The 139,695-nt window shown below is 46.7% G+C and overlaps 10 protein-coding genes, 8 non-coding genes and 2 pseudogenes across 24 annotated transcripts in view; 6 read left to right on the top strand and 14 right to left on the bottom strand.

Moving 5' to 3' along the window:
* LOC136471036 (cullin-3B-like) overlaps positions 1-3,791 on the top strand; it is an 8,345-nt gene extending 4,554 nt beyond the window's left edge. Inside the window, exons 4-6 of one of the 2 annotated variants that reach the window (XM_066468767.1) lie at positions 2,659-2,779; positions 2,865-3,003; positions 3,089-3,791. In XM_066468767.1, the coding sequence (XP_066324864.1) occupies positions 2,659-2,779; positions 2,865-3,003; positions 3,089-3,329 (501 nt within the window). In that variant the 3' untranslated portion in view covers positions 3,330-3,791. Of the gene's footprint in view, positions 1-2,658; positions 3,004-3,088 lie in introns of both variants that reach the window. The other variant, XR_010761909.1, reaches the window with a different exon arrangement.
* Positions 3,792-36,527: 32,736 nt separating this feature from the next.
* Positions 36,528-41,419, top strand: LOC136475620 (phosphatidylinositol/phosphatidylcholine transfer protein SFH6-like; annotated as a pseudogene).
* A 1,809-nt stretch (positions 41,420-43,228) lies between these two features.
* Positions 43,229-47,207, bottom strand: LOC136475619 (phosphatidylinositol/phosphatidylcholine transfer protein SFH12-like). Of its 3 annotated transcripts, none has more exons than XM_066473145.1 (9): positions 46,825-47,207; positions 45,669-46,468; positions 45,496-45,573; positions 45,274-45,375; positions 45,110-45,159; positions 44,826-44,919; positions 44,571-44,672; positions 43,691-44,398; positions 43,229-43,551 (listed from the first exon to the last, which is right to left on the bottom strand). In XM_066473145.1, the coding sequence occupies exons 2-9, from the start codon at positions 46,353-46,355 to the stop codon at positions 43,516-43,518; spliced, it is 1,857 nt and encodes a 618-aa protein (XP_066329242.1). In that variant the 5' UTR covers positions 46,356-46,468; positions 46,825-47,207; the 3' UTR covers positions 43,229-43,515. The 3 variants fall into 3 exon arrangements, with proteins under 3 accessions (XP_066329242.1, XP_066329244.1, XP_066329243.1); XM_066473147.1 differs by having other exon boundaries at positions 43,229-43,533; XM_066473146.1 differs by having other exon boundaries at positions 43,229-43,536; positions 46,825-47,206.
* Positions 47,208-48,952: 1,745 nt separating this feature from the next.
* Positions 48,953-55,898, bottom strand: LOC136468509 (glutamate--tRNA ligase, cytoplasmic-like; annotated as a pseudogene).
* Positions 55,899-56,640: 742 nt separating this feature from the next.
* LOC136475617 (proteasome subunit alpha type-1-like) lies at positions 56,641-60,719 on the top strand. Its single transcript, XM_066473143.1, has 2 exons — positions 56,641-57,164; positions 60,038-60,719. The coding sequence occupies exons 1-2, from the start codon at positions 56,814-56,816 to the stop codon at positions 60,494-60,496; spliced, it is 810 nt and encodes a 269-aa protein (XP_066329240.1). The 5' UTR covers positions 56,641-56,813; the 3' UTR covers positions 60,497-60,719.
* A 2,577-nt stretch (positions 60,720-63,296) lies between these two features.
* Positions 63,297-67,126, top strand: LOC136475616 (uncharacterized). 3 transcript variants are annotated; one of them, XM_066473142.1, is made up of 5 exons: positions 63,297-63,987; positions 64,828-64,930; positions 65,149-65,357; positions 66,273-66,393; positions 66,516-66,653. In XM_066473142.1, the coding sequence occupies exons 1-4, from the start codon at positions 63,410-63,412 to the stop codon at positions 66,379-66,381; spliced, it is 999 nt and encodes a 332-aa protein (XP_066329239.1). In that variant the 5' UTR covers positions 63,297-63,409; the 3' UTR covers positions 66,382-66,393; positions 66,516-66,653. The 3 variants fall into 3 exon arrangements, with proteins under 3 accessions (XP_066329239.1, XP_066329237.1, XP_066329236.1); XM_066473140.1 differs by lacking the exon at positions 66,273-66,393 and having other exon boundaries at positions 63,337-63,987; positions 66,528-67,126; XM_066473139.1 differs by lacking the exon at positions 66,273-66,393 and having other exon boundaries at positions 63,350-63,987; positions 66,516-67,126.
* A 1,225-nt stretch (positions 67,127-68,351) lies between these two features.
* Positions 68,352-71,682, top strand: LOC136475618 (phosphopantetheine adenylyltransferase-like). The gene is made up of 6 exons (XM_066473144.1): positions 68,352-68,632; positions 69,050-69,121; positions 70,011-70,070; positions 71,035-71,129; positions 71,246-71,315; positions 71,398-71,682. The coding sequence occupies exons 1-6, from the start codon at positions 68,420-68,422 to the stop codon at positions 71,572-71,574; spliced, it is 687 nt and encodes a 228-aa protein (XP_066329241.1). The 5' UTR covers positions 68,352-68,419; the 3' UTR covers positions 71,575-71,682.
* A 565-nt stretch (positions 71,683-72,247) lies between these two features.
* LOC136478940 (small nucleolar RNA SNORD14) lies at positions 72,248-72,366 on the bottom strand. Its single transcript, XR_010764586.1, has one exon. It is a non-coding gene; the product is annotated as a small nucleolar RNA SNORD14 (small nucleolar RNA).
* Positions 72,367-72,449: 83 nt separating this feature from the next.
* LOC136478938 (small nucleolar RNA SNORD14) lies at positions 72,450-72,568 on the bottom strand. Its single transcript, XR_010764584.1, has one exon. It is a non-coding gene; the product is annotated as a small nucleolar RNA SNORD14 (small nucleolar RNA).
* A 72-nt stretch (positions 72,569-72,640) lies between these two features.
* Positions 72,641-72,759, bottom strand: LOC136478939 (small nucleolar RNA SNORD14). Its single transcript, XR_010764585.1, has one exon. It is a non-coding gene; the product is annotated as a small nucleolar RNA SNORD14 (small nucleolar RNA).
* A 68-nt stretch (positions 72,760-72,827) lies between these two features.
* LOC136478907 (small nucleolar RNA snoR2/U65) lies at positions 72,828-72,978 on the bottom strand. The gene has a single exon (XR_010764565.1). It is a non-coding gene; the product is annotated as a small nucleolar RNA snoR2/U65 (small nucleolar RNA).
* An 82-nt stretch (positions 72,979-73,060) lies between these two features.
* LOC136478869 (small nucleolar RNA Z112) lies at positions 73,061-73,242 on the bottom strand. Its single transcript, XR_010764537.1, has one exon. It is a non-coding gene; the product is annotated as a small nucleolar RNA Z112 (small nucleolar RNA).
* A 100-nt stretch (positions 73,243-73,342) lies between these two features.
* On the bottom strand, positions 73,343-73,433 carry LOC136478886 (small nucleolar RNA snoR31/Z110/Z27). Its single transcript, XR_010764551.1, has one exon. It is a non-coding gene; the product is annotated as a small nucleolar RNA snoR31/Z110/Z27 (small nucleolar RNA).
* A 123-nt stretch (positions 73,434-73,556) lies between these two features.
* LOC136478881 (small nucleolar RNA snoR1) lies at positions 73,557-73,645 on the bottom strand. The gene has a single exon (XR_010764546.1). It is a non-coding gene; the product is annotated as a small nucleolar RNA snoR1 (small nucleolar RNA).
* A 119-nt stretch (positions 73,646-73,764) lies between these two features.
* LOC136478880 (small nucleolar RNA snoR1) lies at positions 73,765-73,855 on the bottom strand. Its single transcript, XR_010764545.1, has one exon. It is a non-coding gene; the product is annotated as a small nucleolar RNA snoR1 (small nucleolar RNA).
* Positions 73,856-75,199: 1,344 nt separating this feature from the next.
* Positions 75,200-76,312, bottom strand: LOC136471035 (uncharacterized). The gene has a single exon (XM_066468766.1). The coding sequence runs from the start codon at positions 76,210-76,212 to the stop codon at positions 75,388-75,390; it is 825 nt and encodes a 274-aa protein (XP_066324863.1). The 5' UTR covers positions 76,213-76,312; the 3' UTR covers positions 75,200-75,387.
* Positions 76,313-81,621: 5,309 nt separating this feature from the next.
* Positions 81,622-86,681, top strand: LOC136475611 (L-aspartate oxidase, chloroplastic). The gene is made up of 8 exons (XM_066473134.1): positions 81,622-82,151; positions 82,438-82,584; positions 82,983-83,337; positions 83,504-83,746; positions 84,576-84,632; positions 84,752-84,832; positions 84,984-85,045; positions 85,355-86,681. Exons 2-8 carry the CDS (start codon positions 82,454-82,456, stop codon positions 86,370-86,372), a joined length of 1,947 nt encoding a protein of 648 aa, XP_066329231.1. The 5' UTR covers positions 81,622-82,151; positions 82,438-82,453; the 3' UTR covers positions 86,373-86,681.
* A 34-nt stretch (positions 86,682-86,715) lies between these two features.
* LOC136475615 (CASP-like protein 4A1) lies at positions 86,716-95,231 on the bottom strand. The gene is made up of 3 exons (XM_066473138.1): positions 94,401-95,231; positions 94,116-94,251; positions 86,716-87,062 (listed from the first exon to the last, which is right to left on the bottom strand). Exons 1-3 carry the CDS (start codon positions 95,075-95,077, stop codon positions 86,871-86,873), a joined length of 1,005 nt encoding a protein of 334 aa, XP_066329235.1. The 5' UTR covers positions 95,078-95,231; the 3' UTR covers positions 86,716-86,870.
* A 3,186-nt stretch (positions 95,232-98,417) lies between these two features.
* Positions 98,418-108,336, bottom strand: LOC136475613 (mitogen-activated protein kinase 13-like). 2 transcript variants are annotated; one of them, XM_066473136.1, is made up of 11 exons: positions 107,214-108,331; positions 103,504-103,910; positions 103,291-103,418; positions 103,151-103,210; positions 102,719-102,868; positions 100,737-100,892; positions 100,521-100,658; positions 100,368-100,441; positions 99,262-99,363; positions 98,900-99,143; positions 98,418-98,796 (listed from the first exon to the last, which is right to left on the bottom strand). In XM_066473136.1, exons 2-11 carry the CDS (start codon positions 103,898-103,900, stop codon positions 98,773-98,775), a joined length of 1,473 nt encoding a protein of 490 aa, XP_066329233.1. In that variant the 5' UTR covers positions 103,901-103,910; positions 107,214-108,331; the 3' UTR covers positions 98,418-98,772. The 2 variants fall into 2 exon arrangements, with proteins under 2 accessions (XP_066329233.1, XP_066329234.1); XM_066473137.1 differs by lacking the exon at positions 99,262-99,363 and having other exon boundaries at positions 107,214-108,336.
* Positions 108,337-108,558: 222 nt separating this feature from the next.
* On the bottom strand, positions 108,559-113,861 carry LOC136475612 (wee1-like protein kinase). The gene is made up of 10 exons (XM_066473135.1): positions 112,855-113,861; positions 112,705-112,765; positions 112,514-112,580; positions 112,053-112,319; positions 111,790-111,854; positions 111,591-111,700; positions 111,469-111,509; positions 111,243-111,388; positions 110,001-110,354; positions 108,559-108,912 (listed from the first exon to the last, which is right to left on the bottom strand). The coding sequence occupies exons 1-10, from the start codon at positions 113,259-113,261 to the stop codon at positions 108,814-108,816; spliced, it is 1,617 nt and encodes a 538-aa protein (XP_066329232.1). The 5' UTR covers positions 113,262-113,861; the 3' UTR covers positions 108,559-108,813.
* Between the last annotated feature and the right edge of the window lie 25,834 nt (positions 113,862-139,695).

Below are 139,695 nucleotides of genomic sequence, written 5' to 3'. Positions count from 1 at the left end.
CGCCTCGCTATCGACGGGAAAGTCTAATGATACATGGATACGATCTATTTGAACTTTGTGCTTATCCAATCATGCATATCAGATCAACCAGACAGATCACGGGCAGAGAAAAAAAAAACTTGTTAGGACTAAGCGGATCCGATCTTAACTAAATGTGGACTAAAACAAAACTGGTCATTCTGAACAGATCCAAAAGAGGCATAAAACTAATTTAAACTCTAGCATAGGATCATGTTAGGATCTAACCTGGCTCTTGATACCGATACTCACACTCCTAAGCTCTTAGACAAACACACGCGCCTTTTACTAATATAGGAAACGACTTCACCTCCACAAAAGGATCCTACTGGCTATCTACAGTCTCAAGAGAAGGGAAGGAGCTTCCCTGAGCCTTTGCAAGCTTCCAGAAACGCTGTTCCTCACTTGCGAGCAGCAATGCTCCAGCCAGGCTAGGAGGAGTCCCATCGAAAACACACCGGTTGCGATGGTTCCAAATTGTCCATGCACCAAGGATGATAAGCGAGTTGAGTCCTTTTTTGTGTGAACCATCCATTCTAGACTCTGCTTTGGCCCACCAATCATCGAAGGAGGGTTCATCTTGTGGCGAAAGGGCCTGTAGACCCACTCTTCGCAGCAAAACAAACCAAAATTCGTGTGCAAACACACATGAGACTAGTAGATGATTGATAGTTTCTTCTTGTTCACAGTGGGGGCAGCGAGCAGGATGTGGGAGACCTCGGCGTGCCAGCCTGTCTGCTGTCCAACATTTGTTGTGTGCTACCAACCACATAAAGAAGCGGGCATTTTCCTGGGGCCCAAGTTTTCCAAATACGCTCCCGAGGCCTGAATACAGTGGAGCCAATGAAGAAACCCTCATATGCAGATTTTGCCGAATATTGTCCTGATGTCGATAGACGCCAAATATGAGCATCCTCCACTCCAGGCTGCAGAACCACCTCCGAGAGAATATCCCATAGCGCTAAGAATTCAATGATGATTCCCACAGTATGAGCTCCTTGGATATCCGCAATCCAACCATGGTTAGTAAGGGCTTCCAGGACAGTCCTCTTATTAGCTCTTCTTTTGCTAACAATGGCAAAAATTTGTGGAGCAAGGTCAGCCACTCGTTGTCCATTGATCCATCTATCTTTCCAGAATAATGTGCGAGCACCATCACCCACCTCTGAAATGATTGCCGTAGAGAAGAGAGCTCTTACTGAATGATGAACCTGTATAGGAAAGACCGACCATGGTTTATTGGGCTCAGTTTTCTGTAGCCACAGCCATCTCATTCTAAGTGCCCATCCCAGCCTTTGCAAATCAGAGATTCCAAGCCCTCCAAGATCTGGTGGTCGGCAAACCTTGGGTCATGCCACAAGACAATGCCCACCTTTCACATCTTTGCGTCCCTTCCAGAGAAATCCCCTTCTTATTTTATCTATTGCCTTTAGAGCCCATGCTGGAAGGTCCAGGGCCATTGCCAAATAGACCAAGGTTGATGTGAGTACAAATTGGACCAGTATTCTTCTCCCAGCTCGAGAGATCAAGTCTGCTTTCCAGCCAGGTAGCGAGTCTGCAATTCTGTCAATTATCGGCTGGATTTGTGCTCTAGTTAATTTATGCATAGACAAGGGTATACCAAGATACTTGCATGGGAAATCCAGAATTGCACACGACAAGCTATCTTGCAGCACCATAATATCTGTTTCTGAGCATTGGATGGGATAAGCACTGCTTTTCTGTAAATTGGTTTTAAGACCAGATGCTTCACCAAAAAGTTGCAGAATGTCTAGGATCAAATTGATGTCACTGGAAGTGGGTCGAAGGAATAAAACAACATCATCCGCGTACAAGGAAATCTGATGAGACAAAGCCCGAGTTGCAAGGGTCTGCAGAAGTCCCTCGGTTGAGGCCTTTGCCACCATACAAGCAAGTACATCCATCACCAATATAAAGAGCATGGGAGACAATGGATCACCTTGTCGTAGTCCTCGCCTGTGAGAAATTATCTCACTGGGGACACCATTTAGTATGACCTGTGTTGATGAAGATGCTAGGAGTCCACAAACTATGTCGCACCAAATTACACCAAAACCCATCTTCTTCATGACTTCTACGAGGAATGGCCAGGACACTGAAATAAAACTTAAAATAAACAGTATATTAGACCTAGCGTAAAAATGGTCACTAACTTAATCTTATGCGGAATTCGTCTCAGTGACTAACCAGTCTGTAGATGACATCTGAACGCCTATGTAGATGCAGCGGGGTTGATATAAATGAAGTAGATGTACTAATCTTCACCAATTAGAGATGGGGCTCTTTCTTGATGAAAAACTTGATGTAGATCTGATCTGCAGCCTCCTGGACTTCTGGGATGCAGCGCCTAATTGATTGGTTAGATGGGTTTAGATGTCGAGGGATTAGTCATCTTGAAATCATCTTCTGTGAGGCCGGGCTGACTCCAGATAACTCTTAGGTTTGTCGCTGATTGCAGCAAATGATCTCATAGATTGACACTGCCAGGTGGACCTTAACTTACGTACGTGTCAAGTTGGACTTGGTTAGCCGAGACCACATCTAACAATTTTAGTTTATTTTGTCAAGCTTTGGTTCAACCCAAACAAGTGGAACTGATGAGTGCAATTTAAATTGTAGGTACAAGAACATTGGAGCCATAAGTTGGAGATATCGCAGAAAGAGATGCAGTTGGAACAAATACGAGCATGTACTGAGCTGGGCCAAAGGTGCTTGAAATTTAATCCGGAGGAGAGACCATGTATGCAAACTATAATCGATATTTTTCGAAGAAACTGAAAGAGAGGAGTGGTGCATTGATCTAATTGATCCTGGTGCAAGTTCAGACGCTCTTAGATGGCCAACATTCAGGAGTCGCACACTAGGCCCCAAAACCATGGCCAGAATACTCAAGACGTTGACGCAGGCCATCACCAAATTCTACGCTCGAGACACGGAGGATATGTCACTGGAGGAGTTGTACAGGTTATTCACCTTCCTCCCCCAACTGTCTTTCCTTCTTTTTTTCCTGCCCAGTTGATGATCGTTAGATTTTTTGTTGAGTCGACAGGGGTGTTTCCAATATAGTCCTCCACGGTAAGAAGGGTGAAGAGCTGTACTCGACTGTAGAGACCGCCATGGCCTCTGAAGTGCGAAGCCTCTGCAGTCCTCTGGACGACGCTGCTCCGGTGGACAGCGCGTTCTTCCTGCAGGAGTTGCTGACCAAGTGGGATCGGCACATCACTGCCCTCCGAATGACCTGCGACGTGTTCAGTTACATGGACCGCATGTATATTCCCGACAGTCAGTAAGACGCCCATCTACGAGCTGGGACTCCACCTGTGGCGCGACGAAATGGCCCGCTCGGACAAGATCCGACCGAGGCTTATTGAGGCGGTGAAGCGGCAGAAAGGAGGCGAGGACGAGCTGGTACCTGGTGTCAACAAGATGCTCACGGAGCTTGGCGCTGATGTTAACGATATGCCGTGTCTTTGCTTTGAAGACGATACAGGACTGCATGTAGCAGGCCCATAGTAGGACATATGAAATGCCATCTGCCCTGCCGAATAATTTGTGTTAGTGTATCAAACATATATGCTATGTATACTCGTTGTGATGACCATGATTGATTGTTGCCGTATATGATAGATAAGTTATGCACTGAACGAACCAACAGTGTTTTCCTCCCACACATCTCGGCATAAGCCAAAATTTCAGCGAAACGAACAGGGCCAAAGTCTGGAGCATAATAGGTTTCCTTGTTTGCTGTTGTAAATCCGGCACATATATACTGATCATGGTCAATCACACATTCATGCTTTGTACTTGCCGTGCTGACGGCTATTGCCAGCGCTATTAACAGAGAGATATGCGGCCCTGCACAAGGGTTTAACGCTTCCCATTTCATCACACATTGAGCACTATTGTTTCATTGAGTATGTTCATCGACCTCAGCCACTGTGCCATGCAACATCGCTGGGATGTAGGTGGTGTTTGGCACTGTGCCATGGTCTTACTTATTTAGTGTTCCGGTCTCGCTGGTGGCTAGCTAGCAAGATTGGAAACACTGTTGTAACCTTTTAAAACTTTGTGTATGCTTAATGAAAAACAGGCTCACACCCGATCGAGAGAGAAAAAAAAACATCGCTGGGAGGTGTTTGGTTTGGCGTTTTTGGACCCGGAACCATTCTGTCACCGGCTCTGCTACACCGGCGACACGGAAGCAGCCACCTTCTGAACTTGAACACGACGTCACGGGACACATGTGCACATGGCCCCCAACCGGATCGAACAGGCCATACGTACGCACGCACGCCTTCCTCCCCGATTCATACCCCGAGCAGCACCATGGGCGTCGATCAGGGCAAAGTTTTCCGAGCTGGATTGGACCTGCCAGCAGGTGGACCAAATTAAACTTGTGTCCCAACCCGAATTTTTTACTATTCGACTCTTTTTCGAAAGTTTCTCTCGAATAGACTCCTGGCGGAAAGAAGTCCGAAAATAGACCCTTGGCTCGGCGCCAGTCACTCTGGCGCCGAGCTCGGCACCACGGTCACTGGTGCCGAGGTCCTAGGCACGGAGAAATGGCCTGCCAGGGGCTCGGCGCCAGAGTGACTGGCGCTGAGACACCTGCATTTAACTCAGCCTGCACTTCTTCCCCGAGCGTTCTTCCTCTTATTTCTCCTCCGTCTCGGGTTTTTTTCTCGCCACTTCACCCTGCCTCACGAATCGACATATTGGACCTTGAAAACCTTGATTTGATCCGTAGATCTTCGAGAGCAAGGTATACTCGCTCACCTCCTTGTTTTTCTCGCATCGATTCGGTACATATTAGTCGGATTTTTGAACCTAAGAATCGTCATCACTTACGGTTTCATTGTATCCCTCAATATATGTATTATACAACCGTTGGTTGATTCTAAGGCGTGCAAAAAGCTAGCAAACTAAGCCGCATGTAGTTATGTTATGGGTTCATTGTTGTGGATGAAATGAAAAACCCTAGGTTTAGGATATAATGTTAACTGCTTTTGGTTCTTAGAACGAAATTGATTGTATTGTAGTTATGGTTCTCATTGATATTTTGTTGTGATGTTTTTATTTATGTTTATTAAATTACATCCTTTTTGTTAGATGCAAGAAATGTTTCGGGAGGAGTTTTGGCAAAAACGGGGTCGTCCTCGAGAATTATACCCCGACGCGTCTAGCAAAGATGCCCCCGTTCCTCCTGACCTTCCTGTCCCTAACTATGACTGTGGTTTCCCGGCCCATGTTTTTCAATCGAAACATCCGGACACAGCCGCGCGTTGCTTCTACACATGTAGTCGGTTTAATGTAAGAAATTGTTTGTACTATCCTTTTTCTTTATTTGTTTAAGTATGGTACTAATATTTTATTGGAATCTCGTTGTGTAGGACCATGAAAGGTGCTTTTTCTTTCAGTGGATCGATGGTGCAGACAAGTTTGATCCTAGGTACCTCTTTTCGACGATTGGTTTAGAGGGAGACATCCACGTGAGCACTTCAAGCGGTGGGTTCCACCCCCCTAACCCTCCGACAATGACGGCTAAGGAGAAGCACCTAGCCGCAGTTAGACAACTCGAGGACCTCCTCTGTGCGATTGCGGAGATCGAGCTGTGATAAACCCTGAGAATACGTTAGAGTTTGTGTGTTCAAACAAGCATGAAGTAAGTGCAAAGTGTATGTGTTAAAATCTTGAGCTATATGTGTTTGTAACACCCCGGTGTTATGCCAGCATTTAGGCACTGCAAATCATGCATATTATGCATCATCAAGCATCCTAATCATACATACCTAATCATGTAAATAATAACTGAAACCAGCTTCGAAACATCTGAAACGTGCTCGTGAAACATAAATGTTGCATACACCTGTTTAGAGTTGTTTTTGCCCAAATTATGCTTGCTAAGTTAGTAAAACATATTTGGCTATGATTGTAAATCATCTAGAATTATTTAGCACAATTTTTGGAGCAAAGTTTGTATTTAAATTATTGCTAAATTTTACTTTAAAAATAACTCTCCAAAATTAGGGTTTTGAGTTAAAATTTACTTTAATTTTATAATTCAAAATCTAGCAAGAATTGGATTTTGGTCATAAAAGCAAAGTTGTAGAGAATTAAATTCTAAGCAATTTTTATTTTTGGGCCATTTTCAAAAGAAGTCATTTTCTTGCTCAAAAGGGTATTTGAAAACTGCTATTTGAAATTTCCTTGAAAATAGAAAATTGAAAAATGCTTCTCTTCTTTCACGGGCCGCCGCCTCGCTTCTCGGCCCACGACCGAAGCCGGCTCGGCCTGCCACCGCGCCCGCCGCTCGCTCGCCCCACGCCATGTCTGGCCTGCTCCGCGCCGCGCCGCGCCGCGCCCGACCGCGTCAGGTGACGCTCGCCGCGTGGCCACCATGCGCCGGCGACGCATGCTGTGCGGCAGCCACGGCCTGCCTCGCCCTCCACGCGCGCGCCTTCCTCTACCCGACCACGTTGCCTCCTCATTCCTCCTCCTTTTCTCTCTAGTTCAGAGCTCCACGGGAGCTCTTGCCACCGAACATCGCCGCTGCCTCGCCGGCGACATACCCCTCCTCCCACGCCTCCATTCTTCGATTCCCGCCGCCAGCAGCTCCGCCTAGCCTCCCTGCCTCGCTTGCGCTCACTTGCGGCCGCCGTCGTCAAGGTAAGGGCCGAGCTTGGCGCCTCCTTCCTCTTCGGCGAGCGAGCTGCCGTGGCCGCGTGGTCCGTCACGCCGCCGGGCCAGCGCCACCCTCCCAGCCGGTGCGGCTCGGCGTGGTGTGCATGCTAGCACCACCCGCACCACCGGAAGGGCTCGCCGCCGGTGAGCACCGGCCGGCGAAGCTCCTCCCCTGCTCTCGAGTCGCTGACCAGTGGGGCCGCAGGGCCCAGCCGTAGTGGCTGGTGAAGGCACCGGGTGACTGGCCAGTGGGGCCGGTTGACCCATTGGGTCCCGCCTAGCAGCCCCTCTGGGTGCACTGCACCGGGTGCACCCAGCCTTTTTCGTCGGCTGGTTTTAAAATGAATTTAAGAAATGTTTTTCAAATTTCTGTTAAATGGTTTGGAAAATGTTTGTGTACTCATTTTGGCTCTAAATTTGTTGAAACAAATTTTGTTGTGTTCCTTGTCACCAGATCTACATGATAAAAATATTGAATGTCATTTTTGAGATACTTTTCTGTAGAGCTTTAATTAATTCTTAATATTGCTGATATCTTATAAAATGGTTAGTAAATCCTATATGTATCAGAAAAATATGATTCTAAGTTTGTTACTCTTCTTGTGTAATGTACTTCCTAGGAAAAATATGTGTCATGCATGTACTGTAGAAAAATTATGAGGTGTAGTTCAAGTGCCTTTAATGGCTGATTTTTGTTATTTTTGCTAGAGAGCAAAATTTGTATAAAGTATGCATGTGATAATTTTTGTATAGTGATTATTTGTTGTGTAGAACATAGGAAAAATATTTCATCTAGTGTTTGACACTTTTCACAGTACAAAGTATTTTCATATTCATAATCATGCCATAGCTTGTTATTTTTGCGTAGGCTAATCCACTCATTCAAATACCATAAAAATCCGATGGTAGACTACTTAGGGTAGTACTGTGCTATGGTAATTTTCTAAGATTTTTCTAAGCAATAAAAATAGATGTTGCTATTCAAACCTATTATTAATTAGGGTTTAATCAAGTGTTGCTTTATGTGTGATTAAGAAATTAGTGAAGCTTTGGTGTATCTTTGAAGCATTTAATGAGATGTGTTGACTTCGCATATTAGTAGTAGAAGAGAATACAGTAGATGACATGTGCTTGTAGTATATGTTTTTAGATGATGTTGACTACCTTGCATTCAAGCATATCCATTGTATTCATTTCATCTGATGCACTTTTTGCATAAGCACTTACGCACATGCATCATACAGGATCGCAAACCGAGAACCCAGTCATCATACCCGAGGAGCCCAAGGAGCAGCTTGAGGTGCAGCCGCAGGAAGTGACCAAAGCCGATAAGGAGGACGTTGAGGAACTTCTAGAGTGCCCCGATCACCGTCCGAGCTCCTTCGAGAGAGACAAGCCCCGGAGCATTTTTTCTCCGGTTTGCAATTATTAATTAAATACTTTACTTTAATTGATGCATTACGTTTAGGAGTTGTTTGCAACCATTGCTACATTATACCTTGTCTACCTTTGTTATACTATATCCTTGTTACCCTGGTATCCGTAGTCGAGTCAATGCTTAGCTGGCTTAGACCGGTAGAAGTCGAGTGATTTCCTATCACCTGCGAGCTATAGGTGGTTACCTGGATCTGCTTGGATAACTATGTAGTCATGGTATAACTAAGTGTTAAATGAAGTTGAGACCGGACGGAGACTTATAGAGTTTTGGACTGTAGTGCTTTTCGTCTGTGTCGATTAAGGACCGACCATTGTTGGGCCTCGAGTCATGTTGAACGCATGCCTTACATTTAGCTGGCCGAATAAAGTACCTTTCGACCGTGAAGCTGGGAGATTATTCGGGCCGAGTAGATTACCCGCAGCGTACTGTGCCGGAGCAGGTGTGGTAGGGCACAGGGGGCGAGATGATAAGACTAAAGTGCAATCGGTCGGCCCCCGGGTACATGTGGTTCCTAGCAAACTCGAGATTCCTGGATAGTTGACTCGATGACCGATACCTCGCTTTAGCGGGTGAGTGAGGTTTGTGTAAGGAATAAATCACCAGCTATTAGGAAACGATTCGAATCGCCATCGCTCCTAGATAGTGAGCACTTGACTTGAGTTACTTCATCGTAGTAATGTTTATGGAACACTTAGACAGTTATAATGAATATGACAATATGGAAGTTGTTAATGATCATGGGTTATCATTATTTGCTTAATCACATGTTGTCTCTAGTATAGGTGCAAATCTAGTCGACAGGTTAATAATAATTAACTTGACAATAATGCTTTTGTAAATATTCTTGAAATGCTAAAAATGTTTCTTTTTGCAAATGAGTCAGCTACCCTACTATAAAGCCCTTCATAATCCTTGGTGTCACTTATTTTCGGTTATGTCGGGTAAGTCTAGCTGAGTACCTTCTCGTACTCAGGGTTTTATTCCCACTTGTTGCAGATGGGCAGATGTATTACGGCTACTGTATCAACTGCCTTTATCCTGCGATGGGTGATGTTTAGAACCATGGGCATGGTATTTGAACTCGTTTTGTAATAACTATGTTTAAACTCTGATGTATCTAAGATGCAAACTTTTATGTAATATGTGATGGTGACCGCTAAACTTATTACGATCTTGGCTGGGATGTGAGTTGGTTTGAAATCCTTCGTGATTTCATGGACTACCGGGTTATACGGGCTTAAGTTTGCTAAATCGTCTGCTCTGGCAGATGATTTTCTTACTTAATTTCATATAATTGGTCGATTCTGTTACAGTGTTCATGTACTAATGTCTCATTATTTAGGTGTATTCAATGGCGAAGTGTCGTTTCAAGGAGTGGTTGTATGGTCTTAAGAACCAATGGCCGGAAGAACCGCGGAGGGTCAAGGAAAAGAAGAAAGAACGGGTAATCTACAAAGCACCTCCTGTCATGTGCGAATGTGGTGTAAAATTCAACTATGGCCTAGTCCCTTCAGAGCTTGGAATAGGTCATTATTGCGGCCATATGATTGAGTATGATGAGGTTCGTTATTTTTCTAGTAAACATGAAATCGTATTTTGTTTGTTTTGCTAAGACATATATGATATAATATTTGTTTTGAACAGAGCACTAGGAAATGCAGTTGAGAATGTTATGATGGTCAAGCTAAGTTCTTGGATGAACTGAAGAAGATGCAAGTAATTGCACGGAAGAGGGGATATGGACCTGACTACGTCAATCTATTCGTTAAACATCACAAAGAAAAGATGCGTGAGTTTGCTAGATAACGCGGTATTTGTAACCCGATCGATGTTGGGCTTAACAAATGGAGATTAGAGAGGCAGACGATGTTAGAGGAGGAGAGAGCAAGGAATGAGGCAAGGGAGGAGACAAGAGTACAGATGCAGGTCTTGAACGAGCATGTTGCTACATTATGTGCCGCTGAGTGCTTGAAAATCTTTTTTTCATTGCCTGGTTTTAAATATAATATTATCGCGTTGCTAACTGATTGCATTTTATACATGAAGGGATTGGTTGCAGTGGGAAACATGCTGCAGAGGTGGCTTGTGCAAGGTATGAGAAGAAGAAGTTAGATGGCCATAGATCACGAGCTGGTCGCACCGTTCAATCACCGATTGTGTTGTGTGATGACGGAGATGAGGATGAGGATGACACTGACAGACTGAGTGAGCTCATTGCTCTAGCAGAGGCGGGCATACAGGCGCAGGAGGCTGAGGACAACACTGACAGACTGAGCGAGTTTATCTCTCTAGCAGAGGCGGGCATTTAGGCGTAGGAGGCTGACGACGACACTGGCAGACTGAGCGAGTTCATCGCTCTAGTAGAGGCAGGCTTACAGGCAGAGGAGGATGACGACGCGTTCTTCACTCAGGCCGCAGCGGCCGCAGATGAAGCGGAGGCCGCTTACTACAAGCGACAGGCAGGTCAGAGCAACGCAGTTGAGCCTAGCCACAACAACAGGGTTGTAGTAGAGGACTGGTATTTGGATAATGAGTTGCTTACTCAGTACGTTTCAGACTGAGGATTTGGAAGTGCATTTGCCCCTATGTCTATTGTCGGCACTTAGTTGTAGTATTAACATGTTGTGTAATGTGGCATAGTATCGAACTTTTTTATTATGTGGTTGTTTTCATTATCAATGCTCTTAATATTCCGCTTAATGATACGGACGTATTTCCATTTGAACACGTGTTGCAAAAAACAGTTAACGACATACGACATTATACAAATCAATACACGAAACGCATTAAATGGCATGTGACTACATGTACCGAACCTGGGTATAGAGTTTTCTTTGACTAAACCTAACATGCCTTAGGTAATTAAACTATGCCTTCGATAATTAAACCTAACATGCCTTAGATAATTCAACTTGGGGTTCTCCATAAGAAAAAGATAAAGTCATCCTAGTAGTGTGGCCACATTGCAAATTGTGTTGCACCTTCTCTATAGTAGCCTCTCGTTGTTGATGGTGGTGGTGGCGGGGGTGATGGGGGAGGCCCCTTTTTCTTGTGGTTAGGGCAGGTGCAATATGGATCATTGCAGAGTGCCTCCTGTGAATCGACACCATTGTTATTGTCATCCTGTTCGTCGTCCTTGTAACCGCTGCTAACTTCCCTTTCTAGATCGAAGATACGGTCTTGTAGGTAGTAAATGTACTCCGCATGCGGATAAATAGGTCGAGGATCGACCCACCTACTGAACCCACAATTTTCTTTGGCCAAGGAAGACTACAAAAAGTATGTCGTGTAAGTGATATACAAGACAAACATATTGAAGAAATAAATAGTAATAGCAATTACCCATGCTCGTGGGCATTTGAAGAAACGACGACCTCCATCTATTCCCTCGGTGAACATCTGCACTAGGTAGTCCTCACCATGCATGCATTTTGGCCACTCTTCTTTCCTTTCATCGTATCCTCTCAGTGGTGCCTCTTTGGTGAAATCACTTTTGCTCTCAACTGAGAACCTCTCATAAAGAGCTTCCTCAAAGAAATCGGAACCAAGAGGACCCTCCCACCCCCAGGTAGTTTTCTTCCCCTTTTCTCTCCCTCTGGACGACCCTCTAGACATTGGTACTACAACGAAAGCAAATGCTGAGGAGTGTTCTTCTTCCTTGTTGTTTGTGTGAATGAGAGGGAGTGAGTGGTTATTTATAGGTTGAGAGGAGGAATGGAGGCCTGTCAATGTGCCATGTCAGTGATCCGTGTGTCTCTTCACCTCAGCCCTTGGATCAAACAGTCATAAGATGGATGGTGGAGATAGAGTTTAGTTGTGCTTCCTTGCATGTTGTCCGTGCATCTGAAAGATCTATATCAGTGATGTGATAATTCGATGCTGTCCGTGTATCTGAAAAGTCTATGTTTATTGTCTGAAAAGTATAGATTCGTTCACTGTTGCTTGATAATCCTAGATTCTTCTACACAACGTATGTACAAATATTCCTGAATTATACACGTAATAAATTTATAGTTAATCTGTGTACTACATTTGTGCCTTTGTACAAGTGTAGTATGATTAAAGGTTCACGCAAAAAATTCGCAAGATACGGTCTTGTATTAGGAGCATCCACAGTTACAAACAGAGACATCAATATATATCTAAACATTTAATCATCCAACAAGCATAATGCAACCACAACGAATATCACAACCAACATAATATGTCATGCAAAGTCCAAATAGTCCATAATGTACATACAGTTCCGAATAGTTAAAGAAAAGTAAATACAAAATTCACAATAGTTCATAGTAACACCTACCACGTCCCTCATTGTCTCCTACTCTTGCCCCTATCCTTGTGACCTAGAGCGCTGGTGCCTGGAGTGTAAGGGTCACGCGGACGGCGTCGCCTAGTGCCTAGAGACGGTGTAGGATGAGTCGATGGAGCGTCATGAGCTGAGAGGGCCCAAGCTCATCGTGCCTCTTGTCCATGTCATCGTCGTCGTCGGCCTCCTCGTCCTCGTCCCCGTCCCCTATAGCTGCTTGACTAGAGGAACCCAAGGCTCCTCTTCCCGCGGAAGGATCGTACACGTCATGCGTCGTGTTTGTCCTGCAACCACAACGACCAGCCGCACGGCGTAGACGACGTGACAGCCTCTGTTGTACAAAACTATGTTAACTGAAAGAATATAACGTATTAATGATTTGTTTGAAAGAATATTTTTAATCTTACATCTAGAAAGTCAAGTATGTAGTCATCATTGACTCTCGGCCGAACGCGCTCGATCTCTTCAACTGAGCTTCTCAGTGTATTGCCCTGCAACAAAGTTTTCAATAATAAGACTTCTGAACAGATAGCATTTAGTTTTGTTTTCTTTTGTACAAGAATGTAACTTATTATTAGGGTTATACGGCTCGAAGGTTGCAATAACTACAATAGATAACTCTTAATGTCGGTCCAAGAACGCCTAATGTATTGTTATGTAACTCAACGTAACAAAATAAAGCGATTGGCTTACCACTCTGTCCAAGATCGGTCCTGCCTCCACCTGCCTTCCTGCACGAGGCCGACGGTGGATGTCGGCAAGGCGGGGCGAGGCTGGCGGTGGAGGGGGCAAGGCGGGGCGAGGCCGAGGCCGCCGGTGGAGACAAAGGCGAGGACGACGGTGGAGGGCGTGGCGGCTTGGCGCTGCAGCCAACCAACGGACAACAGCGCGAGGGCACGGCGGTGCGGTGCGGGCTCGGGCGAGGGCGCGGGCTCGGCCGCCGGAGCAGCAGCGGCGCGGGCAGGCAGAGCAGCGGCGGCGCGGGCGGGCTCGGCCGTGGCGCGGGTCGGCGCGGCGCGGGCTCGGCGCGGGCGGGCGCGGGCGCGGCGGTGGAGCGGCGACGGTGCAGGGGCGGCTAGGGCGAGATGGAGAAGAAGAACGGCAACCGGTAGATATTTAGGGGCTCGGCGCCAGTCACTCTGGCGCCGAGCCAAGGGTCAATTTCCGGAATTCTTTCCGCCAGGGGTCTATTTGAGAGAAACTTTCGAAAAAAGGGTCAAATAGTAAAAATTGCAGCCTGTTCGTTTTGGCTGAAACGATCGTGGATTATTACTGCTGGCTGGTTTGATGTGAGAGAAAAATATTATTCTGGCTTATAATACACGATCGTTTACGATCAAACGAACAGGCTTTTCGAGATCGATATGCCCGAGATCACCTCCCAACACCCGTGAATATTACACATGCATTTGCCACACGAGGAAACAAGTTTATGAGTGCATTTTGACACGAACAAGTGGTTCAGGCGGCAATCAGGTGAAACTGGAGAAAGTGTACTCGCATCTGATCTGTGATAGCTAGCTCAAGCTGAAGATCCGTTTGGTGCCAAACCGATCGATGCTTCATTCGCACCTTGACACCAAACACAACATACGTACGTTGAGGCCGTAGCACACGCGCCGAACGAACACTGACAAGTTGGGCAGCCTGCATTGGCGCGTGTGAGTCGATCGATCGGAAGACCACGTACGCATAGCCTCCTCATCTTCATCAACAGAGAGACGCTCTGACATCTGTGAAGAATCACAGGCGTCCACTTCATCATCTACACCACTAAACTGCTATTACTACGGCATCAGAGGTGCTGATTGGCTTCGTCAAACTCTGGTCTGGTCTGCCTATATATATTCTGCACCTATGTATGAGTTAAGACTGAGATCCTGTTCTTATTTGTTGAACAATTTCAAAGGATGGGCCCAAGCCACGAGATGAGCATATACGTATATATTTCCTGGATCTTTGGCAACCACAAAAATGATTCATTATTTGTTGCGGGAAAGCCCTCACTGAAATGAAGAGGTATGTAGCGCCGACCAACCATGATGATCAGATCAGGGTAGGATAGGCCCCCTCAATCTGTCAATAAAATGATTATATATATATATATATATATATATATATATATATATATATATATATATATATATATATATATATATATATATATATATATATATATATATAGCGATGGTAGTATCGAAGCAAATGTTTTTAATTAGGTTCGTTCCTTGTTATGATGGAACTTGCCCACTCTAAACCCAATGTCATCATTATATATTAATTGTCAAGAAAATATGCTTGATTATTCTTAGGTTAGGCAGCTACTAGTTCCGCAAATGTTTTTAATTAGGTTCGTTCCTTGTTATGATGGAACTTGCCCACTCTAAACCCAATGTCATCATTATATATTAATTGTCAAGAAAATATGCTTGATTATTCTTAGGTTAGGCAGCTACTAGTTCCGTGGCTAATACAAAATCGGGCAACAATGCATGCAGCACATGATACGCCCGGTGATGCGTACGTTCGTTCGTTTCCTTGTCCGTGGACACAAATGTTTTGGCCGAGCATCCACTCATCCAGAGCATCGGTATTACATAATCCGTGTACCTGTTATCCTACAGCTACACGCCAACACCTAGCTACTAATCATTGGCAATCATGTTCGTTAATTAGCCGTTGTTACCAAATGGACCGTGTGAACGTATTACGACGACGACGAGAGAATCAAGCAACCAACGCGAACGACACGCAGATATAGGACCGTTTAATTTGGCAGCGTTTCTTGGAAGAGTCGGCGCGATATATACGTATACGTATGCATGATGTGATGGGACATGCGTGGCCCATTCGGCTTACCCATATTTAGCTTATTCAGCTTCTTTTTTTAGTTGTAATCGTGTTTTTTTCTCACAATAATTCAGTCAAAACAATATTTTGCAGCCAGTTTCAACTAAAATTCTACCGGCCGAACGGGGCTGTATTGTTTGCCAATACCGTGTTGTTGACCTCAGAGCTGAAAGGATAGAACGTGTCAGTGTTAGATACTCCTATACTTACGTACTATACCAAGTACTTTTCCTGACGCGATTCTATCTACGATCGATTCTACTCTACTACCTGAATGCGTTGCGAGCAGACTGAGGGCCTGTTTGGCAGGGTTCTAGCTCATCTGAAAATGGCTTCGCCTCTAGCTTCTCTGAAGAAGCAGCCCCTCTGAAGAAGCTGAAGCTGTTCTGGAAAACGTTTGGTAAAACGGCTCCTTCGCACTAGACGACGTGAACCCACAGCAAGGAGCCGCGCGAAGCTCGTTTTTTAGGCTTCTCTTGCGCAGGCAAAAAATGGCTCTGGCTCTTGACCGGCTTCGCATGTAGAGCCCTTTCCAAAACAGGCGTTTGGCACAGCTCCTGCAGGAGCCGGAGCTGAAGCCCCTGCAGGACCCTGTCAAAGAGGCTCTGAATCTGTCTGTCCGTCACCGTCAGTCTGTTCCCACAAAAAAAAGGAAAAGGGGGACAAGTGAAAGATAAATGTCCAATTTATTTAGGCTTGTTTGGCTTATAACCAATGAACAATATTTTTTTCTCACAATAAATCAGTCAATAGTACTTTTAGTCATGGCTTATCAGTCAAACAAGTCCAAACGAATAGGACATTAATTGATGGACAGCACCGGTCTGTGGATAAAAGAGAACAGTACTTTCAGCCACGTCTACGGAGAAAAGAGAAAGAAAAAAAATTCAGAAAGAGGAATGGAACTGGAGTTTACTACTACTACTATGCAGCACCAGATGAACGGGAGCACAGCACAGGTGGCGGCGTTAGGCCAATACGGCGATACAGTACCCCCATTCCGTTTTCATCGCTCGTCAATTCGCTCATGCATGCAAATCGTGAGGGCTGCGAGCCCGTCACGTCACACGGTCAGCCACAGTCACACGCACACCACCCCCAAGAGTGCACCTGTGTCTCGGCAGCCTGGCACTGTCCCGGCGCAGAGAATCCCAAGCTCGCTTGTCGCCAGGGCTCGTGCCTCGGCCTGCCGCAACGTACTGTAGCCTCCTGCATGCTGCCGGCCGCCACTTCTCTGCCCGCCCGTTTCCGTCGCTTCCATTTGTGTAACGGCTCGGCTATGTGGAACTGTGGACTGTGGAGGACGCGGACACCACGCCGCGCTGACACTGACACTGACAGCCGGACCGCCGCGCGAGCCGGGCCCGCGTGGCATCGGCATCGACACGGCAGGCGGAGGCGGAGGCGGAGGCGCGGAGTTGGGCAGGTGGCACTATACTAGCTCCTGCCCCGCCCCGACAGAACGGTGCTGGTGCCTGCGTCCTAGCCGAGGCCGTTGCTTTGCTGCTCTGCCCGACTGCCCGTCGTCGTCTCCTGTCCTCTCCGGTGCCAGAGCCGCCGAGGCGCCGACGCACCAGCGCGCGCGCATGTTCCCGCCATCGTGGCGCTGCGTTTCGTTACGCGCGCTGCCTGCCTGCCCCTCCATGCCAGGGGCCTAGGCGCAAAACCGGCACCGCTACAGGCCGGGGCCGGCAGCCTGCGGGTGGGGCCCAAAGGGCCCTCCCTCCCCCGCGGGCGTGCCACGTGCAACGGCAGTACCGGGTGGCCCCACCCCCGCGCACCGGGTCAAAGCTCGCCGATATTTTTACCCGAGGGACAGACAGAATGTGGAGGCAGACTGTTGTGGCGCGTGCCCGGTTTTTTCTTTACGTGTTTGTTTACGAGTAGCCCCCTGCGAAATGTTCGATTCTCATGACGCAACAACTCGTGTAAGTGTACGTAGGAGTATACGTACCCCGTACTCCGTATGCTTCTTCGCACGCTCACACAGATGAGTGGACACGAGGTACGTACGTACGTGCCAGTACGACAATGAAGCTAATCTAGCCTAGTACTCGATCTCTTCGTTTCAAAATACGTAATTAATTTTGTATCTACACAAAGTATTCATATGGATACATAACCAAAAATTAACTTATCTTATGGCATAGGGAGTAAGTATATCTAACTCATTTTCAACAAAAAAAGATCTCTAATCTAGCTTGGACAAATTTGCGGCGTACTCTAAGAGTCTATGGTCGTTTGGTCCTAAACTAAAACTTAGACCATCGTGTAAGAATAGACTAATCTCATACGCTATATAGTTAAAACCTAAGGCTAAATTATACTCATCCGTCCCATATTAGATGGCACTTTAGAATCCCTCACGGAAACCAACGTTGAAGTCACAAGACCAAAATCCACCTCAAAAGGCCTGTTTGAATCCTTGGGGAAGTGGATTATGAGATTTTTTTTATCTGAATTCTTAGAACCCCTAGGGATTCAAATGTGATTTAGATTCTAGTGGATTTAAACACGAAATCAAATAGAAACGCATTAGATTTTTTTTATCTAGATTCTTAAAAAAAAGATAAACCTGTGTTATTAGGAATAAAGCAACAACATTGTCGGGGACCTAATACCGAGTGTCGACAGAATATCGTCAGCAGTCCTCCGAGAGGTATCCCACGAAGATAGATTGATCGGCAGGGGAGCGTGATATCAAGAACAAGAAGACAACAGAGACACACGAGTTAGACAGGTTCAGGCTATCAGTATGACGTAATACGCTACTCCTGTGGTCTGTTGGTTTGTATTAGCTATCGTATGATATTGCGTGTGCTTGGAGGGGGTCCCTGCCCGCCTTATATATAGTCCGGGGAGCAGGATTACAAGTCGGTTAGATCTGAGAGATAACCGAAAAGTAATAACTGATTATAGGAATCTTGGGATCATACATATCCTAACAGATCTCGTAGTATTTTCATGATATCTTCCAGATATCTTGCGGAAGGCGTCGACCAGGATCGTGCCCCGCAAGGCTTCGTCTTGTGGGCTGGGTCGCCCCTAAGGGCGCAACCCATGTGGTCTGTCGTGGGTATCCGGGATCGTACCCCCCACAGCTAGTCCCCGAGCGCCTTTTACCCGTTGTACAATGTCGTCTTGTGCTTGTCCGAGCAGGTGCGAACAAAGCCAAGCAGTCAAACTCACGGTCCAACAACCATGATGAGTTGCCGAGCAGTAGCGAGCAGTTGCGAGCAGCGAGGACCACAGCCGAGCAGTAAGATCCAAGCACAGCTTGCCATAAGGGTGTAAGGAGCTCAAGTTCAGAATAGAAAATTTCCTCACAGTGGACCAAGTGTGCCCACTTAGAGTCCGACCACGGGAGAAGGAGTCAATCTTCTTCAAGAGGCATGTAGTCTTCGAGAAAAAATACCGCACATTCACCGTGAGATGAAGTGTGCCCACTTAGTCCCCGAGCCTGATAGTAGATGGCGTAGTCATGTGGTGCTAGGGTCAAAAAGTAGAAGAATAGTAGAAGACCAGCCGAGCAGGTAGCTAGTCCCTAGGCGGAGGCCCAAAAAGAGACAAAGCACATTCACCACAAGGTGAAGTGTGCCCACTTAGTCCCGAGCCTGACAGTAGATGACACAGTCATGTGGTGCCAGGGTCAGAAACAGAGAAATAGTTAAAGACCAGACAAGCAGGCAGCCAGTCCCCGAGCTGCAAGCGGAGATATATGAAAAATCAAACCGTGGAGAAAAATTGGAGTAATGGTTGTACAGTGACGGTTACTGAGCCTCAATAAATGGTGAAGAAGTCGGTGATTATTTGGCGAGTAGCAACTAACGGCGACGATAAATGGGCGACGTGGGCTGCGGCTACGCAAAAAGCCCAGGTTACGGCCCACCTTGCTGTTGTGGAGGATTCGGAGAAGCGCAGATCATGGGGACGGTTTCCAAAAACCCTTAACTGCAAATAGGTGGGGAAAGTGCTTTAAAACTATGCCGCCGCATCCTAAGTTTCCACCTTCGCCACTTTGCCATTTCGTCTTCCTCTGTAGTCCTCACACTTCTAGATTCGCACCCATGCACGCTGTCGGCGCCAGTCCCCATCAAGATCTGAAAGATGGCGCCAAAGAGGAGAGTTGTGAACCCAAAGAGAGCGAGCCCAAAGAAAGCAAGTGCCGGAGCCAATCGTGACGAAGAGTGGGCACCGTCGCGCATGGGAGAAACAGAGCTCGAGAGATTGGTGGCAGCGGGTGTGCTTCCTGACCGTGTCACCGCCGGATGGTGGCCAGCCAGTGGTGAGCCCTTCCCAATGCCTAACACCAATGAAGTTGTAGTATTTGAAGATTATTTCTGGCATGGGTTGAGGTTCCCTGTTCATCCTTTCCTTCGAGATCTAATGGAATTCTGGTCGATTAGTCTGTGCAATCTTCACCCCAACACCATATTGCACATTTCGATCTTTATTCATTTCTGTGAGATGTTTCTAGGGGTTCTGCCGCACTTCAACCTCTTCAGACATCTCTTCTGGTTGAAGAAGAAAGGCGGCGGTGGCTCCAAGGTGGTCGGTGGCGTCTATTTGTAGCTCCAGGATGGAATGGCCAGCGAGTATATTAACATATCGCTGAACACTTCTCTAAAAGGGTGGAATTCCAAGTGGTTCTACATGAAACAGAACCATCCTGCAATCCATTGCGACGTCCACCATATTCCAGAGAACCAGAGGAGCTGGTCGGAGAAACCGAATAGTGTTGACATGGAACAAGTGATGGAGCTCCTCTACCTTATTAGAGGCATGGAAATTAGAGGTGAACTGGTAGCAGCAAGCTTCATAGTACGCCGCATCCAGCCCTACAAGGAGAGGGCCCACCCGGGCTTTGACTATAGAGGTGATGACAACGGGACCCGGGAGAGGATGGAACGACTAACGAAGAAGAATGTCCTGGAGCGGGCCGCAGAGCTGTTCGCTCCCAACATTTCCTTCGTCTGGCCAAAGCAAACGAGGGCCTTCAATTGCTCATATCCGTCCCTAGAGGTAATCATCTCGATTTTTATTCTCGATACTTTTAATCCTGAAGCATTGATGAGCAGTGAACTGATTCACTTATACAAAGATCCATTCATAGGAAAAGAGCGGTGTATTTCTCCGGCGTCCCAAAGGGTGATTGGCCGAGGGGAGTAGATGCCCGGCCACCAGCTTGGTCTGAAGAAGATGTGGCCATCGCCTCATTAGAATCCAGAGGCACCGACACTGGTCGGACGGAGAGTTCGCCCCTAGTGACGGAGAAAGTCCAGGGAAAGTGGGCAGTGGTAGACGAGCCGGCCTAGAGGAAGAGAAAAACGGTGGCTGTTGCTCCCCACAAATGGGGCAGCATCTCGCTTGGTGGCGGCCATACCACTCGATCGCGAAGGACCACAGTGCTCGAGTGGTCTGATGACGATGAAGATCCAGTTGCTCCTCCTCCGAGCACCCAAGCACCTCCAAGCAGCACGCGCATGGAGGAGCAACTGAGGAGAAGCGAAGAAATCCCTGAGCACCAGACGATAGAGGTTCTTGCTGGGCAGGCGACGGTAGTCCCCGAGCAACAAGCAGAGTTAAACTCGGTGGGACAGGCGGAGGAAACCCTAGAGCAGCAGGCGGAGCAGAGGCCGACTGTGGAGGAGGTGAGACCTTCTCCCTAGAGCATGAGAGTCAACACCACAGCCACGCCTAGGGGCTCAGGCAGGCATCGTCGATTCAAAAAATTGCACCGACAGACCAAACGGTAAGTATTCTCGTGTTGGAGTTACTTTGCTGTCTTATCTTAGCTTTTTTGCCACTTGACCAAATGATCTGATGCAGTGCCTCTGGTTGATCCTGGGGCGGAGGTAATGACGGTGGATCCCGTGTTAGGGTCCCTAGGTGCTCGACAGCCGACGGAAGAGTCAAACACTATTGCGGGTGGGTTTGCAGATGGTGAGAGGTCGACATCAGTGGAGGATGGGTCGGCAATGATACCCAAAACAACAGTAGGTACTATCGAGCCCTCGAGATCTGATGCTGGAGTTGTCGGCGATGCATCGGAATCTAGGTCGACGGAGCTGGTGGCGCCCGAGGAGCTTATGGCGCCCACTGAGGCGTTGCATGGCATGGTTGGACCCACTGTCCGGCCACATGGCCCCCCAGTGGTACCTTCGGCTGCTGCGAAAGAGGAAGACGTGGTGGAGGAGATTGTTTGTGCTGAGCCTCGAACCTAATCCATCCGAATCTTCCGCAAGCGCGGTGACGAGGTGATAGTTGTCGAGGAGGAGGACACCCCCAAAGAAATAAGGTGGCTGAAATCCACCCTCGCCGGAGTAATAAAACAAATTGAGGTTTGTACTGAATCCTGAGTACTCATTTTTGACATTGGAGATCGAATACCATCATTGTCCTTGTGAATTTGCAGGGAATAACTCGGACTACCGAGCACCGGCACTAGTTGATAAAGAGGATGGAGCCCCTCGCCGAGAACCAAAAACTCAAGGAGGCGATGAACCTCTCGGAGAGGAACACCTAGAGGGCCCGCGCACGAGCGAGACCTCGCTGAATCCAATGCACGGGACCTGGAACACTAGAAGGGAGTCATGTCTAAATAGTTGGCGACTACGAAAGAACAGCTGCAAAGCAAGTCCGAGCAGTTGGCCACTGCCTCCACACAACTGAAGGATGCTTCCGAGCATTTGGAACAGCTGTAGAAAGTCTCTAAGCATAAGAAAGGTACGTGTAATCGACGAAAGTGCTTTGCATAGTTGGATACACTTACTTTTGGTGCTGACTGTTGTACTTGTAGAACAAGATGTAGAGCTCAGCCAACTGCGCTAGGCCCTCGAGCAACTCTGAGAGGAGAAAGCGAAGGAGACGGGGCGAGCGAGCAAGCTAGCCGAGGAGCTAAATGGTGAGTATTCCCTAGTCAGGGTTACTGTTGAAGTAACTTTCTTGCTTGATTGAACTTTGTAATGCTTGTAGGCTACCATCGGAGGGTCAAGGCGCAATTCGATGTGATGGAGCTGGACGCCCGGACCCAAAGGGACAAGTTTGACGCTATAGTTGCTGGAATCAAACCAATGCTCGACTGCATCGAACCAGAAGTGGCTCCTTAGCCCGATGGCAGGCCGCCGCGCCGGACATCGTCATCGAAAGATGCAAGATGGCATGGGAGAGTTTCAGGGGCTTCAACCGCGATGCCGTTGTTTCCGCCGCTATCCACACTCTTGCTATGGTTCGGTCCCACTATCTAGCCACTGACCTTCAGGCGTTAGGGGACAGGTTTGTCGAAGGACTGAGTGAGGCGGAAACCCAGCAGCTGGAGGATGAGGTGGAGGACGCGGTGAAGAAGTTGGCAAGCGATATAGACCTATTCAGCGAGATGGATGGCAATGCCGGAGCACAATGATCTGTTTGGCGGATATCATCTATAATTTCTAGACAGTGTAGTTAGAACGCGCGAAGGCGTAAAAAACACTTATGTATAGATAAATATTATAAGGTGCATGTGTATGCGCTTAGATTGTATTTCGGTGAAAAAATCTTCATAGTTTTAACCATGTAGTGTAAGTAGAGTCTGAGCAGTTGGTTCGCTATTGACCCATATGGCCTCAGCTAGCCCATAGTCCATGGCATCGAGCGCGGAGCCCGTGCACGTGTAGGAGGAACAGGCATGACCAAGGAACCATAGCCGACCACCCATAAGGCACAGCACGGAGCCCATAGCACGTCTAGGGAGAGATCAGAGACTGGGTCTTCTCCATAGAGAAAAAATAGAACATGTGCTGTACGGCGGTTATCAAAATAACTTGGAGATATAGGTAATATAAGCAGTGTTCGAGCAATTAATTCTATGCTGAGCCCTCGGCCTTAGCTAGCCCATAGTCCATAACGTCGAGCGTGGAGCCCGTAGACATGTAGGATGAACAGGCAGGACCAAGGAACCACAGCCGATCACCCATAACGTAGAGCGTGGAGCCCGTAGCACGTGTAGGGAGAGATCGGAGACTGGGTCTTCTCCAAAGAGAATAGAAAAGAAAGTATATTGCTCGCTGATCGATGAAATATCTCGGAGATTTAGAGAAAGTGTTCAGCGATTTGGAGAAGAAGCGTGGCGAAATACATTGGTGATTTAGAGGAGACGTGTTCGGCGATTTGGAGAAAACTTATTTGACGATTTTTGGTGAAAATGTGTCGATGATTTGGAGAAATCATTCGGCAATATTGGAGAAAATGGTTCGGCGATAACGTTGGAGATTTGGAGGAATGTGGTCGACGCAGTTATGGCAATTCCGTATTGGAGTTCATTATGAAGTAGCATAGAGCTCGGTGACCGTGAGTGGATGTTAAACCACAATAGAGATAAAATGGAGACAAGTTATGGAGACCAAAACTTTATTCAACATAAATGTGGAGAGTACATATCTGGAGTATTTCAAGGATAGAAATGTATAAGGTGTTCAATATGCCATGAGTTGGGAACATCGATTCCTTCTAAGTCACTTAGGTGATAAGACCTTGGTCGGGTAACTTCTTTGATGACGTAAGGCCCTTCCTAAGGAGAAGAGAGCTTGTGCATCCCTTCAGTTTTTTGTTTTCTACGGAGAACGAGATTGCCGACACAAATGAACGACCTTTGACGTTTCGGTTGTAGTACCTCCGCAAGCCTTCTAGATATTTAGCTATACAGACGTAGGTGATTAGGTGTTCTTCCTCAGCCCTATCGACGTCCTCTGTCCGAACAGCTACGGCCTGCTCTTCATCATAGTTTTCCACCCTAGGTGCTCGGAAGACAATGTCCACTGATAGTATGGCTTCTGAGCCATAGACCAAGAAGTATGGAGTCATGCCAGTGCTACGACTAACTTGAGTACATAGTCCTTAGACTATAGCTGGTAGCTACTTGAGCCATCTGCCTAGGTGCTTTTCTTCTTTCTAATATAGTCGCTTTTTGAGGGCATCAAGGATCATGCCGTTCGCCCGTTCGACCTGACCGTTGGCTCTAGGATGGGCAATAGAAACATATTTGATGAAGATGCAACGGTCTTCATAGAAGTCCCAGAAGTGATGGCCGATAAATGTAGTTCCAAGGTCGGTGATGATGCTATTTGGAAGACCAAATCTGTGGATGATATCTTCGAGGAGCTCGATTGCTTTCTTTGCAGTAGCCGAGACGAGCGGTTTATATTCAATTCACTTGGAGAACTTGTCGATGGCGACATACACTACCGAAACCACCTAGCGCTAGCTTGAAAGGCTCGATCATATCCAGTCCTTAGCATGCGAAGGGCTAGGAAGCCGAGATGGTTTGCAGCTCTTGCACCGGCACGTGTATTTGCTTAACGAAAAATTGGCATCCTTCACAATGTCGGATGAGGTCTTCTGCATCAGAGATGGCTGTGGGCCAATAGAAACCAGCTTGGAAAGCCTTGCCGACCAGTGCTCTCGAGGCCGCATGGTTGCCACAGGAACTAGAGTGAATTTCGAGAAGTAGCTTTACACCCTCCTCTTGGGTGATGTATTTATGCAGTATCCCTTTCTTGGCACTTTTCCTCATCAAATTGCCATCCACCAACACATAATACTTGCTTCGACGAATTAGGCGTTTAGTTTTAGTCTTGTCAGTGGGTACCTCGGTGCTGATGAGGTACTTGATGAATTGCTCCCTCCAATCGATAGCCAACGAAGGTACTATAAGTACCAGCTGCTCGGCGGGGGGAACTTCCTTATCTTCTTTGATGGATAGCACCAGGAGATCCTGAACGAAGAGCCCCGGCGGGATCACAGCGTGAAAAGAGCCCAACTTGGATAAGTGGTCGATGAGCTGATTTTGGTCGCGTACCACGTGGTGGTATTCAATGCTGTAAAATTTTCCTTCAAGCTTCCTGATTTTGGTGTAATATGCATCTATCTTCTCGCTGGAGCAAGACCAGTCTTTATTGAGCTGGTTGATGACCAGTGCAGAATCCTCGTACAACATGAGGCATTTGACACTAAGCTCAATGGTTATACGGAGTCTATGGAGACATGCTTCATATTCGGCGGTATTGTTGGAGGCCAAAAAGTGTATCCGGAGAACGTATCGGAGCTTATCCTTAGTCGGCATAATGAATAGAATGCTCGCACCAGCACCGTTGATGTTAAGGGCGTCGTTGAAGTACATCACCAGTGCTCGGGGCAAGTGGCAGCGATAGGCTCTTGGATCTCGATCCACTCAGTGATGAAATCAGCGAGCGCCTATGACTTGATGGTAGGCCTGCTTTTGAATTCAATGGAGTAAGTGCCGAGCTCAATGGCCCACTTGATGATGCAGCTGTTGGCCTCCTTATTATGGAGAATGTCCCCTAGAGGGAACTCAGTGACCACGGCGATCTTGTAGTAGTCAAAGTAGTGTCGAAGCTTGCGCGACGTAATTAGAATTGCGTATAACAACTTTTGTACCCGAGGATAACGAGTTTTGAGCTCATTAAGTACCTCGCTTATGAAGTATACCGGACGTTGCACCTTGTAGGCATGCCCAGCTTCCTCGTGTTTGATGATAATAGCTGTGCTGATGACGCGAGAAGTGGCGACGATGTAGATCAGAAGAGTTTCATCTAGTCGTGGCGTCGTCATGATCAGAGGCTTTGTTAGGAACATCTTGAGCTACTCAAAAGCTATGTCTGCCTCCTCTGACCAGGAGAAGTGTTCGAAGGCCTTAAGGAGCTTGAAGAAAGCTAGCCCTTTTTTGCTGAGGCGTGATATAAAGCGGCTTAAGGTAGCCATGCAGCCTGTAAGCTTCTGTATATCCTTGACATATGTCAGTCGTTTCATGTTGGTGATGGCGGAGACCTTGTTAGGGTTAGGTTCGATGCCTCGAGCACTGATAATGTAGCCTAGTAGTATACTAGATGAACTCCAAAGATGCATTTTGAAGGGTTCAACTTCCATCGGTACTTGTTCAAGTTGGCGAAAGTTTCTTCAAGGTCGGCGATAAGATTGTCGGTGGCCTTGGTCTTGATGACCACATCGTCGATGTAGGCTTCAATGTTGTGGCCGATCTATTGATCGAGGCACATTTAGATGGCCCTTTGATAGGTTGCTCCAACGTTCTTGAGTCCGAAGGTCATGGCTATGTAGCAGTAAGCACCGAAGGGCATGATGAATGATGTCTTGATCTGATCTTCTTCCTTTAGGGAAATCTGGTGATAGCTGGAGTAACAGTCAAGGAAGAAGAGCAGTTCATAGCCAACGGTGGAGTCTACAACCTCATCTATCCGAGGCTGGCCAAAGGGGTCTATAGGGCAGTGTTTGTTAAGATCAGTATAATCAATACACATTCTCATTTCTTTATTCTTTATTTTGAACGAGAATAGGGTTTGCTAACCAATCTAGATGATACACTTCTTTTATGAATCCGGTAGCTAAGAGCCATTTTATTTCTACCCTAATAGCCTCCTTCTTGTCTGGCATGAATCGGCGAAGTTTCTGCTTGATCGGTTTGGCGGTCGGCGAGACATTTAAGGAGTGCTCGATCTTCTCTCGTGGTACCCCTAGCATGTCTGTAGGTTTCCAAGTAAACACATCAGCGTTGGCACGTAGGAAGGAGATGAACGCGCTTTCCTATTTGGGCTCAAGGTGAGCCCCAATCTTCATGGTCTTGGAGGGGTCATCGAGGCCGAGGCCGACCACCTTGACTTCCTTTGACTTGGTAGAGGCGCGAGGAGGCTCTGGCTCTGGGATCTCCATGTCTTTGGCAGGCATCGTCTTGGCTTCAGTAACCACGCTAGCCATCTGGATGGAGAGGTCGGTAGCTTCGACGAGGACGAGACTCTCTGTCTCGCAGGCATAGGCGATGGAGAGGTTGGCTTGTAGGGCCAAGACTCCAGTAGGCGAAGGCATCTTTAGCACTAGATAGGCATAGTGCGGCATGACCATGAACTTGGCCAGAGTTGGCCGACCAAGTATGGCGTGGTAGGCGGTGTCGAATTCTGCGACATAGAAGTTGATGTGTTCGACGCGGTGGTTGCTTGCCATGCCAAACTGTACTGGTAGGGTAATCTCTCCAAGCGGTTTGGAGGCCCTACCAGATACCACACCCCAAAAGGAGGAGTCAGAAGGTGTGAGATCTAACAAATTGAGGCCTAGCTCTTTTAGGGCTCCGACGAAGAAGAGATTTAGAGCGCTCCCACCGTCGACGAGCAATTTTCTGAAGAGCACCTTTTGTACGGTTGCGTCGAGGACAAGGGGAAAATGCCCTGTAGGGAATATCCGCCCATTGGTCGGCCCTACTGAAGGTGATGGGGACCTTGAACCATGGGCGATAGTTGGGGTTAGTGGTGGCGTCTTCCGTAGTGACGGAGAGCACTTGCCGTGCGGCGAGCTTCTATTCTCTTCTACTCTCAGTGGAGGTGAGGCCCCTGAAGATGATGACGACCACCTTGTTGTGGTCCTAAAAGGCATTGTTGTTGCCCCCAGGTGGTCGACGACCTCCAGCTCTATCATTGGCGTCATCATCCAGCTTCTTGTCGTGGAACTCCTTAGCCAAACTAAGGCAGTTCTTCATCTTGTGTTTGGCGTTCTTATGAAGAGGGCACGGGCCGTCGAGGATCTTTTGGTACTGTTTGTCGTAGTTGCGCTTGGCACGATGTTGACTAACGGCGGCGACGATGTGGTCTGGCTAGCGGTGGCAATTTTGGCTAGGCCTGGGTCCTTCTGTCCGATCATGGTCACTGTTACGATGGTAGTTGTGGTTGTTAGGGCGGCGGTCGTTGTGGCATCGGTCATCGAGGTGGTCGTCGTAGCAGCGAGGTGGGCGATGAGTGCCCACATCCTCGTTGAAGCGCACCTTGGCTTCCTCGGTGTCGGTGTACTGATTGGTCATAGTGATCATCTTGTCGATGCTGGTAGGCGTCTTGCGGTTGAATTTGGAGCGAAGCTCGCGATGGTGGAGTCCTCGGATGAAGGCGGTGATGACCTCAGCTTCCGTAATGTTGGGAATAGAATTCCTCATCTTGGAGAAACATCAGATGTAGCTGCGGAAGAGCTTGGACAACTTCTGGTTGATGCGATTGAGATCATGCTTGGTGCCAGGTCGAGTACACGTGGCCATATAGTTGTCGGTGAAGACTTTCTTCAGCTCTTCCCAGGATCTGATGGAGTCCGGTGTAAGGCTGGTAAACTAGCTCATGGCGGGTGGCGTGAGCATGACGAGGAGATAATTTGCCATGACACTAGTGTCTCCTCTGGTGGTGCGGACAGCAGTGGCATAAGCCTGTAGCCACTATGTCAGGTTTATCCTTCCTTCGTAGGGCTCGACCCCAGTGATCTTAAAATCACGGGGCCACCAAAGTGTTTGGAGCGCCCTTATGAAAGCTAGAGGCCCTCAGGGTTGTCGACACTGTCGTCTACAGCATTGCCGTCAATGATAAGCTTGAGGGTTGAGTTCGGGTTGCCGTACTCCTGCTCGTACTCCTGGTGGCGATGTACTTCGTCTTCATGGTGACCGAAATGACGTTGCTTGATATGACATCGCGCTTCCTAGAGGTTATTGAGGTGCACTCGAGCATCCTGTTCGACCTCCTTGTCGTGTTGGCGATGGTGTTCAGCGCGGTGGCCCCTGGCTCCCCCCTAGAGAGGTAGCGACTGGTCGATGAAACGACTTTAACTAGGGCGATGATTAGATCTTGGCGTAGCTGATCGGCGAATCATGCTCATAGAGCACGAAGGTCTCTGATCCTCACGAATCTCATTAACCTGATAGTGTGCTGCTTTAAGCATGGCGGCAACCTTAGCGAGCTCGGACGTCTGCGGGAGGCGAGCGAGCTCATTGGTGGCCACTACCAGATTGGTGCTTGGAGTTTTGAAGACGTTGTGGCCGTCAACATGGAGAAATTCTTTGTCGAGGTCGCGGTGGAGCGGGAGCGGTCTTCCTTGTGAATCGAGCCGATTATTCTGAGTAGCCTCGGCCCTCGCAATGGCTGCCTCATTTTCTCAGCGCTGCATGTGGTTGATGTTCTCGTTCTCCCGAGCAACGTGCTCCTCCTCGGTTTCACCATTCCATGGAGGGCTATCAATGCTGACGTTGAAGATCACACCACCTTGGAAGGGTGGGAGAAGGAGTTGCTCAAAGAAGGTTTCGACGAGGGTCTCCATAGAGCCCTGAGACTTGGAGCTCGAATTTTCCTCTAGGACGGTCTAGAGGGGCACTCCGGGGCACCGGCCTAAGTGTAGCATGTTGACGGCTGGTCGGCGATCTGGTCGGCGAGTAGATGGGCGCATTCCACCTAGTCGGTGAATTTACCCCTTAGGGCATCTTGGCAAGTGGCAGTGACATTGGTGAGCCCAATGGCTAAAGCCACAACTCCTGGAATTTTCTAGGCAACCTTCGATAGATTTAGATTGGAGAGTGGTCGGCGCTGAACCAAAGTGTCCAGAGCTGATTCGGCGATGGAGAGACAATCAACGAGCTTTAGTCCAACCTGATCAATGGATTCGATCATATCATCGTTGTTGATCTACCTCCTCTGGTAGCGAGGAAGCGGACGACGAGTTGTTGATGAAGGAGACCTCAAAACCGGCTTCGAGATCGGATCTGCAATCATAGGTGCGGGGATGGTCGGAGCAGAATCAATCTGCACTGGCTCAAGGAGCTCTCCGACTCCGTCAGCGTTGATGATTCACGAGATTGATCCAACCATGAAGATCTAGTCAGGCTGCAGGAGGGACGAAGAGCCTATAGGCAAAGCCATCTTGTTCGACAAGGAAACAACACGCACACCCCTACCTGGCGCACCAACTGTCGATAGAATATCATCGGCAGTCCTCTAAGGGGTATCCTACAAAGGTAGATTGATCGGCAGTGGAGCGTGAGATCAAGATTAAGAAGGCAACAGAGACACATGAGTTAGATAGGTTCAGGCCATCAGTATGACGTAATACCCTACTCCTATAGTCTGTTGGTTTATATTAGCTATTGTATGATATTGCGTGTGCTTGGAGGGGGTCCCTGTCCGCCTTATATAGTCCAGAGAGCAGGGTTACAAGTTGGTTAGATCTGAGAGATAACCGGAAAGTAATAACTGATTATAGGAATCTTGGGATCATACATATCCTAACAGATCTCGTAGTATCTTTAGGATATATTCCAGATGTCCTACGGAAGGCATCGACTAGGATCGTGCCCCGCAAGACTTCGTCTTGTGGGCTAGGCTGCCCCTAAGGGCGTAGCCCATGTGGTCTGTCGTAGGTATCCGGGGTCATACCCCCCACACCGAGGTACCTAACAAGGAGGAACTAATAACCATCGAACATCGACACTTCCGATCAGACGAGAACACTACTACACTTCTTGCTCGAACGACAAAAGATTGGTTCCGCCTCACCCGACCACCGAGGGCTGGCTCCACCTTGCCCGATCCCCGAGGGCTAGGCTCCGTCTTGCTCGATTGCTAGGGGCAGGCTCCGCCTCGCCTGATGTCCGAGGGCGGGCTTCGCCTAGCCCAACCCCCAAGGGCTAGGCTCTGCTGAAAGATCCTAATATGGCTAGAGGGGGGTGAATAGCCTATTAAAAAAATTAAAAATCAACTAGAGCAATTTAATTAGTATGACAAATAGCAAAATGCAAACTTGCTCTAGCTCTACAAGGGTTGCAAGCCACCTATCCAATAATTCTAGTTGCAATGATTACTAGGCACACAACTTGCAATGTTACTACTCACTAAGAGCTCTCAATCTTGCTACTCTAAAGAGCTCCACTAGATGAACTTAAAATAACAAAGTAAGCTCTCAATTCTAATTACACTAAAGAGCTTACCACAACTAGTTTGCAAGAATATAAATGAGTGAGTAGGGTAATTATACCACTGTGTAGAGGAGTGAACCAATCATAAGATGAATATTAAATCAATCACCGGGAGAATACCAAAGAGCAAGAGACAACTAATTTTTCTCCTGAGGTTCACGTGCTTGCCGGCACGCCAGTCCCCATTGTGTTGACCAACACTTGGTGGTTCGGTGGCTAAGAGGTGTAGCACGAACCTCATCCACACAATTGGACACCACAAGAACCTACCCACAAGTGAGGTAACTCAATGACATGAGTAATCCACTAGAGTTACCTTTCGGCTCTCCATTGGGGAAGACACAAGACCCCTCACAATCACCATGATCGGAGCCAGAGACAATTACCAACCTCCACTCAATGATCCTCGCTGCTCCAAGCCGTCTAGGTGGCGGCAACCACCAAGAGTAATAAGTGAATCCCGCAGTGAAACACGAATGCCAAGTGCCACTAGATGCAATCACTCAAGCAATGCACTTGGATTCTCTCCCAATCTCATAATGATGATGAAACAATGATGGAGATGAGTAGGAGGGCTTGGGCTAAGCTCACAAGGTTGCTATGTCAATGCAAAATGTCTAAAAGAGTGAGCTTGAGCCGACCATGGGGCTTAACTAGAAGCCCCCATAAAATAGAGCCGTTGTACCCCTTCATTGGGCACAATACGGGGTGATCGAACGCTCCAGTCAGTTCGACCGGATGCAGGACCCTAGCGTCCGGTCGCCCGATGCTTGCCACGTGTCATCGGCTTCAAACGCCGATCGCTCGATCTCAATGGTCAAGTGATGACCGGACGCGTCAGTTAAAAAGTGACCGGACGTAAGACCCCAGTGTTCAGTCATTTCTAGTAAGGTTCCAAACGCGAAATTTCACGACGGGACGCGTCCGGTCATGCTCGACTGGACACACCTGGTGTCCAGTCACTCAACGTTTCCTCTGTGCGCCTCATGTCAGCGTACATTAGCACTGACCAGACACACCCGGCTAGCGTCCGGTCACTCTTCGCGCTAGTGTCCGGTCACAAGACCGAGACATGTGATCACTACTGCTACTGACCGGACTCTGAACCCAGTGTTCGGTCACTACACCATCAGCGTCCGGTCACTCTGTGAATCCCTGTCTTTTCTATATAGGGCACCTGTGGCATCGTCATACTGTCCGCACTCTACGGGCAGACACTCCGCCGGTGAAGTTTCTAACCCTTGCTCAAATGTGCCAACCACCAAGTGTATCACCTTGTGCACATGTGTTAGCATACTTTCACAAATACTTTCAAGAGTGTTAGCACTCCACTAGATCCTAAATACATATGCAATGAGTTAGAGCATCTAGTGGCACTTTAATAACCGTATTTCAATACGAGTTTTATCCCTCTTAATAGTACAGCTATCTAACCTAAATGTGATCACACTCGCTAAGTGTCTTGATCACCGAAACAAAATAGCTTCTACTATTTATACATTTGCCTTGAGCCTTTTGTTTTTTTCTTTCTTCTTTTCAAGTTCAAGCATTTTATCATCACCATGCCATCACCATCGTCATGATCTTCGTCATTGCTTCATCACTTGGAGTAGTGCTACCTATCTCATAATCACTTTAATAAACTAGGTTAACACTTAGGGTTTCATCAATTAACTAAAACCAAACTAGAGCTTTCATCCGCCTCGCCCAATGGCTAAGGGCGGGCTCCACCTCGCCCGATGACTGCACCCTGATCATTCATAAAGACGAGCACAGGGTACGATAGGACATTCGAGTCAACCGCAGTATCGAGGGCCATGCCCTGTACGCCTGTAGGAAGGCACCGCCAGGACATGATGGGACGGGCGCTTTAAGTCCTTTTCGACCTAACAGTGCCCGGACAGTGTTGTAGGCATCGACTTTTGTCCTACAGTGTTGTAAGCGCCGCCATTAGCCCTCGGACGCTGATACTAACACAAACATACGACAACCACTACGATCCAAAACAGAATTCACATCACCTACAGTGACAGACGTAGGGTCACTTCCCCGTCTACTCCTCGAAGGGGCGCAACTTGGCCCTCTGACACGCCGCACCCTCCGTCGGCGTAGGATGGGACGCACCCACTTGCTGACAGAAGCCAGGGCATGACCCTATAAGGATCAGCAAACACACCATCCCTAGGACGGTCTGCCATGTTAGCAGGGCAGACACATGGGAAAAGAAAGACCCGGCTCCCCCAAAGGACCTTCTCTACCTTTGGTTTTTTCCTCTTTCTCTCATCTGTAACCCCTGCTCCTCCTTGGTCTATAAAAGGGAGGGCAGGGCACCCCACTAAAGTGACCATTTTTTTATGGATCAATTCAACATAACACACAGCCAAGCAGCAACCGAGCTCTTGGCGTCCTTTCGACCATTCCATCAGAGATTTAGGACCTGTCCCTCTCTCGACCGTTTGTACCCTCTACTACGAATCTTTTTCGGTACTAATAACACGAGCAACAGCAGACTGGACGTAGGGACATTCAGCCCGAACCAGTATAAACCTTGTGTTCTTTAGTGCACCGTCCGGGTCTAACGCACAACAATTATAAATTTACTAGCCGGTGTTTGTTCGAAACACCGACAAACATCTACTTAAAATCTCTAAGGATTCAAACGGGACCAAAGAGTAGAGATAGAGATGTATTGGAAAAAGAAAAATGCGTATTCAGAAAGGAGAAATATGTATTGAAAAGTGAGAATATTGAGTATTTTGGGACAAAATCTAAATACTACTCTCACCGCTCCAAATTATAAATCATTTTGATTTTTTATAGATTTTGCTATGTATCTTGACATACGTTATGTTTAGATAGACAATAAAATTGATGTAAAAAAAGTTAAAGCGACTTATAATTTAGAACGGAGAGAGTATATGATAATCTATTTTGGAACTTGTTAGAGAGTAGGATGGAAAACAATCCCCGTATGCATGCGTATCTTCTGGAAGATGCACCCCATACGAAATCTCTCTGTGTGTTTTCTTCACACGCAAATCTCTCGTACCTTTTTGCCATCCCAGGAGACTGCTCTGGTAATGCGCGTTCGATACAAGCAAATTAAAAGCAGCTGGCCTCGTTGCCAAACACAGAAAACAAATTAAAAGCATATATAGTGCATGCATGCCGCGCACACCATTTCCTTTCCTTTCCTTTTTGCACCCCTAGCTTGTTTCTTTTTTTTTTAAAATGGAGTAAAACTTTTGGTTGTTCCAAAAGAATGCGCTTCCTTCTCTTTACACCGGCTTCCCGGGCGGCCACCTTGAATCTTGCAGATCGATTATTCCCCGGTTCTTCTCACCGCCAACAGCTTTATAGTAGTGCTTTTATAGTGTGCGGGTTGAGTTGACAATGGGGACGCAAATAATAAAGCTCCATATACATATTTAAAAGCGATTACTACAGTAGTCGCTACGACTACTCCAAGAGGGCACGAGAAGCATCATTCCGTCCCCGAATTTCCAAATGACGGCTTACTTTTGTCCACCCTGCAAGGTACTTCCTCCATCCTAAATTGTAAGTCATTCCAAGAATCTTGGAGAGCCCAAGCATCTCAAGTTTGACCAAGTTTATATAATAAGATAATAACATTTATGATACCAACTAAGTACTACTAGATTCCTTGTTAATTATATTTTTATAGTATACCTATTTGATGTCATAAATTTTTGTAATTTTTTTTATAATTTTGGTCAAACTTGAGAAGCTTTGACTCTCCAAGATTCTTGAAATGACTTACAATTTGGGATGGAGGGAGTAGGTCAGTTTCAGTACGTGAAGGCTTTATGTTCAGTTCCAAATCCTTCATGTGTTGGATTGATTAGTTTCGTCTCTATAAAACATGTTCTACTCCAATTTTGATCCTCTTTCTCCTTATCGAAACATGCTTTACTCTTATGCAATTTTGATCTTATTTCTCTTTTTATCAGTATTGTGCTATGTCGGTATATTTACTAAGTTGGTAGTTTTTTTTTTCATTGAGACTGGCCTAAACGGTATCCTCGACAATGCATGTCATTGTTTCATGCATCTACCGCGAACTTTATGGGATACCACTTGCGCTTTTACCTTTTAGCACTGCTACTGAAATGCATTTGCTCGTACATGGAAAAAAAAGAGAAGAAATGCACTTGTGTATTCCTTATTTGTCCACACCAAATCAGAATCCCAACAGTACAAATTCCATGCTCTTATTGCAAGCTATACTTTGTCTTGGACATTTACAACTCACATGTAAGCTGAAATGTAATCCTTATGTTCCGAAAATGAGGGGGTTCTAATTTTTGTCCTAAATCAAAGCATATCAAACCATCCGATATATAAAGTTGGTCAAACTTATTGATCTTTTTTAGAACAAAACTTATATAGTTTAACTTTTGACAAAATTTAAACCTCTAATGTTTTGTACAAATGGAGTTGATACTAAATACTATCTCAAAAACAAAAAAAAAAGATAAAATTATTTTTTCCTAAAGTATTAAACAAATCTCTATTTTCCTTGAGGAAAAAGTGAATTATAAAATATAACTAAGGACATATTTGTATCTACTACTGAGATTATAATACTCTCTCCATCCTAAAATATAAGATATTCAAACCATTTTAGGATCAAATAAGGAGTATGACAAAATACTAACTCACCTTTTGCTAATTAGTTAGTTTAGTTGTTAACATTGATTTTAGTTACTAGTTGCATGAGTCATTGTGGGCAAGATGATGTTTAAAAGGCATGTATAGATGTCATTGATTTCAGTTACCAATTACATGAGTTATTGTGGGCATGCGTGGATTGAATTTAAAAGGTTTACATGCATGGATGGGTTGAGCAATCCAGAATACATTATTATAATTAAGGACAAATTTAAAAATGTTCTATACCTTATATTTTAGAATGGAGAGTACATGCTAAATTAATCTGATTTGTAATCAAACAAGTTCATGTTGTAGATTCTTATAAATCACCATATTACGATGATCATAATCCATATGACATATGCTTTTGGAGATTTTGGGTGTTGAAAAATCTAGCTTTCCCACTTTATCTAAAATGACATCAAACTAATTAGCATAGGCATAGTATTTGTTACTATAACCAACAATAATCTACCATAAATTCAAGATCAAATACTCCATCTGTTTCAAAAAAAAAGTCAAAACGACCTATAATTTGGAACGGAGGGAGTACTTCAATTCTCAATGCATTATACTAATCCAAACAATGTCCAAAATTATATCTCTTAGACCTTTTCTTTTCTCCTAATCATCACAATTAGCAGAGCGGCAGCCGCCGAAGTAGAATCCCGATTTTGCGCAAAGTCAGGGGCTGAAACGTAAACGAGCCGGAAGCAAGCAATAAAGATTGCCCGCACCGAGTTTCCCCCAATTTCCGGAGGAGGCGCTGCCCCCACCTCGTCCCCTACCTTGCTCCGTCCTCGCTCCTTTTTCTCTCTCTTCAGCTCCCTCCTCCTCCTCTTCTTTACTTTAAAGTTACTCCCACTAGCCACCCACGCTTCCTCCGCCTCCGCCCCGTCCCATCACCCCCATCCCAGCCTCCTCGACGCCACCACGCCCCAAAAAAATCCCCCCTCGCCTAGGATTCCCACGCGCCCCCGCGTCGCCGGCGCCCGCCGACGCAACAGCGAGGTACGAAGCGCGGGCGGATGGGGATCTCAGGCGGGCCGACGAACCCCTTTGCCCCCCTTTGGTTTTTGGATTCGCTTCGGAGTCGGTGCCTCTAGGGCTTTCTGACGGGCGGGAATGAATGCAGGTGGTTCCGTTCCAGGATTCGAAGGCGGAGGCGGAGGCGGAGGCGGAAGGAGGGAGCGGGAGGATCCGTTCGCGCCCGGAGGACCGGGATCCGGTGCCCGTCGACGCCGCGCCCATGTCGGGGCACCTCGATCGCCTCGCGCGGCCATGTGAGTTCCGAGGCTCCTCCTCCCCTGAACCTCAACGGCTTGGCTTCTCCTCCCCTAGATTTTCTCTCGCGGATTCACGGTGGTGGGTCGCTGCTGGGTTCGGGTTCTCTCGTCGACCGGGCGCATAGGCCGTACGCGTAGGGGCGAATTCGACCTGCGGCGTTGATACGGTTTTCCCCCCTCCGTTGATTTTTCGTAATCCGGCTGGCTGATTGAGGCGTCGGCGAGCTCGCCGGATTCGCCCTGGTCCTTTTCTGCGGCTCTCACGCGGCGTGCTTGTCTGGCCAATGTAATTTCTGGTGGTTCGGTGGCAAGGGCGAGACGCATGCGCTTTGACCGGTTCAGTGCTGCGTCGTATAGGTCTGGTCGGAGTTTCTGTGGCCAGGCAGATGGGCGCGTAGCTTCCTACGAAGGAGAGGTTGGCTAAGCCGGATTTGTCGGTTTGACAATAAACTTCTGGCCGGCTTTGTGTTTGTGTGGGATTTGTCCCCAGGCAAGTAGTCAACCGCTAGGTTTCAAACCGATTTCCTCATCGGACAGCGCCATGTTGTCTTGACCTGTTCAATAGTGGCAGGCTCTCAAATCTGAACAAATTTCAACGTATGGATAGGACTTATATGCTGAAACTTGCATACAATTTGGAATAGTTGGAGGCCTGAGTGTTACTGCTAACAGTAAGGTTGTAAACACAGAACCATTTAGTCGGGAACCTTAGCTGGATGCTTGGATTCATTGCAGCAAATAATCACTTTGTTGGGAGGTTGTCGTGCCGTCGTGTTCTGTCGCTTCACTGGCTAGCATGATGAGCTTCAGAGAAGCTGGAGGTTGTATGTTCGGTTTCTTGAGCAGTTTTCTGTTGAAGTAACTTAGCGTCGTAAGTTTTGTCAAGTTGACTTGGAAGTTTTATTTTGTGGGCAGAACAAGGAGCACTTTTCAATTCAGTTTCAGGGCTTATTTTTATTTATTTAGCTCTTTTCATTGCAACCTTTCAGGTTTTGAGGGGTGCTCAAGCCACGATGAACGTAGAGACCATAAGTCAGACTTTGAAGTCTCTGAAGATGAAAAGAAGACCAGAATGGGCTCTTTGAAGAAAAAGGCAATAGATGCGTCAACTAAGATTAGACATTCATTAAAAAAGAACAGGAGGAAGAGTGGTAGTCGGGTTCTTTCTGTGTCCATTGAAGATGTGCGTGATCTAGAGGAGCTGCAAGCTGTTGAGGCATTTAGACACTGCACTACTTTTGGATGACCTGTTGCCTGCAAGACATGATGACTACCATATGATGCTGAGGTATATATCCAGTAAATTATGATGTGCCTTTTATTTATCTTGATTGATGCGTGAGTTCTCATTTTTCCAAAGCACAAGTGCACAGCCCAACCCTAACTAAATCTAGTCTTTAGATTTTTGAAAGCAAGGAAATTTGATATCGACAAAGCAAAGCAAATGTGGATTGATATGCTTCAGTGGCGGAGGGAGTATGGCACTGATACGATTGTGGAGGTTAGTGGCTGAGCTTAGTCATAAGACAGTTTTTAATTTTGTTTGGCTTATTATATGGCTCCTGTCTTAAAACAACAACCTGAAATTATTTTATGCTTTCCATAGGACTTCGAATACACTGAGTTGGACACTGTTTTGCAATATTATCCTCATGGTTATCATGGAGTTGACAAAGAGGGGAGACCCGTTTATATTGAAAGGCTTGGAAAGGTTGACCCTAGCAAACTTATGAATGTCACAACGATGGATCGATATGTGCGATACCATGTGAAGGAGTTTGAGAGGAGCTTCTTGATTAAATTTCCAGCTTGCTCTCTTGCTGCAAAAAGGCACATTGATTCCAGCACGAACAATTCTGGATGTCCATGGCGTGGTATGTCACTGAAGATTTAGTCTCTCATGATGCTTCTCTTCATGAAACTTGACAGTTGATGAGAGCTAATTTGATATGTATGCTTTGTAGGGGTTGAAAAATTTCAGTAAAACTGCACGCGAACTAATTCAGCGACTGCAGAAAATTGACAATGATAACTACCCAGAGGTATGAGCCTCAATTCCTTTTCACAGTCTTTGTTGCTGTTTTTTTTCTTGCTTGGAATATATTGGGTTAATTTGTTGCATCTCCAGACTCTATACCAAATGTTTATTGTCAATGCTGGTCCGGGCTTCCGGCTACTATGGAACACTGTGAAGTCCTTCCTTGATCCCAAAACTACCGCCAAGATACATGTGAGTATCCACTGAGGCGCAGACTACAGAACTATTTTTTTGCTTGATAAAATTGCTTAATGTCTAAGATATTCTTATGCTTTTAGGTTCTTGGGAACAAATACCAAAGTAAGCTGCTTGAAATAATTGACGCTAGGTAAGTGATGTTCAATCTACTCTTTCAGGGAATTTGTTTTCTTAATTGGTCGCTTATGATTATTGTTTCATTTGTAAAAAAAAATGCTCAGTGAATTGCCGGAATTCCTTGGTGGCACTTGTACATGTCCTGAATATGGAGGCTGCCTTAAGGCTGAAAAGGGACCATGGAAGGACCCAAACATACTTAAGGCATGTATCATTAGAGAGTGTTATTGATCCTCCTAGTATTTGTTCTTTGCTAACTACACAGTATAACGTTCTCATTCTCATGTATTTATTATTTGTTACCTGTTGTACTGATACCAGATAGTCCAAAGTGGTGAGGTTCAATGTGCTCGTCAAATTGTAACTATTTCCAATGGCGAGGAAAAATTTATTACTTATGCCAAACCGAAGCACCATGCAGTAAGTTTCGAATCAATCTTCATTGATTTCTTTTCCAGAATTTTCTGTACCAGAATTTCAGTAATTTGCTGCTTTGTTAAAACCATGCTTTAATGTGGAATGACAGATGCGTGGGAGTGACACATCAACTGCTGAGTCTGGCTCAGAAGCTGACGATGCTATCTCCCCCAAAGCTCTCAGAAGTTACATACCACATCCTAAGTTGACCCCAGTTCGTGAAGAGGTTAGTGGTTGATCTTTTCGCATATTTTCTGCAATTGCATTAGCAAATGCCAGTCCACTAGAACTGCAACCTAAAACCCATTCTCCGTTGCCCTTTGTCAAGGGTATGGATTATGCCAGGTGGAATTAATGTTGTCTTTGTCTCTTTATTAGGTCAAAATGATCAGGGCTACAAGCTTTTCTACTCGTCTCCCTGAATATGATGTACCTGTTGTTGACAAGGCTGTGGATGCTACATGGAAGAGAGAGCAACCACGAAAGACACCATTTGTGCCCCAAGGTTTGTTCTTGTCAATCTAATTTGTCGTCTTGAAAGAACTGTTTGGGTTTTTGCTAGTACCTGACATTTGATATTTTGTTAGATGCAGACTCTTCTGTGAAAACTGCGTCCAAACCATCTGATGGCTCCTGGGATAAGATCGCTGCAACTCTGATGGCTTGTCCTTATGGACTATTGTAATGTTGGTTCGAGCAGTCAAAGATCTTGCCACAAGGAGATTGCCATATAAAGGTGGGTCAGAAGAAAGCTACTCTTCATTGTACCCAGACTCCATCCAGAAAGAGGAATTCCGTCCTCCTTCGCCGATCCCTGGATTCGCTGAAGCCGACCTATTCGCCGCGGTCTTGCAAAGGCTGGGAGAGCTTGAAGAGAAGGTTCAGATGCTTCAAGAAAAGCCTTCTGAAATGCCTTGCGAGAAAGAAGAGTTGCTTAACGCTGCCGTGCGTCGTGTGGATGCATTGGAAGCCGAACTAATTGTAACGAAGAAGGTAATCTTTTATTAATTATAATTGCACAATGGTAGCACATGGTTTTGCTTCTTGCTTTTGTATACCAGCATACTACTATAAAGCTCATCATGTGCCTGTATATAAAGTTTACTTGGGATTATTTGTGGCTTGATTAGCTTCAGCAGTTTCATTGGCCAGGTGCTTACCATATGCATTTGTGAAATTTCTCTAGGCTTTGCACGAGGCTCTTATCAGGCAAGAGGAACTGCTTGCGTACATCGACAGCAAGGAGATTGCCAAGGCTCAGGTTTGTAGTGCTATAGCTATATCATGATGTTATCCAATCTATGTTATAATCTCTTGACATCTTTTACCAGTCTTTAATGGTCTTGCTTCCTGTTGCAGAGAAAGAAGAAAACAATGTTTTGCTACTAGGACAAGGAGGGAGATACTTGTCCTTGTCCAGCTGCTTCCGAGAGGAGACACCAAAGATGGCGTCTGAGATGTAACCAGCGATCCCTTCATTTTCCTGACACATGTGAATCTACAGGTTTCCGTTGTAAATTGAGAAAATTCTGGCATAAATAAAATGTGTTTTTTTTGGCATCCTGAGCATTGCTGTCTCCCTGTCTCGCAATCTGGTTGTTCGTTGCAGCAGAATTGGTTGGTTGGTTAGCAGAGCCGATGATATGGTGGGTGGACGGTTAGCTGATGCGTATCGTCAAGCAGTGTCTTGATTACCTCAGTGATTGATAGTTCTGACTTTGGGTGACCAGGCCAGCTGTTGCCTCTAGCAGGGCCATATGGCTCGTGCTGGAAGAGTGTTGGTATGAATGTGTGATGGAGGCAAATCACGATCGCCTGTTTCTACGTTTCCTTGTTATTATAGCCCATTCAAGACACAATTTATTTGCTTGTTACAGCAGGACAGCGAGTGGCTTAGCCCCCCTGTTTCTTTGCATTTGCTTGTTACTACAGCCTAGTCAAAGATACAGTTTATTTGCTTGTTACAGCAGGACAGCGAGTAGCTTAGCCCCTCTGTTTCTTGTCTGCATTTTCTTGGGCTTAGCCCCCCTGTTTCTTGTCTGCCTTGTTATTACAGCCCAGTCAAAGATACAATTTATTTGCTTGTTACAGCAGGACATCGAGTCGCTTACCCCCTCTGCATTTGCTTGTTATTATAGCCCAGTCAGGATACACTTTATTTGCTTGTTATAGCAGGAGTGGCTCAGGCCCCCTCTGTTCGGAAGGAAAAATGGAGGAATTATAGAGGATTGAAATCATATAGGAAAATTTTTTATGAACCACTTTGGAACAAAATATTGGGTAAGCCCTATATTTGGTTCCTACAAGTCCTATGAAATTCCAACGGAATGGTTTGTTTCATAGAAAATTTAGAGGAATTTTACCAACAGAATTAACATCATGGAAAGTTTTCTTTGTGTCACTCACCCTCATCAAATTTCAGTGTTTTGTCTCTGTTTTTTTCCATAAAATAAACTGATTGTTATGATATACGTACGATTCATGCATTTCAAAGGCCCTATTTTCCTAATCCATATAGGGTTCAAAATGTTAGAGCATTCTATTTGTTTATGCTAGATTGATCCCGGATCACAAACTAGCCAGGGCTTGATCGTCCGGGCCGCCTCGGACCGAAGAGTGCAACGAGGATCCGTGCAACGAGGATCACACTTACGTGGTGAAGAACTGGAGAGGTTTACGAGCAAACCATCAAAGGATAGGTATCGCGCTTACGTGGCGAAGGACGGCTAGTATCCGGGCAAGCTAGCAAAGGGTAACCTAATCATGCTTGCATGACGAAGAACGACAAGTTTCTGAGCAAACTAGCAAAAGAACCGTCGAAGCTCTTGGCCAGGAGAGACCCATGGGGGGCAAGGATGTCGCGAGAGGGACCACATGGGGGCAAGGATGTCGTTTGGCCGGGAGGGACCCCATGGGGACAAGGATGTCGCTGGGTTGTCCTAGGTCGACTGGCAAGCCATCCTTGATCGTTAATTAAGTGATGAATAGCAACATAGGTTTGAAAGATGACATAAAGGAGCTGTAGATGTAAAAAGATGATTAGATTGTTGAATCTCAGTTGGTCATGTATTGCCTATTTTATAGGGAGTAGTAGTGGTCTTATCTCGTTGAAAAACCAATGTATTATTATTATTATGCCGCTTTATAAAGTTCTCCTTAGGTTGGGCCAAAGCATCACAGGCCTCTTAAAATTGGCCTTGGCCAAATTTGAGTATCGACACTATTCCTCTTTTTTTTTCTTTACATGGGCTTTTAGAAATTATGCTTTCCATAGAGAAAGCTTTGCGATATACTTCCCTCCGCTTTAAAATAAGTGTAAATCTCATTTCTAGAGAAGTGAAATCATTTTAAGCTTGTACATTTCTTTTGGGAAGGAGAAAGTACACATTTTTTTGTGTGCTGCCTGCAAGGTCATGGGGATCATATTCAGAGACAGGTCCCCTGTTTCTTGTGTACAGTAATTTTTTCACTATACTATGTATCCATTCTATTTCTTGTATCATACTCCGTATATATAAGTGTACGAGGGGAACACAGACAGACACACACAGGTAACAAAGTCACACGGACACGAACACGAATTCGAACTCTAGGATGCATATTGGGCTCCAATTCACTCCCCAGGGCCACCTGGTCACTGGATCATGCACCGCGCCATCGCCCTTCTTCGTCCTTGCCTTCTTCCCTGGCGCGTCACCAGCGGAACGGGTTCTGCTGTTGGAAGCAAAACTTTAATGAAATCAGCTCAGATAAACCGCAGAGTACGTGGCAGTCAAGGCATGGCGCTGCCCGCCAACGCCAAAATCAGATTCAGAAACACACTGGAATGACTGGACTGGTAGCATTAGCAAGCAAGAGCATCACTTACCATCCCTCGCTTCTTCTTCTTCTTTTCGATGTACGCGAGGACCTCCTCCTGCTGGCCATTCGACGTCTCCAGGAGCTTCTTGGTGGCGTCGAGCTCCGTCTCGAGCGCCTCGACGCGGGCGGCGGCGGCCTTGAGCGACTCCTCCAGCTCGGGCGGCACCTCGGGTGGCTTCGCCGCGAGCGCCGCCACCTTCCCTTCCAGGTCGTCCAGGCGCTTGACCAGCGCCTGGTACTGCGCCGCCGACACCACCACGGTGTCGGGCCCGCCCAGCTGCTGCTGCATCTGCATCTGCCGCGTCTTCTTGGCCATCGCCTCCATGGTGGCGATGCCCATGGCGGCGTCCATGGCCCGCTTCGGCGCGATCTTGCCCACCCGGAACATGGCCACCACGCCCATCACCAGCGCCATGAACCCCGACACCACCTGCCGGTCCCCCGCGTCCCCCTGCTTGTACGCGTCCGGCAGCTGCGCGTACATGTCTCGCGCGATCTGCAGCTTCTCCTCGCTCACCTCGCCGCTCCAGTTGAAGTCCATGCCCCCCCTGTCCACGCCCGGGAACAGGCCGCCGTCGAAACTACTATCCTTGGCAGGAGGAGCCGGGTCGTTGGCGGTTTTCATCTCATGGAGGGGAGACATCTGCGGGTGCTCAATCTTCTCGCGCGCCACCTTGGGAGAATCCACGGTGCTGCGACGCATGGAGTCTTGCTTCTGCAGTGGATCGGAAACGCGCACACATGAAAAAAGGAAAGCGGTGTCAATGAGCAAGCCACAACGTTCTGCGCGTTGCTGATTGTTGTTCAGACTTCAGAGCTGCAAGATTGTGTGATTTTTTTTTTGAAACAAGATTGTGTGAGTTGGTGCCATGACAATTGACAAACACCTTGGGAACGGACACTATTTCGTCCTCGGTGATGAGCTTCTCGTCGGCGTCACGAGGGTCCGCGCTGTTCATCCCGCACCTCCCCATGCCGCATTGGACCATCTGAAGAACCAGGAACAGCATCATACCAAATAAGAAATGTTCAGACTACTGTTTTTTTCTTTCCAACTTCATCAAGGCAGTTTGAGAGCTAGTTCAGTACATGACTGAAGTAAAAATTTTAGACAAGGTATATCCAGCAAAGTAGTCTAGAACCTTGAGGATTTCAGGGTCCTTCCATGGCCCTTTGTCGGAGCGCATACAGCCGCCTTCGCAGTTGCAAGTGCCGCCGAGGAACTCAGGCAACTCGCTGCACACACATCACAAGAGTCAAGCACAGCAACACAAGTGAGACTATTACTGTGATATGTGCATCATGCTGGTCTGTTTGCTATACTCAGCAACACAAAGCCAACTGCAAGTTGGAGAGGTGTAAACTAAAGGGTTCAGAAACTTGAGCAGGGAGTTAAGTTGAGTTCTGTTCAGTTTGTTCAGCAAACCTGGCATCAATCACTTCCAGGAGCTTGCTCTGGTACTTGTTGCCAAGGACCTGCACCATCAGAGCAGAGCAGGGGGTTAGAAAACGTCATGACATGTGATCGATTGCAAATGCAGCCCTGATCAAGTGCAACCAAGGCTTCTGATGAGGCGATCGGTCGGTTACATGGATCTTGGCTGTGGTCTTGGGGTCGAGGAACGACTTGACGGTGTTCCAGAGCAGCCTGAACCCCTGCCCTGCGTTGATGATGAACATCCGGCACAGCGTCTGCATATCACCGATTTGAAATCACCAATGTAGCACTAGTAGCAGAACATTGCAAATTTGCAATTGATTCCACGAACAATTTTTGTTATAATCGTTGGGCGTGTGTAGTTGTGTCAAGACCTCAGGGTAGTTGTCTCCATCGATCTTCTGGAGGCGTCCGATGAGGTCCCTGGCGGCCTTGTTGAAGTTCTTGTACCCCTGGGCAATAGCACAAGCCATGGATAAGAAGAAGAAGCAACCAGCAAGCAGCAAGGCAGCAAGCAATGGATGGATGGTGGTGCTCTCTAACGGACCACGCCGGAGACGTCGAGGATGGTGGTGCTCTGGTCGATGTGCTTCTTGGCGGAGATGGAGCAAGCGGGGAACTTGACGGCGAAGGCGCGCTCGAACTCCCTCACGTGGTACTGCACGTAGCGGTCCATGCTGGTGACCTGCAGCAGCTTGGTGGTGTCGATCTGCCCGAGCTTCTCCATGTACACCGGCCGGCCGTCCTTGTCCACGCCGTGGTGGCCCTGCGGGTAGTGCTCCAGCACCTGGTCCATCTCCTCGAACACGAAGTCGTCGATGATGGTGTCGGCGCCGAACTCCTTGCGCCACTGCAGCATGTCCGACCACATCTGCTTCGACTTGTCGATGTCGAACTTGCGCGCGCGGAGGAACCGGAGCATCATGTGGTAGTCGTCGTGCCGGGCGGGGAGGAGCTCCTCCAGCACCAGCGTCTGCCGGAACGCGTCCACTTGCTTCATCTCCTCCGCGTCGCGCACGTCCTCGATCGACACCGACATCACCTTGCTGCTGCGCCGGCCCATCGACTTGCGGCTCAGCGAGCTCCGGAGAAGCTTGGACGACGCGCTCATCGCGCGGTGACGCAGCGACGACGTGCGCGACGCCGACGCCGACAGCGCTGCTGCCGCGCCCTCGGCGCCGCCGTCCGTCGCGGCGGCGGCGGCCCCGGGCGCCACGGCTGCGGCGGAGGACATTTATTTGGAGTCTGTGGTAGCGTGGCGTCCTTGCGCGCTGTCCGACGTCTTGCGGCGGCGGCGGCGGCTGCTACGGACGGGCCGAGCGCCTCCCTGCTGCTAGCACCACCGGCCTGAGCGATTCATCATCAACACACGTCCATTAATGGCGCGCGGCGAGATAAGATACATGCATGGAGATTGGAGATGGAGGCACCAACAGAAGATTTTCAGACCAGATATCTTTTTTTTTTCTGCGGATTAGATCAAGTGATCAACCAATCAATCAATATGTGTTCATAAGCTCGTTCCTAGAGAGTCGGAACAAGAACTCGAAGCCAGAATTTTCTTGAACGATTCGATTGCAGGACTTCTATCCGATGTCCAAGAACAACGTGCTAATTATTCAGGAAATGTTACGAACAGGAAGCTATTAATATATGTATCGAAGCGAGATCGAGCGATGCGATCGATGCGACGAGTTTATTACCTCGGAGACGACGGCGGCCTCGACCAGGAGATTGCGGAGGAGGGCGGAGAGAAGGCGAGGGAGGAGGGAGGAGGGAGGAAGAAGAAGGGTGGCTGACGATTGCAAGCTGCTTGGGTGACGAATGCATGGCGGGCCTGTGCCTGCCTGTCTCAGGAGATTGCAAGCTCCCCGCCGTCGTGAGGTGTCGTCCCCACTAGCTATTTCTGGCAAAGTCGCAGCTGCGCCGTCCGTTCCAATTCTGTTCTGACAGAACATTCTTCTGTTCTGCTGCTTATGTAATTAACAGCATCTCATAATGTGATAGCATTCATCTGAATCTGATGATGTAGACTTGTACTGCTGCTTCTACTACTGCATCGATCCGGTTATCATCATTCTAGGAAATCTATCGATGGATTAGATATACACGTGAATTTGAAAGATTTTGTCCTCTAATTTAGGACTCGCTCCGTTCTAAATTATAAGTCATTTTGAATGGATGTACCAAAAAAAATATTAAAGTGACTTGTACTCTTGATCGAAGGGAGTACTCACTTTGTTTCAAATTATAAATCGTCTTAATTTTTCCATAAATCAAAGTCAGACTTTAACAAGGTATATAGAAACTACTTTTTTGAACCTGCAGGTTAGCCTGATTTTCAATCATGAAGTACAAACGGGACTGGACACCCTCACTGTTGAAACCGAACTAATTTGATCCTCTAGTCGATTTCAAAGTTGGTTTATATTTTCTATTAGAAAAAAATGATACTGGTTTCATAATTATCTGATTTAATATAAACTATTAAGCTAGATTTAATTATTTTTAGAAAATATTAAACCACCTAGAGGACCAAATGTGCTTGTTTTAAAAAAATTGGAGAGCATCCGGTGCCCGATTTCATATGAAGTCAACTTTCTAGCTTATATATATGCTAAAAAATGAAAAAATGAAGTAACCTATAACATGCTAGTATGGAAAAAGTGTAAGCATGGACACATTGATCATTCCAAAGTTTATGAGCTTAGCTCTTTATAAAAGGCTCGTTTATCATTCTCACTCCTTATTGAATAAAATAATTTATGAGGTAGCTCTTAGAACGGTTGTTGGAGCTGCCCTAATATTCTACAATGTCAAACAGATACACCATCGAAATATATGCCATGTTGTACCTAATGAATCTAGTTTGATGTTATAGATGTTTATACATTTTCAATAAACTCAGTCAAAAACTACAGAAGTTTGATTAAAAGCAAAGCTAAAACGAATTAAAATTTCAAACATAGGGAGTGCTGGAGATTGTGGGAAAAGATAAACAAAGCTAAAACAATTTACAATTTAAAGCAGAGGGAGTAGTAGAGATTGTGAGAACAGACAAACAAAGCTAAAACGACTTATAATTTAGGACGGAGGAAGTTCTAGAGATTGTGGAAACAAACACGCTAAGCTTAGTTTCTCGTGTCCATTCACTATTTCACTATGTATATTATATGTAACAAATAAGATCAATAAAAGAATTGAATCATTTATCTTGTTTCCAATCTCTCATTTATATCCAAGCATCAATTTAGGCCCCATTTAGATCGGCTAAACTTTTTATAAGATGTAGTAATAACTAGAAAGAGTGAACTAGTAGTAGTGATTGGATAGTCGAAAATGGACTAGTGTAAAGTATGAAGTAGACTATAAATTGAGTTGTTTGGATTAGACAGAGCTTGTTTTGGTAGTATTCAATAAACTCTAGCTGATCTAACAGGACCTTACAACAACGACGGCTTCCAGGCCTGATTCAGAGTCTCATTCGTTATTTGCCACTTAAAGTGGGGATCGTGGCGATCAACTCTAGCAACTTGAGAAGCCCCCGAAGATTTCATTTCAGACTACAAAAACTTCGACTACAATATTTGGCGGGTATGGGGACGGGCCAAGCGACCACAGACGAGGCAAAGTTTCAAAAGAAACATGTTCAACAAGACTCCCTCCAAAAAAAACACAATCATACGCAGTTTTCCCACTTGTTCGAGGGGGAAAAAAAACTCCAACTCAGTCATCCTACTCCTAAGTCCTAACCTTGGGGTGAGCACTTTTACTCATCACAGCAACATATACCCGTCCACGATAGTATATACATTCAGTTATTATTAATACTTAGATAAAACATGTTAAATATCCGAAGCAAAAGAGTCTTGCTATCTCACTCGAGGAATTCCATGTGCCGCCACCAGTGGTCATGCTGCTGCCTGGTTCAGCGAGGACTGCTTCTGAACCATCTGGGGTTGCAAAAAGGACCACCGGTTTCGACGGCCTCATAAACGGGGCATCACAGCAGTAGTATCCTTTCCTCTCGATCTGTATGATCTCTCCACGCTTGAGGTTCCTCATGCTCGTGTCTCCAAGCGCTGGGGATGTCTCGTCGAATGCAAGGGTTGAGATGATCTTTGAAGTCATCACCTTTCTTGTTTAAACCTTCCTTCTTTAGCTGGCAGAGGCCACCAAAATCAACATTAGTTCGTCAAAGAACAGGGAGTCTGTCTAACTAATAAAAACATAACAAGCGATCCAAAAATTTAACAAGGAATCTTCTTCCTAAGTCTTTAATCTGGAGGCAGACAATGCATTCATCTCAATCAACTTACATTTTCTTGCAGCATTACTCCAACATTAAGCAGGAATTGAGGGGAAAGGAACTTTGTGAACAAAAATGCAGTTTTGCTGCATATCTATAGAAAACAAAATTCCATGGAAAATCAACATGCGATTTGATTCAGTTCGGTCTTCATTGTATAAGACAATAGAGAAATCACGTTATAACCTGTCAATGTCTCATATATAATGTTGTACAAACCAGTCATGAAACATGGACAATCATGCACGAAATGTATATCTTTCAGCATCACAGTGCCAGTACAGAACATATAAAAGCAACGGGTTGAGAAAGCAGAAATTACCTTTTTCTTGTTGATAAGATAATCGCATTCAACCAATGTGAGGGGGACTAGCTCCTCTACATCTGCTAGCCATGTGATCTTCAATTTTGTTGTCTTCACAGAGCCCTCAAGACGTAGTTCTCCAACTAATTCAGTAATTACTCCACTGTCCATCTTGATCTCTTCAACGATAGCATTCCCCCAGTCCATTATGGTTACTTCCTCACCCTTGTTAATGGCAGCTTGCATCACCATAATCTAGCCAAATTCTATTGGCGAAGGTTGTAGCCTTCTTTCCAGCACCGTCACGTTTCTTATGCCTTGGTAAAATTTGAACAAATGGCTTCTCTGGACCATTAGTAAGAGTAACGATGACACGCTGCTCTTTTAGCACAGATGCCTTGCACATACTGGATCAATTATTTTGTTGTTGATTGTCCGGAGTTTATCCCACTCCATAAGATTCACATTTTTTTAAGCACCCTTTAACAAACAAAATAGATATGAAATTAGGATTAAATAAACATATAGGAAATACGAACATAAAGCATGAGCATTGTTGGTGTTTTTTGACCACCGACGAGTAAATTTGTATTTGCGCGTCTGGCTCAGATGGTGTGATCGGAGTACACAAGGGTTTATACTGGTTCGGGCGGAACGTCCCTACGTCCAGTTCGCTTACTGCTCGTGTTACCGGCACTTGGTTTGCAGCAGAGGTTACAAATAGGCGAGAGAGAGAAAAGGTCCCTAAGTCTCTGGTGGAAGGAGTGAACGGGTGCTGAGAGCTCAATTGCCGCTCATCCGTGTGCTCGTGTCGTGCTCTTGTGTTTTTTTGTTTTCTAAGCGTGGAGCGCCCTGCTTCCCCTTTTATAGGCGAAGGGAAAGCACGGATTACGGAGGAGAAAAAGGAGAAGGACGAGAAAGAGAGAATAAGGCTTCCATGGTTGCTGGGTCCTTCTTCTCCTTCATGCGGGTCCCGTTGATCCTGTAGATGCCAACAGGGACGACTCCATGTCGTGGCCCTGTTCGTCACTGGCACCATGCGCAGGCGTCGTCTGCCGGTCATGGCATTCCACTCCATTCCGGCGGACGTCGTGGTGAACTGACGCACCTGTCAGCGTCCGTACGAGGATTAGGCAGAACAACACCGGCACGTTCGACACTGTTCTTGATGTGAATCCCCAGGTATGGCCCGTCATGGCCACGGATTACATCGAGGCATGTCAGCCTCTTCCCTGGCGTCAGAGTTTTGACCCAGACCCATACGCTTTGACCTGGAGTGGTTGGCGGCGGTATAGGTCCCCGTCGGACAAGACGAAACCCGTGTCCTCGAGGTCCGGTGAGACGGAGCCTGCGACCTTGGGCGAGGCAGAGCCCGCACCCAAGGGGTCGGGCGAGACGGAACCCGCGTCCTTGGGGTCGGGCGAGACAAAAACCGCGTCCTTAGGGTCGGGCGAGGCGGAGCCCGCACCCAAGGGGTCGGACGAGACGGAGCCCGTGGTCTTGAGGTCGAGCGAGACGGAGCCCGCGGCCTTGGGTCGAGCGAGACCTTTTAATACGTCTCGAGCCATCCGGAGAAGTTAGGGATGAACGCTAACTTTCTTGCTTTGGAGTATCCCTAATATCGATACCCGACAAGCATATTAGCACATTACTGTACCTGCTGGAGTATAAATTGTATCAACGCCTCAACCTTTAATCCCTTACGTGCTATGCCTTGAACAGTTGGAAACCGAGGGTCGGTCCAACCTTCGACCTTGTTTTGTACAAACCAAAGAAGGTTTCGCTTGCTGAGAAGAGTGTAAACCATATATAATCGGCTGAATTCAAAAATTTCTACTCTCCTTAAGCCCATGTCTTGAAGAATTCAATAATATTGTGCTTTCCTGTCATGGTATTCACCGGAACGAAGAGCATGTGTCACTCCTTCCAATGCATCCAAAAATGGGCAAGCAAAGTCATATGTTGGATAGACCTTGTACTTTGAACCAACACGATGGTGACGATCAATATTACAGCGGTAGTAAGCAGGGTCCCTGAGTGTCTTGTTAGGATCCTGCATGTCAAGTTTACCCCTCACACAGCACTGCATGCCCCTTTCAGTTCCATTAACCATCTCTTTCCATAATGACAGATTTTCCTCCACTGTATTATTTCTGCACCTCGATTCAATACGAGCCTCCCTATCTTTCTTCATTTGAACCATAGGTGTGTCATCAACATATGCTTTGCCCTGCTTAATCAAACTTTCAACCATTTCCATTAGCTTTGGAAAATAATCAGATGTGTATGTGACAGAATCATATTTGATCCCCAATGTCTGAATATCTTTCAGAATGTTCTCGACAAACTCATTGCTTTCTTTTGAGGGGTCGAACTATCAGGTGCCCTTGATATCTTTCAGCAAAGTACTTGTTCAGTAGTGCAGCCTTTGCATGACCAATATGGAGGTACCCGCTAGGTTCTGCGGCAAACGAAGGCATACTTGCCCAACTTTTGCACCCGGGAGATCGTCTTCTGGAGCTGATGGATCCATAGAATAATGTACCTTTTCCTTGAGGCTTGGTGCAGGAGATTTTTTTTTTTCGCGATTATTTCATTAAGCAGAGAAGAGTTTTTGTTACATCGAAGAGAGGCCACGGTAATCCTTACCGGGATCCTCTTCCCCAACAGCGCACGGATGTGATTACATACTAAAAGTTTTTCGCGACTACAGTGGGATCACTGGAGCGCCATTAACGACCTTAGCTGCTTGTAGCCGGTGAGGCACCACTCGTCAATCTCTTGCTGTATCAACACCTCCAACTGGGCTGCCGATGTTGAGATCCTATTGAAGGTCCTCGCGCTGCGCTCTTTCCACAGCATCCACCCAATGAGGAAGAAGAGGGAGTCGAAACCTCTGCGGACAGGTTTTGGGATTCGTTTCCTGCATTGCAGCCACCACGCCATCACCCGTTCTTGCCGCACCACCACAACATCATGCAGATGTAGTCTTCTGAGCCATGAATCCCACACCTCACGGCTGAAGGTGCAGCCAAGCAGGATGTGCTCTATTGTTTCAGCGTCCTGATCACAGAAGATGCAAGTATTTGAATCTTGCAAGCCATGGCGGTACCTCCTGTCCGCCGTCCAACATCTGCCGTGCATAACCAACCAAAGGAAAAACTTGACCCTTGGGGGAGCCGAGGTCTTCCAAATCTGTTTGGCCCCAAGAGGTCTCGAGGAGCCGAGAAACATCGCGTCGTAAGCTGACGCCGCAGAATAGCTGTGGTAAGCGGTCAGGCTCCAGGTGAAAGTGTCGGGTTCAGACGACAACTGCACCCCTTCCAACATGTCACACAGTCGGTCGAATTCAAGAAGCACCCGCATGGTAAGCGGACCTGTGATATGCCTGATCCAAGCATTTTGATGAAGCGCCTCCGCCACCGTCGCCTTTTTTCTCCTGACGCCCACAGCCGCGAAGAGCGCCGGGGTGAAGGATTCAATGGAGGAGCCTTGGAGCCACCGATCGGTCCAGAAGAAAGTGGACTCGCCGTTCCCCAAAGTGAACACCGTCGCCGCTTGAAACACTGCGAGCACCAATCGCTCATGGGAACGTAAGGACGGGTGCTGCTCAGTCCGCGCCTGCCACTCCCAACGTACCCGCAGCGCAATCCCGGCACGCCGCAGGTCAGCAATGCCAAGTCCCCCAAGGTCTCGTGGGCGGCAGACGACCTCCCACGCTACCTTGCAACGGCCGCCAATAACAGTATCGACACCAGACAGAGGAAGGCGCGTCAAAGCTTGTCGATGGACTCCACTGCCCAAGCAGACAAGCACGACACAATCGACAAGTGGGTTGAGATAGATGACATCGTCGCCTTGACCAGTGCCGAGCGCCCAGCAACATTGAGCAGATTTCCTTTCCATTTTGGAATCCTTGCGGCGACTTTGTCAATGAGGGGCTGCTCATCCGAGCGCTTGAGTCTTCGAACAGAAAGAGGCACCCCCCAGGTAGCGGCATGGGAAATCCTCGATCCGGCAGGAGAGGATGTCACGCACTGCGAGTGACGTCGGCGTCGGAGCAATGCAGCAGGTGTTGCGACGCTCTTGTCGAGGTTGGCGAATAGTCCAGACGCTAGGCCAAAGATCATCAGTACTGCCTTGATGGTTTGGAGATCGCGGGCGTTTGGGTTGACGAAGAGCACCAAATCGTCCTGCATACAAACTCACCCTGGTCTCCACACTTGGGTGCAATGGTGTCAGCAGTAGCTGCTGCTCAGTCCACAACAGAAATCGATTGAGGACCTCCATGGTCAAGATAAACAACATCGGTGAGAGTGGATCGCCTTGGCGGAGACCGCGGACATGGCATATTCTTCTCCCTGGCTTGCCATTTAGCAAAATTTTTGTGCTGGCCGTGGATAGGATTATGGAGATCCAATTTGTCCAGCGTTGGCCAAAGCCCATGTGCTGGAGTATCTCCAAGAGCCATGACACGGTGTCAAATGCCTTGGCAATGTCGATTTTGAGTAAAATGGTTGGCCACTGTCTTGCGTGGAGGGCTTTGCAAGCAATCTGAACTTGCCGGAAGTTGTCATGAATACGTCGTCCCTTGATGAAAGCGCTTTGGTTGCACATTACCAGCCTGTCTAGAATAGCAGCCAGCCTCTTTGCAAGGCACTTGGTAATCAGTTTGCTGAAACTGTGGATGAGGCTGATGGGGCGGTAGTCTCTGATTTCTGCCGGGTGCTCTTTCTTTTTGAGGAGTATCATGTAAGCGTCATTCAAGTGGTTGAAGCTCCTAGAGTCCAGAGACCAGAAGGCATTCATAATATCCCCCTTGATAATCTCCCACGTCTTCTTATAGAACAGCCCCGTAAGCCCATCAGGCCCGGGCGCCTTATCATTTGGCATGTCAACAATGACCGACCACACCTCTTCCTCTGTGAAGAGCAGCTCCAGCGCCGATAGATCTTCCTGAGGTAGAACCAGCGGACGAGATTTTGGTATTTCTCTGATTTCCTTAGACTGTCCCACCGTTGACCAATCCCTGAAGAAAAATGACGCAACAAGCTAAACATTACAACGCCTGGAACCAGTCTGAAAGATGAATGGTGATCAAAACCCATAAGTTACCAGCAAGATTTGACCCAATTGCATGTCAGCAATTGTCAGGCCATAACCAACCAGAAAGGTCCGGGAGGCCAAGTATCCATCAACAAATGAGCCGGCATTTTCAAACTCAGAACCTGAAAGGAAGGTGGGGGCATATTCAAGCCATTCAATAACCTGCAAGTTTATTAACGGCAAGAATTTAGAATATACTAGAAGCAATCGAGACAATAAGTAACTTGTTGACAAGGAGTTGATGACAACATACATGTCCAAACTCAATATCATTCTGCCCAGAGAAGCAGGGTAATGATGCAGTTCTGGCAATGTAGTGGAGGATTGGGTTGACACCATGGAGTGATTCTCTGTACACAACCACAAAAAAAATATATGAGAAATTATATAATCTCCCAGATGATTCAAACCAAATATAAATAAATGAAATGGAATTAAATAAAACAGATTGCGCTCAATTAATAACATATTGAGACATACATTATCAGAGACTGACATTACACAGTTGCAGACTCACATAAAACGGGTACATAGAATAGGAAACCTTTTTTTTTTTGAAACTGAGAGAATATCAAACTAGAAATCAAGTTAGATATACTCCTGAGGATAACAACCCCGATCTGGTTGGAAACACGATAGCTGTTGCTGCTATAAATTGTGTACAACCAACAGTGAATCAACCATCTTTATTTTCATGCAACAACTCGGGGTTGCCTTTGGCAGCATCCCCACCCATATGAACTGTCCTAAAGAGACAATTTTTAAGAGACAAAATACATATTGCAGAGATCAAATATTGTAAAACATATAATAGGTTCTTTTGGACTGAATGAAAGTAAACCAGGTGGGGATCCTCTCCCTCCCGTTGCCTCTACAAAAAGCCATATTGCTGAGAAGAGGAGCAAGAACTTACCCAGAAGCAGACCGTAAGTTGGGTGCCGAACCAGCAAAGACTAGGATCAACGGTTAGGGGTAGACCCACAACCTTTGTCGCACAAATGATCGAAATTGGTGGGATGTCCTGGGGGGTCCTGGGAGAATGCTAACGTTGCCTCCATTGATCTTTTTCCCCCCTCAAAAACAGCAGCCAGCAGAACACTGGAATCAGCAGAAATCAACACACAAGGCAGCACAATGTGACCAATTTGGGCTAAACTGAATTACATTGGAATCAAGGCGTGCCAATACAAGAACAATAAGATTGGTAAAAGCACTGGTGGCGCAAAGATGGCAATAAACTGAAACCAAGCATTCAAGTTCGATACAAGCAGCTAAAAAAACTTCAAAAGATTTGCATGAACCAGAGGTGGGGGTTACAAAATTATCTTTAGAAACTTCACACGGATGGACTGTGGAACTGAATACTGATCACGAGGGGGCGGGCCAGTACCATGGGTGTACACATGTACACCCAATATTTTTTGCAAAAAAAAAAACGAAAAAAAAACGAAGCTAGCAGGCATGTAGTCCTATAAACTTGTAATGTAACTAGATCAGATTCGAATACAAATAGTGAAATAGCTTATGTTAGGGTTTCGGGTGCTCGGTTCGCACAGGGAGAAGAAGTTGGCGCTCGTCGCCGGCGAAGGCCTGGCCACCTGGCGTAGGGCGGCGGCGGTCGCCTCGGTTGTCGCGGTCGCCACGGGCCATAAAACAATTAGGCCCAATCGAATTCCAGCGGCTCAAACGGCCCAGATAAGCGCATCCTTTTCCTTGGAGGAAAAGAAAAGAAGCCCGTCTCCCAGCCGCAAAAGTCTTTTCTTCCTCCCACTGCCACGCGGGCCCCATCCTTTTCTTTCTTCCCCCACTCCCATCTTTGAGAAGAAGACGAAGGCCGACGCCCTCGCCGCTGCCACCAAAATCGCACGCGAGCCCAAGAGATCCCCAAACCCTACCTACACTCGCCCGCCGGCCAGCGCACTCGGGGATCCTCGAATCGAGCAGGTTGACGGAGGAAGAAGGGAGACTCGAAGATGTTCCGCAACCAGTACGACACCGACGTGACCACATGGAGCCCCCAGGGGCGGCTGTTCCAGGTGGAGTACGCCATGGAGGCCGTCAAGCAGGGCTCCGCCTGCGTCGGGCTCTGTTCCCGCACCCACGCCGTCCTCGCCGCCGTCAACAAGCCGGCCTCCGAGCTCTCCTCCTACCAGCGGAAGGTGTTCCGCGTCGCTGAGCACGCCGGGGTCGCGCTCGCCGGCCTCACCGCCGACGGACGCGTCCTCTCGCGCTTCCTCCGCAACGAGTGCATCAACCACTCCTTCGTCTACGAGGCGCCGCTCCCCATCTCCAGGCTCGCGCTCAAGCTCGCCGACAAGGCGCAGGTCCGTACGTCTCCTTTCGCATCTCAGACTCCCCTTCCTCTCCCTCCCGTGATCCCGATCTCCTCTCTTACGAGCCCGCGGGCAGAGTGGAACATTAGAATTCCCATGGTTTGAGTCGCTGTACGAGTCAGGATCTGTGCTTCAGTTCGGTGATTGTTTGTCTGATCTGCGATTGGAGTCTGGCCGTTTAGGGTGTTCTGCTGATGCGATTTATTAGAATCTTACGGTAATATATAGTTTTCCTACTGGCTTGCCCTTAGTCCGCACTGTTATACTGAAGGTCTCCGTCCTCCACAAGTCTGAAGTCTGAGCTTCTCTCTCCTAATCTTCACCTGATGTAGTTGACATGCTATTCTGATTGTAGTTGAGGACGTTAGCTAAATATGGTCTTGTGTGTGTTTAGAATTTCAGGTTGAGATGTGCTTATATCTAACTGCAGATATTAAATAGGTGTGGTATTAGCCTTTGCAAATGTTGGCCCTATTCGTTTCGCTGAAATTTGGCTTATGCTGATTTGTTGCGAGAGGAAAACACTATTCGTTCGCGGAAAAGTACTGCTGAAGTAGTGCTGCAGAAAAGGGTGGTTGTTGAATTTGCTTTTTCGATGTTACCGCCACTTGTGAAACACCGACGCTTAGTTGAACTTGGAGACACTTGGTAGGCTTTTAATTGAAGGCCAATTGACCGTGATTCTTTAGCTACACCTTTTTTTCTTTTCCATAATTAGATCCTGTCAGAAATTCAGCAAAGTTGATTTTACACATAGCACATAAACTGGCTATGTCGTTGATTCAAGGATTAAGAACCATGATTCTGACTGTGAATTGATAATTTGGTATATTTGGTTCACTGGAGACAAGCAGGAGCTGTTCTATTTCTTATCGTTGTCTTATTCTTCCATTGTTACTTTGTTAATGCTTGGAAAGAAGTTTGTGTTCGTCTAGGATCTGTTATGGTTTTCTTTCTAATCCTTATTCTCAAACTGTATGCGTATGTCCAAAAGGGTTCTACTGTGCTACATGTGTGTGTAATAATGCCATTGACATAGTTGTCTTCTTTGTATAGAAGAATCCAATTCCATCAATAGCTATTTATGAGCATGCTCTCTGTTATGTTTCACTAGATTCTTGATTTTGCCTTCCCATCTTTTTTTCACTTGTTCACAAATAACAAACTGCAATAAAAGGAGACTTGAAAGGATGGAATATACCCAAAGACTTAGCCTTAGATAGGAGTGCTTGGAAAACAACTATTCACGTGCCTGAACCTTGATTGCTTCTGCTGGGTTTCAACTCTAACCTACCCCAACTTGTTTGGGACTTAAAGGCTTTGTTGTTGTTGTTGTTGTCACAAATAACAAACTATGCTGAACCTGCTTGCATTTGCCTGTTTAGTCGCATGTCATTGCACTTTTAGTTATTTGCCATACCATTGAGCTTTGTTATAATGAGCGAACTTCTGCCATGTGTGTAACTATTTGGACCTCTTATAATGACTAAAGAGCAAAGCCTTGTGAGCTATGAAGGCTCGCTATGTTTCCATGAGTCCATGACCTGGAATCATCAGCAGCTAGCAAATTAATTCTGATGTTTTCTTTGAAATGTACTACTGTCTCCATATGATTTTGTGATTCACTCCCTTAAGCTTAAAGCTGCTACATCAGAGATAGTATTGACTTGGAGTTGGGTGGTGCTTCCATACTGGTGTACATTTGGATCTTAGGGTTAGGGTAGCGTTATTCTGCTGGGCTAGGTGTTTGGAATAACCTAATGAAACTAGCTTTCTAAGGACGATTAGGTTGTACCAGCTCGAAAATCCGTCCTCAAGAAGAGTGGAGTTGGGCTACCCCCAATGGCAAGAGTCTCTTGTGGAAGATCAAGTCTGATTCTCTCTGATTCATGTGTTCTAAAAAAACTAGGACAATTCTAAGAACTGAGTAAAGCTTGTCATCGAAAGTGAATGAGCTAGATAATTAGCTAAGGCTAGCATGTTATAGCTGTAGAGTCTTACCGCCTGTGACCGGAAGGTCCTGGGTTCGAGTCGCGGTCTCCTCGCATTGCACAGGCGAGGGTAAGGCTTGCCACGGACACCCTTCCCCAGACCCCGCAGAGCGGGAGCTCTCTGCACTGGGTACGTCCCTTTTTAGCATGTTATAGCTGTAGTAGAGTAGTTTACCCAGCAGAGCTCTCAGCAAAAAAGAAAATCATATCTGTTTTAGCTATTGTAATGCGAAGTTGTGCCCAGTATTGGATCTGCACTTTGGAACAGGATTCTTGATGCCAGATCAGTGCTGCATCTACCATGCTTGTTGTCCTGATAGCCATGCTTTTATTTTGGTAATTTCACCGGATGGTCTATGCATGTTCTTTCTACAAACATGCTTGTTGTGAATTATGAATCCTAAGGAGATGATCAGCTGAATCAACTTATCACTTTCAGAAACCCCTTTGTTATGCTCAGCACACCAACGTAGTATTGGTGTGGGGGTGTACTACTGAGTGGTCTCGCACTGTGTATCATGTCCACATTTTGTGGAAGGATACTTAATGTCGGTTCATTGATATATCTCTCTCTCATTTGTTGCACGTCCTCCACTCGATTCTGATCATACTCGTGTAAACATATAATATGTAGTGTCTTGATTATTATACTTCACTTCCAGTTTAGGCTTAGCTCTGTCCTTCCCATAATTGTCTCATTGTCTGTTCAGTTTTGGTCATTTTTGTAGTCTAAGATGGTCCAGATAAGATATAGGCATCTTGATTACTTCGAAGTCTATCTTAAGGGGAACCAAGAATCAATATGTTCTTATGTTCATGCATGCTCTTCCATTTTAGGTGGATGAGTATTGACCCTTTTTAATTCTGTTGCAGGTTTGCACACAGCGGTCATGGAAGAGGCCCTATGGTGTTGGCCTCCTTGTTGCTGGACTGGATGAGTCAGGAGCTCATCTGTATTACAACTGCCCCAGTGGGAACTACTTTGAGTACCAGGCATTCGCCATCGGTTCTCGCTCTCAAGCCGCCAAGACTTTCCTCGAGCGCAGGTTCCAGGGCTACAAGGACTACACGCCTGAGCAGCTCATCAAGGATGCCCTCTCCGCCATAAAGGAGACGCTGCAAGGCGAGAAGCTGTCCAGCTCCAACTGCACAGTGGCCATTGTCGGCAGGAAGGACGATGGCACCATTGAGCCATTCGAGATGATTGGCGCGGCAAGGATCCAAGAACTTATCGACTCCATGGAGGTCGCCGAGGAGGTGCCCGCGGAGGCCTCTTCCATGCAGGAGGAGGAGAGGGGCTCAGAAGATGCTGCTGCACCCATGGACATCTAGGCCTGGGATTAGGGGCCTCATATTATGAACCCACCCTTACACTGCATTCCGAGTTCCCAAAGACTAGAACTGCTTCTTTAGAAAATTATTATTGTGTTGACTCCTGTGTACTCTTTGCTTCCAAAAAAAAACTTTGTGTTGGTCTCTCCGACGAACAGTTGCTTGAGTTTGGACTGGTTATTTATCATGTGATGCAAACATAACGTTTTGGTTTTGGAGGCCAGCTCGACGTGCATACCATTGCGCCTGAAGTGTTTTTTTTTTTTTTTGCTCTGGTTTGATCGGCTAAACTTTTTATAAACTGCAATAGCTTGAGGGAGTCATCTAATAGCTTTGTATTAGCTGGATGGTTAGATAACTGAAAACGGACTAAAAGCTACTCTTTCCGTCCAAATTATAAGTCGCTTTGGTTTTTTTTTTTAACATCAAATTTACTATATATCTAGACATGCGTTATATCTAGATACATAGCAAATTCAATGTACCAAAAAGCAACATAATTTGGAACAGAGGGAGTATTATAGACTATAAGTTGAGCTGTTTGGATCAACTAGAGCTTTCTTTTAGCAGTTTTTAATAAGCTCTACCCGATATCAAATTTTTAGCAGTTTTAATAAGCTGTGGCTGATACCGTGCCGCAATTGTTTGTGCTCGTGTTGTGCTGGTGTAACTGTGCTCGTGCTGTGGCGATTGCCATTCATTCCGCTCTGTTTCTGTCCATGGGTGCCAACCTGCTGCTGGGGCAGCACGACCATGTTCCAAGTAGCCTAGGACGCCATTGCCTTCTAGTGTCTCGCCGCTCGCCGGATGTTTTCTCTCCTGGTCTCCTGCACTGCACATGACACATTCCATCCATTCCATCGTGTCCTCGAATGCTAATATAAGTCCCCGCCTAGACGAATGCAGATCTGAATTTGATCTGTCGTTGGGATATTGCACCCATTCTGAATCTTGACTCGGCCGAACGTGGATGTCCCACAGCATTTATTCTATCTATTTTTAAACAAATACAGTATCACTAATTTCTGAACCTAAAATGGTTATATGGATAGAGTGGTTTTTGCAATGTTGGATTTGAATAGGTTTTTCCTTTTTCGACATTATTATTTGTATAAAGGAAACAGAAATGTGGCTACAAACTACACATCCAAATGGGAAAAATTAATAAAGGAATAGTAATACGGACAATTAGAGTCTCAACTCAACTGCCTTGGCAACATAACAGTGTCTCACAAGTCAGTGCTAGAGCGAAATACTGTCTGCCACCGGGTTCTAAGGTTTCCTAACAACAAGAAACTATTGCCAAATGTGTCGAACATGGCTTACAATGCTATGCACACTGAAATCCTGGCTTGCACTCAAGGCATAAAATAAAAGCTGCTCGTGACTAAGGAATACAAAGAATTATCTTGGAAACTGATGCTCTACAGGTGGAGTCCGCTTTACATTCACTCAACCATCATCTCGCAGTATTGTGTGGCTTAATACACGAGTTGAAGGAGTTGTTATTGGACGATTTTATGTCCTCGAAAGTTGATCATGTCCCTAGGAAATGTAACAAAGTAGCTCATGAACTTGCTAGGATAAGCGCGTTATATCAGATAGGACATGCTTTTCTATCGCATGATGTACCCCAGTGACGAAGCCAGAAAAAAATTTAGGAGGGGCTGAACAAAAAAATAGAGGTTTTTTTATCTTCTCTTAACCTTAGCCCCTCCTACCTAATACATGTATGCATAAAATTTTAAGAGAGGACTTAGAAAAACTCCACGTGCTCAGGATGGGTAGGGGGGGCTGAAGCCCCCCTAGCCCCACCGCTGGCTACGTCCCTGATGTACCCGATTGTATTCTGGGTTCGGGCCAATGATTTAGCTAAACCATAGGTTTAATCAATAGCGAAACTATAATAAATTAAAAAGGGTGCATGAACTTAGATCATAGATGTGCATATATGATGAAAAATTAGACTTCATCACTGACTATCGTACATATAGCTTTGCCCATGGGTTTAATGACGGCATGTTTCTTGCATGCTCAAGTTAGACTTTGACTTTGTCAGCTATCGCTAGAGATCTCGCCACTCTAGGTATATCTAAATTCTAAACCCATGTGTGAAGAGGATGGCAAAGGTTGATGTCTTGATGATGCCACAGTGACATCGTCGTCTTCGTTCCTTAGGTGCAACCAGAGCATGGTACTATTAGTTGTCGTAAACATAATATATATATATATATATATATATATATATATATATATATATATATATATATATATATATATATATATATATATATATATAACGTGTTAATTAATGAAAGAAGAAAAATAAAAGTACAGAGAAGGAAATTTTCTCCCGACTAGACGTACGAAGTAACACAGATAGTAAAACACACTTGGATGTACTCTAAATCCTTGGTTATATTTTGGGCTGCTTGGATTCTTTGCTAGTCCCGGTGTTACTTTGCTAGATGCGAAATAAGATGTAAGCTTGTGTTTGGTTCTTAAGCCAACTTGGCTCGTAGTCTGTACAGACAAGGTTTTGCCTTGCCGTTGTGGAAGAGCCAAATTGGCTCGCCCAGCCTGGCAAGGCAAAGGCTTGCTCGGCCAAGCGAGGCGAGGCAAGTGGAAACTCTCGGATCATCCTAGCGCACGTCCAGCACACGAAACGTGGAAGCCCTCCTGTTCTCCCGGCCCACAGGTCAGCGTATCCACATTTCACTCCCGAATTAACTGCGGCCATGTGTGCTCCCAACCGTTCTCCCACGCGGGATCCAGCGTACCTGACGCCGATGTAGCGTGGGCCCCGCGCGTCAGTGACCCCAAGGCCTTCCCGTCGCCGTCATAAACACCCCGGTCTCATTTCTGTTCTTCGTCGTCTTCGCCACTTCGCCGCCGCTTTCACTACACGTCTCCATGGCGGCGGCCTCCGCCCGCATCCTCGCCGCGGCCGTCACGGCCGCTGCCGCGGGGCACCGGCGCGCCGCGTTGAGGCGCGTCCCGGTCCCGGTGTCCGCGTCGCTCTCCTTCCCGCCGCGCCACCCCGCGCCATTCCGCGGCCGGGCCAGCCTCGCCTGCCCCGCCGCGGCCTCGCTCTCCGTCCCCTCCGGCGGCGCGCCGCCGGGCTCCGTGCCATTCGACCTCCTGCCGCCCGACTCCGAGCCCTTCATCGAATGGGACCCGCCCCCAGGCGACTCCGCGGCCTCGCCGCTCGCCGGCGGCGGCGGTGCCGCGGGGGGCGCCACGCTGGTCGTGCTGCTCGGGTGGCTCGGCGCGCGCCAGAAGCACCTGCGCCGCTACGCCGACCTCTACCGCGAGCGCGGGGTCGGCGCGGTGCGGTTCGTCGTGCCCGTGCGCGAGCTCGTTGGCCTCGACCTCGGACGCCGCGTCGAGCGCAGGGTCGCCGACCTCTCCGAGGAGATCGCCGCCTGGTGCGACACCGACCGGCGTCGCACGCTCCTCTTCCACACCTTCAGCAACACCGGATGGCTCGCGTAAGGAATCGAAGTCGAACCCCCTCGCTTCTCCTGAAGCGCTTTAGTTCTAGTGTGGATGATTCGGTTATAAATTGGAATGTCCGAAAGCGGATAGTTAGTTCGTATGGCACTTCAGAGACGCGTGCATGCGTTCCTCATTCGATTGCACACTGACATGGGGACTCTAGTTTGTCGTGTGACACGTTGTTGTTATGAAACTTTAGTTTGGTATACATAAGATTGATGGATAGAATTTTCACGATTCAGTAGGTATATCCTCGCCCAAGATACCACGAGGTCGATGGGAGCATTTAGCACGCTACTGCACATCCAATTCTAGTTGGAAAACTAAAAGTCGTTGTGTCAGCATGCCTAGGAGAAAATCTTCATCGTGTCTTTGGTGTGTTGTATAATTAATCTCCTTGTGGTTCTCCAAGGGATGTGTTTCCACTCCCAGTGGTAACATAGGAGTAGGACAAATGGTTAGGGTGAGCATTAGTGGTTAACTGGCAATGAGAAGACTGCATGATATTGATGCCACAGTTCTGATTCTCTGGCAATGCTCTCATTGTTACTTTGTGCACATTTTTCTTTATGGTGATCTGTTATGCGTCAACTGTGTTATGGACTTTTTGTCATTGTTTTTCTTATTCTGAAACACATCTAGCCATACCTGTTGCGCTGAACTACATCCACACATAGCAAATTCTGTCCTTGTATTTCTCAATCGAGCTCATTGTTTTTCATTATTATTACTTCATTTTGGGGTAGTTCGGTGAATATTCTGATTTCTGAATCTAGTCATGGATGTCTTACTTCAAATCATAGTAAAACAATTATTTTTTGCTTTCTTTCCAGCTATGGTGCTGTATTGGAGAATCTACAATCAAGAGCTGACCTAACTGAGAGAATAAGAGGATGTATTGTAGACTCTGCACCAGTTCTAGAGATAAGACCAGAGGTTCGTGTACCTGTCTGTTTTTTCTTACTGGATCAAGTATACAATTACAATAGAGTTTTAACTTGCTAGGTGAAAATGTTCCAAGGTCCTCCATATATTAACAAGTAGATATTTTCTATCTTGGTCATTTTTGTATCCAGTATTGTGGTTGCCTATGGTTTCATTCTATGCAATTAAGCTTGTTTGCCTGGAAGTTCTCATTTTTATGTTAAACTCAGGTCTGGGCGGCTGGGTTCTCTGCTGCAATGTTAAAGAAAAGTAGTTCCATGACAGAACCTACAGCTGAATCTCTTGATGGGCCTATTGTAAATGGCACCTTGAACAAAGTTAGCTCTAATGTGACACAACCTTCATGGGGTGAATGCTTTCTTCTGTCAACTCTGCAGAAATTCTTTGAGATTGTTCTTTATGTACCTGATGTAAACAAGTAAGTGCAATTACCGTTCTCAATCACTGCTCTGCTTAAGTGCCATGAACTGCCAGCCAGCACTCATCAACTATATTAGTTATTTTCTTTTTGGGTGGGAACGCGCCGGGGTGGGTGGGTGTTTGTGGGGGAATATTTAAATGCGATCTCAAATCCTCAGAAGACTCACCATACCAAAACCCAGAAGTTTTGTTTTTAAGAGAACAAGTGTGTATCAATTGTTGAAACAAATATCAAAAAGGCCAAAGGGGCAATAAGAAATGTTGTCAAAAGAATGATAGAAGACTAGCAACAGAGAGAGGGCTATTCTTTGTGTTAGGGGGTGTTTGAATACATTAGCAGCTAATAACTCCCAGCTATTTAACTGGCTAACTATTAGCTGCGAGGTGGTTGGGTTCCACTAGCTAATAGGTGGTTGAAGTGTTGTTTTACCCAAAAAAAATGTTTTCTACTGTTTCCTAGCTAAAATACTTAGGGCCTGTTTGGTTCCATGGACTAAACTAAAATGTGGACTAAAATGCTCACTTTTAGTCCCTAAAATACCAAACACATGGACTAAAATTTGGACTAAAGGGTTTAGTCCTCTAGTCCATGAGGGGGTGACTAAACTGGACTAAAGTGTTCTGGAGACAATCCTGCCCCTCGTTACTCCCCATCCCACCCGTGGCCAGCAGCTGTAATATCTTCATCTCAACAGGGGTAATATTGTCTTTATACAACTGCATTAATGGACTTGAGTCCCTGGAACCAAACAGGGTCCGGACTAAACTTTAGTCCAGGGACTAAACTTTAGTCCGCGGACTAAAGGAACCAAACAGGCCCTTATCAGTTGGTGGGAGGGCATTTCGGTTAATTGACTACTAATTTGCTGCTACTAGCTAGGTTTGCGCAGCTAATGAGATAATTTTTTGCTAGGTGGCCACCTAACAGTTGGTTGATCTATTATCTGGGCTGTTTAGATTCACCCTATCTCATGGTGTTCTTAGGAGTAACTATTAGCTTTTCAGATCCAAACAAGACCTAAGTCAAACTCATGGTGTTCTTTTCTTCCCTTTCTTCGTCCGCATTATTGTACACCTTATCTTCTTTTTCCACGGATCTACTACTGTAGGCCATTCTGTTATCTGATACTGTTGCTTGCCTGCTGATCATGTACAGGCGACTGTGCAGGACTCTCTCGGTTCTTTCGGAGAAGCAGCCTTCCTGCCCCCAGTTCTACCTTTACAGCTCAGCCGACCGAGTCATACCGGCGGAGTGTGTGGAGAGCTTCATGGACTCGCAGAGATCCCTAGGGCGCAGCGTGTTCGCCCACAACTTTGTCTCGTCGCCCCACGTCGACCACTACCGGAGCTTCCCCCACGTGTACTCCTCCAAGATCGACGAGTTCCTGAAGATCTGCTCCACGGTCAAAGTGTCATGACCAGCCTTCGATCTGACTAACAAGCAGGCCCGTTGAACAGCTATCTGAATTGATTTGGTTTGGTGTGTTCTCAGAGCGTAGCCGCAGCTCCATCGCCCTGATGAGAGGTACCTGTAATTCTTTGAATACCTTGGTTTGACTCCTGCTAAGCCCTGGACTCCTGGAGGATCCACTGGATGCGCGCATTGGAAGGATTAGATGTTGAGCCAGAATTTCTGCGCTCCATTTTTGTTCATCCTTGTTCTGAGAATGGATAGATATTTGGTTCCCCACTCTGAATCTGATTGTACCCTAATTCTTTTGAACGCGAGTTGTACAATATTCGGACGCCTAAGTTGCTTGCTGTGGAGTCCCATAGCGTCTGAACTATGAAGTTATATTAAGGCGACGTGTGCTTATGTTCCCATCATTATGTATGGTACTGTGGCTTCACCTCAATGCAATCGTGGTGGAGCACGCTGCATCCATCCCGCCGTGTCTGTTCATAGAACTGATTATCTCTGAGCTTTTGCCATGCCCTAACGGCTGCATCCATCCCGCCGTGTCTGTTCACGGAACTAAGGCCTTGTTTACTTCGTTCCCTAAAAGTTTAGTCTCTATTCCAATCAAATGTTTGGATACATGCGTGGAGTATTAAATATAGATAAAAAAATAATTAATTACATAGATTGCGACTAATTTGCGAGACGAATTTTTTAAACTTAATTGGTCCATGGTTTGATAATGTGGTGCTACACTAAAGGTACAGTACCATGTGCTGATAGCGAATTAATTAGATTTAATAAATTCGTCTCACAGAGTACTGAGAACTTCTATAATTTATTTTATTATTACTATCCAAACACTCTCATGTAACATCCTGACGTGACACATTACACTTTAGCCCCTGGATTTAAACGATGGCTAATTATCTCTGAGCTTTTGCCATGTCGTAACGTGAGAACACGGTTGCCGTTTCATGTGCGAATGAGATTCCATCTCTGCTCGCTGCCAGGTTTTTTAGTGCCAGAATCACATTCTTTGGCCTGGAGCAGCAGCACCACCTAACAGCCTACCGCTAGCCTCTTGGGCTGGCGTCGTCTGGCGGCGAGCGGCGAGGTCGAGGCTAGTCTACAGTCGATTTCGCCGTGACTTTGGCAGCCACGAGTCGATTTCACCGTGCCTTTATTACCGACGACGAGTAGAACCGGACCTTTGTTACCGACGACGAGTCGGAAACCAGACCCACCTATCAGTGCCAAAGTCAAACAGGAGTACAGGACTAGCAGAGGAGCCTCAAAACCGGGGCGCGGCACCCGCGACGCTACTCACCAAGGCCATGTTTAGATTTGAGGTTAGGAATCTGAGGTTAGGAATCAGTAGTTAATATTGTAGTACTTTCGTTTGTATTTGATAATTATTGTCCAATCCTAGTCTAACTAGGCTTAAAAGATTCGTCTCGTAATTTACAATCAAACTGCGTAATTAGTTTTTTTTATCTATATTTAATACTCCATATATGTGTCCAAGATTTGCTGTGATGAAGAGAGAGCGAAAAAAAACTTGCAATCTAAGGACCAACCAGCCAAAACCAACCGCTGCCCGCCCGCGCCTGTATGTTCGCTAGGCGCACGCGCTGCCGACTCGGAGACGCGCGCACGCCATGGCTATGGAGGAGGGATCAGGAGCAGTAGAGAAAGGGCCGGCCGTGGGCACGGTGGCTGACGCCGCCGCCGCCGCCGCCGCAGCCGTCGGCGGCGGCGGCGACGGGAAGGAGGAGGCCGAGGGGAGACGGCCGGCCCCGGCTGCCTACGCGGCCGTCGTGATCGGGGGCACCTTCGACCGGCTGCACCAGGGCCACCATCTCTTCTTGAAGGTACGGTGCGGGCAACAAGGACTCTACTCTCGCCCTGTACATGTTTCTTCCTCTCCTCTGCTCTGCCCTGCCTCTCGCGTTACTTTCGCCGTCCACCCAATGGACGGATGCTGCTTCTGTTCTTGTGTGTGCTCTGTGGAATCCAATCATGTTTGTGGTCTCCTCACCCTTGGCGTCGTCTCTTTCTGCCTGCGTGTGCGTCAGTTCCAACTTCGAGGTGTTAAAACCTCAGTTGATCCTTTGATTCCTGCTTTCTTTCTGATGATCGGTGGTTGAGCTTGAGCCCCCATGGAAGAACACTTCTTCGTCTCCTCTTTTTTTAGTTTGGTTTTGTTTATTAGTTTATTATAAAAGAAATGAACACTTCTTCGTCTCCTCTTTTTTTAGTTTGGTTTTTTAGTTTGTGAGTTGTGACAGGCAGCAGCGGAGCTGGCGAGGGAGAGGATTGTGATCGGCGTCTGCGACGGCCCGATGCTCGCCAACAAACAGGTCAGCTTTCTCGTCATCATTGGTCGATGCATCATTCACTAGTAAAACAAAGCTCGCTTCTACTCCAATTCCAAAGGCAGCGATCGCACTTGCTTCTACGCTAATAAAACCCTGACCATCGTGTTCCTGCTGTAGCTGATGCCACAGCAACATCAGCTTTTTAAATCCTGACTTTCGTCGCAAAAAAAAGAAGAAGAAGAAGACTGACGTGAGACGTATCAACTCATACCCAGCTGCATGCTTCAAATGATCCCAAATATACACTCCTTCTATTCCAAATTATAAGTCGTTTGTAGTTTCAATTTGGAACGGAGGGAGTAGTAGCATAGTTTGTAGTTCCAAACTAGAGGACTTTATTTGGGTATGCCGTTCCAAGATTATAGAGGGCAAAAGTGTTACTAACTATAGCACAACAGCCAATGAGCACAGTGGGGCATGGTGGGCTGACAAGTAATCTAGTGCAATCAGAGACGGAGAGACACCACAGGACACCACAGGAATAGGTCGATATCAAACACTAAAACCATGTCATTATCAATATAATGGCCTGATCAGTATTTCAGGTGGGGAGTTCTACTGATTCACAATTGTATGAACCATGTCATTATCAATATAATGGCCTGATCAGTATTTCAGGTGGGGAGTTCTACTGATTCACAATTGTATGCAAGTTCATTGAACATGGACAGGTTTCAAATTTGATGGCTACCTCTCACAAGTTTGGTAGGGGGTTGGGTGGTTAACCACTGGTTGAATTGAACGGCATATTCCCCTTCAAAGTATGCATGTGAGCTGCATATGTGGTCATGCAGTTGAAGAATCTAGACTTTTATTATGAGTAGAGGAGTCTGATGGCATCTTTCGCTTTGGCTGCTTTTGTTCCTTGCAGTATGCCTACCTGATACAACCAATCGAGAAGCGGATGCAAAATGTCAAGGATTATATTAAGGTATCCCCCCTGAGCCAGTAAACATTTCTTATACCAGTTGGCTTGGATGCAACTCCATGTACATGTACATCAATGGGCACCCTTAACCTGCATGTATTGGAAATCAAACAATTTATTGTTAGTGTATCTTGACATGTAGATTTATTTTATTGAAGAAAATTGCATGTAGGGTTGTAACGGGTGGGAATTTTTATTTATTCTACCAGTTTCTGTATTTCGGAAAAAAAAATGAAAACAGGGCAGTAACTTGGATTAGTGGGATGTGATGAACTGGAGCTGGACAGAAAATAGGTGATGGTGTTTCCTGCCTGTTTTTAGGTGGTGGGAAAAAAAACTAACCAGTGTTCATTCCAGTGACAATTCCCTAGGAGATGTACTAAGTGAGGGCCCAAGCCCAACGCCACTACCCGCTGGGCCGAGAGGAACTGCTCTGCTGCAGTGCTGCTGGCCCAGCATTAGAGTTAGTTCTGGTTATAGATGCCAAACAGAACTAAACATGGACTAATCACGGACGAGCTAATAGGGGCTAATTGGTGCTTAGAGCCTATTAGAAAAATAACCCATGATTTGTCCATGTTTAGCCTCTTATTATCACCCTGTTCGCTTAACTTATAAGCCATACTTTTTCAAGCCAACGAACAATATTTTTCTCTCACAACAAATCAGCCAAGAGTACTTTCAGTCATGGCTTATCAGCCAAATAAACAAGGCATATGCTATTGGTGGATTGATTTTTAGTATGGCGATCCAAACGTGCCCTAAAGTTGTTACGTTCCCCAGTGATAAAATATGGATACGGAAATGGTTGAGTTGCTTCCATCCATATTTACAAGACATGTTAAAGGATTCATGCACATAGGGTGCCTTTATGCTATAGTACTATGATGCAGCTGTGTTCAACTTAACAAATTGCCATGACAATAGAAACAGGGTTCGTGCAAATCAACTAACTTTCTATTTGCAGTCCATAAAGCCTGACCTTGATGTTCATGTGGAGCTGATCGTGGACCCTTACGGACCCTCCATCGTTGACCAAGGTCTTGAGGCCATCGTTGTCAGGTTAGGATGTTCTTGCCCTACATTTTTCTGATACAGGAATATTTGTTCAGCAGCACTGCTCTAGTACGTAAATCTTTAAACTGATGATGTTGATTGTCTGCAAATCTTGGGGGCAGCAAGGAGACACTGCCAGGAGGACACGCTGTCAACAGGAAGAGAGCAGAGAGAGGGCTCACTCAGTTACAGGTTTGGTTACAATGGTTAGGAAAAAAAACTACACATTATCGGAATCCAGAGTCAGGACATCTCATGGTTTAAAATCTTGCAGATCGAGGTGGTAGAGCTGGTACCAGAGGAATCGACTGGGAATAAGATAAGCTCCACAGCATTCAGAAAGATTGAAGCAGAGAGGGAATTGCAGCAACAGAACAAGCAGCAAGAGACTATAATAGGCAGTCCAATCGGGATGCAAAACATTGCAGTTACGTCATATGGAGCAGAATGACGAGCCGCAGTTCTGTACCTGCACTCTTTTTTATTCATCTATGAAACTTTGAGCTACAAAAGCCAAAATGTTCTGCTTTACATAGAAAAGGAATGCTCTGCTCGATCATGTAATGCTCAATACAGAAAAGTTACAGTTTCTTTACATAATCAGATCGAAGGATAATCTACCACTGAGAAACTAAGAAATACCGAGCACAGCTGAAATGTTCTACTGAGACTCTCAGAGAGACCCATCAAGCAATACATAACCCGTCTTTGCAGCTTTTGTCGTCCCCCAACTCATGCTTAGGCTTGTAAGAAAACGGCAGGGCATGATGTGGACCATGGAATCAAGAATCACACTTCTTTCAAATTGTTGAAACTTGTACAAATCAGAATTGGAGTCTTGGGACTTAATTCATAGAATATTAATAAAAAATAAATAAGCATGAGCTCAGACTTCAAAATCAGGTTGAAACCATAACTGTAATTCGAAACAGAATATGACAACAGCCCCAATGCGTGTTTTTATTTGCTTTATTATACAAGCAATAAATTGGTGATGCAGTAGAAACAGTTGGCAAATTCTGACTGATATTTAACAAACATAGCAAAAGACACATTTAGTAACAATAGAACCGGCAAGAAAAAGATTTAATGAACTATTCAATGAAACAGGCTTGAGAGCAGTGGTCCTCAGACATCCAAGGAAGGATTTTGCAGCATTAGCTCTCAAGCCTGGCAGGGCGAAAGCTCTTGGGCAGCAACTGCGAATGTAGAGAAACAAGCCATGATTTTGTCATCATAGGACACCACTGCTCAGAAATCAAGTCACATAAACAAACAAATGGAGGAAACATCTGTAGGAAAAAACCAAACATGAGAGTATTGCATTGCATCAGACATCCAAGGAAGGAATTAGCAGCACTAGCTCTCAAGCCTGGCAAGGCGAAAGCTCTTAGGCGGCAACTGCGAATGTAGAGAAACAAGCCTTGACTTCTTCATCATTTGCATGCACAACAACTAATAAAACAACACAATATACAGAATGTACTGAAGATTGAAGAGCTGGACAAGAACAGATATGGCTCAGACATCCAAGGAAGGATTTAACAGCACAAGCTCTCAAGCCTGGCAGGGCGAAAGCTCTTAGGCGGCTACTGCGAATGTTGAGAAACGAGCCTTATCTTTGTCATCATTGCCATATGCATAAAGTAGACAAAACAAAATAAACTAAAAGCAAAGCATTAACAATAATTATAATAAAGATATGAATGTAATCACAGAAACCGGCTCTGTGGACAGATAGAGAAGCCGTCCCCAGGTTCCTATCAACATGTGAAACGTTGAAACAACTTTGTATTGGCCTAATCATAGCATCTCAAGTCAAAGCTCGTAGCTACCAGAGACGTGGCATCAGGCCCAAACTACTTCAGCAATGACATCAAGATCTAGACTAGCAGAATACAAACGAACAAAATAAAACACAGTGGCAGTTCTGTAGAATCCCTCAGAGACCCGATTTAAATCACACACCACAGCTGAAACAAACAGATACAGATGGGAGCTCCAGCCAGACCAAACCACAAAGGTTAAGGATGGACCACCTGCAGCTGAGTGAAGCAGCTGCTGTTTACAGTGTCAAACGGCACTTCCTATCGGTAGGTCTTGAGATCCTCACAGGGACTACATTGCTGAACTACCTTATGACAGCTACATATCTTCCAAAATAAGACGTGATTTCAAACATATTTCAGCATCATCAGACGTGATTTCAAACATATTTCAGCATCATCAGAAAAGAATTGCCTTCTCATTCACAGCACACTGTGTCAGAAGGTGTCCTAAGATTGTTTCGGGTTTTCATCATCTGATACTAGACACAAAAGATGCATTTACAAGCACCACTAGACAAAACGACGAATGCAAAATCACTATTTGAGTGCATGATGAGCTCTGCTCAACGAAGGGCATATCAACAATAGCAAGCTAAAATTGACGAGCTCAGAGAGTTGTTAATCTGCTCAAGGAAGGGACTAGTCCCTTCTCATACAAGAGGTGTCAGAAATAAGCAATAACTCGTCACCGCACAATAAGCCTAATCTAAAATAGTAAAAAGCCATATGAACCCATCTCACGAATTCTTAATCAGATGCTAACATACGCAGCAAAGGGCCAAGTTAGCTCAGGAAAAATACAGCTAGGGAGGAGCTCAGAGAGTTGCTGAATCTGCTCAACGAAGGGAACATAATCCCTGCTCATACAAGAGGTGTCAGAAGAAAGCAGTGCTCATCACAGCTACCACTACTAGCATATATCGTAACATGGCTCTGATGAATAAAAACGAAACCCAGACCCGCAGGCATTCTAGTTCTATCTATCCAGCACGCTGCAATCAAATTCACAACAAACCGGATTCATGACCCACGGCACGCAAGGCCGGAAGACCACCGCCGGACGACCGAGGCGATTAGATCGCGACCAGCGCGAGGCGGATGGGAGGAGTCACCGCGCAGCGAAGGGCTAGGAGGCCTAGGGCGAGCGCGAGGGCTCGAGTAGGTGGCGGTGGCGGTGGCGGCGGCGGCGCGAGGCTTAAACCCTAGCGAGCCAGGTGAGCGCTGAGAAGAAGGCGCGGCCACGGCCGAGTTATAAATACGAGGAGGGTGTGGGATTGGGACTGGTCTGGGCCGGGCCGATGTCAAAGCAAGTAGGAATGCGAGCCGTGGGCCTTCCGAAAAGCCTGGCCCAGTGGTTCTTTTCGCTGCTTAGCCCGCCTAGCTAACAGCGTTGACCGTATCCTCCTACAGGCTGCTGCAATGCAAGGCCATTCTAGATTTGCAGCACTAATCATCATAGCTTTAGCGGTTCACCTCGTCAAATCAAAAAGAAAGGGAATAAAATCAATACCCGCTTTATATAACCGTTCAACTCTGAACCTAATCTACTTGCAGATTAGTAAGGTCAACGTTCTAGAAGACGGCTGGATCAGGAATGGTTCCAATTCCAACCTTTAGCTTGTTCTACAATTTTTTCTTTCTCTTTCTTTTTTTATGACGAGGAGCGTCTCGTTTGTTGGATTAGATCATCTTTAATCACACTCTTGCCCTGCTTCGAATATTCGAACTCAACTAACTGTTGGTGAAACAAAGGTGGGTTTTTTCAGCGAAGAAATTCCATTCATTAGTACTCTAGTACTAGTATGTCGCAAAACAGCTCTTACTCAGAAACGCGGTTTACAATATGAAAACACTTTTTTGAACAACGAATTGGAAGTGAATTTCGCTAGAGAACAGAGAACACTTTTTTGAACACCTGATATTCGTCCACAACAACTCCAGTCAATGCACAAAGAACGCACATGTCTGAAACTGAAACAGGCTGCTACGTGCGTGCGTACTCAGCATAAGAGGAGAAGCTTCTCCTCCTGATGCGATGCAAGCGGCGACGATTCAGCTGCTCCAAGCAGCCAGCGTCTGAGTTTGACTCGGCCGACGATGACCAATCAATCGCAGAACGATCGATGAACAGTTGCTTATCCAAGACGAAGCAGGTCGCTTTCGCTAACCAACACGGTCGCGGAACTAATAATAAATCACATCGATGATGACGAAATGTATTGTATACGACGTATTCAGAGTCAACAATGGCGCGCAATTCTTTTTTTGTATTCACAAGATCGGAATGCACGGCGAAAGAACGGTTGATGAACAAATTGGATGGAAATGGAATTAACCATAGCTGCTAGGTATTTACTATGAGCGAAAGAATCTTTTTTTCTTCGGAGATCAGCTTGGTGGTGATCGCCGGCGGCGGGCAGCTACGCTAAGGTAAGCTAGTAGGGGTGGTGCGAGCGGCCGAGCGCGTGCGCGGTGGCGAAGAAGCCGACGATGCCGGGGCGGTAGGGGAGGTACGACTGCTGCTGCCTTGTCCTGTCGCCGGCGAGCGCGGCGGCGGCGCCGGGCTTGCCGTAGAAGAGCCTGTGCGCGGTGGCCATGTCCATCTCGGTGGCACCTGCCGCCTTGCCGCCCTTCTGCTTCTTGCCCTGCTTCTGGACGGACGGCTTCAACGGCGCTGCTGCGGCGGTGGGTTTGGAACTGGGTTGCAGGAAGACGAACTTCTCCTTGCCGTCGCTGTGGGAGCGGCCACCGCCGCCGGAAACGAGGTCGCGCAGGCGCCAGAAGCGGCGGGCCTCCCCGGTGGAGGATGACTTGGGGAACGCCGCCGCGGCGGCCGGGGGGTCCCGCGACGGGGACCCCGGCGCGGACCGCGGCGCCCACGCGCAGTACGTGTCCGGCGACGGCGGGGCCGTCGACGCCTGCTGCTGCGGCCGGTTGTCGGGCGACGCCGCCGCCTCGTCGTGGTCCGCGAGGAGGTTGCGGCGGTCGAAGAGCGGGTAGGCCGCGACGATGCGGCCGTGCGCGAAGAGGTCGTCGGCCGGCGCGAGAGCGGGGTAGGCGCCGGCGCGCGGCGACAGCGGCGGCGCGAAGGCGAACTCGAAGTCGGCATCCTCGGCTTCGGTGTCGCTGCCGCTGCCGGCGTCGGAGAAGGCGAGCGTGGCGGACTCGGCCTCGGCTGGCGAGGCCGGGGCGTCGCTGAAGCTGAGCACGGAGTCGAGGCGCGGGGCTTGGGGAGGTGGCGCCGCCGCCATTGCGGACATGGCGTAAGGGCGTGAGGCTGCTTGCTGGCTGGCTGCGTGCGATGGGTGCAAGTGGAGGTGGAGCTACTCCTCGTCTGGGGTGGTGGTCTCTGGTGGTGGTGGCGGTGGGAGAAGATGGTTGGGCGGCGGCGTTTATAAAGGGAGGGAATGCGCGTGAGACGAATGGGGCTGAGGCGACGGATCGGATGACGCGGGGGAGGGGGAGGGGGAGTGGGCCCCAAGAAAAAACGGAACGGAAAGCAGCTAGCCGCCCGCAGCTCATGAGCCGGTGGTAGATTTCGTGGTGGTGTGGCGTACAGCAGTGTGCGTGGGGAAGGGAGAAGAAGAAGAGAAGATTCGACGGCGACGTGGACACGGTGAGATCCGTCCGAGAACGGCCGGACGGGGACGGGGACGGTTGCTTGGACGGCAAGGAGAAGCAGCCAGGAAATGAACGGAAGCGCATGTGCGTGTACGAGTGGGAACGCGGAAAGGCCCTCTCCCGTGCGTGCGCAATGTTCCGCCCATTTCCGCTGGGCGATGGTGGGTGTTGTATGTGTATGTCTGTATGACCACGTGGGGTCCACCCATTTCCTCGGGTCTTGCTTCTTCGTGTCCAAGGCACTTGCTTCTTCGTGTCCAAACCAATCCCACAACTATGTGTTGTGGCACCTACTATCTCCACCCTCCATCGCCTGGCACCTACTATCTCCTCGTCTGCCACCTGCCCCCCTTGTTGACCGCCTCTTTCCCATTTTCTCGCTCAATTTATGTCATCTCGTCTCGTCACCGCAGACGACCTCTCTCCCTCTTTCTTTTTCTCGCCCGCTCTCTCTCTCCACACTTCCTGCTACTGGTGGCGGCGATACTTTCTTCTTCCTTTGGTCTCTCCTCTCTCCCGTCTCCTCGAACCCGCTCAAGAAGCTCGATGTCTCCTCCGCGTCGGTCGTGTGATGCCAGCCACAGCAACAACCACTGTCCTATCTGTGTTCTGGATCTATACAGGTACTCTATCCTTGATTTCCCCATTTTTTTCCATCGATTCAATCTTTTTCCCTTGTTCAAGGTTTTAGATCTTCTGCATTTATTCGATCTGGATGCTGCTTTTATTTCATAGGTCTATTGATTTGGATTAGTTTTTAGATCTTGTCTATTGTTTTATTTCAATGTCCACGTTGGAGACAATGGAATGCTGTTAGTTCATACTTGTGCTTCGTTTTAGATTAGTTCCGAAGGGTCTTATGTGTGCCAGGTCTGTTCATTTTATAATTTAGTTCACACGGATGATGTGAATAAAAAGTTCTTTGAATGCTCAACAGCTCAAGCCACTGCTTTTCCTGGGAACAATACAGATAAATTCAGTTTTATAGTTCTAGTCTTGTGCATTACGGCTAGTGCTTTCCAATAGTTGTAGTTCTCAGTTTTATAGTTTCAAGTACTAAATATGGTACAATATATCTTGGAAATCCTTTTTAAAGGAACCTGATGGAAGTTCTCAGTTCCCATTAAAGGCAATGCTCTAGGGAACATTGATCCACCTTATTTTTTTGTTCCCTTTGATCTGTTAATTGGTAACCATATGTGATCTGCACAATTGGTGTGACCTTTTGCTTAAAGCATTTTTACTGGTGTTGAGGTAAAATTCCTTCACACAATTTTGATGCTTTGTCCACAAAGTAATTGTGCTTGTCAGCACAGTTACTTTGTTTTTGCACTTACTAGTATAGTAGGCATAATATTAGGGATGCTATATTTGAAATAAAGCGGATTAACGACTGGAGGTTTGCGGTGGTTTCGATGAACAAGCTAATGGTGCGTTGGATGAACAAGTGGACTGACAAGTGGCTAGAAAATCAAAGAGATGAAGAGAGAAACGGAGAGCGAAAGTGCGAGAGAGAGAGCTACGGGAGAGACAGAAGAGAGAGCAGAGGAAGAAGAATGGGAAACAGATAAAGCAGAACTGAGAAGGAAAGGTAGAGAACGGAGAGAACTGAGAGAACGGAGCGGAGACGATTACTTATCGCGAGAAAATAAATTCAATCTCGTGCTCACGGATGCGAGAGCGTCGTTTGACCTGCACGAATCTTGATGAAGCCAGAGCTGTCCGATAACTTGAGTTGGTGCACATAGTTGGGGGAAATACCACTCGGGACTGAAACGCCGCGTGAGACAACCAGGACGGCAGTGGAGGCTAGGTACGGAGTGGGGACACGACCGGGATCGGAGCTGAAGAATGCTGATGGAGCTCGTCTTCATCTTTCGTTGCTTGCATTGTTGAGCTCAGAAAGCCTGGCTGACTGGCAGAACCAACACTGATACACTAGTTTAATGCCGACGGCGATCGGCGATGGCCTCGATCATCAGTTTTATTAAGAAGAATGCTGGATGCAGCAGGTCTTGGGGTTGGTCCGACTCCGATGCAGTAGGTCTTGGGGGTGGGCACATGCAGCTAGGTAGTGGCTGACGCGCGACGGCAGCTAGCTCGAGTGGTATTTCCCCCAACTATGTGCACCAACTCAAGTTATCGGACAGCTCTGGCTTCATCAAGATTCGTGCAGGTCAAACGACGCTCTCGCATCCGTGAGCACGAGATTGAATTTATTTTCTCGCGATAAGTAATCGTCTCCGCTCCGTTCTCTCAGTTCTCTCCGTTCTCTACCTTTCCTTCTCAGTTCTGCTTTATCTGTTTCCCATTCTTCTTCCTCTGCTCTCTCTTCTGTCTCTCCCGTAGCTCTCTCTCTCGCACTCTCGCTCTCCGTTTCTCTCTTCATCTCTTTGATTTTCTAGCCACTTGTCAGTCCACTTGTTCATCCAACGCACCATTAGCTTGTTCATCGAAACCACCGCAAACCTCCAGTCGTTAATCCGCTTTATTTTCCACATCGCTCATCGACGCCAGATCGTCTTTCTTCAGTGTTTAACTGGTTGAGAGGATCTATCTGCAGGTCTACTAGACATAATTTTAGCTTTTTTGTCAAAGATTTCAGATTAGTTTTGTACTCTATCGCTGTTATTCAATGAAGTATATTTTGCTCTCTCGGGTGTTGCCTTTTACTCAATTTTTACCGGGACAGGTCCTTGCATTTGTCGAGTTCCTGATTCTGTTGACCAAAACTTTTTTTTTGTCTAAGTTTCAGATCCGCTCGACCTCCGCTCCCTCTTCCGCCACCAGTAGCAGGAAGTGTGGAGAGAGGAGAGACCAAAGGAAGAAGAAAGTATCGCCGCCACCAGTAGCAGGAAGTGTGGAGAGAGAGAGCGGGCGAGAAAAAGAAAGAGGGAGAGAGGTCGTCTGCGGTGACAAGACGAGATGACATAAATTGAGCGAGAAAATGGGAAAGGGGCGGTCAACAAGGGGGGGCAGGTGGCAGACGAGGAGATAGTAGGTGCCAGGCGATGGAGGGTGGAGATAGTAGGTGCCGCAACACATAGTTGTGGGATTGGTTTTTCGCGTGTCCAAGGCAAGGCTCTCCAACAGGGCAAGGCACTCGCCTGCTCTGCATGCTGCATGTCAACGGCTTCCTTTCGGTTGTCCGGCACTGCGGCTCCGCGTGTATTTTCCGGTCCCAGGCTTCACGTGTGTGTCATGTGTGACACTCCGCGCGCAAAATCGTGATGGTGAGAATAAAATCATCATTTTATTAAGAGCAAATTTGCTCGTAGACATCTTTTCGTTGTGGTATTTGTCGACGGACGTCGTTCGATTTTATCTTGTTCGTGTTCCATAGTCTTATACTCTGTACATACTGTTAAAGGCTCGATATACACTTCTTTTTTACACATCCTACATATTATACGCAATCTTTTCTCCTTGTTGGCAGGCCCACGGCCTCTCATCATCCATTGATCGGCTGGGCCGGAAATACGGCAAGCCGGGAAGACAGAGGCCCATGCAAGTTTCGCTTCCTCGCTCCGAGTCAGGGACTCAGGAATCAGGAGGACAGGAGATCTAAAAAAAAACGGAGTCACGACAGGAGGGGAGGTCCTTGGGAACTTGGGCTAGTGGCCTGGCGCCGTCGTGTCACGACTCACGCGTCTCGTGCCATGCCATGCCGCCTTCTCGCTGCTCCTATGTGCACTGTACCAGTGCCAGACGAGGGGTTGGTCGTTGCTGACGAAGGACTCATTCATGCTCACGAAGGGGTTGTTTGGGTCCATTATAGCATTAGATAGATTAGAAAGCAGTGAACTAATACTCCCTTCGTTTCTAAATTGTAAGTCATTTTATATCATTTTTAGATACATTATTTGTATTATTACATACCTATACACACACCATGTCTACTGTTTAAACGAGGAAATTAGCTAATAGCTGGTTTTCTAGCTAGTTGGGTTTTAACATGGGCAACTTGATCCACCAGCTAATAGGTGTGGTTGGATCGCAGGTTAAAAGTACATATAAACTATTAACACATAGCAACTCCAAATGTACTAGCCAAACTAATAGTCAGTAGCCCTGACTAATAATTAGCAGTTCTATTTGAATCCACTTATACTAATTCTGAGGGTGTTCGGCTGGCTGCGGGCTGGCCAGCCCACTCACGCTGTCACTGTTCACATGAACAGTACATTCCAGTTATAACAGTTTTTTCTCTCACATCAAACCAATCGGAACAGTATTTTTCTTTTTTTTAGCCCAGCCGAACAGCCTCTCTACCTATTAATTTTAGTGCTAATGAATAAAACAGAGCTGAGGTCATGAATTTCTCTTTTCTTCTAGAGTACAGTACTTCGTAGTAAGCACTTCCTCATTCAAAAAAATTACAATTCTTAATTTAAATTGAGACAAACTTTTTAACGGGTTGACTAACTTTATAGAATTTGGAAACACCAAAAGCTAGTAGTCTAAAAGTGACCAAAAGCTCAAACAAACACGGCGTAAGTATTCTAAGGCCCCGTTCGGCTTACCTTATATTCGGCTTGTTCGGCTTCTCTTTTTTTCAGCCGGAACAATATTTTTCTCTCACAACATTTCAACTAGAACAGTGTTTTTCAGCCACTTTCAGCCAAGTTTCAGCAAGCCGAACGGGGCATAAAGCTATTGAATAACAATATATAAGTTCTAGCATACGATCGATCTTGACAAACAAAATTATATAGACGAAAATAGACTGGCAAGCCTATTTAGCTAGATATCTTATAAACATCAACATGTACTCTTATTTGATTTGATGTATCTGAGAAAGTTTCAGCAAACCAAGTGGGTTTCTTTTTTCTTTTTCTTTCTTTCTTTTTTTTTCTTTTTGCAAAAGGCTGAGGTGCCTAGAGTGATCTGTCTGGTTGAAATTTGGAATTCCGAATCCGTCTTGGCCTCGAACCCTCGAAAAAATATGGACCAAAAGTCAGCGTAGCAATCCGCCGCCACAACCCCCACGACGGCGGCTGACCCACACCGGCTGCCGTGATTCGCTGGGCCCCGTCGCCTAGGTACGCCGTCCCCAGAATGCTAAAAGCGAGCACGAGCGGGGGCCCACGCCACGGCGACGACGCCCAAGATCCGGTGAACCTCCCGGTCCCGTCCATGCGAGAAAAGAGAAGGGGGGATGGCATTGGCACCACGCCCACACGACTGCGCGAACCGAGGTGGCGGCGGCGGCGTCATTGGTTGTCGCCGCCGATGTGGCGCCTCGGGGTGCCAGGAATTTTCCTCGCCTAGTCTTTTTTGTTTCCTTTCTGAGCCAAGCAGAAGCGCCATCAACTATCTCTCGTCCACGCTCGCTGCGCTGCCTTTCTTTGGTTGGCTCCACCCTCCTCTCCCTCCCTCCCTTTTTCTCCCGTGGCTTCTCTCGCCGCCGTCCCTCCGCAACAAACCGCTGCCCGCCCGAGCCGCTCCATCGCCCCGCCGCTCGCTCTTTTCGGAGCCCCAAAGGCCGTGACTTCCAGCGCTGCTTCTGGAATTCCCGGGCCTTCTTCTCCTCGCCGTGTCCTTGCCATTGGAGCTAGCGTCTCTTGCACAGAGACAGGTGAAAGTTCAGTCCTCTCCACTCCTCCATGCGGCTTCTCTGTTCTTAGTTAAAAATTGTCTGATCCGATCTCTCGATATTACTATTTTTGTCGTCGCCGGGGATGATTAGATCTCCTTTCTTGCCGCCCGGGAACGATTCCAGAACCGTTGCCTCGTTGTTTCCTCGGAATTCTCGCTTCTGCTGCTCCTTGTTCCTCGGGATTATTCTTGCTTTCGCTGCCTCCGCTCCGTGAAATCCGAGGTTCTTGATCAATCCCGGCGCTCTGGTCTCGTTGTTTTTGCAGGCCAAAGTAGGCCGCGATGGCGAACCTGACGAACGGCTTTGTGAGCCTCCATTGCGCAGGGGCGATGCATGTGGACAAAGGGCACATGCAAGCTTCGGGACTGCCTTTTCTCTCTTTCAGAAGATGCTCCCAGCTTGATATCTCCAGGTGAAGTTGCTACTGTCAATTGTTCTTCAGTGTCCAAATGTTTTGTTTTTTCCCCTAAAAGGATCCCAACTGCTTATTGTAGTTTAATAGCCTGACTTTTTTTTTTTCCATTTTGAAGTTCTATATATCATTCTTAATCAAGTTGTTCAACTTCCGGGCATTGATTTTCATCGCTTAAAGTTGTTCTCCACATTTATTCTTTACTACTTTTGGAAAAGAAGCCGTATAGGAATTCCAAGCTGACCGAATTTAGCTAAAATAAGGACCAAACTTGTAAAGCGTTTTCAGTTAATCGAGTTAGTAATTGCAATTTGCGGCTCTCATGTGACAGCTCCTTCCTGTGGTATCACTGTTGCATTGTTTAGTCTGATGACAGTGTGTTAATTCTGCTTAAACAGACTAGGTAGCGTGCCTCGTTTCATGGGCGCAAAATCTGCTACTGTCTCCCAACATTATGTGAGACACAGAATCAGCGCCATCAGAGCTTCTACTCTTTCCTGCCTGCAAGATGATACCACAAAATTCTTCGATTTTGTGGTTATTGGCAGCGGTGTTGCTGGCCTAAGGTATGCCCTGGAAGTTTCAAAGCACGGCTCTGTTGCTATTATCACCAAGGCAGAGCCTTATGAGAGCAACACAAACTATGCACAAGGTGGTGTTAGCGCCGTTCTATGCCCCTCGGATTCTGTAGAAAGTCACATGGAAGACACCATTGTTGCAGGGGCTTATCTGTGTGACGAAGAGACCGTCAGGGTAAGTGTTATAATCCACCATCCTCACAGTAGTTTTTCAATTGCCTCAATGTTATATAGACACATTTTACAGCAAATCATCGCTTGTGAACAGATTCTTCCCTGCATTTGTACAGTTGTTAATTCATATTTGTTAGCTAATAAATAACCTTTGTGCTGTTTTTCAGGTAGTTTGCACAGAAGGTCCAGAGCGTGTCAAGGAACTAATTGCCATGGGTGCCTCATTCGATCATGGTGAAGACGGTAGGCTGCATCTTGCAAGGGAAGGTGGACATTCTCACAACAGAATTGTCCATTCTGCTGATATGACTGGAAGAGAGATTGAAAGAGCACTACTTCAAGCAGTTGACAATTATGATAACATATCTTTGTTTGGTCATCACTTTGCCATTGATCTATTGACATGCCAGGTTGGTATATACTCTTCTTATGCCAGTCATTGATCTCTAGTTTATTTGGCGGATAATACTTCCATTGGGTGTGTTCTCGCATGTTTTTTTTTCCTTCTGTTACTTTTGGTTGCTGCCTTCTATATAGTTGTGTGCATGTTGTTTTCCTGATTTCCTTCATCAACATATATATTGGTACATGGCAACTAGCCTTGGACTACACGAAAACTTTTTGCGAACTGGTGATTGGCCAGATTAATGATTTCCTTTTGTCATCTGACTTTACAGAAGAACAAAATAACAGAACTTTTTAGAAACAACCAGAATAGTGGAACTTGCTTATAGTTAATGGTCCTAGGCTTAAAGCAGTCTAGAGTATAAAAAAGGTTTCAGAACATGGTTGTTGAAGTGCTCACTTTTCAGGAAACAGTGCAGGAAGCGACAAGGCCAAGAGATCGGATCTTAATGGCCTGCTATCGTAGCCTTTCGATCCACATGTTTGTCGATACTGACCTCTTAAACGCAACCTTAAAATGTCGTACTCGGTGGTGATTAGTTGCAATTTGCCTCTTCCATTTGATTTCCCCACTTCTGTTCTCAGATTTACACTCAAATTTGACACATTGTCCTTGTTTTTGCTCAATTTCCCAACTTTCAATGTCTTTGCTGAATTAAACTTTCATGACCTTTTTACATGTACTTTTTATGGAAACAAAGCCAATTACAATTATGTTCTATAGGTGGAATTATGTGCTGTGCTATGACATGCATAATTTGCTCCTCCAATTGTAAATTTCCACTTAAAGTGTTTTTACACACATGATGAGTAATATTAACTGTTCTGTTGCAGAAAAATGGTGAAATCTATTGCTATGGAGTGGATTCGATAGACATTGAAACTCAGAAGGTATATCTTTTAGTTTTCTTACATTATTACAAGTGTGCCTCATTTCCTCGTGTCATTTGTCATTTCAGTAATAAATTTTTAGCACCACTCTTGTCAAAAACTGTTCTTATGTCATCCAGGTAGTCCGTTTCATCTCGAAAGTGACATTGCTTGCATCAGGAGGAGTTGGCCATATATATCCCACAACCACCAATCCACTGGTATTTTTCAGGATACTGCACTCTTTAATATCTTTTATTTAAGCCATCGTCTGTCATTATCTTTCTGTTATCTATTCTGCTAAGCCAGCATGCTTTTCCAATAGTACAATTATTAGTAGGTGAACTGATTCCTTGAAATTCGATGTTTCAGGTAGCTACTGGGGATGGAATTGCGATGTCTCATCGTGCTCAGGCTGTAATATCCAATATGGAGTGAGTTTCTGTTGCCCTGAGATATCCTCACCCCTTTTGATCTCAATAAAAAATATGTTAAAATTTGTAGCCATCCCTATTATTCTCTAGTTGAAATTTATACAACAAGATTTTGTTTGTTTGTAGCAGTAGGTACCTTGTGAATCTGTACCCCTTAAATTGTTCCTAATTCAGTTTTTCTTCTATGCCACTGACACCCTTCCCCATACCCCGCACAGAGCGGGAGCTCTCTGCACTGGGTACGCCCTTTTTTTTATTATATCACTAGTGTCCATACCATGACTAAAAATGTCTACTTTGCATTGTCAGGTTTGTGCAGTTCCATCCAACCGCACTTTCAGATGAGGGCCTGCCAATCAAGCCAAAGACAAGAAGAGAGAATGCATTCCTCATAACGGAAGCGGTCAGAGGAGACGGAGGAATTCTTTACAATCAGTCCATGGAGAGATTCATGCCGATGTACGATGATCGCGCCGAGTTGGCGCCGAGAGACGTGGTTGCGAGGAGCATAGATGACCAGCTGAAGAAACGAGGCGAGAACTACGTCCTCCTGGACATCAGCCACAAACCGAGAGAGAAGGTTCTTGCTCATTTCCCAAACATCGCCGCCGAGTGCCTGCGGTATGGCCTGGACATCACCCGGCAGCCCATCCCGGTGGTCCCGGCGGCGCACTACATGTGCGGCGGCGTCCGGGCCGGGCTCCAGGGGGAGACCAACGTGAAGGGCCTGTACGTCGCCGGCGAGGTCGCGTGCACGGGGCTGCACGGCGCGAACCGGCTGGCGAGCAACTCGCTGCTGGAGGCGCTGGTGTTTGCCAGGAGGGCGGTGCAGCCGTCCATCGACCACATGTTGGACGCCGACGGTGACGCTTCCCTGGCGGCGAGGTGGGCGCGGCCAACGCTGCCGTGGTCGTCGCTGGGTGATGGCGCGCTGGCGGACATCGTGGAGCGGACGAGGCAGGCCAGGACGGAGCTGCAGTCGGTGATGTGGGAGTACGTCGGCATCGTGCGGTCGACGGGGCGGCTGAAGCAGGCCGAGTGGAAGATCGGTGACCTGGAGTCGGAGTGGGAGGAGTTTTTGTTCCGGCGGGGGTGGAAGCCGACCATGGTGGGCATCGAGGCCTGCGAGATGCGCAACCTCTTCAGCTGCGCCAAGCTCGTCGTCAAGAGCGCGTTGGCCAGGCGCGAGAGCCGCGGCCTGCACTTCACCGAGGACTTCCCCTACCTGGAGGAGAGCAGGAGGAAGCCCACGGTCATCTTCCCGGCCGCCGTGCAGGAGCTCACATGGAGCTCCAAGCCGTTGCAGAGGCAACTGCAGTGCAAGTAGATGGCATGCAGTTCATCGAACTGGGGCTTGGGATTCGTTAGCTTATAAGAACTGGGCTGAAGTAGCCTCTTTCATTCGACAGCATACACAAAATCCAGCGAAACTGGAGTGTGACAGAAACTCAACAGTTAGTTAGGCTGAAGTAGCCTGCATATCTTTGCCATTCTTGCCAGTTCCAGCTGTTGAAACTTGTAAAAGGTGTTGTTGGAGCTGCATTATGATTTATGAAACTTGATGCGTAGTACAGGTCTGGGTGATTGCACACCAATTGATTACCTTAGTGTTGATGTAATGCAGTAAAATTGCTTTGATTCAGAGTCACTAGAACTTTTGAATTTTGTTCAGCACAGGAGTGAGCTGCCCTTTGATATGTAGATATATTATTGCTAGAAGTTTAGAGTTCCCATCACATATATATACATGTACAACACAATGCGAAGTCTGCACCGAAAACTTTGTCCAGTAATAGAAGGGCAACAAGAAGTTGACAAAGAGCAGCTACACGTCTCGGCGGAACAGATTGTATGCGGAGATGAGGGAGCAGATGGCAAAAACCGCGAATGCCAGGAAAGATATGGCGATGGAGCCATTCGCCATGCTCGGGAAGGGATCGCTGCCCCAGTTGTCGATCAAATCACTTACTCGAGCAGTTGCTGATGAAGATGACGATATCAGAAGGTATGCTAGCACCTGAAATAACAAAAGAAGAAATCAGCATCGGCATCCACTTGCAGAGATTGAATCGAAAAGCAGAAAACATCAAGAAAGCAGAACGGGGGAGAAACGGAGCGATTCCAATGCACAGTTTTCGTAAAATTTGACCAATCGTGATTTTACTCCGGTGTCCAGTGTTATCAAGTCATCTAGTTGATTCTATTTGCCAAGGGACCGACCAGACGACTAGTCGTGATTAGTCGTTGGTCGACTAGTCAAACCTAGTCACGGTTGGTTCCTCATTGGCATGTACAGGTAAGCAGTAAGCTTACCAACACACACTCACTCACTATGGCTAGAGGTAGAAGAAGGGGTGAGCACAGGCGCACACACACAACACAAGCACCAGCGTTGGCCAGAGCTCTGCTCTTTTAGTTTGTGGCAACTGAACTGCCTGTTTTCATTGCATAGAGGTAGAGTATATACAACTCATATACCAACTATAAGGTACACATGAGCATGGCTAAGTACAGCTCCAAATACTCATAGTACTAGCAGTACAATTCCTACCTTAGCCCACTACCAAGACATGGTTGATGTATTAGCTATCAACTAATGTAGCTGTGGTGGACTATTACCTTACTGCTACAGCAACTAGGACAGCAGAGAATGACCTATTGCCAAATCTGTTGTGCAGCAAACAAAAAGTGAGAGGTCAGCAGTAGATTTTGTCTTACAACTCTTCCCCTAATCATGTTGCTAACCCAAAGCCTTGACCTCATCCATGCCAATCATCTTCCTCAGCTCCATGAACCGCAGGCGCCCGAGTGACTTGGTGAGGATGTCAGCGACTTGTCTGCCGGTCTCGACAAACTCGATGACGATCTGCCCTCCATCGACGCAGTCCCGGAGAAAGTGGAACTTGATGTCGATGTGCTTGCTCCGATCGTGGAGGACAGGATTCTTGGCGAGGGCGATGGCGGGCTGATTGTCCACCATCAGTACCGATGGGTGAGCTTCCTCGCCGGTCAGCTTGCCCAGCAGCCAGCGCAACCAGATAGCCTGGCACGCCGTCGTGGCCGCTACGACGTACTCCGCCTCACACGTCGACAGCGCCACAATCTCCTGCTTCAGCGATTGCCAGGCGATGGGGGCTGCTCCAAGGAAGACAAGCACGCCAGAGGTGCTCCGTCGCCCGTCGATGTCGCCCGCCATGTCTGCGTCGCTGAAAACAGTGAGCTCCGGCTCACCTTTGTTTGCCTTGGGGGGTGCCTCACTGAAGACCGTGAGCCGCAGCGCACCCTTGTCGCCACTCTTGGGGAAGATGATCGCTTGATCGAGCGTCCCCTTGACGTAGCGCAACAACCTTTTCACCGCCGTCCAGTGATCCTCACGCGGTTCCTCCATGAACTGACTACCATACCTGACCGCGAACGCGATGTCCGGCCGAGTATGCGTGAGGTAACGCAGCCCGCCGACGATGCTCTGGTAGCGCGTCGCGTCCACCTTCGTCGCCATGCTGTGCTTGGATAGCTTCAGCCGCTCCTCCATTGGAGTTGCGCACGGCTTGCACTCCGCCATGTCGCTGCGCTCCAGCAGCTTCTCCGCATAGGCGCGCTGGCCCAGGGAGATGAGCTCCTTCCCCTGCCTCACCTCAATGCCGAGGTAGTAGGAGAGCGCGCCGAAATCGCTCATTTTGAAATGAGCAGCCATCTCACATTTGAAGCCGTCAATGTCCTCCACTCGCGCTCCAGTGACGATCAAGTCGTCCACAGACACGTCGACGACGAGCTCCTCCTTCCCCTGTTGCCGCGTGTACAGCGCGTGCTCGATGGCGCAGTGAGTGAACCCAAGCTCGCCCAAGGTGGCGTCGAGCTTGGCGTTCCACGCCCAAGGGACCTACCGCAACCCGTAGAGCGCCTTGCGCAGCTTGAGAACCTTGTGCTCAGCGTCCTTGACGGCGAAGCCCAGAGCTTGCTTGACAAAGACCGTCTCCGCGAGCTCGCCGTTGAGGAACGTAGACTTGACGTCGTCTAGGTGGTGGACGCGCCAATCCTTCGCTGCTGCCATGGCCAACAGCAAGCGAACGGACTTCATTCGCGCCACTGGAGCAAAGACTTCCTCGAAGTCGATGCCCTCACGCTGCACGAAGCCGCGGGCGACGAGCCAAGCCTTGTACTTGACAATGGCGCCGCGCTCGTCCCGCTTCACCTTGTAGACCCACTTCAACCCGATCGGCCTGCAGCCCACCAGCTCCCATGTCCCATTGTCCTTGATCGCCCTCATCTCCTCCAACATTGCCCGGCGCCAATTGGCGTCGCGTTCAGCCACTGAACGTCGGCGGCTCCTCTGCGCTGACAAGGAGTAGTTCTGGGTCATCCAGAAGCCGGCTAGCCAGCCCAGGAGCTCCCCCTTCGCCGACAAGGTTGTCCACCCACCTGAACCGAACCTCCTCCTCGTCATGGAAAGCATCCACGAACTCGTCGATGTCGGTGGGTGGTGATGCGAACTCCAGTGGGGGTGTCCCCTGTGCTACCGTCGCAGGGGACTGTGGTGGAGGTGAATGCGCCGCTGCTGGTGGAGACTGCTCTTCAGCAGCAGCCTGCTCTCCAGCGCCATCATCTCCTCGTTGGATCACCAAGTGCTCGACAGCAAATGTGCTGCCGACACCAGCAGCTTCCCCGGCGCCTTGATCCTCCCAGTCCCAAGCAGCCATCTCGTCGAACACTACATCCCTAAAGACCACCACCCTGCCTCCCTTGGGATCATAGAGCCGATAGGCCTTGCTGCCCTCCTCATAGCCCAACAACACCATGGGCGTGCTTCTGTCCTCCAGCTTGTCGAGGTGGGGCTTTGTGTTCTTGACATGGCCAACGCAGCCAAATGTCCTGAGGAAGGACACATTCGACTTGCGTCCATGCCAACCCTCGAACGACGTCTTGCACTTCAGGGCCTTGGTGGGCGCGCGGTTGAGGATGAATACCGCCATGGTCACCGCCTCTCCCAAGAACTCCGCCAGCACCTTCTTAGCCTTCATCATCGACCTCGCCATGCCGACTACTGTCTTGTTGCGCCTCTCCACCACGCCATTCTGCTGCGGCGTGTACGGCGTGGTGTGGTGGCGCACCACACCTTGATCCGCGCAGTACGCTGCAAGCTCTACAGAGGTGAATTCACCACCGCGATCAGTCCGCAACACGCGCAGCTTCTTGCCGCTCTCCGCCTCCGTGCGCGCCTTGAACTTCTTGACCGCTTCCGCTACCTCGGTCTTGCTGGTCAGAAGCTGCTGCCACATGAACCGGTTGCACTCATCCACCAGCAAGATGAAGTACTTGAGCCCGTCGTCTGTCGCCGGCGTGATCGGCCCGCAGAGGTCACCATGGACCAGCTCGAGGGCCTCTGCCGCGCGGTACTTCGCCGTCTTCGGGAACAGCAGCCTTCTCTGCTTCCTGGCCAGGTAGCTGTCACATAGCTCGCCTGCGTGCTCGATGTGAGACAGCCCCCAGACCATCTTTTCCAGCTTGCCGAGGGCGTCGAAGCTGAGATGGCCATAGCGGGCGTGCCACAGCCACGGCTCCTCCGTGCGCTGCGCAGCCAAGCAGATGGGCTTCTCCACCTTCAAGTCGAGCAGGTACAGCCGGTTCCGGGACCTCTTCACCTTGGCAAGAAGCCGCTGCTCCCGGTCCCTGATCCTGTGGACGCCGTCCTTGATCAGCACCTCGCTGCCGCGCTCATCCAGCTGGCCAATGTTGATGATGCTTGAACGCAGCTGCGGGATGTAATATACATCCGTCAGCGTGCGGTGCTCGTCGTTCTAGTACCTGAAGATGATGGTGTCGCGCCCTCGGATCGCCACCCTTGAGCCGTCACCAAACTTCACCGTGCCAGTCACGTTGCCGTCGAGCTCGGAAAAGGCTGCCTTGGGGCCCGTCATGTGGTTGCTGGCGCCGGAGTCCAGGTACCACCGCTGCTCCTACTCGCCGCCCACACGTCCGAGGTGGACATGGGCACGCGGTTCGTCGAGGTTGACAGCCTTCAGAGCCTTCCCGTGCTCCTCCACCGCCATCACCTCTCCCTTCTCCTTGGCCTCAACGTCGTGCAGTGCACAGAACGTCGCCATCAGGAGAGTGGCCTCATCATCATCATCAGCCTGCGCCAAATGAGCCTCAGTCTTCTTCTCCTGCTTACGATTTGGGCACTCCTTTGCCCAATGGCCTGTCTTCCCACAGCGCCGGCAGGCATTGGGGTCGACCTTCTTCTTCTTCTTCTCCGAAGAAGCCTCGCTGCGGCGCTTGCCATCGCCACTGCGTCTGGAGGAGGCTTCCCCGGACTTCTTCTCCTTCATCCGGGCAGCCCACTCCTCTGTCAACAGCAGCTTGCCACTGTCCGTCGTTGCTGTGGCCTGCTCCATGCGCTCGTCCACCGCCCGCAAACGGCCTCTCACATCCTCAATGGTGAGGGTGGACAGGTCTAACATCGTCTCTATGGAGAGAGCGATCTGGATGTACTTCACCGGTACGGAGTGGAGGTACTTGGAGACCTCCTCTTCTTCGTCGATGGTGACACCGTGGCTCCCCAGCTTGCTGATGAGCGACTGCAGGCGGAGGGAGAAGTCCTCCACCGACTCACCATCCTTGAACATGAGGTTGGCGTACTCCTGCTTCAGCAGCTGGGCCGTCGCCTTCTTTGCGCGATCAGAGCCGACGCGCATCGCTGCGATGGCCTCCCACGCCTCCTTAGCAGACTTCTTCGCCCCCAACGGCTCCCGGTACTCTGCAGGCACAGCGGCGAGGATGGCCTCCAGCGCTGACATATCATCTTCTTCTACGTCGGTGCCCTTGTCGATGGCGTTCTAGAGCCGTCGGGCTTTGAGCTTTGACCTTCATGGTCACCGCCCACTCGCCATAGTTGGTGCGAGTTCGCTGTGGCCAAGTAGTGCCGCTGACCTACCGCACCGTGCGCACGACGACCTCCTGTCGTGGTTGGGCAGCCCCAGCAGCACTGCCGCCTCCCGCAACCCCGCTGCTATCGCCCGTCTCCGAGCCAGGTGCCATCGCCGGCGATTAGTCCGACGATGCAGGCGAACCTATACGGCTCTGATGCCACTTGTTGGTCCCTCACTGCCCTACACAGGTAAGCAGTAAGCTTACCAGCACACATATTCACTCACTATGGCTAGAGGTAGAAGAAGGGGTGAGCACAGGCGCACACACACAGCACAAGCACCAGCGTTGGCCAGAGCTCTGCTCTTTTGGTTTGTGGCAACTGAATTGTCTGTTTTCATTGCATAGAGGTAGAGTATATACAACTCATGTACCAACTATAAGGTACACATGAGCATGGCTGAGTACAGCTCCAACTACTCCTAGTACTAGCAGTACAATTCCTACCTCAGCCCACTACCAAGACATGACTGATGTATTAGCTACCAACTAACGTACCAGTGGTGGCCTATTGCCCTACTGCTATAGCAACTAGGACAGCAGAGAATGACATATTGCCAAATCTGTTGTGCAGCAAACAAAGAGTGAGAGGTTAGCAGCAGATTATGTCTTACAGATTATGTCTTACAGTCACCCCCTATATGTCAGGACTACTATATATCATATACTATGTACATAAGTGCAGAACCAACCACAAGCCAGCACCCACCAGTAGCAGTAGACATACACATAAGTAAATGGCAGACAAGCAGAGCAAAGAGGAATTGCTACACTGCTACTGCAGCAGTCAAGATTCAGGAATTAGATCTCAAGAAAATGTAGGAGGAATGGAGAAAGTACCATCAGAGGAGGAGTTCATCTTCGCAGACCGGCAGCAGCTAGGATGAGAAGGGTTGCAAATTGGGCCAAAAAAAATTAAGCCCAAGTGGCCCAAACCATCCTAGATACACCCGATGTGTCAGCTGCCCAGCAATTGCATTATGTTTCTGGTCGTTCACCCCCTAGTCGGACGACTAATCACACGGCCAGAAAACTAATCGGTAGCGGTTAGGACGACTAATCATGATTAATCGGACAACTTAATAACACTGCCAGTGTCAACCATGAAACTAATCGGTAGTTGGCCATCTAAACTATCTATCTAACCCGTCACTGAAGTCAATTCTGGCACTAGCTATCACGTGCTCAGGAACAGGGAGAATCGAGATGTCTCACCTCAAATGTAAGCGACAAGGAGGCAGTCTCAAGTTTGTGTAACTGACGAAATAAGAACTAAAATTGACACTAGTACAGTGACATCACAATAAAGGTGCTACACACCAATATTATGGTCTTGTAACTCTTCAGTTAGATAAGAAACCAGGGAGGGTTCTGATAAGAAATCAGGAAGGGGCCAGCTAATGATCCTGCAATTCTATGCACTTAAGCACATAATCATTGTGAAATAATTTCGGTTTGCTTTGAGGACATATTAACTAAGCAAGCTCATCAATTGTTCATTCACTCAGGTTTACATGTGAACACGGATGCAGTGAACGTGAAAATGAAATATGTCGAACATGGCAATGATCTTGCTGATACTCATGTATAAAGTAACAGTAGTAGTCAGGGATGCAAACTAGTATGCAGCAACCAATCAGATAGGTTTTATTTCCACACTGATGTTGAGTATTCTCTACTCAACTTCAAATAAATAGCTATTAACAGCCATAACAATTCATCAATCAGCTAGGTTTTATTTCCACGCTGATGTTGAATATTCTCTACTCAACTTCAAATAAGTAGCTATTAACAGCCATAACAATTCATCGCAAATTTGGATGATGCAAAGTTTAGCACGGGATAGGACAATCAAAATGCAGACATTTGGGGGTGCATACCGAGACGGCAATGATCTAACCATGCTGACTGCGACTGCGGCACCAAATGGAGCATAAAGTAACTACGGGAGTATATCACTAGTCACAAGTAAGACATCTTCACCAGGTTAAAAAGCTTATACTTTGCTTCGGCAAGATGACTTCATACTGATTCCTCTTCCTCCACAAAATAATAATCAGGAGGGCAGGACAAGCAGTTGCACAGCCCTAACACAAGCCTAGGAAAAGCGAGCAGTAAAGGCGACACGAGGCAGGCACAAACAAACCTGATCCATGGTGAAGTCGAAGAGATCACGCTTTGGATGGGGAATCAAATGCTTGTTCCTCCTCATGAGCTCCGCGAGCGCGACGAACTGGAACACCGAGTACAGGAAGCCGATGACGTTCACGACCTCCGAGTACCTGCGCCGCCGCAGCAGAATGAATGTCTGACGCGTGAACGGAATCGCCAACCCAAGCTATACATATAGAACCCTAACTAACATGCGAGTGAACGGAATCAAGGGGAATTTATTTTGGATGTGTGTGCGCGCGCGCGCGTGCGTGCGTACCGGAACTGGGTGTAGTTGCTGTAGGAGTCGCGGGCCCAGCCCTTGCGGTTGTCGGCGGCGAGCACGGCGAGCGCGGCGAGGCAGAGCCCCGCGGCGGCGCCCCTGGCCAGCAGCGCGGTGCGCTGCATCGCGGCGGCCCGGCGCTTGCGCGACAGGATGTTGGGCACGACCCGGTCGGCCGACCTGAACTGCACATGAGGCGACGAGGCCCTTGGAGCCGGAGCAGGAGCCGGGGCGGGAGCGGAAGGGGGAACCGGAGCCGGAGCCGGAGGCAGAGCCGGGGTGGGAGCGGGCGCGGGCGGCAGCGGCGGCGGGGTCTCCACGGGCTGCTGGCGCCGCGGCGGAGACGGATCGTGGCGAGCGCGACGTGGCGGGGCGGGGGTGCGGCTGCCGCTCCACGAGTACCACCCCGCGGAGCCGCCGCCGCCGCTGCGGTCGGTGTTCGGATCGGCGGTGTGCGACGTGGCGCGCGGCGGCACGTACTTGGCGGCGGCGGTGTGGTGCGTGGAGGCGACGACGACGAGCTCGACGGCGTCCGAGGACCGGGCCGGGGAAGCGGTGGCGGCGGCGGCTCCGGTGGGGAGCTTCTCCGCGTCGTCCGGCCACTCGGCGCTGCCCGTCCTCCCGCGCGTCGGCGACAGTGACGGCGACGGGGTGGCCTGCGCCTGGAGCGCCATGTGGGTGGAGGGAGAAGGAGTGGGGAGTGGGGTTTCTTTCTTGCTCGGGTGCAGTGCAGCCGTCCGGAACTCCTTCGGCCTTTTTGAGGTAAAAATCGGAGGGACTCTCGCGACTCGCTAGTGCTGCTGCGAGGAAGCTTTTGCTTGCTTCCGACGGTGTCTTGGCTTTGGATTGGATGGCAGGGGACTGTGTAGTGGTAGATCTGGTGTACCCCTACGTGTTTCTTCAGATGATTTGTACAGGCATCAACTCTACTGTTTTCTGCATGCAGTGGAATCCCTTTCCAATTTTTCATGCTGGCTGTTAGGTTCCAGATGTCCGCTAAACTGAAACTCAACAGAAATCGGGAACCCTTCTGCAGGAAACTCACGATGGCCAAAGGCCGAAGCTGCCGAGGAATTGAGCTCGCGGCTTCTGCGTTTTTGTTCACTTGTTGCAGCAGCAGCACGCAGGTGCCGTGGTGGTGCGGCCGTGGGCCGTCCATGGCTTTGCCTTCGTTGGGGATTCCTTGCTCCTGCCGGTGGTGCTTCCCTTGTCATCCAATCCAACTTTGCGTGGCGTCACCTTCCTCCTCCGACGACCTCCGACCTCCAGTCCTCTCTCCTTTATTTCCAGATTGCTGGCCAGGTGTGCAGATGTGCTTTGCATTTGGGGCTTGCTTGGTTGATGCCCCTCAGCTTCCTCCTCTCACCTAGCCAGTTACTGGGCCCTGGTTTAAATTTAGGGCGTAAAGTTTTGAGGTGTCGCATCGGGTGTTATATGGGGGTGTCGTATGGGATATTCGGATACTAATAAAAAAATAAATTACAGAATCTATCACTAAACCGCGAGACGAATTTATTAAGCCTAATTAATCTGTCATTAGCACATGTGTTACTGTAGCACCACATTGTCAAATCATGGACTAATTAAGTTTAAAAGATTCGTCTCGCAAAGTAGTCACAATTTGTGCAATTAATTATTTTTTAGTCTATATTTAATATTTCATACATGTGTCTACATATTCGATGAAATATGGTGTAAACTTTTTAGAGATAACAAGGCCTGAGTACTGGCACAAAGTGGCAGGGGTGCACCGCAAACTTCCAAAGTTGAGGCCACTTTGATATCGAGCAAATGTGCTTGTAATAGCTTCCAATTTCAACATTCAAGTCCCCTATATTTTCTCTCCGCTCTCCGCTGTCAGTATCTTTCTTTCTTTTTTGGTGAAACGCATCGAGTTCCACTCCGCCTATGGCCCTTTAGAACGTGGTTTTGTTTTACTGTTCCTTTTTAAAGAAAAAAAAACGATTCACGTGAAATTCCTGCCCATGGTATTTCAGGCCCGTGGTAAGACACTGAAGCAGCCCAAATGAAACGTGCAGTCGGGCTGGACCCACGACCAGAATCTTCAATTTCTCGAAGTGCCTCGTAGCAAGGATTTCCATGGGCTAGTATAACTTTTTCTTACCAAATATCTCGTAGCGAAGATTTTCATGTGCTATGACTAGGGGTGAAAACAGTACGAATATTTTTCAATCCTATTCGAGACCGAATCCGTTTATAGAGGTTTAAATCTGTCCGGAGTCTGGATATTCAGCATCATTCGTATCCGAATACTCAAATCGCATATTTATTGTGCTGATATCCAATCGTATCCTATCCGGCATGGTTGACACTATCTGTATTCGAATTCGAATCCGGACAGAAATATGGAAACAAATGTAATATCAATGATATCCGTTCATATCCAATCTATTTTAATCTCTAGTTATGACTAGTGGTAATGATTTACTACTGCTTATTAAAAAAATTCTAGGAGAACTCTAGCATTTTGGCAGTGAACGGACCGGATCGGATCGGGTGGGCTGAGATCAAGCACGATCACGGCCCACCAAACTGTCAGCTTGGGCTGCTCAGTTGAGTTGACAGTCGGCATTTTTTGCTCCAAAATGCCTGAAGCTAGCCCTGTCTGCTGTCGTTTTTCTTCATGAATGAAGATCCATCAGATTCGCTAACACTGACGGCTTGCTACGTGCATGCATGCTACTTTAACCACGCACGCACCGGATCAATAGTGGCTGGCCAAAATGCGTGCATATGCTCGGTCACACAGACGCGCGAGACACGTACGGCCGGTTGTGCACTTCCACACTGCATGGTCTGTCTGTCTATATACATGCACGCAGCAGCCTACTCGCCGCCCACCCGTGAGACCACTGCCACGCCACGAGCTCCCTCTCACTCTGCCAACCAAGCCACACGAGAACCGGTCCATCGATCCATCTCCATCCTCATCGCCGGCGACGTTCGGCCAGCCGCCAGCTCCGATCCGACCCTTTACTTCGAATCTTCGATCGACCACCCGGCCGGCCCATCACATCGTAGATCGCTCGCTTGCTCGATCGCCATGGCAGCAGCTTCGTCGTCGTCTCTGCGCGTCCCGGCGCCGCAGCGGGCCGTGACCGTCGTCGTCGCGCTCCTCCTCGTCCTCGTGCTCCTCCGCGCGCCGTGCGGCGGCGCTAGCAGGCCGGTGCGCGAGGGGACGAGTAACGGTGGTGCAGCTACTGTTGCTCGGGTGCGAGCGCTCGACGGTGGTCACCACCGGGCGAGGGAGAGCGCGGCCACGGCGGCGGCGGGCGCACGCCGGGCGACGACGGTCGGCGGCGGCGCTCCCACCCCGCCTTCCGGCCCGTCGCAGAACCACAACTGAGCATGCGGTGCTCGTCGTCCAGCGCGCGCGCGTGCGGTCGGAGCTCAGCTCGCCGCCTCACCGATCATCAAGACTGGCTGGCGGGTGTATGGCCGGCCTTTACTGTTTCGTTCATCTTTTTTCTTAGCTCATGCGGTAGCATTTAATTTAGTTTATAGCTATAGATAAGGGCTGCTCCTGTATTTGATTTGGCTAAATTTTGTTTTTCATCTTATCGTGAGTTCGTAACGATGTTTCTTCTCCTTCTGTGTGATTTTTTTTTTTCTCTGTAAATAAACTTTGTTTTGAAATGGTCTGTAAATAAGCTTGGCTCTCGTCAGTCGTCACATTACACTTTGGTGGAGTAGTTGTTCGATTGTGCCATGCTGCTACAGACAGCAGCTGACCGTGTCTCAGCTCAGTCTTCACTCATGCAGTCATGCTGTGCTACTGACCAACACTATCCTGCAGACCGTGTTGGTGTGCCAGTGGCCAGACACTGACACAGTTCACCTGCCCCACTGGCTCACCTACGTGTACATGCGTTGCATTCATCAGCTGACCATTTCCCGAACTGAAAATCCTGCAGCTGTCATGGCACTTCCAAGGTTCATCGTCCTCGGCATGACATTTTACGAGCAGTATATCCAATCCAGTGCTACACAGTGAGATTTATTATAGTTCTTCAAATCAGGAAACTTTGGGAAACCAAGGAGAGTGCGGGTTAACAGATCTGCCAGAATCTAGCAGTTGAATCTCAAAATTTAACACTACACCAGTCTAATTTCTCCAAGCAGGGTGCTTGGGCGACCTAGGATTGACCTACATAGTTGTACTGACATTACCAGCTCAGAGACAGATGAACCTGGGGGCTCCTGCATCGTTGGACGCATGATACCTGAGACATCTCAAGTTGCAGTTGCATTGGTGCCATTGCTCCTGAGTTCTGTCCTGGGAGAGCACCCTAGGCCCTATAGCTACCTTGTCTAACAGTTCATGAGCCGGCCGGCGCCTCCTCCTCTTTCACAGCCTCGGAGATTCCTTCTCCTGAAAGGGAAACAGTCAGCTTCTCGGGTAAAACGAAACAATAATCTTCCTAAGATTCAGACGAAATTTTAGTGGAGGTTTAATGCTTGGTGGTACAGAGTACCTTTCGGCCAGTATTCCCTTTGATGGCACGCCTGGAAGCACTGATATTAGGGGCACTCTTCAGATAGCTCTTGGCGCAGGAGTTGGCAGTGTTTGTGGTGCTCTGATAGGTGGATTGAAGCTTGCGGCCCTCCTCTTGTGATCTTGGGGGGCTTATTGTTGTTCGGGCAACATAGGATGCTGCTCTCTGCTCTTCATTGTCAGAGTCCTGATTATGGCCATCTTCAGAAGAACAGACTCTCTCTCTGTCGCAATTACAGAACCACATAAGCCAGTAAAATAAAAATCAAAGATTACTCTACCCTGCAGCTATTAGTCGTAACTGCAGCAATTAATAGTATCGCGATGGGTTCATGTATATGCCTTGGCAAAGATGTGGGTTGCCTTCGCGGCGGGGTACTCGTTACTCCTCTTCTGTAGTTCTCCTCAAGATGAGCAAACTGTCGCTGGAAGCGATCAACCCCACTGCAATGGTGTAGCATTAACAAAAAAGTACCACTGCTTCAGGTATTAAGCAAGATTAACTCCTTCCAATAGTTTCAGTTGAAACTAAACTGTGAGACGCTTATACAGATCATACTGCTTCAAAATTGAGTTGTTCTTTTCTCTTGAACACACAGGAGAGTTGTGTGTTATTCCATTAATAAGTAGAAGGTCCAATTACATGCCGATTCCACGGCTTTGGTTAGTATGATTGATGTGATACCATTTCCTATACTACTGCTGGTGGGCTGGCACTGATGATAGAACAGTTAATTGAATCACAACACAAAGCTACTGCCTAAGATTAAAAACAGCAACCGAGCAACCTCCTAAAACATACTTCCTCCATTCCAAGTTATAAGTCGTTCCGCTTTTCTAGATACATAGCTTTTTGTTATGTATCTAGACATAGCATATATAGCAAAAACAATGTAGTGATGTACTTAGAAAAACTAGAACGATTTATAATTTGGAACACAGGGAGCACTTGTATAATAGACATTGCTAACAGATTAAAAAGTTCATTCAGAAACACACCAGGCTCTCAAATAATGCTTGCATTATAACAGATGGTGTTAAACGTTTCAGATGTATATTTAATAAATGTTGCAATGCCTGGAGAAAAAGTGTTTAGAAACAAGAATTGAGAACATACAAAGTAATTCTAAGATTGTAGTTCTCAATCGAATCACCAAAGAAATTGAAAGATACTGCGGTCAAGTATAGGAAATTAATATAAGAATGAATAACTTTTTCAATTTTCTTGGAATCTTTTATTTATCTTAATATTCATTCCATTCAGGCCATTCCAATGCTGGCAAGCAAGCACGAAAAAGCTTTTATTTCTAAACGGAAATGCCCAATACATCGAAACTCATTACCCATGGATAGCACTGAGCAACAAGGCATAAAGAGTACAGATGCCTATGGTAGATGTACTTCTGCACTGAATTAAATAGGAGAAATCAAATAGTGCAAATCTGCACCTTGGATATAGGAAGTGAATCTGCTCTCCACCTTCGATGTACTCCTGAAGCATCTGTGGATGGTACTCCAAAATCTGTTTGCACTGAGAAGATCAGAAATCCAATACTGACTGAGTAACATATGTTCCACCCAGAACGAAAATGGTTACATACCTCCCGATATATCATTTCTCTTACACCCGCTTTTGTTAGTTTTCTTCCCTCAAATTCAAAGTCAACCTTTGAAATTGGTTGCGCTGAAGGCTCAAGTTCCAATTTAGAAAGCCCACTAAAATATGGATCAACTAAAGCCTGGACGAGATTACAAAGATATAAACTTTATGCAGGTGCACTCATGAGGAAAAACATGTTTTGCCCCAAAGAGTATACCTCTTCAGCAGTAGGTCGATCTTTAGGATCAAACGCAAGTAAACGCTCCAGCAAGCGGAGAGCCAGAGGATCAGCATTATGGAACTTATGAGAAAAAGGAATAGGGCGCTTCCTCGGCATGGCAAGCAAATATTCCCTGGCCTTATCACTGTGAATCTGGATGTTACAGAAAATATGGAGATCATCATCTGAATACTGACGTCCTAATACAAAATACCAGTAGAAAGCAGAATCAAGTTTTATAACAAAAAGGAAATCCCCTGGGTGAAACTAGTTTGGTTTGCTCATTATTCTGATGGTGAAATCCCCCATGCAACAACTGACAAGGGGTCATTTTGGTGGAGGGATATTCTAAAATTGTGTGATCTCTTCAGAGGTATTGCTAATTGCAGGATTGGAGATGGCTCCACTGTCCTTTTTTGGTCTGATCTCTGGAATGACAATGTTATGCAAGTTAAGTTCCCTAGGCTTTACTCTTTCACCAGACACAAGAGGATTTCAGTTTCGCAGTTCTTGCTAAATAACAGCCTGGAGTCTCAGTTTCATCTCCCCCTCTCTGAGCAAGCCTATCAGAAATTTCAAAGCCTCCAAGAATACATTCAAACAATCCAAGTACAGCAGGACTCAAAAGATTCTTGGCGATATATCTGGGGAAGCAACATCTATACATCGTCTAGTTTCAACAATTTTCCTTACAAAAACATTCAGCCCCCAGCCCCTTTTGTTTGGATTTTGGGATTCCAAGTGTTGCAATAAGCTGAGACTTTTCTCATGGCTTCTATTCATGGATAGGTTGAACACAAGAAACATTCTAAAGAGGAAAAAACATAAGTTGGAAGGGAACAACTACAACTGTGTTCTTTGCACTAATAATGTAGAAGAAACTGCTTTTCATTTGTTCTTTAGTTGCCCTTTCAGTAAAGAGTGTTGGCAGTATTTGGGTATCCAGTGGAACTATGCAAATGAATTCTTTCAGATGCTATTACAGGCAAAGCAGCATTTTCAGAGCCCTTTTTCATGGAGATCTTCACCGTCGCAGCCTGGCAAATTTTGAAGCAAAGAAATGACTTCATCTTTGATAGAGGACGTCCCTCCTTTAGTTCTTGGAAGAGGCTATTCATGGAGGAAGCTAAACTGCAAGCTTTGAGATTCAGTGATGCTAAACGACCGGCTTTCTCTCTTTGTATAGACTCCCTAGCTTAGTTTCTTCTTCTTCCGTCATCCTTAGACCTGTTGCTCTTTCTGTTTTGGTGTCTGTTGTATAGTTGTACAGGCTTGTTCTTTTTTCCTCTTTTTTTTTAATAAAAAAAATCTTACAGTGGGGGCTTCCCCTGCTGTATTCTCGCTCAAAAAAAAAATTCACATGGATGTAGGGTGTTTTTGGTTTATGGCATCTTCTAACCAAGCCAAATTTTGGTGGCCATGGATTTGGTCAACTTTGGCCACAAAAATGAACTAAGGTGGCCAAAAGAAGAGGGTGCTAAGCCAATTTTAGCATCCAACCAAATGGTGGCCAAAATTGATCAAAGTAGCCAAAATTTGGATTTACTAGCTTCGGTACAAAACTAAGAACACCCATAATCATGTAGGAAAACTAACTGATTTTTAAGAGATCCAATCAGATCATATTCACATCTTGATCGCGTTTATTATGCCACTTCATTATGGGTGTTAACTTTAACTAACTGGTTTGATTAAAACACAGAACATCTCCCACAATAAGAGAACCCATTCACACACAAACAGCTTTCCTTAATGCAATGGCACACCGAGTTTAATCAAAGTTTGATGAACAAATAGGTGTGCAACACACTAATATATAGAGAGCATCTACGAAGAATCGATTTTTGTCTCTTTACTGTCTGAGATCACGTTTATTTATGCCACTTCATTATAAATAAACAAAATATGTTCTAAAAGAAAACTACAAGGTAGGTGACAGAAACAGTTAGTTAAAGTTATGCATACATATGTTGGCATACCTTGGATAAGGATCTAAATGATGGTGTTCCAAGGAGATCTGTTATTAAGTCTAATTGGTGCACAACATTCCTCCCAGGAAACAATGGTGTTCCAGTGAGAACTTCAGCAAAAATGCACCCTATACTCCAAATATCAATTGCAGGGGTGTACTGTACATATAAATTCAATAGTGTTAGTGAAGATGATAAAATAGGAAGATGTTAACAAGAACTTTGCAGAATAATAAATTAATAGTGCCCAGTGCAACGGAGCTTCAGCATTTCTTAGAAAGATTTTCACTTTGGTACAGAACAGCAATCGTTAAACGATGTAACAAGAAATATCCAGAAAGGTGTATCACTGTAATGTTAAAAGTTTAACTACATGATCCATGCCACATGTTTGTCCACCATAAGGATTCCAGTAAGATCAAAAGCTAAAAACCAACTTACACTGGAGAAAAAGGAGCCACATAATTCAGGAGCCCTGTACCACCTTGTTGCGACATAATCCTTCAAGTTGCAAGGCGCAACAGTTAATGAAATAAGGGGCAAAAAAAGAATGAATACAAAATTGATGAAAAGGATCTTACTGTCCAATAGATAGCTGAAAGAGAGTCGTTAAATGATGCACGTGCAAGTCCAAAGTCACAAATCTTTAATTTGCTGTCTGAATTGGCCAGTATGTTCCTAGGCTTTAAGTCACGATGAAATACATGGGCTGCAGTGATGTAGATCACATATATCAGAACGATAGGGGTGACTGTTGATGATGAGGTGAATTATTTAATATGTTCCTAACAAACCTGAATGCATGTACTTGAGAGCACAAAGAAGTTGATACAGGAAAAAGCGGTGATGCTCTGGAGTCAGGTTATCATTTGCTTTGATCACTTGATGCAGGTCAGACTCCATGAGCTCAAAGACAACATAGATATCTTTGAACTCCCTTCGGGTAGGGGGCAGCATAATGTGTTTAATCTGGACTATGTTTGAGTGACGAAGCAGCCGAAGAAGCTTGATTTCCCGCAAAATGCGAGCAGCATCCGAGACATTCTCAAAAATATCATTTATCTTCTTGATCGCAACCCGCTCCCCAGTGTGACTATCAATTGCAGCAGCAACTACTCCATAACTTCCCTTGCCAATAACCTCTTGGATATGATACTGACTCGCCTCCCCATATTCCGTGAAGAAATCCATGTCCAGTGTTCTATAAAGATCAGAATATGCACTAGCTTTTTATGTCCAAAATATGAATTTGCAAATAAGTTGAAAACATATAAAGAGAGCATACTAGGCTGAAGAAATAACTATACAGGACAAAACAAGAATCTGCTGAATCGCACAAACCTTAGTGGCACAAAAAAGTATATATACAACATACATGAGGAAGTAATTCAAGTGAGGTCAAGGATATTTCAAAGGACCAATGACAAGCAAGCTCATGAATTTGAGAGGCATAGCATAGAAATAGAACTACTGATATATCTCATGTAACAACAAACTGTTGTACCTAAGGAACTACTAAGTGATGAATCTAGTAATAAAGAAACAAATCAACTAGGAGAAGAAGATATACAAGCATTTAACAATTACAAGGAATGCCATGATGAAGAAAAAATACAGCGAAAAACCTCTGCCAACTACTGGATCATAAAAGCTGAAGAAAAAACATTCACAGCAGATGGTACAGTATTTTACAAAATTATCAGTACACACAGCATGGCTTCTGTAAGAAAAGAAAAGAAAAGTAAGCATGCGGCCTGCATACTGCATAATCAAGGTGCAAAAAAGGAAGGAAAAATGAAAGATGACATTTAAAAGTTGATGCAAAACCCAAGGCCACATAGGAAACATCAGCACCGTACAGCTAGATTGAAGAAAGCAGTGTAACTTAGAACTAACTAGATCGAGATATACAATTATGAGCGGATACCAGATTTGAACTATATACGGAATAAATTGAATTACATAATAAGATTACTTCACATCGCATGCTTAAGCGGAAACGAGTTAGTTCACACCAAAGTCGAGGCGATAAGCTGATTGGGATCCAGTGGAAGTCCGCGCACCAAGCCCAGAAAGGTATTGTCTGATGCCACAGCAAGCAAAACAATTGATACAGAGTGAACAGGGACATGTAGGGGTTAAGGGATCGGGGGCACGAAGAGTATCAACGAACTACAAAGCGGCGCTAGGGATTGAAAGAGTGGGCAGAGGAAGGGGAAAGTGAAAAGGGAATAAAAAGAAGAGAGGGGTAAAGCTGTCCAATAAATAGGGGTATATATTAATTTGCAATGAAGAGATCAATGGGGTTCCAGCTATCCACACCCTATCTGATGCATCACCATTTAAACGTGACTTTCACCCTTGATATGGAAAAAATGAAGAATACATGTGACAAAAGGGTAACGGATCCAAGATCCACAAATCCAGAGGAAAATGCATAAAAATCCAAATATTTTTTAGACTGTTGACAAAATAAATTACATACTTCAGAAATACCCTTGATGCTTTTTGCTAAAATCCAGTTTGACACCAATGGAATTTGGTATTGTTCTTGTTGTAGGTAGAGACCACATGGCATCGATTCACATTCATAATTTCATTTGGTGTTATGGTGGTGCTTATAACATTACAAGATGCTAAAATTTTAGTAGTAATGTAGTATTGTATTCTAAATGTATAAGAATTGCCTAGGTGCTACAAGAGTCCACTAAATCAATGTCAAATGATCAGAATGGCCGATGGCGCCTGTAGTGCGGCAAAACCACCAACAATCAAAAAGTGCATAGTATATGAAGGGCATTACCTGGGTCAAGAAATGGTGGCACATTACAGACTTTAAAAAAAGGTTCTTGGGTTAATCCCAAATAATTTTTTAAAATCTGAGTTGTGACACATGAGTAAAGTTCATGGATGTATGTGGTTTTCTCAGCCTAAAATTAGAAAAGTGTAAAGAAAAAGAAACTATCCAAATTTCAAAATTATTTATTCATTTTCCAGTAAATTTCAATATGCCAAAAATACCAGTAAATTAGTATTTCCAAATATTTAAACCCAAAAAATCTACATAGTTCAGTTTAGGCTAAGCCCAATACTTATTTTTTAATTACTTGGACTCCCTGGCAACTTCCTCCAGTAGTCCAGTAAAAATGAACGCACTGTTTAACCTTTCCATTAATCTTATATTTTCATCATGAACTAAGGGCTGCAATTTATTTTTGGTCCAACGCAAAGTAACCGAAGGAATGCGTTCTCTTCCCTATCCTCTTCCCCAGCAACAAGAAAGTATGCAGACAGCTTATTCAATTTATTGCTCCTTCCTCATTACATCCAAATATTGTATGAATGCTCTATAGCTCCTCACTAGTCACTATTATGAAAATTCAAACTACTTTGATAAGGAAACAACGCAGCAGCATTGTCTCTAATCGTGATGATGAAACCATTACAATCCCAACAACCAACTAAGCAATCGCCACGTGTTCAGGTTGCAGCACAGATTCACCACTCTTTGACCTTGCTGGCAAGTAGCGTCTGATCTGTTGCAGCAGCACCTGTGGATGGTGCACCAAATGCCCTGGTGATGATACTATTCAGTTCCCAATGTAATGGGACTTTGAGAACTATTTTTCTTTCGATGAGGTAGAATGCTTTCTCCAATAATCACTTGAGCTAGCGTGGATCAGGCCTCAGCCATGCTCAATCTGTTTAGCTAGATGGCTTGAATGTTGTGAAAAGCATGGCATGACTGCTCATTATGCAACACCCCGCAGCACAAAAGAGAACATTTTGAGCATAAGGGATAGACAATAGACATCAAAAGGAACAACTCAACAGGTGCTAAACTAGAAGGAGAACATAGAGAAATGGAGCTCTTACAGGAGATACCAGTCCTAAAAAGGTTGAATCAATCAAACTAGAATGAGAGCAAGAACAATGAACAAGTACCGAATCTAGAACGAACTCAGTAACAAATGAGTCTCAAATGAAGAGGGCCTGCAGTGAAAGAAAACATACATGTAATAGGAGATTTGAACTGCACCGACCAAGTAATCATACAGCAAAAGGAGCAATACACGGTAAAGCTGACATGTGACCAGACAAAGGCCACACAAAATTGCGAAGGCTTTTCCAGGAAACTAGCTGAACCATAGTACCTTCTTTAAAAGAAGGCCTACAGGATCCACCAGGAAAATAAAGAAGTGAGCAAAACAACATAAGGCCATTAGCTATAACGTTTCTCTTATTAACATCCTGCCCCAGCCTAAATAGAAAATGCAGTCTCCACAAAAAGTCAAACTTATATCAATATTAAAAAAGAACTGGCTCCTTGGTGCAAGGCAAGCCAACAACATCATCAGGACAAGGACACATGCGCTATCGCAGGACAATCCAAGCAAAAGTCAGACTGAAACTAGTACGGAGGGTGTTATAATAAAGCATGAATTAAAGGTTGACTTGATGATAAGAGGGCACGAGTTCCACAAAAGGATGGGAGAAAACGCACCTTCCTGGAGCAAGCAACAGCCGAAACCAATCCAATCCGGATGAGAGGTTGCATGGTCAGAAACGAACACTTATCAGAGATGGCACTTGAATGGAGCAATTCCCACGGCACACATGACAATGAAAAGAATATATTCAAGCAAATGGACAGCACGAGCAGAGTGTGGGGAGGCGTGGGCAAAAGTCGTATTTTTTTTTCAGAACACCCACACCAGAAGCCACCTAACGAGTGAGTAGCACCTGCCGCGGTAGGCAGGCCGGAATAAGCATCACGAATTCCACTTGAGGTGAATTATTAGAGGGAAATCTTGGACAGGAGGGCTGCGGGTGCAGGATCGCGGTGAGAACGAGAGGAGATCACAACAACAAAATTCAGCGCATCCAGCCAAAGTTGGTTGAAGAAGCGCTCCTGTTAGTCATGCCTCGCTCGTCAGCTAACCAAAAGGCACGTACTATATACTAGTACTAGTAGTTCACTTTACCAGTGAAGAAATTTTGGTAACACTGCACTGCACCAGCCTACCGAGGAAATATTGCACGGACACGAAGCAGTCAAAGATCAGAAAAGGGCTGGATGAAATCAACCTTCAACCCCAATCTAGATGCCAGGTTCACCTGCCAAACCGAGCGTCCCGGAAGGAGCAGAGGACTCCATCAGTGGGATGGGATGGGACACGCGGGGTTGTTGGTATTGAATTGACATCGTCGTGATAGGAACAGGACTGACCTTGTTGGGCTGAGCATCCTGTGGCGGAGGCGCCATCTCGCGCAGCTTGGAGACCCGGATCCTAGACCCCGTGGGGTCACGCGGCGCCGCCGCCCGCGAGCGCACGGGCACCCCGGAGGTGGAGGCGGAAGCGCCTGCGGACTCCGTCGACGAGGGCCAGGGCCAATGGGCCATAGCGCCTCAACGGCGACGGGCCGACGGCAGCGCGGTTGGCGGATAATTCCTCGAGCTCACCGTCGTTTCAACTCGCCGCGCGTCGCTTCCGTCTCCGGCGAGTCGCACGGCCCACGCACAGCAAAGCGGCAAAAGCTAACCATCATTTTCTTTAGTTATATAATCATAATATTTGATAAATACGTATGAGATTATAAAAAGTACTTTTGAAGGCAAAACATATGTTTCTATAAACTGAGTGTTTTGATGGCTATTGACAATCGAAGTTTAACTGGGGTAAAACATTTAAGTTCAACATTCACTGCCCAGAATCCCAGATGCAATTGAGAACACAACGAAAAATAGGATGAGCATTAGCTATGCGTGCAAGAAAGTCAAGAACTAAAAACACACGGTTCAGTTCATCCTTCCAAGTTCCAAGCACAGCCACGGCGAATGAGCATCAGAAATCAAAGAGAGGCAACCTTAACGCAACAGCAGCCATAGTCTTTACAGACGCTGCTCGTGCTCGAGTTCTTGGCGTTAAAATCAGATCCCTGCTTCATTTTTTATAAATTTTTACAATATCTGATCAGGGCACACTGGCACACGCATATTATAGATAGATATACAAAATTGGGAGCAGCTGATGGTGAAGGTGTCACTGTCACAGCTGCACAATTCCCTGCCAGCAGCTCTGATCTGATGGGGCACGGCATTTCTACTTCTTTGCTGGGGCCTTGTGGAGCTTGTCGAAGGAGGGGTGTCTCAGGATCTCCTTTGCTGAAGGCCGCCTCACCGGATCATGATCCATCATAGACTGAAAATGGACAGTGACAGAATGTTTAAGGCTATTTTTCACATGTTACATGCTACATGCTACAGAGAAATGTTTCTGCGCAATGGTATGTATGCACGATGTCGGAGTTTGCTAAGGTCACATTGTGGGAGCATACAAAATCCTCCAAAGTTGTAAATAAGCAAACCGAATCAGAGACAATAGCTCCAACTTTAAGCAACCAAATAGGTATGTAGAAAAGCAAATTTAATATCAAGTATCAAGTAGCCAATGGCTCTGACTCAGGCATAGAACAAACTACTAAAATTCAAGGTAACAAACAGTGGATAGCAGGTCTGTAGCGGATCGATCCTCCGCTAAGTTCCAATAGCATAGTCCAATAATCTAATATAATTTAGGTATATGTATATCTTAAAAAATATCTTTCTTACACATTAACAAATCAACTAAATACAAATTAATGATAGACTAACAAACATATAACTTAAAAAATGTAAATAGATATTTAATTGTATTCGAATAGCTGATTCTCGATCAAATATATCTTAAATTAAGAATGAATTAGTTATATTCTAGACTTGGGCCGCTATAGCGGACTGCTACGTCAAATAATGGCCGCTATAGCGGCTTGCTGCATCAAATAGTGGACGCTAAGTTCCAACATGCTATATCCAAGCCGCTACATCATAGCGGTAGCGGAAGGGGCCACTACTGCTATTGCGGCCGCTATAGCGGACGCTACGAACGCTATTTAGTACCTTGCTAAAACTTGTTAAAATGGGAACCACCAAAAAGAGATCCTACATCTATCACCCAGGAGCAGGGAGTTGCCAGTGTGTGTGCCATATGTTTGATCACAATAGACTTTCAACAAAAGAATCAAAAGTACCAGTTCCAACATCATGTTGTATTTATTATACACTAATGAGCCATGAGAATTGTTTTAGAACTAGAAGACAGGTATGAGGTAGGTAATACTTCATTTGTTAGGATGGAATTTTTGTTCCTAAGAAAATTATGCATAAATAGTAGCATTTTATCTTCATCCTGCATATTATGAAATAAAGGACAAACAAAGTAAGCAGCTGGGTAGGAATGAGATGTTATACCTTAATTAAACTTTGAAACTGCATTGGGCACCCTGGAAGTAATGCGATCTTACCCTCTCTAATGCTTCTAAAGTGAGGCCCAGACTCAGGAAGCGGGGTGCCTCTTATAAGCTCATAGACAGCTGCCCCAAGGGAAAAGATATCAACCTTGTCAAGATGCTCATACTTATCATTCAGCATTTCCGGAGGCATATAACGTGAATCTCCATCTTCAATTGCCAAACTACGGTTAATAAGTGTAGCACAACCAAAATCTCCGAGCTTATAAATACCATTTCTGACATATATGTTATCAGGCTTCACGTCAAGGTGTGCTATGCCACGTTCATGCATGAAATCCAGGCCTTTGCAGATCTTCAGAATCGCAAAGTTTACTATTAGTATTTTAACAAAGATAAACATGAAAAACAAGAGGAAAATGCTTTCTGGTGAAGTGAACCATATTATTATATATAATTATATATAATTATTAAAAAGAATGACGCTGAATGAACTTCTGAGGGGCTAAAAAGAAACATCACTAGTGCATGCCTAACAGAACTTAGGTTTACATATTTCCTCACTTGATATAAACAACTTCAAAAATGGATCTCTTCAATTCTAAAGCATGCACAAGTAAAACATATTTGGATGTATCCTATATCTCTTAGCATGTTATATTGATTTCAGTATTTGACTTCATATTTTGTCAACAAGCTGGACTGGTAGACCTAACTATAGCATCAAAGTACAAATCAATCAATCCAATATCTCTTCGATTCAAACTAGGACATAGAAATGTGATTTTCTCCAATTGCAATTTTATTACAACAGTCTTCTAACCCACATAATTAGTTCCCAGAAGATATTCCTTCTGAACCAAATGATCAGAATAAAATGAGTTAATTTGCATATATAGAAGCTAAGATGTGAAACGTCCTCAATGAGTAGTTCCACATTTCAAGAAAGTTATTAAGGAAAAAAAAGGGCGTACCCAGTGCAGAGAGCTCCCGCTCTGTGCGGGGTCTGGGGAAGGGTGTTAGTTGCAAGCCTTACCCTCGCCTGTGCAATGCGAGGAGACCGCGACTCGAACCCGGGACCTTCCGGTCACAAGCGGTAAGACTCTACCGCTTGCACCAAGGCCCGCCCTTCAAGAAAGTTATTAAGGAAAAAAGCAAAAATGGTAGGGCTTAGTTCTCTTATCCTATGAGCTCAGACTCAGCGACCAAAAGGAATAAAATTGGTAAATAACAAGTCCCAAACCTGATGCAACAGTTCCAGGGCTTCCCCGCGCTTCAGTGGCTGGTTCCGATTCATAGACAGACAGCGATCACAGAGTTCCATCTGAATGTAAAGTTGCTCATTCTCAAACCAAGAGGTGAAATATCGAACTATGTTCTCATGAGAACCTGGAAAGACATGGTACAGATGTTATAACCATCCTAGCAAATGCAGCTGAAAATGAAGAACCAAAAGTTTAGTGTGTGACCTAAGGCTGCCATAGCTTGGACTTCTTTCACTGCTTGCCTCCTGCAACAGAAGATACAACATGAAATATCAGTTGATGGACAATCCTGTTCCTGGTAAAACACAGTGCCACTATGGGACTACCTTTCCATATCATTATGCAATTGCTTGATACTCCGTTTAACAGCATACAAGCACCCGTCTATCCTGTTCAGAACTTTGAACACAACATTGAAGTTGCCAGAACCAATTTTCTGGGAATTAAGAATGCCACTATCAGTGAATAAAACGATCAATCACATTGGATTGCTGCAACATGGAGTAATATATATTCATAGCATACCTCTATTTCGTGGAAATCAGTTCGGTAGCGTGAAAGACCATTACCACCAATTGAAGGAGAAAACCCTTTATACATTACAGAAGAAACTAATTAGCTCTGTCTGAACGTTCATTATAAAGACACGGATATTGATAATTTTTACTACGCTGAGGCTGAAAAGGCATGTTATAGTTACATATTAGATGTACAAGTGACACAGATGCATAACAGGGAAATGTACATACTTTTTTAATTACTGATAGCAGAAAATGCAATAATGATACCTGCTGAGTTGCATTGCCTCCCACCGTAAACAGCATCATCTATGCATGGGTCAGTATTGAGGTACAGGTTCTTGACACATGGAGGAGGCATCACCCGGCAGCGCAGAGCCACTGCTGACTGGGAGACATAACCACCCCTCTTTTCCAGGGCAGGCTGCATCGGCTGCTCTTCTTCTGAATCATCGCGAGTGAGACTGTCAAACGGAACCGGAGTAATCTGATGGTCGAAAGAAAAGTCCGTGGATTCCAGACCTTTGGGAGAACAATCTGCGAATGTTAGCAGCATTCAGCCACTCACCCACTTAAGAGGGAGAAAGGAAACGGAGCAACACAGTAGATCACTGAGTAGATTGAGTTTACAACAGTTACTAATTACAGTTGGACCATTGGATATTGTGGCAGAAACAGTTTCACATTCCGATCAATCGGTAATCGGTTTGAGGGGTGAAATTCTCACTCACCGGTTCTGTACCGCTTGCTCCGAGGGTTCGCTGACTTCTCTGGAGATTTGGGGCAGGGGATGTTCTCCTGCACAAAACCAGAAAAAACTGTTAGGGCCTTATGGAAAGTGGAGCTCAACACAGCACGCTATCACTCAAATGACATATATGATATACCCACACTCAAAAGAGAAAAATATCATCTTTCTCACCTTATCGTCGTCGAACTCGTTGGCCACCTGCGGCATCTCTGGCGTGATGTAGTCTGGGGTGCTGCAAACAGAGGGAAGAGAAACGGGGTTAATCTGAGACCAGACGGTGTCACTCAGCAAATCAACACAGAGGCTCAGTCCGGAACGTACCAGAAGAAATCCTGGCTGAGGATGCAGCAATCCTTCTCCTCCATGGTCTCGTCCGCGTCCATCGGCGATGGCTGCAGGACCTGTGCCGGCGCCGGCGGCGGGGGCGGGGGCATAGACTGCGGCTGGAGAAGCGGCGGCGGCGGGGTCGGGTCGGCGCGGTAGCAGCCCAAGCCCTCCCCATCTCCATCCTCCTCCTCTAGGAGCGCCTCGAAGGGCGTGAGGCCGCCGGCGGAGGCGGCGGGGCGGCGGTCGGAGAGGAAGGAGATGAGGGAGACGTGCTCCAGCTGCAGCGAGAGCTCCCCGGACGGCGACCGCCCCTCGGCCTTGGCGGGCTTGACCGCTGAGGCGGCCCCGGGTGCGCGGCCCGCCTTGCCGCCGCGCGACCGTGGGGTCTTGGTCCTCAGCATCGCCGGCGGCCGAGCGAGCGAGTGCGGGGGCAGAGAGAGAGATCTCTCGCCGCGACCCCTTGTCGCCCCGCGGTCGATTCGGATCCCTTGTCACCTTGCGGCCGCGGCGCGGGGCGGGGGATTCGTGGGGGAGGCGAGAAGGGGGATGCGGCGGGGCCGGAGATGGGTGTCCACTGTCCACTGGCAGGGCGGCACGAGAGAGAGAGAGAGAGAAGCGCGGACGGGGAGGGATAATAAAAAAAATAATTGGGGGAAAAGGAATTTGAAATGAGTGAGTACGAAGCCGCGCTGGTGGAATTGGCGGGAGGAGGCATTACTGCGTTTCGCCGCCTTCCCCGCGGTCGGAATGCGTGCTGTCGGGCCCGGGTGAGGCGTTTCTTTCTTGATTCGAGTGTTGGGCCCGCCGTTGGGCCGGCCCAGCAATTGGTAACTCTTTCCTAACTTGGTACTAAATGAAATATTTCCATATTCGGCCCCCTTTTTTATGACGTGGAATCCGCGTGGACGCTCCTAGCTGTACCGCTAGTTCCCCTGGAAAAAAAACTCGAGCTGTAGAAAGATCTCCAGTGAAGAAAAAATAGGTCTAGGCGAATTTGAATTGTTGTGCACATTCGACAAAAAAAAGCTTGCTAAACAAACTTGTTAGGCAAGTTATGCACGCAAAGGGGCACGATCACTGATCCAATTTGATACCTATGCGGGGGAGGCCTTAAAATTATCAAGTAATGACAGCAAGTGATTGAGTTTAGTAGTTTTTTGTGGAAAATATTGTCGGTAGAGATATGGTAATATGTAAAGATAAATTTGATTGAATCATGTATAGGGCTTGAAGCGCACCTTGTTTCATTGAGAGGAGATTGAATTATTCTCATTCAATTTGATGGTTATTAAGACCCCTATGTGAAAATGGAGATGTCTCCTACATAGAGACGTTAATAAGCCCTGATCGCTGAATTTCTCTATTAGGGGATGAGGATGAGGTCATTTCATCTCTTCATGCGAATCTAAACCGTAGAAATGACATCCCCTTCGTGTCTTGAGGGGATGGGAATCCCCGCAGGGATTAATTCCCTAATATGAAAATGTGAAGAAAAGCTTCCACTTCCTCATGAGGCTTAGCACGAGCTGGAACAAAGAATTTTTTTTCTCTTCCCAAGAACAAGGATGAGGGACCATATTCTACAACAAGAAATTCCATGTTGCTATATCTACCGTGTCACCCATAATATGTGCACACGAATAAGGTACTCATCGCTGAAAATGAGACTCGTAATTTGGGACCCACCGTCTGTCTTGGGTGAGTGGGAGGTGATCACAGGCGGAGCTACATGTCGGCTAAAGTGGGCTGTGGGCCCCCCTTGATTCAGAAAAAAAAATAGTCATTCGGTGATTCATCAGTTAATGGCCTATGTAAAACTTGATTTTGAGAGCCAAAAACTGCAACTCTGCTTGTGTCTTGACTTCTAGCCTTCCGATTAAGGAACTGCAGTAACATCCAATCGTCGATTCACCGTCACTCCACCTCCTTACGGCCAGTTCACTCGTCGCGTCGTCCGCCGTCTAGAGTCCCAAGCCGCTCGTCACGTCGTCCGCCGTCCGCCGTCCGGGAGTCCAAAGCCGTGTGCTTCGACTGTCACTGGCTTTTTTTTTAACAATGGCAGGAGCTCTGCCTTTCAATTAAGACGAATGAAGTTTATATACAAGCGAAAGGTAGTCAAGCGTGGCGTCAAACACCACGAAAGGTTACCCACCCACGCAACACGACAGAGTACACACTACCATGAGTCATCGTTACCGAGCATAGTTGCAAACCAGCTAGCAGCTCCGACTTCCCATGGTAAAACACCGACAACCCATCATAAGATGTCAAACCAACGGTCCCGAAGCAGTAGGCTGCAGCAGGTCATCGTTGCCGAGCTCAGCGGCCCCGCGAAGAGCAGCTCCGACTTCCCGCCAAGATCCCACGCCCCGCCCGCGGCGATTGCCGAGCCTCTAAAGCTGAAAACCCAGCCGTCGGAGAGGGAGGGTTCGACACGCGTCATCGTTGCCAAGCTACATCCCCTGATGCAGCAGCTCCGACTTCGCGATGCAGAACACGCCGTCTCGCATCACCTGGGCGCCGAGAGGCGGAGGACATCCGCCGAAGGAGACATCCCGGCCGAGACGAATTTCCACAGCGACGCCTTCAGGAAGGGTACGACGCCGAATGCATCGCCGTCACTTGTCCAGGAAAGGACCGGGTTTTCACCCGTGGAAGACATGGCTGGGGGCACAAGAACACGACGCCCCCAACAAGGAAAACGGCGCCCACAGGCGTCACCGTCGCTGGCCCCTAGCACATACGTCGAGCCAAGATGTTGGACCGTAGGCTGTCGCCACCGTCGTCGTCACTGCCATCCCGCAGAAGCTTCTCTAGAGGGGCATCGACGCGCCGGCTGCTCATAGCAGCCGCATAGCTGCGTCGGCCGCCACCCCCTCCGATCGGGCAACATGCAGAACTGGACTTACCCTACCACGCGCGTCACCCTGCCGCACGTCGAAGCCGTCGCCAGCTACCGTCGCCGGCACAAGCACCTGCCGTCGACGCTGCCGACCTTCGCCAGCCACCGTCAGGCGCATGCCCCACCACGGGCGCCGCCCCCTGCCCCGAGGGCACCGGATGTGGCTGTGGCGCCAGATCCAGTGTCCCCAGCAGGCGCCGCCTCCACGCCAAGGTCGAGGAGGAAAGGGGGAAGCGGAGTAGGAAAGGAGTCCCCGCCACCGCCCGACGCCTGCACGGGCACTGGCCAGCGCCGCCGCAGCCGCAGCCGGTTTCCCCGCCGAGCCCCACGCGGCTCGCGCGAGGGCACGCCCCGCCGCCCCGCTACAGTGCACGTCGCCAACACTGCCGAGCGCGAGGAAGAGGAAGAGGAAGAGGCCCACCCCAGGCCGACGCAGCAGCCACCGCACGCGCCCCTGGGCGCAACGCCCCGAACCCCGCGGATCCGGCGACAGCGCGGCGCCATGGACAGGAGCCGCCACCACCGACGCCAAGCGCCCGCCCAGGCGCTGCCTGCCGGAGCTCCGCGCGGATCCGGTCCTCGAGGAGACCGCCGCCGAAGACGCCAGCGCCGCCCCCAGCCTCACCGACCTCGCCGAGCCTCCGGAAGCCGCACGCGAGCTCGTCCTCGACCGTCGCAGCTCCCACCGCGAAGAAGAGCCTCGCCGCCGCCCTCCCGGCAAGCCGCACGGCCATGTCGACGGCCCGCTCCGGCCACGGCGCGGCTGGAGAGAGGGAGGGAAGGAAGAGAGGCGCTAGGGTTTGGGTTCGCCTCCCGTGTCGCTTGTGTGGGGGCGACGCGGGGGCCGGGGTGAACGGGGTAAGTGATCACTGTCACTGTCTTCCTGTCTTGGGGCTCTCCAGTTACCATGTTCTCCTGTCTCAAATCCTCTATCCGATGCATCTTGGTGAGTGACGATCTTTGATCACTCACGGTCTACACTCTACAGGGAGGAAGATTCAAAACTGTTTGTGTGCTTGTTTTGTAGCAATTTTGTTCTTTGCTTCCGAATTTACAATTTATGTACATGTTAATTCATATTAGCAAAATGGTCCACCCTATATTTTGTTGCGAGCTCCGCCACTGCAGGTGGGGTCATAGCCAGCACTACCGATCATCTTTAATGACTCTTTATTTTTATGGTTTTATGACCAAGGCCCAAAATGTCTATTTATTGGACCAATGCAGTTTTATCAACAAACAAAGATAACTAATGCAAAATACATCACAGGAAAGTACGTGACAAGCATAACCTATTATTAACTAACATTGTGGAATTAAAAAAAAGCTCTCGTATTGTCAGAAATTCGTGCATACATCAAGCGCTTTAGGATTTACAGCCTGTTCGCTTGTTGGTTTCAGCCAGCCCAAACCAGCCAGCCAACAGTATTTTCCTCTCACAACAAACCAGCACCAGCCAGCTCAAACCAGCCCAGAAATTAACCAACGAACAGGCCGTTAGACTCTAAAAAAACACTTTGTCCATTTAAAATTTTTCAGTACACAATCCACAATCCACAAACCACAAATTCTTCAAGAGAGAGGAGACACTAGCGCACCGGCGCCACGATGGGAAGCAGACAGGCACGGGCTAGGCCAGGGACTGCGACCGTGACGGTGGCCCCGTTCCCTCGGTTAAAATTGGCTCAAAACACTGTTCCGGCTGAATTGTTTTGAGAAAAAAACACGATTTTAACTGAGAAAAGAAGTTGAACAAGTCGGATTATAAAGTAAGCCGAACGAGCCCTCGCTAGCGTGTGTGTTTGTGTGTTTTCTTTTCCTTTGTGTGTGCAGGGTGTGTGCCAAACGTGTCGGAGTATGGACGTATAGTACACAGTTTCGAACGCGCGTACAGACAGACGCATTTGTGTAGCTGGCAACAACCCGGCGGTAGCAGCTACCACACCAGCCAGGCCCAGACGGTAGCCCAGCACCCTTTGGTAGCCAGTAGAAAGAGCAGTAGATTCCTTGCAAAAAGAAAGAAAGAAAGAGAGAGAAAGAGTAGTAGTAGATGCAGCAACGTGGCTTCAGAATAAACGACATGGTTCCTCAGAGGACGTTGGATTTTATAGCAAAACTTTAGTCTCGTATATTTAGCCTTTTTTCTATAGAGATTTAAACAGATAGACTAAATTTAAGCAAATGGAGTAGACTAAAGTTTTGCCCATTTGTTACTTATGGGGTGTAAAACTGGGCTAAAATGTCTTGGGGCGCATTGGACATCAAATAGCCCCCACCTACCCACCTGCGCCCTCTCTCACCCCCATGGTTTAATTAAATGAGAGCAAATCAGTCATTGTAGGATAGAGAACTAAACTTTTGTTATGGATCCAAACACCCTGTGGGGATATGACCCTCGGTATCCACAAGACAAGACATGTGCTACACTATCAGAGGTGGTCCAGCCTACAAGATCAAGACGTGCACCGCAAGACTACAATAAAATATTGTATAGTACCAAATATGATACCTTTCTTTTAACCATATCCCTCCAGAGCATATAAGGAGGGGCAGAGGTCCCCTAGTCGATATCCCCATACGGATCCTAGGCCTAGCCTAAGGCATCAGATGACACGTAATATTATACAAAGCCAATATAATCCAATAGACTACAGGAGTAGGGTATTACGTCACGCTGACGGTCCGAACCTGTCTAACTCTTGTGTTTCTGTTGTCTTCTTGTTCTTGATTACGCGCACCTCTGCCGATCAATCTACCTTCGTGGGATACCCCTCGAAGAACTATCGATGATATTCTGTCGACAATTGGCGCATCAGGTAGGAAAATGAAATGCCCTAGGTTATACCTTTGCCTTGCGCATTCCATTCCTTCTCCTCCAATGTCGATGCAATACATGCACCAAAACGATCAACAATGATATGATCCACTTCATATCATCACGTTATCGTATTGGTTCATCGATCTTGACTTCACTTGCTTTTCACCGTTGCCTTCGTCCATCGGCGCCAAGTCTTGCTCAAGCTTCACCGCCATGCGGTCCATCGCTCCAAAGCCCCCAACTTGCCCTTTACGCTTGCAACCGATCCATTAAACCAAGTCATGTCTTGATTTTCTCCACCTTGATCACATGACTCAATGTCATGTCTCATGTGCAATGAGCTCCTTCATCATCACATGTGTGAGCTTTGCAACATCTCCGAGCCATCTTCACCTCCATGGCATATGTTGCTCATACACATGTACCGATGGACTAATCACCTATGTATCTCACATAAATACAATTAGTCCACCTAGGATTGTCACTCAATTACTAAAATCAAACAAGGACCTTTCAATCTCCCTCTTTTTTGGTAATTGATGACAACTCTATAAAGATTTGGAAATTAAGCTCTTTTGGATTTATGTTGCTCGCCCAAGCAGTTTTACCTTGTGTAAATAATTTTGGACAAGTACCACAAATCCACAATGGTAGTATTAGCTCCCCCTACATATGTGCTAGAGTGTTTGGTTTGAAGCTTGCACATATGCATAGATTGGAATTATGGAAGAGTAATTACTACCAAATAATGCTAAGGTGTATAGAATAAACCTTTAAAGTGTGATACCAATCAAAGTTGCAATTTTAACACCATCCTTAGCACCATGAGTAGCTAGACAACAAAAATACTAGAAACCCCGTGAGATCAACATTATAAGCAAGATTCTAGTACCACGTGTAAAAATGCAAGTCTAGCTGTCATCCTATGCATGCTAGTTATCAAATCATCATTCAAATTATAAAACTAGCATACACCACACAAGCATGCATATTAAGTTTAAAAACTTATGCAATGCAAGCAAGCACATGACTATGCACATATCAAATACAACCAATCAAAGTTCATGAGCTTGCTCCCCCTACTTGTGTGCTTCTCTTATCCAAGAATTGTGATCCATCTCTTTTCTTCAATGTTGCTCCCTCTTTGTCCATATCTATGTCCAACCTCTACTTCTTTATCTCAATCTCTCCCAAAGCTTTCATATCTTTGTACAATCTCTCCCTCTTTGGCATCAATTTTCATAAAAGGTGTGCTTCTCATTGATGTAAAGGTTTGCATTTGGGGTAGATGGTTGAGGCTTGAATCTTGCATTTTTATAGACATCACTTGATTGTTGGAATGACACCACTTGTAGCCCTTGAGATACCACACATAGGATCTTCAACCTTGATACCAATTTGTGGGACACCTCCCCCTATGTCATAGCATGGGTCATTCATTTGATAAACTTAAGCTCTTTGTAGTGAGGGATGCATTCTTCATTTGATGATCACTTAAAGTTGAGGATCACTTGTGGAACTATCGTCTTGCATGATTGATACCACGTGTAGATGTGATACCACTTGAAAGAATTTTCTAGTATGGAACCACTTGTTGGATTTATCAATAAAAATCATTTCTTGAACATTTGCTATCATGAGTACCACTTGTAGGATATCACTTGTGAGTTAATCTAGACATCACTTGTGTGTTCTTGATGAAATAATTGAGTCTATATACCATTAGAAATAAACAAACTAGATATCCATTTGTATTGTTGTCTTGTGCTTGTACTCTTGTTACTTATCATCAGCTTCTAAGTTGACTTGAGCTAAATTGATTTGCTTAAGCTTCTAAGTCCGGTTTGAATCAATGACAAGCTTATTCACACCTCTTACAAGGGTTATCTTACCAATGTTGTACGTGTCACTTGTTAGCAATCCAAATTAAATCAAGTACTTAGGTTCACTAGCTCATGAACAAACTCATATGCTTACCACTAGATCAACTAATCATTCAAGCAATAGTGGTAGGGTATGAATTTTAAACTTTCATTTGTCATGCATGATCCTAATAAGCATGTACTATATGCACTAACCACATACTAGTAAGGGATGAAATGATCATGCACTTTACAATGATACATTTGCTATGTTGGAGTAGAGGATAGTCACATATATTCCAATTCATTACTCCAATAGCAATGTGAAGTCCAATTTATAGCTTGGTGAAGACCAATCATAAATAATAAAATCCATTCTTCACCCATATGATTTGAGAACCACTAATATGATCAAGTGCACTATCTTGTTGTGGTTAGCTTGCTTCATCTTTTCATCTTTGCTTGCATGAGAGCATCAATATGAGAATACCACTTGAAATATCATGACTAGCTCTCTTTTAGGTGTTGCTTGCTTTTCTTGATCAACCATTTTGATTGCTTCAACTAAGCATCTTAAATGTCCCTCGGATCACCACTTCCATGTTAACCTTCCAAGTACCATACTTGGTTTACCTACACATAGGCGGCAAGCCCCTACACTAGGGAGAAGTGACATCTCTCCAAAGAACTATTCTTGACACTCACTTGAAATATCTTGATTGATTGATCCAAGTGATAGACTTAACTTGATGAGTAACATTGATTCCTTCTTTAAGTCCTTTTCTTTCTACTTGTTTAAGTCATTTTCTTTCTACCAAATGATTTTCAATAGTCACTAGAACTTAAACTTTATCTTCATCTTGAGTTTGATCTTGATCTTCCAATTTGAGTACCAAATGTGTGCAAAGTACACTCTATAATCAAATGCCCTTGTACTCTTTGCTTGTTATGCTTCTAGATCATCTCAAAACTAAACTTAGGTACCTCAAACACTTATAAACATGTTTCCAACTTGAGGACTTTTTAATTAAAGTGACTCCAAATAAATCCAATAATTGTCACTTTTCTGGCAGATTTTATACTATTTAAAGAAAAATGCATATCTCCCAACGTACAAATCCAAATACCACAAAATTTAGTGGAGATGTGCTTAACTAAGTTATATAGTAGCTGTAAAAATTTGAACTTTATTTGATTTCTAGATTGCTACCAGATTTCAATTCTTTCACCACTACTACATGCTGAAAACTGCTAAAATTTCAGAAGACGTGCTCAAAATCGATAAAAAGCCTGTGACCATGAAAAGAGGATCTTGTGACCAGTTTTTGACTAAATTAAAATTTTCTGACCCCAGCAAAGCAAGGGATGGACGGATCCAATTTTTTTGATCAATTTTGATATATGGAACGTCAAAATCCGAGTTCGTAACTAGACCAGTTTTAAGAACGGACTCCGAATTAGAGGACAAAATAGGAACAATACGGGCAAAATTAGTCACGGCAGCAAGGATTTGATGGAAACGATGGGGAAAATACATGAACTGGACTCTAACATGACCTAACCAGCAACAAGACCTTGACCAGGACACAAACTCAACATGACAGACTTTGAAACTAAAATATGCAAAGGCTATGACGCGAAAGGTTCTAGGACAGGAAAAAATATGGCACTAGACTATGGGACGAATGTGAAACACTCAAAACTAGGGGATAAATGTGAACCTGACGGTATACCTTAGCTCTAATTACCACTTAATGGGAACGGGGATCCTGAACTTCTGTCAGGTAGTGATAACTATCATTGTGACGGAGAATGACACACCGATCTGGCTTCAGATCGAAAGATCGAACCCTGCAATCTTAGCACCACAACTCCTTTGGTTATCAACCGAGACATGGATCTAGTTGACCTCGCCAAGAAAACTAATCCCTGCCTATGCAACGAAGAACATAAGCAAGAACAAGAAAGAAAGCAACCAAATTGCAGATGAATGATTAATCTCACGAAGTTGGGGTCTCACAAACCGATGAACGGCGAAATTGTTCTTGACAGATTAATCTAAGCAAAACCCAAAACCTAATGACGGTGGTGGCATATGATTATAAAGGTCTTAGGGTCATCGCGTACCCTCGACACGCCCCCTAATGGGCCTAAACATGATACACGGTCCAATGGATCAAAAGGTGGTGTCGCAGCACCCTGGTAGATTCTAGATGCTGAATTATTTTAATGATTCCCATTGATTTTGAAGGCCTTTTGATGTGAGACTACTTGGATTGGCTTCCTTATCAAATTAGCTTTCGAACCATATGTGGCTCGTCGAAAACGGAGTCTGGATGCGTCCTAGGTGACCAATTTAAGGCAGACTAGTCCTGGAGGCCGAGGCAGACTCGAACTTGAGTTACTTTGGGCCTCCACCTCGGGGACTCGAACCGAATTAGCCTTGGGCCTCCTTCTTGACTTGGACACCCTTGCTAGCCTCCTATCCTTCCATACCATGTGCCAAACATGGTCATATGCATGGGTGTCATGTCCTCATCAGCTTGGCATTAGGAAAGGATTGCATTAAGCTTTAATACTAAACTCAATATGTGATGAACAATGTAAGATCAATTGAATCAAGCCTCCAATGCCATGGTACCTATAATCATTCATCCATTTTTAATGGTACCCAAACTAGTTTGGGTCCTCTCAAGTTAGGTGCAACATACTTAGGCATGGCCTTAGCATAAATAGCAGGATATTTTGCAATAGCAACCATAAAGGTACCATTACCATCCTTTCTAAGCATATTATTATCAATAATTGAAATAGGCTTAGAAATATTACCTAGGGGACATGAATGTGCCATGTGTCCCCTTTCCTGACATGAGTAGCACTTTTTTTTGATTGAGCCTTTTCTTCCTTGCTCATGTGATGCTCCTCATTGCCTTGCCTCTCATGAGTTGCTTGAGCCTTCTTCTCAAGCTTGGTAGGACACCTCAAGGCAAAGTGTCCCGTGTCTCCACACTTGAAGCAGTTGATATGAGCATAGGCTTTCTTCTCATCTTCATTCTTGCTCATCATCTTGGTATCTTGGATTTGCAATGGACGCCTTGCCTTTCCACCCCTTCTTGTTTTCTTCTTCTTCTTCATCAAGTCACCACCATCTTCATGGTTGATCTTGATTTGCTCTTAGGGTGTCTTCTCTTGCTTAACTTGTGGCTTTAGTTGAGGCTTCTTTTGTTGCTTCACTAATTGCTTGGTTGGGCACATTGAGGTAAGGTGACCCCAAATGCGGCACTTGAAGTACTTAACATGCTTTAGCCTCTCTTGTTTCTTTATCTTCTTGAGCTTCTCAATGTTTGGGCAACCATTTGTAAGATGTCCCACTTCATGACACCGGTAGCACATGAAGTGAGACAACTTCAATTGTTGTTGCTTCTTCATCTTATTTGCCATTTTTTCTTTCGCCCTTTGTCATCTTCTTCTTGAATCCAAGGCCACTCTTGTCACCAAAGTTTCTTTGAGTCTTCATCAAATGCTCAAAGGTGATTTTTGAGTTGTAGCACTTCTCTAGCTTGTTGCTCAATTTCTTCACTTTATTTTTGAGTTCATTGTTCTCCTTCAAAAGGTTAGTCTCACAAGACAAGGAAGTAGAACAAGCATCTATTTGTGAAGAACATAGCATAGCTAATAAATCATCACAAGAGGTGGATACATGCTTCTTGCCTACATCACAAGGGTTAGCAATAATATATGATTGATCAATTGACCCATATGATGAGCTCTCACTAGTTTTAGATTTTTCATTTGAAAGTTCTTTAGTGAGAAAAGCATGGTCTTGTACTAAGTTATCATGAGCAACACTAAGTTCCTCATGAGCCAATTTTAGCTCCTCATGTGAACAACTAATGACATCAAGTAGATGCTTTTGTTGTTCATGTGTGTTCTTTAGAAATGAGTTTTCATTTTCCAATTTACTTGTTTTAGCCATCTCATTTTCTAAAGCTATGTTTATGCTAGCAAGTCTACTAACAAGCTCATCATATAAATCAACATGATCATCCACATTAGCATTTTGTACCTTAGTGTCACCTTGTGATATGAAGCAATGTGGTGATAGGCTTGTAGTAGTGTCACAATCATCATCCAAGCATGAGCCATCATCATGATCATCAAGTGTGCTTGGGGTAGAATCATCATTTGCATCACTTGAATCATCATCATCAACCTTGTCAAGTGAACTTTTGGCATGATCATCATCATCATCACTTGACCATGAGGTAGAGCAATCTTCCACAATCACCAAATCATGGTCATGCTCAACACACTCATGCGCCTCCTTCTTGGGCTCCTCCTTGAACTTGCCATCATCCCACGTGGAGGAATCACCAAAGGTGTGCTTGATTGATTCTCATATCTCACGAGCGGTTCCCACATAGTTTATCATTTTCATTAAATCAAAGCTCAAAGCATCCATTAGATAACAACAAGCATGTGCATTAAGTTCATAGAGAACTCTTTGAGCTTTGGTGAGATTTCTATGGTCCAAGACATGGGTGAGACCACTAGTGACAATCCACCAAAACTTAGGTCCCTTTGCACAAAAATAATCAAGCATGTGATTTTTCCAAAGTGCAAAGTTTATGCCATAAAAAATATGTCTCTCACAAACATCTAGCCCACTAGACGTCATCCTCTCGGATCAGTGAAGACCACAAATGAAAGACCTAGCTCCAATACCACTTGTAAGGTTGAGATGTCGGACTAGAGGGTGGTGAATAGTCCTTTCTAAAACTTAATCGCTCTGGCTAACTAAAACAAAGTGCGGAATTAAAACTATCGGTCTAGCCAAGACTATACCCCTCTATCTATGTTTACAAGCATCTTATAAAGATCTTAATTAGGCAACAAATGTGTCGGGCTAGCTAGAGCTCACCTATCTAATTCTAGGAGCAAGGTCACATAAACCTATGCCACTAGTACTTTGCACATCGGGGAACTCCTACACAATTCTAGTAAGCAAAAGCACAAAGCTCCTAAGCTTACTAGCAATGCTCAATAACAAGGCAACCAATACCAAATTAGAGAGCACAAATACATGCACCAACACGATCAACAATGATATGATCCACTTCATATCATCACGAGATCATATTGGTTCATCGATCTTTACTTCACTTGCTTTTCACCATTGCCTTCGTTCATTGGCGCCAAGTCTTGCTCAAGCTTCATCGCCATGCGGTCCATCGCTCCAAAGCCTCCAACTTGCCCTTCACGCTTACAACCGGTCCATCAAGCCAAGTCATGTCTTGATCTTCTCCACCTTGATCACATGACTCAATGTCATGTCTCATGTGCAATGAGCTCCTTCATCATCACATGTGTGAGCTTTGCAACATCTCCGAGCCATTTTTACCTCCATGGCATATGTTGCTCACACACATGTACCTATGGACTAATCACCTGTGTATCTCACATAAACACAATTAGTACACCTAGGGTTATCACTCAATTATCAAACCAAACAAGGACCTTTCACCATCGCCCCGTGTTGCTGCTTGGTGTAGGCGGTTGGACCATAGTTGAAGGTTGGCCTGATCGATGGGCCAGCATGAGCCTCTGGTGGCCGGCATGGTCTCGCCGTGTCATCGCCCGCCGCGCTACTGTGCACTGAGCCGACGGGGGGTGCATGCGGGTAAATTAGGGAAAGGCCATGGGATTCAGTCTGGAAAGAGCCAAAACCCATGACAAGAGAGAAACGAGTCTTCCCACTCTCATAAGTAAGTATGTGCTCAGGATAATAAGTCTATAACCTGACTACCATCCATAGCAATGGACGATCCTCAATCGACACAGGCGGAGCCTCGCTCGAATGCCTAACCAAGTCCAGATCCAAAGTACAATTCCACCCAATCTCCAATTATACTCCATATATATTCCATGTGATAGTAATATAGTAACAACAATAATATCTTTTCTGTCTCTCGTGAGTGACAGGTAATCACTCGACTTCTACCGAGCCCTCTAGCATAGCAATCTACACAATCCTAATATACTAGTAGGACTCTTAGGATAAGGATATATATATGCAAGTGGGTTTCATTCAACTCCTTAAAACTTAATGCACAAGCATAAGATAAAGTACAGAATAATAGGGGTTATGCATCGGGGCTTGTCTGGGTGAGATATAACCAAAAGTTAGCATTCCATCATGGTGACACGATCATCAAGGCACCATCTTTTTCGCTACTTCGGTCGACTCTATGATCCATCGTTGTCCCTATTATGATATATGTGGATGCAACACAGAGGTGTAAATAATCAACATCAACTACAACTCTTAAAATACGATTATGCTCCGCAAGCTAACGAGCTAGCTTTAATAACTAACATACTAGTCTACGTATCCTAGTCGCCAAGTAAGGATTTGTCTCCAGAAAAATGTTCTAGTTTAAAAATCCCAAAGTGTTTTGGTATTTCATTGATTAAACATATATTTTTGAACTAGGGCTCATTTAGCTACCTAGCAAACTAATTATTATGGAGCTACAAAAATTACAGTGAGCACCTAATAATGTTAGGAATTTACTGTGAAAGTTTCATGTAACACCTCTAGTATTACTAGCTCACTAAGCACTGAGATTATTCCTTGAAAGATGGATCTAATAAATATAGTGAGCTAGCTTACCTAAATGCCTATATGTGTTAAATGAAAAATCCTAACGCGAAGAGTAGGATAAGTAGTTCTAAACAATGGCACGTGTATCTTATATGACTCACTTCTGTGGTTAAGAAAAAATAAATGAGTGTTGTAAGTTAGTTTATTTTAGGTGAAAATACGCTAACGAGATCCTAATAAGAAAAATAGAAGGAAACAAAATACATTGTTAAATAGAACGATATATATATATATATATAGCTTTTGAATCTAATTTAAATTCGAGCTTTGGTGAAATTTTTCTTGTGCCTAGATGTTGCTAATTGTCTAAATTAGTAAACCGAATATAAATATATATATAGGTATATATACTCACGTGTTTTATTTTGATAAGCATGCTGCTATATTAATTAAAGTAGTATAAGAACTTATTTCTTTCCGAGTAAATCTCTACAGATAAATATATATACATAAACGTACAATGGGTATATGCATATATGTGTACGTAGATTAGTGAAAGGAATGATGGCATATTTATAATTACATATATATGTAGTAAAAGAAAGAAAGAAAGTTAGCACACTCACATACGCACTGCACCACATGTTGTTGCTGGCCGCTGGTGCATGTGCTACTCTGATCTGGACTGCGAGAGAGAGAGAGAGAGACGCCGCTGCCCTATTTTTTTTACAATTTGGCCCTTTTTGAAGAAAATTTACGTTTGTCGCCCCCTGGAAGACTTAAACTCATCTTTGGACCCTGGGGGTCGACACCAGGAATCATGACATCGAGGTAACATTTCTCGGCGCCACAGATCTTGGCGTCGAGTTGCTTGGCCGAGCACAGCAAGCCTCCAAGGTGGTGTTCACGTGGCCGGCACCTCGGCGCCACAGATCTTGGAGCCGAGCTTGGCGCCATGTATTCTGACGCCGAGCATTGATTTAAAATCCGAAACCAAGTTTCCCTTGCCGACGCTGCTCTTATTTCTTCATCCCCTCTCGGTTTCTTCCTCTCCCTACCCCGCCCAATCTCTTGAATCGACGGATTTGTCCTTGGATACTTGGATTTGATCCATACATCTTCGTGAGCAAGGTATCCTCTCTCCTCTTATCAAAATTTACGCATTGATTTGGTATATATTACGTTAATTTTGCAACCCTAGATACGTTAGTACCTAATGTTTGAAGCAATTTTTTATTTTTTTGTATTATGTGACGGTAGGATGCCAAGGCGTGGTAAAGCTAGTAAGCCAAGGTAATCTCTTATCAACTTGTTATATTATGTTTTTATTTTTTGTATTTATGTTCAATTGTAGTTATGGCCGGATGATCGGAAATGCCTTCGACCCGTTGCCTCTGCCTAGTGGTGTTCCAGTGCCCATGTGCTTTTGCAGCGATCCTTGCAAGGTAGCCAAGTCCGATGAAGAGGACACGTATAGGCAGAGGTATTGGATGTGTGCCCATTTTTGCGTTTGAGCCTACACTTCGTCAGCGCCGCATTAACAAGATGGTGAGAAATTAATGTTGTTTAATATTTATTGTGTCAAATGAAGTCTTGCATGATTTATTTGTTTTGTAACAATTGCATTTGTTGCAGACCCCTCCACTGCTCTATGATTTTGAGCAGTGGATCGACACTGAGATCAAGCCAGAAGACAAGGAGTGGATGCAGAAACTATTACGGTGGGAGGCAGAGGACAAGGAGATGATGGAGAAGAGACGTAGAGAGGAGGCTCTAGAAAAGGAGCACAAGGAAGAGGAGGATAGGAGGCGTGTTGCTTCACACAGGGAGGAGAGGGAGAGAAAGCTTGAGCGTGCGCAGCGAGCGAAGGTAGTGATGGAGGAGAATCCCGATGCCCAGAGGAAAGGAAAGTGGCCTCATTGCACTTAGTAGTCTTCATAACTTGCTATTTCTATAATATATTCATGAACAATGTTGTCTAATCTTGGACTTTGCATTGTGTTGTCATATAATGCACTTTTAGTTCATCGTCATGTACTTCAAATGTTGTTATGTTGATTAATGTGCTCTATTATTGGACCTTTCATAGTGTCATTGGTTTTATTATTTGTTGTCATAATATTGATTTTAATATTGCATAGGTTGTGAAATGAGGTCACGTAGTGCAAATAAAATGTAACGAAGTAGTGGATTACCTAATTCAACACACACAACACATGAAATGGCATGTGATAACATGTACCAAACTAGGGTACAGAGGTCCTGGACTAAACCTAACATGTCTTAGGTAATTGAAACAAACAACAAACACATCAAATGGCATGTGAGAACATGTGCCAAACAAGGGTACATATTTCCTTCGACTAACCCTAACATGCCTTAGATGATTAAAGCAAAAAGACAAACACATGGATGTCGCCCGTTAAAAAGATTGGTTTGTCCTAGTAGTGTGGCCACATAGCAAATTGTGTTGCACCTTCTCCAAAGTATCCTCCTATTATTGGTGGTGGCGGCGGCGGGGGTGGCGGCGGAGGACCCTTGTTCCTATGATTAGGGCAGGTGCAATATGGATCATTGCAGAGTGCCTCCTATGAACTGGCACCATTGTTGTCATCTTCCTGTTCGTTGTCCTTGTAACCACTGCTAACTTCCCTTTCTAGATCGAAGATACGGTCCTACAGGTAGTAAATGTACTCTACATGCGGATAAATAGGTCGATGATCGACCCACCTAGTGAACCCATAGTTTTCTTCGGACAAGGAAGACTGCAATAAGTATGTCATGTAAGTTGTATAGAAGATGAACATATTGAAGAAACAAATAGTAATAGCAATTACCCATGCTCGTGGGCATTTGAAGAAACGTCGGCCTCCATCTATTCCCTCGGTGAACATCTGCACTTGACAGTCCTCACCATGCATGCATTTTGGCCACTCTTCTTTCCGTTCATCATATCCTCTCAGTGGTGCCTCTTTGGTGAAATCACTTTTGCTCTCGACTAGGAACCTCTCATAAAGAGCTTCCTCAAAGAAATCGGGACCAAGAGGACCCTCCCACCTAATGGTAGTTACCTTCCCCTTTCCTCTCCCTCTGGACGACCCTCTAGACATTAGTACTGCAACAAAAGATAATGCTGAGGAGTGCTCTTCCTCCTTGTGTGTTTGAATGAGAGGGAGTGAGAGGTTATTTATAGGTTGAGACGAGGAATGGAGGCCTCTTAATGTGCCATGTCAGCGATCCATGTGCCTCTTCGCCTCAGCCCTTGGATCATACAAGAGTAAGATGGATGGTGGAGATGGAGTGGAGTTGTGCTTCCTTGCATGCCTTCGTACCTATAGGTGTACTATTGTCTGAAAAGCCTAGATTTGTTCACTATTACTGAAAAATCCTATATTCATCTGTAAAGCAATTCCATGATATGATTGGACTATACACGTTCTACTGAATTTACATTTAATCTCTGTACTATATTTATGCCTTTGTAGCAGTGAAGTATAATTAATGATCCACGGAAAAAATTCACAAAAGTTTCCCTCGTTTTAGGGGCATCCACGGTTACAAGCAGAGATATCATTATATAATCCAAACATTTAATTATCCAAAGACCACAATACAACCACATCGAACATCATAATCAACATAACATGTCCTGCATAGTCCAAATAGTACACAATGTCCATACAGTCCCAAATAGTTATAGGACAGTAACTACATACTTTCCAAATCTCCACACATGCAAAATAAGCAAAGTCCATGTAACCCAAATAGTTTGTGTCATTGGATCTAAGTTGTTACCATAGTCTTAACCTACAAGTCATCGTCAGTGTCTCCTAGTCTTACCCTTTCCCTTGTGGCCAAGAGCGTCGATGCCTAGAGTGTACGTGCAAGGCGGATGACGTCTTCTCATTCCTGCAACCTACGTAGCCAGAGTCAAAGGAGCATCCTAGAGCTAAGACTCGGCAAGCTCATCATAACCACGCTCCTTGGCCTCCTCATTGTCGTCCTCATCTTCGTGGCCTTGGAAAGTGTCCACAGTCACAACGCTAGTACCTCCATGAGAAGAAGAACCGAGGCCTACAGGTGTGTCCCATTGTCGTGCGTGTGGCCTGCGTACGTCCATTGCAGTGCTAGTACCACAACCACAATGAGCTACAGCATGCCTGTAGGGTCGAGATGGCGGACTAGAGGGGGTGGATAGTCCTTTCTAAAATTAATTGCGTTGGCTAACCGAAACAAGTGCAGAATTATAACTATCGGTCTAGCCAAGACTACACTCCTCTATCTATATTCTCTAGCACCTTCCAAAGATACTAATTAAGCAACAAAGGTGCTGGGCTAGCTAGAGCTCGCCTTACCAATTCTAGAAGCAAGGTCACACAAATCTATGCCACTAATACTTTAAGCAACAAGGGAGCTCCTATACAAACTAGTAAGCAAAAGCACAAAGCTATCTAAGCTTACTAGCAATGCTCAATAGCAAGGCAACCAATGCCAAATTAGGGAGCGCAATTACTTAGCTACACAAACTATGTAATGTGACTAATAAGGTTACGCAAACCAAATTAGCCACGCAAGGGAGCTACTTCTATGCTACACAAGCAAAAAGGTAACTAGTAAGCTACACAAGCTAACTAATTACAAGAGCAACTACACAAGCACAATGTATATAAAAGTAATTACAAGCTTGTGTAACGAGGATACAAACCAACGGAAAGAACAAGGTTGACACGGTGATTTTTCTCCCAAGGTTCACGTGTTTGCCAACATGTTAGTCCCCGTTGTGTCGACCGCTCACTTGGTGGTTCGGCGGCTAATTGGCATCACCCTCCAAGCCTGCACGTCGGGCACCGTAAGAACCTACCCCAAAAGTGAGGGTAGCTCAATGACACGCTCAACTAGAGTTGCTCTTCACGGCTCCCACGGGGTGAGCACAATGCCCCTCACAAAGCTCTTCTCCGAAGCACCGCACAAGCTTCTTGCGGGCTTCGATGGAGACCACAACCTAGCCGTCTAGGAGGTGGCAACCTCCAAGAGTAACAAGCACCACCGGCTTGCAACTCGATCACCTAGTGCCACTCGATGCAACCTCACAATGCAATTGTACTAGAATCGCTCTCTCACACAATCGAATGATCACTATCAAGCATATGTAAGATGGAGGGCTCCCAAGCACTCTCAAGCATGGACACAAAGTCCCCTGAGGTGCTCAGGACCAGCCATGGCCGAGACCCCCTTCTATTTATAGCCCCACAGGCTAAACTAGCCGTTACTCCTTCACTAGGCGTTTTCGGGTTGACCGGACGCGCCGGTCATATCGACCGGACGCTGGACCTCAGCGTTCGATCAATAGATGCTCGCCACATGCTGCCTTCGTTCAACCTCAGTCGCTTGATCTCAATGGTCAAGTGATGACCAGATGCAGCTGCTCAAAGTGATCGGATGCAACAACCCTAGCATCCGGTCATTTCCAGCTAGGTACCAGTCGCGACCGGACGCATCCGATCGGTCATGATCGGACGCAGTGTCAGCGTCCGGTCCTTCTCCAACTTTTCTGTGTTACCTACGTCACCGTACGTTAGCCTGACCGGACGCACCCTATCAGCGTCCGGTCACTTGCAGCGCCAATGTCCAGTCGAAGACCGACGCCTGCATGCTCACTGCTGCCATTGACCGGACGCAGGACCCTAGCATTCGGTCACCACGTGACCAGCTTCCGGTCCACTCTGTGAGACCCTGTCTTTTCTGTATACGGCGCTGGTGGCACTGTTGGACTGTCCTTACTCTATGGACAGACACTCCGTCGGTGGAGTTCGAACCCTTGCCTTCGTTCCTTCGTCAAGTTGATCCACATCAACTCCAACTTCATCGCCTTTGTAAATGTGCCAACACCACCAAGTGTACACCACCATGTGTATGTGTGTTAGCATTTTCACAAACCTTTTCCAAAGGATTAGCCACTCAACTTGCCACGCCACTCAATCCTAGCAACGATGTAAAGTTAGATCACTCGAGTGGCACTTAGATGACCGATATGCAAACAAGTTTACCCCTTTGATAGTATGGCCATCTATCCTAAACCCGGTCATCAACTTCTCTATACACCTATGATCGGTGAAATGAAATGCCCTAGGTTATACCTTTGCCTTGCGCAATCCATTCCATCTCCTCCAACGTCGATGCAACACATGCACCAACATGATCAACAATGATATGATCCACTTCATATCATCACATGATCATATTGGTTCATCGATCTTGACTTCACTTGCTTTTCACTGTTGCCTTCGTCCATCGGCGCCAAGTCTTGATCAAGCTTCACCGCCACGCGGTCCATCGCTTCGAAGCCTCCGACTTGCCCTTCACGCTTGCAACTAGTCCATCAAGCCAAGTCTTGTCTTGATCTTCTCCACCTTGATCACATGACTGAATGTCATGTCTCATGTGCAATGAGCTCCTTCATCATCACATGTGTGAGCTTTACAACATCTCCACGCCATTTTCACCTTCATAGCATATGTTGCTCACACACATGTACCTGTGGACTAATCACCTGTGTATCTCACATAAACATAATTAGTCCATCTAGGTTGTCACTTAATTACCAAAACCACACAAGGACATTTCAATCTCCCCCTTTTTGGTAATTGATGACAACTCTACAAAGATATGGAAATTAAGCTCTTTTGGATTCATGTTGCTTGCCCAAGCAATTTTACCATGTGTAAATGATTTTGGACAAGTATCACAAACCTGAAATGGTAGTATTAGCTCCCCCTACATATGTGCTAGAGTGATTGTTTTGAAGCTCGCACATATGCATAGATTGAAATTGTGGAAGAGTAATTACTACTAAATGATGCTAAGGTGTATAGAATAAACCTTTGAAGCGTGATACCAATCGGAGTTGTACCTTTAAGTTTATCCTTAGCACCATGGTTAGCTAGATATCACTTGTAAATAAAATCACTATATACCTTGTGAGATCAATATTAAAACCAAGGTACTAGCATTACTTGAAAAGCATACCAAGTGTCTAGCTATCATCCTATATATGCTAGTTTTCATTTCATCAATCAAATTCTACAACTAGCATACACCACACAAGCATGCATATTGAATTTGAAAGCTTGTGCAATGCAAGCAAGCACATGAATATGCACATATCAAATGCAATCAATCAAAGTTCATGAGCTTGCTCCCCCTACTTGTGTGCTTCTCTTGTCCAAGAATTTTGATCCATCTCTTTTCTTCAATGTTGCTCCCTCTTTGTCCATGTCCATGTCCAACCTCTACTTATAGATTCTTGATGAAATACCACTTGAAAGAATTTTCTAGTATAGAACCACTTGTTGGATTTATCAATAAAAACCATTTCTTGAATATTTGCTATCTTCATGAGTACCACTTATAGGATATCACTTGTGAGTTGATCTAGACATCACTTGTAGATTCTTGATGAAATACTTGAGTCTAGATACCACTTGTAACAAACAAACTAGATATCCATTTGCATTGTTGTCTTGTGCTTGTACTCTTATCACTATCATGAGCTTCTATGGTTGACTTGAACGAAATTGATTTGCCTAAGCTACCAAGTCCGGTTTGAACCAATGACAAGCTTCTTCACACCTCTTGCAAGGGTTATCTTGCCAATGTTGTACTTGTCACTTGTTAGTAATCCAAATTAAGTCAAGTAATTGGTTTTACTAGCTCATGAACAAATTCATATACGAACCACTAGATCAATTTATCATTCAAGCAATAGTGGTAGGCTTTGAATTTAAATATTTCATTTGTTATGCATGATCCTATGAAGCATGTACTATATGCACTAACCGCATATTAGTAAGGGATGAAATGATCATGCACATTACAATGATACCTTTGCTATGTTGGAGTAGAGGATAGTCACATAGATTCCAATTCATTACTCCAATAGCAATGTGAAGTCCAATTATAAGTTTGGTGAAGACCAATAAATACCATGTTGAATTCCATTCTTCACTCATATGAAATGAATACCACTTATGATCAAGTGCACTTTCTTGTTGTGGTTGGCTTGCTTCATCTTTTGATCAATGCTTGTATGAGAGAACTATTTGAAATACCACTTGAAATATCATGACTAGCTTTATTTTGGGTGTTGCTTGCTTTTTTGATCAGCCCTTTTGTTTGCTTTAACTAAGCATCTCAAATGTCCCTCGGATCACCACTTCCATGTTAGCCTTCCAAGTACCACACTTGTTTTACCTACACATAGGCGGCAAGCCCCTACACTAGGGAGAAGTGACCTTTTTCCAAAGAACCATTCTTGATACTCACTTGAAATAGCTTGATTGATTGATCCAAGTGATAGACTTAACTTGATGAGTAACCTTGATTCCTTCTTTAAGTCCTTTCCTTTCTACTTGTTTAAGTCATTTTATTTCTACCAAATGATCTCTAATCATATCTAGAACTTAAACTTCATCTTCAACTTGAGTTTGATCTTGATCTTCATCTTGAGTACCAAAAGTGTGTAAAATACACTCCACAATCAAATGTCCTTGTACTCTTTGTTTGTCATGCTTCTAGATCATCTCAAAACCAAACTTAGGTACATCAACCACTTGCAAATATGTTTCCAACTTGAGGACCTTTCAATCAAAGTGACTCTAGATCAATCCAACATTTGTCATTTTTCTGGCATATTCTGTACCCTTCAAAGAAATAAGCATATTTCCCTAAGTACAAATCCAAATACCACGAAATTTGGTCGAGGTGTGCATTACTAAGTTATCTAATAGCTGTAAAAATTTGAGCTTCATTTGACTTCTATATTGCTACCAGATTTCAATTCTTCCACCACTGCTACATGCTGAAAACTGCTGCACTATAGCTGACAAGATCCACTCTGTCGAGTACCATAAATCGGGGTACCCCGAGTGTACACCAAAAGAGTCACTTAAATCTCATCAATGAACAAAGCTAGAAGGTAAGTCATGGGTTCACCACCAACCCCGTCCGAGCCCACCGGCTCTCCGCCTCGCCCGAGGCCTCACACGGGAGGTCTCGACACCCTGACAAAACTTCCGCCTCGCCCGAGGCCTCCCACGAGAGGCTTTGGCAAGGAGCCCAATTTCCGTCTCGCCCGAGGCCCCGTGCATACAGCCTCGGATGAGATAGCTATTCTCCGTATTGCCCGAGGCTGGCTTGGCAATTACCTACCGCTCTCGCCTCGACCAGCCTTCCCGACAGCATGTCACGTCCTATTAATGCGTCAACCACTCCCGCAATCTCAGCCGGACGACGGCTCGACACCATGGAGTGACCGATGGGATAAGGAGTCACATCAACACCATACTGGCTAAGATAAGGCATGACAGGGATTACCAGCCACTGTGTTCCGGTGCTGTACCCACGATCAGCGCCGGCGCTACGCTGTGTCCCATAACACCCGCCCCAAAGACAACGCGGCATGGGAGGTCTGGCCCGGGTCATCATCACCTCTAAACTAGCGTACCAGACCGACCGCTCCCTCTGAGCCTCGGCACCCTACATCAGGGCCTTGGCCATCTCAAGATTCACGTCTGCTGAGACCCCCACCATGGTTCGGCCTCGGCACCAACCGAGCCTCGGCCTCGCGCGCAGACAACCTACAGTGACCCGCACAATGACCGCTGCGCCCAGGTAGCCCTAGAGCTCCCATGACGCACAGGATCGGATGTGACCAGCACGTTGCCCCAGCGCTTCAAGGACGGACCACTCCGACGACCACGCCGCCATAGGAACAGGCTATAGGGCTCGGACACGCCGCCTCCGTTCGCACGATGCCGTATAGTTAGCACATGTACTACCCTGGTCCTCCCTTCAACTATAAAAGGAGAGGATTTGGGCTGATTCTAGGGGGGGAACACAGGCACACGCGAAAAGAACACCCTGTAACACACATACTCATCTGCTGTCTGAGAGCAACATCTCAAGCAGCCCCCATCACTCTGTGCCGAGACCTGGGATTAGCTCCCTCTCTCACCCAGCTTGTAACCCCCTACTACAAGCACCTTGGTGCAAGGAATACAAGATCAATCTCTCAGACTGGATGTAGGGCACCGATCGCTTGAACCAGTATAAGCCTTGTGTCTCTTTGCATCACCATCCAGGATTGAGAACACGCAGTACAAATTTACTAGTTAGTTGAGGACCCCTTGGTCTGAAACACCGACAGTTGGCGTGCCAGGTAGGGGCCTCTGCATGTCAGTTTTGTCATCCCAACAGGTTCTAGATGGCAGACCCCGTACGACCGCTGCGTCTTAGCACGGTGATCTGGTTCAGGGGCCTAGAGTTCATATCTCTAGGGCATGAGTACGACATGGTACTCCTCACGCCTCGAGCCCCACCGACCGACGATGACGTCACGCACCGGCAGCCCAGGCGCAGGCGACGCCCGGGCGGCCGCTCTCGCCACGCTCGCCAAGCACGACGTGAGCAGGATCACCTCGATGCCACGCAAACCCAGGGCGACACGCCGCTCTCCGCCGGAATCCTACGACCAGCTATTGGTGCAAGGTCCCTGGTTGGGGACCTATCTAGCCTGAGCCTAGACAAGGGAAAAACACCGGTGGCGTGTGGTGATGCCCCGTCATCAAGCTCTGCTCCACCACTCCCAGAGGAGCCAACTCCAGCGGAGTAGAGCTAGGTGACGGTGCCATCCCCATACCCCTTCGGGTTGAGAAATGCCGTCGCCTCCTACGCTTACGCCTACGCTTCCGCTCACGCGGATCCCTCAGGACGCGGCCAACGCTTTGCCCTCGACTTCGACACCACCACATCGACCCACACCCACGCCGATTCCTCGGAGGAGGACGAGGCATGGGCCAGAGCGGATTTCTTCGGACTCCACGACCCTGGAGCCATGCGTCGCTTCTTGGCCGTAAGCGACTACTGCTTCGGCTACTCCGACTTCGACGACGAGGACTCCTATGACCCCACTCGCGAGTGTTTCCATGCCGGGCTCGGGATGCCAAGGGTGGGCGAGGAGGACGAGGGGGCGGGTAGCCGTTCCCCACATCACCCAGGTACAGGCGCCGCCACACCTCCGCGCATTGTCCTGCTGGCAGCGTGAAACAAGAACCTCACCCTTGCACGACCTCAACGCTCGGACCTAGAACAGCTCCATGAGCTCCAGGCCAAGGTCAAACAAGACCGACTCCTTCTACAGCAGCTTCGAGACTCTCTCGAACAGGAGCAGCGAGGTCGTGGCGACAGTGGGGGAGCCCGACGGAGGGCCCACGATGTGCATCACCGCATCCACGATGATGAAGGGAGTGAGCAACCCCCAGTCTTCAATCGCGCTAGCTAGAACATCACGGCTGCGGCAATGCTGGTCCGCGCGATGCCCGAGCCTTCTACCACGGAGGGGCGACGGGTCCACGGCGAGCTCCGAGATCTCCTAGAGACCGCCGCGGTGCAGCAGGCTGAGAGTTCCACCTCCCGACGGCACAGGGGCACCTCGAACCTACCCGCGGCACCGCCTCGGCAGGATAGGGAAGCATTGGTTCGTCTCGAGCCCGCTCGAGCACCGATAGCCCATAGGGTCCCCCTGCTGCTTGACCGCCTCGGCAATCGACGCGAGGCGCAGGGAGACCATGAGGTGGTCAGCAGGCGACGATGCCACGACAACGAGGGGCCCGCCCGGGGCTACCACCCACACCGAGGTGGCCGTTATGGCAGCGAGGAGGACCGCAGTCCTTCCCCTGAACCGCCAGGCCCTCGAGTCTTTAGCAGAGCCATCCGCGCTGCTCATTTCCTAGCCCGGTTTCGGCAACCAACCAATCTCGCGAAGTATAGCAGCGAGACCAACCCTGAACTCTGGCTTGCCGATTACCGCCTGGCCTGCCAGCTAGGTGGCGCGGACGATGACCTGCTCATCATCCGCAACCTCCCCTTGCTCTTGTCAGACTCGGCGTGAGCCTAGCTCAAGCACCTTCCCCCCTCACAAATCCACGACTGGCATGACTTGGTTAGAATCTTCGTCGGGAACTTCCAGGGCACATACGTGCACCCTAGGAACTCCTGGGATCTTAAGAGCTGTCGCTAGAAACTGAACGAGTCTCTCCGAGACTTCATCCGGCGCTTCTCCAAACAGTGCACCGAGTTGCCCAGCGTCGGTGACTCGGAAATCGTCCAGGCTTTCCTCTCTGGCACCACCTACCGTGACTTGGTCCAAGAGTTAGGTCAGAACGTGCCGTGCTCAGCTGCCGTGCTCCTCGACATCGCCACCAACTTCGCCTTAGGCGAAGAAGCTATTGGAGCCATCTTCCCCGACAGTGACACCAAGGGGAAGCGGAGGGACGAGGCCCCCGAGGCCTCAGCCTCCCACCTCCCTAAGAGAAAGAAAAAGGGTCGCCTAGGGAAGCAGGAGGTCCTAGAGGCCGATCTGGTCGCGGCCGCAGAACGCAAGAATCCCCGAGGCCTCAAGGGCCCTAGGCCCTTCGACGACATGCTTAGGAAACCTTGCCCGTACCATCAGGGCCCGATAAAGCACGCCCTCGAGGATTGCTCCAAGCTCCAGCGTTACTACGCCAAGCTCGGGCCCCCCGACGATGACACCAAACCAAAAGGGGCCGGTGACCGAGACGATGACAAGGACGATGGGTTCCCCAAGGTTCAC

The sequence above is a fragment of the Miscanthus floridulus genome, chromosome 8 (assembly GCF_019320115.1).
Source record: "Miscanthus floridulus cultivar M001 chromosome 8, ASM1932011v1, whole genome shotgun sequence".
Taxonomy (NCBI): domain Eukaryota; kingdom Viridiplantae; phylum Streptophyta; class Magnoliopsida; order Poales; family Poaceae; genus Miscanthus; species Miscanthus floridulus.
The sequence above is the reverse complement of the archived record's forward strand: the minus strand, read 5'-3'. Positions and strand labels throughout refer to the sequence as shown.

Bases quoted from the DNA above. Each gene is read 5' to 3' on its own strand.
- LOC136475619 (XM_066473145.1), bottom strand. From the start codon at position 46,355: ATGTCCTCCGCCGCAGCCGTGGCGCCCGGGGCCGCCGCCGCCGCGACG. The intron at 44,399-44,570 runs GTGTTTGTCAAT...GATCCACTGCAG, and splicing joins AAATAGTGTCCGTTCCCAAG to AAGCAAGACTCCATGCGTCG. The intron at 43,552-43,690 runs GTAAGTGATGCT...ATTTCATTAAAG, and splicing joins AGAAGAAGAAGCGAGGGATG to TTTTGCTTCCAACAGCAGAA.
- LOC136475617 (XM_066473143.1), top strand. From the start codon at position 56,814: ATGTTCCGCAACCAGTACGACACCGACGTGACCACATGGAGCCCCCAG. The intron at 57,165-60,037 runs GTCCGTACGTCT...ATTCTGTTGCAG, and splicing joins AGCTCGCCGACAAGGCGCAG to GTTTGCACACAGCGGTCATG.
- LOC136475616 (XM_066473139.1), top strand. From the start codon at position 63,410: ATGGCGGCGGCCTCCGCCCGCATCCTCGCCGCGGCCGTCACGGCCGCT. The intron at 64,931-65,148 runs GTTCGTGTACCT...TGTTAAACTCAG, and splicing joins TTCTAGAGATAAGACCAGAG to GTCTGGGCGGCTGGGTTCTC. The intron at 65,358-66,515 runs GTAAGTGCAATT...GATCATGTACAG, and splicing joins TATGTACCTGATGTAAACAA to GCGACTGTGCAGGACTCTCT.
- LOC136475618 (XM_066473144.1), top strand. From the start codon at position 68,420: ATGGCTATGGAGGAGGGATCAGGAGCAGTAGAGAAAGGGCCGGCCGTG. The intron at 68,633-69,049 runs GTACGGTGCGGG...GAGTTGTGACAG, and splicing joins GCCACCATCTCTTCTTGAAG to GCAGCAGCGGAGCTGGCGAG. The intron at 71,316-71,397 runs GTTTGGTTACAA...AAAATCTTGCAG, and splicing joins GAGGGCTCACTCAGTTACAG to ATCGAGGTGGTAGAGCTGGT.
- LOC136471035 (XM_066468766.1), bottom strand. From the start codon at position 76,212: ATGTCCGCAATGGCGGCGGCGCCACCTCCCCAAGCCCCGCGCCTCGAC.
- LOC136475611 (XM_066473134.1), top strand. From the start codon at position 82,454: ATGGCGAACCTGACGAACGGCTTTGTGAGCCTCCATTGCGCAGGGGCG. The intron at 83,747-84,575 runs GTTGGTATATAC...GTTCTGTTGCAG, and splicing joins TTGATCTATTGACATGCCAG to AAAAATGGTGAAATCTATTG. The intron at 84,833-84,983 runs GTATTTTTCAGG...TCGATGTTTCAG, and splicing joins CCACAACCACCAATCCACTG to GTAGCTACTGGGGATGGAAT.
- LOC136475615 (XM_066473138.1), bottom strand. From the start codon at position 95,077: ATGGCGCTCCAGGCGCAGGCCACCCCGTCGCCGTCACTGTCGCCGACG. The intron at 94,252-94,400 runs GTACGCACGCAC...GCGGCGGCGCAG, and splicing joins AGCAACTACACCCAGTTCCG to GTACTCGGAGGTCGTGAACG. The intron at 87,063-94,115 runs GTTTGTTTGTGC...TTGTTATTTCAG, and splicing joins TCGACTTCACCATGGATCAG to GTGCTAGCATACCTTCTGAT.
- LOC136475613 (XM_066473136.1), bottom strand. From the start codon at position 103,900: ATGGATTTCTTCACGGAATATGGGGAGGCGAGTCAGTATCATATCCAA. The intron at 102,869-103,150 runs GTAAGTTGGTTT...TTATATGTACAG, and splicing joins GTGGCTCCTTTTTCTCCAGT to TACACCCCTGCAATTGATAT. The intron at 99,144-99,261 runs GCATATACATGA...TAATTGCGACAG, and splicing joins CAACCCACATCTTTGCCAAG to AGAGAGAGTCTGTTCTTCTG.
- LOC136475612 (XM_066473135.1), bottom strand. From the start codon at position 113,261: ATGCTGAGGACCAAGACCCCACGGTCGCGCGGCGGCAAGGCGGGCCGC. The intron at 111,855-112,052 runs GTATCATTATTG...TAATGTATAAAG, and splicing joins GAGGCAATGCAACTCAGCAG to GGTTTTCTCCTTCAATTGGT. The intron at 108,913-110,000 runs GTATAACATCTC...GTCCATTTTCAG, and splicing joins AGTTTCAAAGTTTAATTAAG to TCTATGATGGATCATGATCC.